Raw genomic sequence first — 109,092 nt, forward strand, 5'->3', positions numbered from 1 at the left:
ATCTGTAAAATGGGGATTAAGCCTATGAGCCCCATATGGGACATGGACTGCATCCAATTTGACTATCTTGAATGAAAACAACACTTAGAATAGTGCCTGGCAGTTCACTATTAACAAATACCATTAAAAAAAGGAAGAAAGAGTGATAAGAGACTGCCCAACTAGGCTGCAGGTCTTGGGCCAAAATTGAGTGAGACTCACACTTGCTCACACAAATCACAATACGTCTAAATAAATTCACTGCCACGCTGTAGCGGGCCATGTGTGCAACCCCCCCACAGCCCCTGCCCCATCTTTACACCGAGCCGTGTGAACACAAAAGTCAGCCTTCCCCTGTAGACAGATTCCTGTGAAAATCAACCAGAAATTAAATATTTATTATGGTATTTGTTCAGCACTCACTATTGTGTCCAGCACTGTTTCAAGAGCTGAAATATTTGTTCAATTTCCTAACTTCCACAACTGGATTTTCTTTAAATTTCCCTAGATTTTCTCAAGCTTCAAACATATGGATTATGTACTCACATTCAAAATTGTGGCAGGCATCCCAGAAAGAACTGGCTCACAGGAGATGGATCTTTCTGACCTTTCAACCAAGGCAAGAGCAGGCTTTAGTCATCTTTGTCCAGCATTCTGGACTTGAAGCCAAGAATATGTACATGCAATGACTTCTAGATACTTTCAGTTCTGTTATCATACACGTTTGCACTACACATTTTGACTACAACATTGTTAGGGGACTAGGGAATGTTTGTCCAACAACTCGAGCCAGTTTGGATACGGAAGTGTGGGAAGAAACGGTTCTATGTTCACTGCTAGGAATGAGTGAGTATCTAAGCACAATTTTCCTCGAAGGTTTTTGGGGCAAGAATCTGCCCCTTGGGAGGTTTCCATTCAGGAAAACAACAGGAAAAAGAGCATTGTGCCTGTAAAATGTGCATCCCTATAGGGGCAACCACTTCATTTGTTAACTCATAATTATAACTTCAGTTAGAAAGTTCTGAAAGTAAAGTCAGTGGAAGGTTGGGAAAAATACCCAGGAGAGTAGTCTTCTGTTCCCAGGACACTCAATGAAACTTATATTTACTGCTGACTGTCTTGTCAAAATATTTTAGAAACAGACAGTTTGGGATTTGGCTCAGCAATTAGGCCAAACTGCTCCAGAATTCTCACAAAGACTCCAATTCATCCAAGCTTCCTGACCCAAACAACCAGCCCCATCACCAAGCCAACGTGTAAGCTCAACAGTTCCTCGTGGAAAGCCCTTCTTCCTTTTCCAGAAAAGTAATCTGAACCCTAGGAAGAAATGCTCAGATGCCAATCAGCAGAACTCCTGAGGCTTACTGCTGCCCTTCACAGAGTCATCCTCTCTTGCTCCCCCCGGGCCTGGGGATGCTTGCAGGGATGAAGTGAGTCTCCTTCAGCGAGGCAGAGGGTGTTTGAACCCTTTGGTCTAGAGTTGTCCAAGGGCAACAGTGGTTCCTTCGGCACTACAGGAAAAAAATGGTTAGAGGGTCCAGGATGTCCAGATCCTGGATTTTCACGCTGCCCATCTCTCTTCCGATCAGCATTACCACTGAGGCTGGAAAATTCCATATGAACGTGGAGCCAAGGTCATTGGTTGAAGGAGTAGCAACAGTGGGGTAAAACTGCAGAATTGGGCAAAGTTCATCCAATGTTAGAGCCCTGGGGTATCATATTAGCTGGCGTAGCAAGGACCATCCATCATCACCTGGTGCTGCCCAGTCAATCTGGGTGACCAGAGCCAATCCGCTCAAACTCTTTGTGCCTCCTGATTCTTCATCTGTCACCCAGGGTCAGGTGTGACTCTGGGGCTCTCCTGAGGCTTAGGAAAGCCTCAAGATTCTGAGGCACCCATTAGGAAAGAAGTTGGTTGTCCATCATTCAATTTTTCAATTCAATGCGCTCTGCATTCAGTAGGTGCTCAGTAAATACCACTGATTGACTGACACTGTAGGAGGAAGAATACTGGGTTGCTTGTACCACTGGGTTGGGTGACCCAGGTGACACTGTTTAGACTCTTATAATGCATGAGGTAAGGGCAACAGTGGGAATATGAATCACTGACTGAGAAGTCCTTGGTGACTCAGATAAGGCAACCACAGTCAGATGGCTCTATTTCAGCTGCTGAAAGCAAGTGGGTTGCCCAGTCTGGTGGTAACGGTGCCAGTAAGACAGGGCTTATCGCGTGCCAACGTGGCCTTGGCCGTGGCTGGAGGAGTGACGACGCACGAGGTGTCAGTCTTGTCTTTTTCCTTTTCAGACCCATCCAGGCTTGAAAAGGAGAATGGATCCACTTCCTTCCACCAGGGTGGAGCAAGGGCTCCTCTTTGCTCAGCTCCAGTCCAGGACCTGTAGCGGATGAAGAAGATGTGTCCAAGGCCATCTCCAGGCCGCCCGGTCAATCTTCTCTGACAATTTGAAGTTTAGAGACAATTCAAGTATTCTGTTTGCTGGATAGTGGGGAGTGGTCAAGAGCTGGGTTATCATTAATGTTTCACGATACTGTGATTCAGCAATAAAAGTTCAGTTTTTCAATCCACTAGAGAGACACGAGGAAAAGATGCCGGAATATTGACGGGGATAAAAATGCAGATTGGGTTACTGAGGGTGGCTGTGGAATCTCCCTCTCAAAAGGCCTTCAAGAAAAGAACAGATTCGCCCGTGCTGTACGATTTAGTCTTTCACCTGCTTAGAGGAAAGGGGCTGGTCCAGATGACCTCTCCTAGTTCCTTCTAGTTTTATGGCTGATTCTCCCATGAACTGTAGAGGCTATACCAGGCCTCCACGCCACACCTTGTAATCCTCACTCCCCAGGCTGCCCGGGCTTGACCAAGGAGAAGAACACCACCGAACGCACCAAAGGGTACATCCAGCTTGTAAACAGCTCAACTTGTTTCTTGGCAGGGCCCCCGCCGGGGCCCCCCATCTCATTTCCCAGAGACCGCCGTGGGATGGTGGAACTCCTTCCCCTCCTCCTCCACAGAGAACGTGACGTGACTCTCCGGGGACATTTCAGTCTCCTGCTCTGGGAAGTGTGGAGTCTGGTCCGTCTCCAGGGCTTCACTCTCACAGCCGGGCTCCACCGGGCCTTTGCCCTTGGGGGCCTCGTTGACTGAGCCCTTGATGGATCCCACGATCACAGTCTCGGCTTTCATGATGTAGATCTTCTCTACAAGAAAAAAGGAATAAAGTCAGGCTGATAAATGATGATGGTATTTGTTAAATACTTACTAGGTGTCAAGCACTGTTCTAAGCACTGGGGTAGATACAAGGTAATCGTGTTGGACACAGTCACTGTCCCACATGGGGTGCACAGTCTTAAACCCCATTTTACTGATGAGGTAAGTGGAAGGATAGTCATTCTTAATCCATTCTGCCTAGCCTTGGGAGCCTAAAAGAAACCCTGCAGTGGCCAAAATTGGACAGTGAGCTGATGGGACCTGACTTTTAAGTTCCCGGTAGGCTATAAGCTTCTTGTGAACAGGGAGCAGCATGGTATAGTGAGAGGCAGCAGGGTAGAGTGCATAGAGCTCAGGCCTGGGAGTTAGAAGGTCATGGGCTCTAATCCCGTCTCCACCACTTATCTGCTCTGTGACCTTGGCAAGACATTTCATTTCTCTGGGCCTCAGTTCCCTCATCTGTAAAATAGGGATTGAGACTGAGCCCCACGTGGGACAGGGATTGTGTCCAACCCGATTCACTTGTATCCACCCCAGTGCTTAGTACAGTGCCTGGCACACAGTAAGCGCTTAACAAATACCATAATTATCATGACAAGAGGACAGGCTTTGGGGTCAGAGGTCATGGTTTCTAATCCTTACTCTGCCACTTATCAGCCGTGTGACTCTGGGCAAATCACTTAACCTCTTTGTGCCTCAGTTATCTGTAAAATGGGAATTAAGACTGTGAGCCTCACGTGGGACAACCTGATGATCTTGTATCTACCCCAGCGCTTAGAACTGTGCTTGGCATATAGTAAGCGCTTAACAAATACCATCATTATTATTATTTACTCCATTGTACTGTACTATCCCAAACATTTAGTTCAGTGCTCTGGACACAGTAAGCACTCAATAAATATAATTGATTTGTTGGTATCATTGGGATTAATCAATTGACTGAATTTACATCTAGGGGCCAGCAGAAGTTGATTTTCCTTGGAGTGACAGAAGGAAGTGGAAGAGGGAGCGGTTTGGGCAGAGGCAGTGAAATTGTTTGCCAGGTCCAGACTTGAGGGTTAACACTTTTCACTTGTTTGTTTTGAATTTTTGTTTTTTCAGAAATTGTACCCATCTTGTCCTGAGCTTGCTCATAAGCTTGGATATGCCTAGAGGTACTAGGGGACATGGAACAGGGAGAACTGACAGAGGCTGCTATTGGACCTTGGCAGGAAAGAACTGCTCCTGTAGCAAATTCCCTTGTGGACCTGCTAGGATTATGAGTTCAAGGAGCTTAAGGGTCCCACATTCATTCAATCATATTTATTGAGCACTTACCATGGGCAAAACACTGCACTAAGAGCTTGTGCAGCCCCTCCACCAACTCCCAGAAATGAATCTGGATTTCACTGGAGATTTGAGAAAGGTACAGAACCACATTCCTGGGAATCAGTTGGGGGATAAGCTAGAATCCAGAATCTCAGCTTGTCTAAATACCGAGCTTCTATGTCTCCAACTCCTTCCACAGTGCCTTAATAATTAGTAGCAAGCCTGGGTCAGGCAGAGATGGAAGGGTTTTGACCTCTAGTTGGTGCTTGTCTCTAGTGATAGGCTCCTTCATCGATAAAGTACGTGCGGCTTAATGGAAAGAACATTGGCCTGGCAATCTGTTGATCTGGGTTCCTGTCCAAGATTGGCCATTATTCTGCTGTGTGATGCTAGGAGTGTCACTTAAACCTCTCTGCACCGAGGTTTCCTTATCTGTTAAAGAGGAAGAATAATGCTTACCTCAAAGGGATGGTGTGAGAGTACATTAAGAGAACTATCAATGTATTCTGAAAAACTGAAAATGCAATAAAAATTCAAAGTGTCATCTGCACATAAATACTTCATTAATTCTGACCATGTCTTTAGCAGGCCTTCTAGAAGGAAATTGTTTCTACTGTAATCATCTGATTTAAACAACATCTTTCTTCCAGGAAAGGCTTCCAAGGCAGTACCTAGCACAACCCCTCTCAGCATCGCACCTGGAGAGTTTCCAGTACTCTACCAGTCTCGGCTAAGGGAGGGAGAGGCAAGTAGAGGCCTACCAGCTCTGCCACTTGTCAGCTGTGTGACCTTGGGCAAGTCACTCAACTTCTCTGTGCCTCAGTTACCTCATCTGTAAAATGGGGGTTAACTGTGAGCCTCATGTGGGACAACCTGATTACCCTGTATCACCCCCAGTGCTTAGAACAGTGCTCTGCACATAGTAAGCACTTAACAAATACAAAATACCAACATTATTATTACCCATTCCATTCCTAGCTTGGGCAATGGCTAGCAAGTGGAAGGCCATCAGCTACAAGTCAAAACTCACCTCTGCTGGGCAGCAGTGGCATGGGAGAGAGTAGGGCAGAGACTCAAGTTTACTGCGCAGAAGAAGGCAATGGTAAACCACTTCCACAAGTTTACCAAGAAAACTCTATGTATACACTACCAGAACGATTGCAGAAGGAGGTAGGGCATTCTGGGAGAGATGTGTCCATGGTGTTGCTGTGGGTCGGAGACGACTCGACAGCTAAGACAAGACAAGACCTAGCACTCTCCCTGAGAGGGAATTTACTGGGCAATCATTTTTAGTAGTATTTCTTACAATACTGGGACTCAGAGATGCTCAGTGATTTACCCCAAAATCACACAGCTGAGTCAGGGGTCCACCTTCAATCTGCTCCAATTAATTTTATAACTGAGTTGCGCATTCATCTCTTATTTCTAGATCACGAATATTGTGGGGTCCTAGCAAGACAGTTGCTGTTAACCAGAACCAGTGTGTTAATTGACTTTATCAATCAATCAATGGTATTTATTAAGTGCTTGCTGAGTACAGAGCACTGTATTAAGTACTTGGGAGAGTATGATACATTATAGTTGGACACGTTGTTCTTTCCAAGCGCTTAGTACAGTGCTCTGCACACAGTAAGTGCTAAATAAATATGATTGAATGAATGAGTTTACAGTCTAGAAGGGTAGACAGACATTAAAATAAATTACGGATATATACATAAATGCTGAGGTCCTGAGAGTGGAGTGATTATCCAATGTTAGCTAACTGTGGGCAGGGGATGTGTCTGTTATTTTGTTATTAAATTGTACTCCCCCATGCTCTCGGTACAGTGCTCTGCACACAGTAAGTGCTCAGTAAATACGATCGACTGACATTCAAGAGCATAAACAATGTAGAAGCACGAGAGAGTAGGGGAAATGAGGGATTAGTTAGGGAAGGTCTCTTGGAGGAGATGTGATTTTAGAGGATTTTTGAAGGTGGAGAGAGTGATGGTCTGTCAGTTATGAACGGCAATGGAGAGAGGATATGGACAAGAGAGAGGATATGGACAAGAATTCAGCAGCAAGATAGACTAGACTGAGGTATAGTGAATAGGTTGGTAATGAAGGAGGGAAGCATGTGGGCTGGGTAGTAGTAGGATACCAGTGAAGTAAGAGCGGGAGAGCTGATTGAGTGCCTTAAACCTAGTGGTAAGGAGTTTCCGTTCAATAAGGAGGAGGTCTGGGAAAGTTGAGGTTCTTGAGGAATGGAAAGATGTGGATTGAATATAATTTTTAGCAAAATGATACAGGAAGCAGAGTGAAGTGTTGACTGGGGTGGGGAAAGCCATGAAGCAGGGAGGTCAATGAGGAAGCTGATGTAGTAGTACAGAGTATAGGATAAGTGCTTGGATCAGCAATGTGGCTGTTTGGATGGAGAGGAAAAGGCAGATTTTAGTGATGCCGAGAAGGTAGAACCAACTCGACTAGGGAGTAGGTTGAATGAGAGAGATGAGTCAAGGACAACGCCAAGGTTATGGGCTTGTGAGAGCCAGAGGATGGTTGTGTTGCCTACAGTGCTGGGAAAATCAAGGGCAGGACAGGGTTTGAGAGGAAAGGGGAGGAGTTCTGTTTTGGACATGTTAAATTTGGAGGGTCAGCAGGATATCCAAGTAGAGATATTGGGAAGGGGAGGAGTTCCATTTTGGACATGTTAAATTTGGAAGGTCAGCAGGACATCCAAGTAGAGATATCCTAAAGGCAGGAGGAAATGTGAGTGTGCAGAAAAGGAGAGAGGTCAGGGCTAATGAGGTAAACTCAGAATCATCTGTGTAGAGATGGTAGTTGGAGTCATGAGAGTGAATGAGCTCTCCAAGAGAGTGGGTGGAGATGGAGAACAGAAGGGGACCCAGAACTGGGCCTTGAAGGACCCCCACAGTTAGAGGGTGGGAGGCAGAGGAGGAGCCAGTGAAAGAGATTGAGAAGTAGCGGCCAGAGCTAAGCAGACTGCCAGGCTTCGGGGAATACCCTCTGTGTACAGAGCCAGCCTGGTTAACCTGTATCTACCCTTAAACTTAGAATAGTGCTTGATGCAGAATAAGCACTTATGGAAAGCAGTGTGGCCTAGTGGGAAAAACTTGGGTCTGGGAATCAGAGAACATGGGTTCTAATCCTACTGTGCGACCTTGGGAAAGTCACTTAACTTCTCTGTGCTTCAGTTTCCTCATCCGTAAAATGGGAATGTAATACCTTTTCTTCCCTTTACTTAGAATGTGAGCTCCATGTGCTTTAAACAGCATTTGACACAGAGGAAGCGCTTAGCAAATAGTATAATTATTAACAAATACCATTATTATTATTTTTAGATCCCTATACTAGGTGCTGGTGGAGGGTGATAGTGGAAGAGAAAGTTACAGCTCTGCACTGGAGAAAATCTTAGTCTGATGGGTGAGATGATACAAATGCAGAATCACTAAGAAACAACTAAATATAAAATTCTGATGGAAGAAGCATACCAACATATAAAAGAAATCCGAAAACCCAAAGGACAGACACCTACAATCCCAACATTTCCAGAAGTGGGTGTGAGCACTCCAAGGTTAGGAGAGTGTAATGAATGAATGAATGAATGAAGGTAGGTGGAAGCATTCAGGGGAGTTTTCCTGGAAGAGTTGGGTTTTTAGCTATTTTGAAAGGAGAGACCCCTTTTGGAAAAGAGAATGTGGAAGGGGGTTTCTGGCGAGGGGAATGACATGTACACTGTCACAGAGGCAGGGAATCTCTGGTCGGGTTATGGCAAGCAGATTAGCTTGGTTGGAGGGTAGAGCATAAACCAGGGCATTGTGGGAGACAGCAAAGATAGATAAAAATAATAATAATGTTGGTATTTGTTAAGCACTTACTATGTGCAGAGCACTGTTCTAAGCGCTGGGGTAGATACAGGGTAATCAGGTTGTTCCACATGAGGCTCACAGTTAATCCCCATTTTACAGATGAGGTAACTGAGGCACAGAGAAGTTAAGTGACTTGCTCACAGTCACACAGCTGACAAGTGGCAAATCCTGGATTCAAACTCATGACCTCTGACTCCCAAGCCCAGGCTCTTTCCACTGATCCAAGCTTCTTCTCAGTGCAAGGTCTTGAAGCCCAACATCATGAGCCTGACGAGAAGGTTCTGCCAGAGCTCGGGACAACCCATGAACCCTTGGGGCTGACTTGGATGAAGAGGAAAGACCATCTGTTCATGTTAATACTACGTTTGGCAGCACCGGGTCCCCCACAGTATAGTTTTTTGTTGTTGCTTTTTGGGGGGGTGGGGGGGATCACCACAGCCTCAACTTGGAAATCACCAGAAATTCGCATTTGGAAGGTGATGATAGAGGTGCTGCATTGCCCACTGGAAGCGAAAATCCTGCCATTTCTAGTTTGGTGCCATGGCCGCCACTGCCAGAGCTACTGGACTTGCCTGGCCCTGGCAGGAGCCATGCCTGGGATGGTGCTGGGCTGAACCCGGCACGAGGTGCACCGGGCCACACGGTCTCCAGCCTCCCAGCCCACTGAGACTCCACCTGGTAACAGAAGGCCACATCCCCTGGCCCTTACCACCCTTCCCTCCCTGGACTGAGCTATGACCAAAGCTCCTGAGCCAGTCAATTCTTCTCTCTGGGCAACCTCCCAGGACCACGCTTTAGCCCAGACTATCCCCAAGAGGGAAAGTCAGCAGGCCAGGGTTCGGCAGGCTGGAAACGAGGCCCCTGGCAGAAAAAGCCAGGAGACTGGCTTTCACTTCCCCAAAGTGAGAACTGTCGGGCTTGGCGTCTGTTGTCATAGGCTCAACTATCCTCTGATGCACAAGAGGAAAGCCTTTTGTCCATTGGGGACTGTCTCGTCCCAGCCCTTATGATGTTCCCAGGTTGTGTGTGCTGGGGAACCACTGAAGGCCAAGGAGAAAAAGAAGTGGGAGATGAGGGAGCATTAGAGATGGAGATGAGGCTCCCTTCTCCTCTGGCCAGGAGCTTGGGGCAGCAGGACTCTAGGGTAGTGAAGGCAGTCAGTCAGTCAGTCAGTCAATCATATTTATTGAGTGCTTACTGTGTGCAGAGTACTGTATTGAGAGCTTGGGAGAGTAGTAATAAGAGTGGTGGTATTTGTTAAGCGCTTACTATGCGTCAAGCGCTGTTCTAAGCCCTGGGGTAGATACAAGCTAATCAGGTTAGACACAGTCCCTGTTACACATGGAGTTTACAATCTTAATCCCCATTTTACAGATGAGATAACTGAAGCACAGAGAACTTAAGTGAATTGCCCAAGGTCACACAGCGTACAATGGCCTAGTGACAAGAGCACGGGCCTGGGAGTCTGAGACTGTGGTTTCTAACCCCGGCTCCACTCTAGTTTGCTGTGTGACCTTGGGCAAATTGCTTAACTTCTCTGTGCCTCAGTTAACTCAACTGTAAAATGGGGATTAAGACTGTGAGCTCCACTTGGGGCAATCTGATTACCTTAGATCCAACCCAGTGCCTAGAACAGTGCTTGGCACATAGTAAGCATTTAACAAGTACCATAATGATAATAATGATAATAATACAGTGTAACAACATAACAGACACATTCCCTGCCCACAATGCTCTTACTGTCTAGAGTGGGAGACAGGCATTAATATAAATAAATACATTTCAGATATGCTCGTAGCCCTGTGGGGCTGGGAGGGGGGATGAATAATGGGAGCAAATCAGGACAACGCCCGAGGGAGTTGAGGAAAAAGAGTTGAAGAAGGGCGTTGCACCACTTGGACTGAACCCGGGAGGATTCACCAAGAGTAAATAATGAAACTGCACTGCTCTGTCAGCAACTGGGGCTCTCCCGCCCTTGACACATCATCCTTCCTGGCTGCCGAGAAACTGCCGCTGCTGGTGGGAGCAACCTAGAGAGGCCGCACGCTTCAAGCTGACCCCAGTAGGGTCACAGAAGCTCTCCAACCAGCCACCCCAAGAGTCTTTCTTTGCCAGCCTGGCTGGGTCCCCGACTCTGGGGAAACTGGCATTTGCGACCTTCCCCCTGGCCTTTCCTTCAGGCCGCTCGCTCTGACCACGGGCAAGAGTCAGGTGCCTTTATGGTCACATGATACCAGACGACTGGCTCTCACTTCCCCAAAGTGAGGAGAACTGTCGGGCATGGTGTCTGTTGTCATAGGCTCAACTACCCTCTGACGCACAAGAGGAAAGCCTTTTGTCCGTTGGGGACCGTTTCGTGCCAGGATTTACGATGTGCCCAGGTTCTGTGTGCTGGCGAACTGCTGAAGGTCAAGGAGAAAAAGGAGAAGTGGAAGTTGAGGAAGCATTAGAGATGGCAGAGTAGATAAAAGTAGGGGGAAGGCAAAAGAGGAAGGGCAGAGGAGGAGAGAGGAAGAGGGGCATCAGAGATGACATGGAGGATGCAGGAGAAGAAAGCATTTTCTAGGAGATCAAGTGTGAAGATGAATGTATAAACCACAGTGCTCTGTACATAGTAAGTGCTCAATAAATACCACTGATGGATTGCTTTTTTATGGTATTTGTTAAGCACTTACTATATGCCAGGCACTGTTCTAAACACTGGGGTAGATACAAGATAATTAGGCTGAACACAGTCCCTGACCCACATGGAGCTCACAATCTTAATCTTATTCCCCATTCATAATCTTATTCCCCATTTTACAGATGAGGTAACTGAGGCAAGGAAAGGTGAAGTGACTTGTCCAAGGTCACACAGCAGACAAGCAGCGATGGAGCTGGAATTAGAACGCAGATCCTTCTGACTCCCAGGCCCATGCACTAGCCACTAGATCATGCTGCTTCTCTGATTGTGTAAACTAGGAAAGTCAAGTAGAATGTAGTTCTAATAAAACTGGAACAATAGTATTTTTGTTTAAAATGTAATTTTTGCTAAACTCTGTGTGCCAAGCACTGTATTAAGCATTCAGGTTGATACAAGATAATTAGTTCGGCCACATTCCCTTCCCATTTGGGGTTCACAGGCCATACGTGAGGGAGAACAGTTATTGAGTTCCCATTTTACAAATGGAGAAATTGAGATTCAGAGAAGGTGACTGGCTACAAGGCTACACAACAGGCAAATGGCAGAGCTGGGGTTAGAACTCGGGTCCCCCGAGTTCCAGGCTCATGCTCTTTCCACTAGGCATTATTGCTTTCCCAAACAAGAACGCAAAGAACAAAAGAAACGGGCATTAAGCCAGACCAATGGGCCATTCAACCCACCAGATATACTATCTCTAACAGTGGCATGAGGAGTCTCCCCACTCCTCAAGAACTTCCAGTGTTTGCCCATCCACCTCTCCATCAAGCAGAAATTCCTCACCATTAGTTTTACAGCACTCTATCAGTTCATCCCCTCCTACCTTACCACAGTGCTTTCCTACTACAACCCAGCCCGCACACTTCACTCTTCTAACGCCAACCTACTCACTGTACCTCACTCTCATCTATCTCGCTGCCTATCCCTTTCCCATGTCCTCCCTCTAGCTTGGAACTGCCTCCCGCTTCAGATACACCAGACCGCCATCCTCCCCACCTTCAAAGCTTTATGAAGGACACATCTCCTCAAAAGACCCTCTCCAATTAAGCCCTCCTAGAGAAGCAGCACGGCTTAGTGGATAGAGCATGGGCCTGGGAGTCAGAAGGTCATGGGTTCTAAACCCGGCTAGGCCACTTGTCCGCTGCGTGAACTTAGGCAAGTCACTTCACTTCCCTCATCTGTAAAATGAGGATTGAGGCTGGGAGCTCCATGGGGATAGAGATTGTGTACAACCTGATTTGCTTGTAATCCATCCCAGAGCTTAGTAGAGTGCCTGGCACATAGCAAGCATTTAACATAATAATAAATATTATTTATTATAATTATTACATAATATTATTTCCTCTTCTCCCACATCCTTCTGCATCACCTTTTCTCTTTATTCATACCCTCCCACCCCCACAGCACTTATATACATATCTGTTATTTATTTATTTCTATTAATGTCTCCATCTCCATCTAATCTGTAAACTCATTGTGGGCAGGGAATGTGTCTGTTTACTCTTATATGGTACTCTCCCAAGCAACTAATACAGTGCTCTGCACACAGTAAGTGCTCAATAAATTCAAATGAATGAATTAATATTTGAAATTTGAAACTATTTACATTTTCTGCCAGCACAGCTTCCTGTGGTGACAAATTCAGGCTGCTGTATTAAACAGTGTTTCCTTTTTTTATGGTCCTAACAGGTGAACTGCAATTGTGATCAGCAGGTCCACACCCTTAATAATAATAATAATGTTGGTATTTGTTAAGCGCTTACTATGTGCCGAGCACTGTTCTAAGCACTGGGGTAGACACAGGGGAATCAGGTTGTCCCACGTGGGGCTCACAGTCTTAATCCCCATTTTACAGATGAGGTAACTGAGGCACCGAGAAGTTAAGTGACTTGCCCGAAGTCACACAGCTGACAAGTGGCCAAGCCAGGATTCGAACCCATGACCTCTGACTCCAAAGCCCGGGCTCTTTCCACTGAGCCACGCTGCTTCACCCTTCACTGGTTCTATAAATAACAGTCATGTCCCTGCTCAGCTTGGGTCTCTCCAACTGAAAAGTCCTGTCTGTGTGGAAACAGCTCCATCTTCCTGATCAATCAATCATACTTATGCTTGGGAGAGTGCAATACAATGGAATTAGCAGACATGTTCCCTGCCCAAACCAAGTTTACAGTCTAGAGTGGGAGACAGATGTTAATATGAATAAATAATCATCTTGTTCACCCTCCTCTGTATCTTCTCTAGCAATATCCAGAAGTGGTGTGGCCAGTGTGAAAAGAGCAGGGGCCTGGGACACCTCCCCTTTGTGTCTCAGTTCCCTCATCTGTAAAATGGGGATAAAATACTTGTTCTCCCTCTTAGATTGTGAACCCCATATGGGACAGAGACTGTGCCTAATCTATTTTATACCTGCTGCAGCAGTTAACAGAATGTTTGGTTCTTCATAAGCACTTTTTTTTTTATGGTGTCAGGCACTGTACTAAGTGCTGGGATTGATACAAGCTAATCAGATTTTACACAGTGTCTGTCCCAAATGGGGCTCACAGTCTTAATCCCCATTTTTACAGATGAGATAATTAAGGCACAGAGAAGCCAAGTGACTTGCCCAAGGACACACAGCAGACAAATATCAGAGCAGGGATTAAAAGCCAGGTCTTTCTGCACCCTAGACCCGTGCTTATCCACTAGGCCATGCTGCTTTTTGTACATAGATAAATTAGTAATATATTATCATTATTATTATGATTATGCCTTTCTGAGGTTTCAGTGACCAGAACTGCAGGCAATGTTCCATGGTAATGCCCACCCCATGATTTCTAGCAGCAAAACTCTGGCCCATTTTTTATTCTCTATGTCCTTCCTGATGCCCCCATCATTTTGCTAACCTTTCTGGCTGCCTTTCTATATTAGATCTATCATTTAAGAAATGTTTAATCCTATCCGGATGGAAGGCCAGCAGAGTGCCCACACAAGCTCTGACTAAGTATAGCACTTGAGAAACGGATACAGGGGATGGTGAAAATGATCAAAGTGTTACCCCCCCCAACCCTCTCCTCCAACGACTCCCCTCAAGAGGTAGTAAAAGGGTTGAGGGCCTTTTACTGGGGGCATTTTCAAGTTTGTCAGGGTGCTATATTGGTTGGAGGCAGTATTATCCAGTGAGAGAGAGAACTTCTGGAGTTTGAAGTTCAGGCTTTCCTAGGTCTCCCCATGGGCTGAAAAATGCCCAAGAGAATGGCAAATATTGGTTTGTTTGGCTTTTACTTTGCTGTTGACTGTACCTGGTTTATAAGGAAAACCCCACTTCCGCAGATCAGTGCCTGGAATGTGTTTTTGCACTTCTGAAACTACAAGATTTTAGATCTTCTTGTGCCAATTTGGAATCCTGAAATAAAGCCATAGAACCAGCTGATTCATCTCATCTTAGGAGTCGGAGGTCATGGGTTCTAATCCCAGCTCCACCACCTGTCAGCTGTATGACTTTGGGCAAATCACTTATCTGTGCCTCAATTCCCTCATCGGGATCTGGAAATGGGGCCCCATGTGGGACAACCTGATTAAGCAGGGATCAGGGGGTGGCAGAGATGAAGTGCTGACTGCTCCGGCACTTCCTTCCCTCAGCACTTAGAACAGTGCTTGGCACATAGCGCTTAACAAATGCCATCATTATTACATGCTATTCGTGGAATGGCTAGGAGGGATTGTCAGGCCCCTTTTAATTTAGGGGGCAAAGATGGTTCTTATATCTTGAATCTGACAACAGGCCAGGAAAAGGGGAACAGACAGGAGGCAGATAAAGAGGATTGAGGAGGATGGTAAAAGAGGAAGGGAAGCAGAGAGGGAGGTTAGAGAAAGAAAGGGAAGAGAGGCGAGAGTGGCAGATGGGGTTGGGGGGAGGGAAGAAGGGTAAAAAGGAAGAAGTCTCATTCTGAAAAATTATTTGACCTGTCTTGACCTCAGTCCATCACTCCCATTTTAAGGCAAGCCTGGAAGGGATCTCTGAAGCAATGTTCTGGACATCTGTGCCTCTGGAAGCCCCCTTTCTCCCACCTCTGGAAGTGAAAGAACAGAGCAGGTCAGAGCTCTGGAAATCACAACCAGGGAAGCAGGCCTGCTCTGGTCTTGATACAGATGGGAGAAGTTTAAGGAGGATTCCCTAAGACTTGCCCTGCCCTCTGGACCATAGCTCTGAAGCAACAGGAGAGAGTTAGGATGAGAGAGAGAGAGAGAACAGGAGGAGAGAAAGGGAGAGTGAAAGCATGAAGGAAGGAGGGAGAGAGACAGGAGGCGAGAGGGAGAAAAAGAAAGAGGGCTGGGGAAGAGGTGGAGAGAGAGAAAGGAGTGGGAAAGATGGAGAGAGAGTTGAATAAGAGATAAAAAGAGACAGAGGAGCATGGAACTTCTCACAAAGGTAGTAAGGGGAGATTTTCTGACAATCCACAGACTGAATTCAGAGAAACTACTTCCAGCTCCCAACCTCAGGGTGGTGATGGTGGTTTCTGTGGCCAATAAGTCATGCTAGTGCTGACAGCAGAGCTGGAACAAGGAACCCCTCAGGGGTGGGTGGAAAACAAAAATTCCTCCTCTTGAAAAAACACCAAAGTAACTAACAGTTCAGAACCCCCTACCCTGAGATCCCAAAGCAGGGATCAGGGGGTGGCAGAGATGAAGTGCTTACTGCTCCAAGCAAGGTAGATGCCTATGGTGGGTTCAATAATAATTAGTATTAATTGGGGCATTTGTTAATCATTGTGGTATTTGCTAAGCATTTATTATGCACTAAGCACTGTGCTAAGCAGTGGGGGAGATATACGATAAGCAGGTTGAACACAGTCCCTCTCCCACATGGGGCTCCTAGTCTAAGTAGGAGGGAGAATGGGATTTAAATCCCCATTTTACAGATGGGGATATGCAGGTAACATCGTTAAAATCTGTCCTTTCCTCTTCAACCAAACTGCTACCACATTAATCCAATCACTTATCCTACCCCGCCTTGATTACTATATCAGCTTCCTTGCTGACCTCCCTGTCTCTCCCCATTCCAATCCATATTTTATTCTGCTGCTCAGATCATTTTTCTACAAAAATACTCAGGCCATGTTTCCCTAATGCTCAAGAGACTCCATTGGTTGCCCATCCACCGTTTCAGCCGTCTCGCTGATTTCCCTTTCTCCTGTCTCTCCCCACTCCAGTCTATTCATTCCGCTGCCAGGATCCTCTTCCTGCAGAAACGCTCTGGGCATGTCATTCCCCTCCTCAAAAACCTCCAGTGGTTGCCTATCAACCTCCACATGAAACAAAAACTCCTCACTCTGGGCTTCAAGGCTCTCCATCACCTTGCCGCTTCCTACCTCACCTCCCTTCTCTGTTTCTACTGCCCACCCCGCATGGTCCGCTCCTCTGCCACTCACCTCTTCACCCTCCCCCGTTCATGCCTATCCCGCCGTCGACCTCTGGCCCACATCCTATCGCTGTCCTGGAATGCCCTCCCTCCTCACCTCCGCCAAACTAACTCTCTTCCCCTCTTCAAAGTCCTACTGAGAGCTCACCTCCTCCAGGAGCCTTCCCAGACTGAGCTACCCCTTTTCCCTCTGCTCCCTCTGCTCCCTCTCTGCTCCCCTCCACCCTCTGCTCCTCCCCCTTCCCCCTTCACCTCCCCTCAGCTAAGCCTCCTTTCCCTCTGCTCCTCCCCCTCCCCCTTCCCTCAGCACTGTGCTCATTTGCTCATTTGTATATATTTTTATTACCCTATTTATTTTGCTAATGAGGTGTACATCCCCTTGATTCTATTTATGTGATGATGTCTTGTTTTTGTCCATCTGTCTCCCCCGATTAGACTGTGAACCCGTCATTGGGCAGGGATTGTCTCTATCTATTGCCAAATTGTACATTCCAAGCGCTTAGTACAGTGCTCGGCACATAGTAAGCGCTCAATATATACTATTGATGAATGAACAACAAACAAAAACTCCTTGGCTTTAAAGCACTCAATGACCTTGTCCCCTCCAACCTCACTACACTACTCTCCTACTACAACCCAGCCCACACATTTCTCTCCTCTAGTGCTAACCCTCTCACTGTACCTTGATCTCATCTATCTCACAGCCAACCTCTCACCCACATCCTCCCTTTAACCTGGAACACCCTTTCTTCTCAAATGTGAAGGACAATTACTCTGTCCCCTTCAAAGCCTTACTGAGGGCACATCTCCTCCAAGAGGCCTTCCCTGACTATGCCCTCCTTTCCTCTTCTCCCTCTCCCTCCTGTGTCACCCTGATATTCTCCCTTTATTCATCTCTCCCTCCCAGCCCCACAACACTTACATGCATAGCTCAATAAATCTGATTGAATGAACGAATGGAAGATAAGGAGAAGTTATATGACTTGTCGGAGGTCACACAGCCAACACGTGGCACAGATGGGATTAGAACAAGGTCTTAAGACTCAATTAATAAATCATTCATATTTATTGAGTGCTTACTGTGTGCAGAGCACAGTATTAAGCACTTGGGAGAGTACAACACAACAGTATATCAGACACATACCCTGCCCCCAGCAAGTTTACAGTCTAGAGGGGGAGACAGATATTAATATAAATAAATGACGGATGTGTACATAAGCGGGAGTGAGTAAAAGGAGTAAATCAGGGTGATGCAGAAAGGAGTGGGAGAAAAGGAAATGAGGGCTTATTCAGGAAAGACCTCTTGAAGGAGATGAGCCTTCAATAAGGCTTTGAAGGTGGGGAGATAATTGCCTGCTATGAAGGGGGAGGGTGTTTCACACCAGAGGCAGTACTTGGGAGAGGTCAGTGGCGAGATAGACTAGATCAAGGTACAGTGAGTAGGTTGGCATTAAAGAAGCAAAGTGTGTGGGTGGATTGTAGGAGGAGAGTAGCAAGGTGTGGTAGGAGGGAGTAAGTTGTAATTGAGTGCTTTAAAGCCAATGATGAGGAGTTTCTGTTTGATGCGGAGGTGGATGGGCAACCACTGGAGGTTCTTGAGGAGTGGAGATACATGGCTTGAACATTTCTGTAGAAAAATGAACAAGGCAGCAGTGTGAAGTATGGCCTGGAGTGGGGAGAGATGGGAGGCAGGTAGGTCAGCAAGGAGGCTGATACAGTAATCAAGGTGGGATAGGACAAATGCTTGGATTAAAGTGGTAGCAGTTTAGATGGAGAGGAAAGAGCAGATTTTAGCAATACTGTGAAGGTTGAACCAAGAGGATTTAGTGGTAGATTGAATATGTGGATTGAAAGAGAGGAGTCAAGGATGACACCAAGGTTATGGGCTTGCGAGACAGGAAGAATAATGGTGCTGTTTACAAGTGAGGGAAAGTCATGGGGAGGACATGGACAAAACAGGAGTTCAGTTCTGGACATTTTAGGTTTGACATGATGGGAGGACATCCAAGTAAAGATGTCTTGAAGACTGAAGGAAATACAAGACTGCAGAGAGGGAGAGAGGCCAGGGCTGGAAATGTAGATTTGGGAATCATCCACATAGAAGTGGTAGTTGAAGCCATGTGAGCGATTGAGTTCTCCAAGGAAGTGGGTGTAGCTAAGGAATAGAAGGGGACCCAGAACTGAACCCTGAGGGACACCCACAGTTAGGGTGTGGGAGGCAGAGGAGGAACCCATGAAGAAGACAAAGACTCAGCCGCCAAAGAGAAGGAGAAGACAGTGTCAGTGAAGTCGAGGTTGGATAATGTTTTCAGGAGAAGGGGGTGGTTGAGAGTGTCAAAGGCAGAGCCCCAGGCCTAGGTTCTTCCCACCAGACCACACTACTTCAATCTGAAGGGTGGAGACTTTAAAAAAAATGCAGTGAGATGGGGCTGGGGAGGGACTCAGGGAGGTCGAAGAAATACAGTTCAGACATTGAGCCAGGAGCCTGGGAAAGTCTCCTGTCAACAGACCAAAGGAACTGCAGACTGACTAGCACAGCTTTCCCTCAAAGAAACAATCAGTCCATGTTTTCCTGAATGGCTTGGACCCTTTAGGGAAGCAGCGTGGCTCAGTGGAAAGAGCCTGGGTTTCGGAGTCAGAAGTCATAGGTTCGAATCCTGACTCTGCCACTTGTCAGCTGTGTGACTGTGGGCAAGTCACTTCACTTCTCTGTGCCTCAGTTCCCTCATCTGTAAAATGGGGATGAAGAATGTGAGCCTCACGTGGGACAACCTGATGACCCTGTATCTACCCCAGCGCTTAGAACTGTGCTCTGCACATAATAAGCGCTTAACAAATACCAACATTATTATTATTATTTAGGATTTGGAGGTAGGACTTTAAGAGGCTCCCAGCTTCCAGGAACTCCCCAGTAATCAATGGCAACTTTATTCATTAAATCATATTTATTGAACGCTTACTGTGTGCAAAGCACTAACTTTATTTAAAAAAATTACAGGCTACAGAACAACTATATCCCATGGGGACTGTCCCCCTCTCTTAGTCTGTGAGGAACCCACTTGTTCTTTCAAGGAATGTCCGTCAACTGGACATGTCAGCCCCCTCCTCAAAAATCACCAGTGGATGCTCATCCACCTCCGTATCAAACAAAAACTCCTCACTGTTGGCTTTAAAACACTCCACCGCCTTTCCCCCTCCTACCTGACCTCACTTCTCTCCTTCTACAACCCAGCCCACATACTTTGCTTCTCTGGTGCTAACCTCTCACTGTGCCTCGATCTCACCTGTCTCTCCACCAACCCCTGGCCAATATCCTGCCTCTGGTCTGGAATGCCCTCCCTCCTCAACTCCGCCAGATCTCCCACCTTCAAAGACTTATTGAAGACACATCTCCTTCAAGAGGCCTTCCCAGACTAAGTCCAGCTTTTCCTTATCTCCCACTCCCTTCTGCCTCACCCTCACTTCCTCCTTTTGCTCTTTCTCCCCAATCTCAGTCCCTCAGCACTTATATATATATCTGCAATTTTACTTATTTGTATTAATGTCTGTCTCCCTGCCTCTAGACTTTGAACTTGTTGTGGGCAGGCATTGTCACTGTTTATTGCTGTATTGTTCTTTCCCTAGTGTTTAGTACAGTGCTCTGCACACAGGAAGTGTTTAATAAATACGATTGAATGAATGAATCCCTGCTGTCTAAGGAAAGCAGCGAGGTCTAGAAGAGTGTGGGGCTTCGAGTCAGAAGACTTGGGTTCTGATTTCCTTTAGAGTGTAACCTCATTGTGGGCAGGGAATGTGTCTGTGTATTGTTGTACTGTACTCTCCTAAGTGCTTAGTACAGTGCTCTTCACACAGTAACTGTTCAATAAATACGATTGAGTCAATGAATTGATGAAGAATTCCAGCTCTGCCACTGGTATGCTTTGTGACTGTGGGCAGGTCACTTTATCTCTCTGAGCCTGCTTCCTCATCTGTAAACTGGGGTAATATACTTTTTTTTGGTATTTGTTAAAAGTTTTCTATATGTCAAGTGCTGTTCTAAGCACTGGGTTAGATACATGTTAATCAGGTTGGTCACTATCCATTTCCCTACAAGGGGCTCCCTGTATAAGTAGCAGGGAAAATAGGTATTGAATCCCCACTTTGTAGATAAGGAAATGAGCACAGAGAAGCAGCGTGGCTCAGTGGAAAGAGCACGGGCTTGGGAATCAGAGGTCATGGGTTCAAATTCCGCTCTGCCGCTTATCAGCTGTGTGACTTTGGGCAAGTCACTTAACTTCTCTGTGCCTCAGTTACCTCATCTGTAAAATGGGGATTAAGACTGTGAGCCCCACGTGGGACAACCTGATCACCTTGTATGGTCTCCAGCACTTAGAACAGTGCTTTGCACATAGTAAGCCCTTAACAAATCCATCATCATCACAGAGAAATTAAGTGACTTGCCCATGGTCACACAGCATCCAAGTAACAGAGCTGGGATTAGAATCCAGGTCCTCTGACTCCCAGGCCTGTGCTCTTTCAACTGGACAATGCTGATACCCCTTGCCCTTCTTATCTCATAGGATGCCAATAAAAATGAGATTATTGACGTAACAGTGCTGTGGAAAAATGAAAGTATTACAACCACCCTTTCCCAACTCCTGCTTTTTCCTTGTCAGCAGCCTAAACTGGAAGTGGAGAGGGGAGAAGGCCTGAGATAACAGGGAACTGGCATAGGTGCCAACTTGGACCTTAAAATATGTGCCTCTTCTTCCGGTAAGCTGCCACAGCTGCCAGCTGAGTGGTGTTGGTGTCAGGTTTTTTTTAATTCTTTTAATAGCATTTGCATGTCAGTTGTGTCAAAACAGAACTCCTCATCTTCCCACCCAAACCCTGTCTTCCGCCTGACTTTCCCATCACTGTAGACAATGCCACCACCCTCCCTGTCTCACTATCACGTAACATTGGTGCTATCCTAAACTCATCTCTCTCATTCAACCCACATATTCAGTCTGACCTAAATCCTGTTGGTTCTTCCTTCACATCATCTCTAAAAATCCACCCTTTCCTCTCCATCCAAACTGCTACCACATGGATCAAGAACTTATATTTTTCTTTGACTGCTGCATCAGCTTCCTCACTGACTGCCCTGTCTCTGGTCTCTCCCCACTCCTGTCTTTACTTCACTCTGCTGCCCGGATCATTTTTCTCATAAACTATTCAATCCAAGACTCCCCACTCCTCCAATAGTTGCCCATCAACTTCTGCATCAAACAGAAATCCCTTACCATTGGCTTAAAGGCACTCAATCTCAGCTCTCTCCTTCCTACCTCACCTCGACAATCTCCTAATACAGCCCAGCCTACACTAATGCCAGCCTACTCCCTGTACCTCAGTCTTGTCTATCTCACAGACAATCCTTTGCCCATGTCCTTCCTCTGTCCTGAAACTCCTTCTCCCTTTATAGCTGTCAGACCACCACTCTTTCCACCTTAAAAGATCTCTTAAAATCTCATCTCCAAGGGGGCTTCCCTGACCAAACCCTCATTTCCCTCATCCACCCTCCCTTATTCGCTGCCTTTGCACTTGGATTTTTACTCCTTAAGACTTAATATTAACCCCACCTTCAGCCCCACAATATTTATGCACATATCCTTACACTCTGCTATTTCCCTTATCTGTAATTTATTTGAATGCTTGTCTCCCTTCCTAAACAGTCAGCTCCTTTTATGGTATTTGTTAAGTGCCTTCTATGTGTCAAGCACTATATTAAGCACTGGGATAGATCCGAGTTAATTAGGTTGTCCCACCTGGGGCTCAGAGCCTAAGTAGAAAGGCAAACAGGTACTGAATTCCCATTTCACAGCTGAGGACACTGAGGCACAGAGAAGTTAAGTGACTTGTCCAAGGTCACCCAGCAGACAAGTGGCAGAGCTTTGTGGACAAGGAATGTGTCTACCAACTCTACTGCACTGTATTCTCACTAACGTTTAGTACAGTGCTCTGTACAGAGTGAGCAAATACCATCAATTGTTTCAGTTGGACAAGGGAGAAAAAGGCCAGTGGCAATAAGGGCTAGTGTCTGACCCTCCCACATTTGCAAAACCCTCTCAGAATCTACTCCTCCCACCCCTGTCCCCCTTGGCCCACCACCACCGCCCCCTCTCCCCATAGAAGCCCCTGGCTTCCAATCCCGTGTCTCACCGATCCGATTATTGGTGTGTCCCCTCACGAGGGGCTCTGTCGTCTCCTTCTCCCCAGAGCCGTGGACCTCGGCCAAGCTCAGGCTGGGCCTCTTGCCTAAACCAGGGGTTTCATTGTTGTTGGTCTCCAGGGCCGGGAGTCCGCTCAGGATCTCGGTCTCTTCTGATTCTCCTTTGGCTGCTAGTGAACTGCTGTTCAGCTGTCAACACAAAGCAGGACAGAGTGGGCAGGGTGACACTGGAGAGTCACAACTGGCCTGGAGGCAAGAGAGATGGGGTCCCCTGGCCCCAGGGCACCCACCCTCCCACACAAGACAAGTGCTTACTCTCAGAAAAGGGAACTTTGACCTAAGCACTCCAGCTTCCTGCAGGGCAAAAGCAGTAATAATAATAATAATGATGATGTTGGTATTTGTTAAGCACTTACTATGTGCCGAGCACTGTTCTAAGCGCTGGGGTAGACACAGGGGAATCAGGTTGCCCCACGGGGGCTCACAGTCTTAATCCCCATTTTACAGATGAGGGAACTGAAGCACAGAGAAGTTAAGTGACTTGCCCACAGTCACACAGCTAACAAGTGGCAGAACTGGGATTCAAACTCATGAGCCCCAACTCCAAAGCCCATGCTCTTTCCACTGAGCCACGCTGCTTCTCCAGTACTGTTACTTCATGACTTCACCCTCTCTCCCCCATCCCACTTTATCTGTCTCTTGGGGTGACTATTAAAGTCCCTTGGAGAGTAAGCTATTTGGCTGGAGGAACTCTTGCTCTAAAACTCCCTTCAACACCTACTGCAAGAATCTGCAACTGATTCTAAGGCTCAGAATAACTTGAGCTCTCCCATTTGCCTTAACTTCTCTGTGCCTCAGTTTCATCAACTGTAAAATGGGTATTTTACAGTTCTCCCTCTTGGGAGCCCCTTGTGGGACAGGGGCTATGTCTGACCTGATTAACTTGTACTTACCCTAGAACTTTGAACAACGCTTACTCATTCATGCAATCATATTTATTGAGCACTTACTGTGTGCAGAGCACTTTACTAAGCACTTGGAAAGTACAATTCAGCAACAGATAGAGACAATCCTTACCCAACAACAGGCTCACAGTTTAGAAATGCTTAGAAAAGGGTTGATACATAGTAAGCACTTAACAAATTCAATTAACACCCCCCCCCCAAAATTTGCCTTCATTGGAGTTGGAACAATTTTTCCATACTGTGGGTGACCCTTAAATGCCATGTTCATGATTACCACCCTGAAAGACAGATCAGGTTCCCAGGCTCCTAACCCAGAAGAAATAGGTTCAGATTCATAAGAATCCAGAGTTGGGGCAAGTAAAAATTCTAAAATCTGTGGAAAATTCTGTAGATAGTAAACTCCTGTGGTCAGGGATCACATCTACCAACTCTATTATATTGTACTTTCCCAACTGCATAGTATAGTGCTCTGCAACAATAAACTCTAAGTCAATACCACTAATTGATTGATTGATTGAAATTCACTCCCACAACTGGTCCTTTTCTTGTTTGAGACCCTCAGGCTTTCTACTGTCTGGGAAAGCCCAGTGGAGCTTGATGGGTGGGAAAAATCTGGGCAAGTCTGGTGGTTGAGATCCATCTAATGTTGAGATCTATCTGCGAGGTGGAGTGAGTAAACTCCAGGTATACATAGTTGTCCTTTGTGCTTGAAGGCAATGCCACTGATGGTGAAATTCACCTAAGGGTGTGAGGGGGAGTGTTCTCCACCACAGCTGTCCAGGTCATCAGTTGCACAGATGACCTGAGTTTGGGTGAAGCAGGGCATTTCTGGAGATGCTTCTTCAAGTCAGTTTCCCCAGGTGGTAGGAGCAGGGCACAAGCAAGCTTTCCTAAACTTGGATGTTCAAACATCCAGGGAATTGCCAATCTGTTCCCACTTTGGTGACCAACATGCTGAACTAGCTCCTCAAGTAGGACTTTTTTGGAGAACAGATATGAGGTAACCCAGCATCAGTACGACTTGAGCTTGAGTTGTTCTTCAGAAAGTGGGGTGTTGGTTGTTTGTGTCAACCCTTTCATATTCTCTCACCCAACCCCCTTGAAGCCAACAGCACACCTTGCAAGAAGATTGAATAGGGTATCAGGGAACAGCACATCTCTGGGAGTCCTCTCAGCCTCAGATCCCGCTGTGGGCTCTTTCAGTTTTAAACCGATGTCAAGTGGCTCATTCGCATCCATTGTACCCATCAACAGGGTCTTCATTGGAAAATCAGGTGTGGCCTGTGGCCATTGAACAGCAGATCATCATCAGTGATATTTACTGAGTGTTTACTATGTGCAGAGCACTGTACTAAGTGCTTGGGAGAGAATAATGCAATGGAGTTGGTAGACACATCCCTTGCCCACAAGCTTACAGTTTTGGGGCAGATTTCAGACATCCCCTCTGCGGCAAACCTCGCTGGGCCTTCTAACAGTTGGTTCACTGTTTCTGAGGGAGACCCTCACATCCGCCATAACGAACAGCAGGGTCTTGGCTGGGGCACCAGGTGTGATGTGTGGCAGTTGAACAAAATACCTCTGGGTGCATCCAGTCTGTGCACAGATACTGAGGGAGACACTTGCCTACCCTGATTGATCTACCAAACCACTCGCTGGGGTCTTCGCTGGGAAAACAGGTGTAGGTTTGTGGCCATGGGACCAAACATCAGATCTTGCTGAGCCTCCTACTGGCTTGAGACCAAAGGAGACTGGATGTAGGACGACCAGTGGTATCTTGGTCAGGGTGGCTCTGGCTTCAGGTACACAACCTAAGAAGCATAATCACACCATGTCCTAACTCCTGCGCCTGCTGCAAAGTGCCTATAATGTACGTCAGTGTCTTTCTCCACCCCACATCCTCTTCCTCCCTTCTCTCCTACTTATGGCAGCTTACAGAAGGACTCGGGGGCAGGCAGAGACCCATATAAATAGCCCCCTCCAAGGGGACCTGTCAACCCAAGCAGCATGGCCTAGTGGATATAGCACGGGCCTGGGAGTCAGAAGGACCTGGGTTCTAATCCCGGCTCTAGCACTTATCTTCCGGGTGACCTTGGGCAAGTCGTTTCATGTCTCTGGGCCTCAGTTTCCTCATCTGTAAAATGGGTTTTAAGAGTGTGAGCTCCATGTGGGACAAGGACTGTGCCCAACCTCATTAGCTTGTATCTACCACAGTAGTTAGAACCGTGCTTGACACATAGTAAGCACTTAACAAATACCATTATTATTATTATATCAACATCATTAATAATAAAACAACTCTTCCAGGCTCCAGAAGGCCAATGGGGCAGCTGTAGTCTCTGGCCACTCCACTCTTTGGGGTAGGAAGAGAGCACCAGGTTCAGGATGGGCAGCTGGGGCTGCCACTTACAGCTGAGCAACTCAACTTGTGGCTTCCGGTCATTCTGGGTTGCCACCCAACCCCCTTGCCACCCAAGTGACATGCTGCCATACCCAACCTCCCTGTTTGATTGGGGCAGGAGGCCAGGCAGCATTTGCAGGACCAAATAATACCTGCAAGGCAGGGGAAACCTCTAGCAGAGACCGATGCAACTGGTAAGCATGGGTCAGCACTCAGGGGAGGCAAGTCTCGGCATCCAGTGGAGCAGTTCCCGTGGGAGGATGATGGGAAAATCACATGCCCCTAGGCTCCTGCCTTGGCACCTCCCACTTCTTAGGAAATCACCAAGCATGAGCAGCAGCCAGAGCCACCCACCTTAGGCCAGATTAAAATCCAGAAATACCAAGGTTAACCCTATTTGGGTTTGTTTCCCTCGCTGGGCTCCTAAAAAAGTCTCGCCACTTTAGCTTCAGGGTGGATTAGAAAGCCACAGAGGAAACAAGGCCTAGTGGAAAGAATATGGGACTTGGAGTCAGAAAACGAGGGTTCTAATCCCAACTCTGCTACTGGCCTGCTCTGTGACCTTAGACAAGTCACTGAATCTCTCTAGGCCTCAGTTTCCTTACCTGTAAAATGACAATAAATACTTGCTCCTCCTACCTCTTAGTATGCGAGCCCTGATGAGGAAATGGAATGTGGTTGAACTTACTGTCTTGTATCTACCCCTGTGCTTAGGAAGGTGTTTGGTCTAGAGTAGGCCCTTAATCAATACTCACTAAGCTGTTAGGTCATCTCATAAGGCTAAAGTCCATCCCCACTCCAGCTCCTCTTAGTTCCACAGGAGCAGAAGTAAGGGACTGTTTTCATTATGTACCCAAATGATTCCTCCTGGAGGCTTTGTCTACTGAGACAGATCCTCTCAGATGAAAATCTTGGGAAATAGCATTTGTTTGCTCAAGGTTCTTGGGTCTCACTGGACACAGCAGGGCCAGAACGGACAGTGTAGAGCAAGGAGATTCAGAGGAAAAACCTATATCTCATTTTGGGGGAACAGGGACTTCCTATCAGGAAATGGCATTCAGGGAATTGGGGGAATCAGGGAATTGGGGGAATTTCTGTTGGGAATGATGGTGTGGGTACTGGTTACTCACTAAATAATTCTTCCCAAAATCAGGATCTGTAAAACAAAGAAGAAAAACAATGTCACTTCTGAGATCAAAATCTGGAACATTCCCCAGAATGCTAGGGGAAAGGTTAGAACTCGGCCACCCTTCCAGAGAAACCCCTGGTCTCTGCACATGGTGCCTTCAGTCTTTCTCCAAGGAGCTCAGATGGGAGAGCTCATTGGGAAGTTGGAATGACCATCTTCAACCCCTGCATTACTAGCATCGACTGACATTTCCTGAGCTCCCCTATGGGTAAAGGAGATGGTGGTGGTAGTGGTGGTGGGGTGAGGTGGGTGAAGCTAAGCAGCGTGGACTAATGGAAAGAACACAGGCCTGGGAGTCAGGGAAGCTGGGTTCTAATCTGGGCTCTGTCACTTGCCTATTGTGTGACCTTGGGCAAATCATTTCACTTCTCTATGCCTCAGTTACCTCATATGTAAAAGGGGAGTAAGACTTTGAGCCCCACAGAGGGCATGGACTGAATCCAACTTGACTAGCTTATGTCTAACCCCAGCGCTCACTATAGTGCCTCACATGTAAAAAGCATTTAACAAATACCATTTAAAGTAAAAAGCCAACCGGCAAGAATCAAGTGACAGCGACTGAGTCATCAGTAGGTGGTCAACTCAACTCACTCCTGTAATGACTATATTTATCTTAGCATATTTGTGTCAGTTGTCTGGGTATCAGTCTTGACTCCATTGTTTGCCAGTTGACGGCCGGGACCTGCTCTATTTTAACATGGACGCCAAGAGCCCAGAACAGGATGTGGCACTCTGCCGGGCCTCAGCGCATGCTTGCGGCTGTCTGACTGGCAGTGACACCAGTGGACGGGAAAAGGCTAAGAAGCAGGAAGCAGGAGTTTAAACTGCCCTCATGGAGGAGAGGAGCATGAGTGCCCGTGTGAATGCAAGCTGCCCGGGGTCCTGCGAGAAGAGACTATGGACTGAAATGACCCTGTGAAGACCCCAAAACTGGACTCTCACATCCAGAAAAACCCTTGTTGACAGCAGGCCAGCCTGGAATGCTGAAGTGGGCCTTCCTGAGAGTTGTGAGTCATCAATCAATCAATCAATCAAAGGTATTCAGTTCCCTCATCTGTGAAATGGGGGTGAAGACAGTGCGGGACAACCTGATTACCTTGAATCTATCCCAGCGCTTAAAACAGTCCTTGACAAATACCATAATTATTATTAACAGATGCTATAATCATCAGCGCCTAGAACAGTGCTCGTCACATAGTGCTTAACAAATACCATAATTATTATTACTGAGTGCTTACTCTGTGCAGAACTCTGTACTAAGCACTTGGGAAGTCACAATATCACAGAATCGCTGCCCACAAGGATCTCACAAGTCTTCAGAGAGAGACAGAGATTAAAATAAATTACGATGGGGAAATAGTAGAAAATATGGATACAGACATAAGTGCTTTGGAGCTAGAGAGAATATGGAAGTGCTTAAGGGAGGTGATGAGGAGTAGAGCTGGTCCCTACAAGACTCTGGCCTGAGGGAGGGCCAAAGACTCTTAGAGTTGCAGTGTGGCTCAGTGGAAAGAGCGTGGGCTTCGGAGTCAGAGGTCATGGGTTTGACTCCCGGCTCTGCCACTTGTCAGCTGTGTGACTGTGGGCAAGTCACTTGACTTCTCTGTGCCTCAGTTACCTCATCTGTAAAATGGAGATTAACTATGAGCCTCTTGTGGGACAACCTGATTACCCTGTATCTACCCCACTGCTTAGAACAGTGCTCTGCACATAGTAAGCGCTTAACAAATACCAACATTATTATTATTATTCTCCAGGAGTGGAGATAAAGGGTGGGAGAGACTAGCATGTAGAGGAATCAGGAACTGGCCATCCGGCCCGGAGTTCATCCAGACCCAACATACAGGATGATAATTGTGGCATTTGTTAAGCACTTAGTATGTACCAGGCACTGTTCTAAGCACTGGAGTAGATATAAAATAATCCGGTAGACAAAGTCCCCGCCCCACAGAGGGCTCACAGTCTTAATCCCCATTTTACAGGTGAGGGCACTGAGGATTGAAGTGATTCTGTCCAAGGTCACACAGCAGACAAGTGGCCGAGCCGCGATTAGAATCCAGGTCTTTCTGACATCCAGGCCTGTGCTCTATCTACTAGGCCAACCGGCTTCTCAGGAAAAGCTGAGACCACTACAGCTGGAGAGACAAGGGGTAAACCTTGAGTGTATGTGCAGAATAAAAGGAAATGGCTCTGCTTGAGAGGCTGCATGCTAAACTCTCTCCTTTCCTCACCAGGAGGCTCACAGGCTGGCAAATAAACCTTACTGAAATCCACCGGTGACAACTGCCTATCCAATCTGAGTGTTGGAGATGGCTGCTCAATAAATACCATTGATTGGTTGACTGACTGATTGAAGGAGAGTGAATGAGAGGAAGAAGAGAGCAAAAGGTGCACATTGCCAAGTGCAAAGAGCATGGGCCTGGGAGCCGGAGGACCTGGATTCTAATCCTGGCTCCACCACTTTTCTGCTGTGTGACCTTGGGCAAGTCACTTTTTTAAAAAATGGTATTTGTTAAATAATAATTTGCCAGGCATTGTTCTAAACTCTGGGTAGATACCAGATAATCAGGTTGGGCACAGGCCCTGTGCCACATGGGGCTCACAATCGTAATCTCCATTTTACAGATGAGGAAATTGAGGCACAGAGAAACGAAGTGATTTGCCCGAGGTCACACAGTAGATGTGGCAGAGCCGGCATTAAAACCCAGGTCCTTCTGACTCCCAGGCCCTACTCTATCTTCTAGGCCAGGCTGCTTCCTCACTTAACTTCTCTGTGCCTCAGTTTCCTCATCTGTAAAATGGGGATTAAAATTATACTCCCTCCTACCTAGACTATGAGCCCCATGTGGGACAGGGACTGTGACCAAGCTGACGACCGTATATTTATCTCAGTGCTTAGAGCAGTGCTCGGCACACAGTAAGCACTTAACAAATACCATAACAAAAGGCCTGGCTAGTCCACACCTGAGCCATTAGTTGTTAACCAAACAAGAGCCTATTGGGAAGAACTCTTAATTGTCAAAGAGAAATCGAAAAGAATGTAAATTCCCACTAGACAGTTCGTCATCAGGACCCCAGATGTTTGCAGAAATGGGGCCTAGTTAGGGTCTATTGCCTCCTGCCTCTGCTCACTGGAGAGAAGATTTTCCCCATCACTTACCCAAGGTTGTCTGGTTGGGTCTGTACACTTGACCGGTGCACAGGTGAAGCTCTGAAAAACAAGAGACTCATGATGGAGCGGCAAATCCTCCAAAGGTTCCCTGAGCCCCAGCAGGTTCCCATCAGGACAATCAATCAACCGTATTTATCCAGTGCACGCTTACTGTGTGCAGAGCACTGTACTAATAATTATTGCATTTATTCAGCACTTACTAGGTGTCATGCCCTGTTTTAAGTGCTGGAAAAGATACAGGGTGATCAGGTCAGACTCAGTCCCTGTCCCACATGGGACTCACAATCTAAATAGGAGGGAGAACAAGTGTTGGGTGCTCATTTTACAGATGAGGTAACTGAGACATAGAGAAGTGAAGTGACTTGCCTAAAGTCACACAGCAGGCACGTGGTGCAGTGAGGATTACCACTGAATGAATGAATGATTAGAACCCTCCCCTCCCCATTCCCCCCTCTCCTGCCCTCTGCTCTTCCTCCTTCCCCTCCCTTCAGCACTGTGCATATTTGTATATATTATTTATTACTCTATTTTGTTAATGATGTTATATATCTATGATTCTATTTATCTTGATGATGTTGTTTTGCTTTGTCTGTTTTGCTTCGCTGTCTCTCTCCCCCGTTTAGACTGTGAGCCCATTACTGGGCAGGGATTGTATCTCTCTGTTGTCGAATTGTACAGTCCAAGTACTTAGTACAGTGCTCTACTCAATAAATACTATTGAATGAATGAATGAACCCTGGTTCTCTGACTCTCAGGGGTGGGGTCTTTCCACTAAGCCAAAATGCTCCACGCTGCTCCATTGTACTAAGCATTTGGGAGAGTACAATATAACAAAGTCGGTAGACATGTTCCCTGCCCACAATAAGCTTACAGTGTGAAGTAGCATGGTTTAGTGGAGAGAACACAGGTTTGGCTCTGCCACTTGTCTGCTGTGTGACCTTGGGAAATTCACCTCACATCTCTGTGCCTCAGTTACCTGATCTGTAAAATGGGGATTGAGACTGTGAGCCCACATGAGACAGGAACTGTTTCCAACCCCATTTCTCCCCTTTAGACTTTTAGCTCACTGTGGGCAGGGAAGGGGTCTGTTTATTGTTCTATTGTACTCCCAAGTGCTTAGTACAGTGCTCTGCACACAGTAAGCACCCAATAAATATGACCCAATGAGTGAACAGAAGATAAGGACTCCGCCCCGGCCCCCAAACCCTCCCTTGCCCTTCCGGTAACAGCACCATACTGGCCCCAACTCACTCTTCAGGATCCGCTTTCGACACGACTTGCGCTGGAAAATCAGAAGCAGGACCAGGCCAGAGGCTGCCACGACTGCTGCGATCTCTACAAAAAGTGTCCCGTGGCCTGCAATGCAAACAGGATCAATCCATCAGTAGTATTTATTGAGCATTTACTATCTGCAGAGGCCTGAACTAAGCACTTGGGAGAGTACAATACAGAAGAGCTACGTGTCTACCAACTCTGTTACATTGTATTCTCCCAAACACCGAGTAGAGTGCTCTGCACAGATAAGCACTCAATAAATGCCATCGATTGATCGACTGAAAAATGTTCATTCATTCAATGGTATTTATTGAGCGCTTACTGCGTGCAGAGCACTATACTAAGCACTTGGGAGAGCACAATACAGCAATACCCATTTCCTGCCCACAATGAGCTTACAGTCGAGAGGTGGGAAAACAGACATCAATGCAAACAAATAAATTACAGATATATACATAAGTCCTGTGGAGCTGGAATGGGGAAGTTGGTAAGCATGTTTTCTGCCCACTGGAAACTTACAGTCTAGAAAGGGACACAGACACTGAAATATAGATCTGTCCAGAAGTGCTGTGAGGCTGAAGGTGGGCTGACTATCAAATGCAATCTTCTCATAATAATGTTGGTATTTGTTAAGCACTTGCTATGTGCAGATGCTATGTGTATTTTGCTAATGAAATGTACATCGCCTTGATTCTATTTAGTTGCCATTGCTTTTACGAGATGTTCTTCCCCTTAACTCTATCTATTGCCATTGTTCTTGTCTGTCTGTCTCCCCCGATTAGACTGTAAGCCCATCAAACGGCAGGGACTGTCTCTATCTGTTGCCGACTTGTTCGTTCCAAGCGCTTAGTACAGTGCTCTGCACATAGTAAGCGCTCAATAAATACTATTGAATGAATGAATGCAGAGCACTGCTCCAAGCACTGGAGTAGATACAGGATAATCAGGTTGTCCCACATGAGGCTCACAGTCTTCATCCCCATTTTACAGATGAGGTAACTGAAGCACAGAGATGTTAAGTTACTTGCCCACAGTCGCACAGCTGACGAGCAGCAGAGCCGGGATTCGAACCTATGACCTCTGACTCCCAAGCCCGGGATCTTTCCACAGAGCCACGCTGCTTCTCATCCTCAACAAGAGTGGCAGGTGGGTGTGTGGGTGCTCAGGGGAAGAGCACTTTTCTGGGCGAAGCCTGTCAGAACTAGTCAAAGCCTCTCTGAAGGGACAGCTAAGAAACCAGTCCCTGCAGAAGCAACAACAGAGGTCAACCTTCCCCAAGCCTACTTCCTTCCTTCCTCCCTTCCTCTCTGGGCCCCTTAGCTTGTTCTTAACCTGGGGAGTAATTGGGAGTACGCTCTCCTCGTGCATAACGGTTCTGTGACACTGCCCCTATGGTGTCCGAACGGGAACCGGCCCCACAGGGTTTTCAGGGTGCCGCCCCTTGAGACACACAAGGCCCCAGGGGAAATCCCTTTGCAACCAAAGACTCTTTGGAACTTCCCAGGGGGTGGAGTCCATAGACAGTTAGTATAGAGAAGCAGCGTGGCTCAGTGGAAAGAGCCCGGGCTTGGGAGCCAGAGGTCATGGGTTCGAATCCTGACTCTGCCACCTGTCAGCTGTGTGACCGTGGGCAAGTCTCTTCACTACTCTGTGCCTCAGTTACCTCATCTGTAAAATGGGGGTGAAGACTGTGAGCCTCACGTGGGATGACTTGATTACCCTGTGTCTACCCCAGCGCTTAGTGCTCTGCACATAGTAAGTGCTTAACAAATACCAACATATTATTATACTGGTAAACAGAATGGGGGGAGGAGGGAAAAAACACCAAGGAGCGGGAAAAAAGCTGAGAAATGACAACTTTGAGGGAACAATAATGAAAAAACAAAAGGCACAATACTGATGCATATATGTAAATGAAAACACACACGGTGCCTTTCCATGAATGCCTACTCATGGCTTTCTGCATTGTGTCTTACTTACTGATGCTGTCCTGGGGGACGATACCTGTCGTCTGCCCTGTAGTGTCAACGACGGCAACCAGCACGAGGTCACTAGCTCGGGGGCTGGGGCTTGGCGCTGCTGGTTGAGCGGTGGGGCCGGTGATGGTCTGTTGCAGCGTGGTAACGGTGGATCCCAACAAGCTGCGTAGAGTGGGTGAGGCCGGGCTGCTCTCCAGGGTGGTTTGGTCGTGCGAGGCATTTCCTCTCTTGTTCATCAGCTTGCTCAACTTGGTGCAGCTGGGCAAGGAAACCAGGATAGAGAATGAACATCTTTGCGATTCCTTGAGGGGGAGCTGAGGTCCGTGGAGAGGGAGCGCCCAGGGAAATTAACCTTGCAGATAATACTGCTGAGTGAACTGAAGGGCGAAGAGCAGTTTTTTTTATGCTATGGGTTATGTGCTTACTGTGTATCAAACACTATTCTAAGCAGTGGGGTAGGAACAAGTTAATTAGGTTGGACACGGTCCCTGTCTTTCATAGAGCTCACAATCTAAGTAGGAAGGAGAACAGGAGAACTGAGGCACAGAGAAGTTAAGCGACTTGCCCAAGGTCACACAGCAAGAAATTGGCAGAGCTGGAATTAATAATAATAATGTTGGTATTTGTTAAGCACTTACTATGTGCAGAGCACTGTTCTAAGCGCTGGGGGAGATACAGGGTAATCAGGTTGTCCCACGTGAGGCTCACAGTCTTCATCCCCATTTTACAGATGAGGTCACTGAGGCCCAGAGAAGTTAAGTGACTTGCCCACAGTCACACAGCTGACAAGTGGCAGAGCTGGGATTCAAGCCCATGACCTCTGACTCCCAAGCCTGTGCTTTTTCCACTTTCACGCTGCTTCTAGGAAGGAGAACTGGAGAACTGAGGCACAGAGAAGTTAAGCGACTTGCCTAAGGTCACACAGCAAGAAATTGGCAGAGCCGGAATTAGAACTCAGGGCCTCTGATCCCAGGCCTGTACTCTTTCCTTTAGGCCACACTACTTCTCACACTGTAGCTGGGTGGAAGGCAAGGGCACTGTGGCTTGGGAGGCCTTGATTGTCTGGCACTCTCCACCTCTGTGGTGAGTACAGAAGGTGGTGGAGCTGACTAGCAGGGGGGTGGGTAGAACACAAGTTGCTGCACCCATCAGCAGTACATCCTCCAACCTGTTCTAGGCAGGGATAGCCATCCTGAAAAGCAGTAGGGTCAGAGGTCATGGGTTCGAATCCTGGATTTGCCACTTGTCAGCTGTGTGACTTTGGGCAAGGCACCTAACTTCTCTGTGCCTCAGTTACCTCATCTGTAAAATGGGGATTAAGACTGTGAGCCCCACGTGGGACAACCTGATTCCCTTGTGTCTACCCCACCGCTTAGAACAGTGCTCTGCACATAGTCAGCGCTTAACAAATACCACCATTATCATTATTATTATTATTAGGGGAAGGGATGATGATGATGATGATTAAGGTCCTTGTTTAGCGCTTACTATGCCAAGCACTGTTCTAAGCACTGGGGTAGGTACAAGTTAATCAGGTTGGACACAGTCCCTGTCCCACTAGGGGCTCACACTCTTACCCCCGTTTTACAGATGAGGTAATGGAGCCACAGAGAAATGAAGTGACATGCCTAAGGTCTCAAAGCAGACATGTGGCAGAGCTGGGATTAGAACCCAGGTCTTTCTGATTCCCAGGCCCGTGCTCTATCCACTAAGCCAAGTACAGGTAGTTCAGAAACAGCCCAGAGTCACATTCCCCCAATTAGACTGTAAGCCAGTCAAAGGCCAGGGACTGTCTCTATCTGTTACCGATTTGTACATTCCAAGCGCTTAGTACGGTGCTCTGCACATAGTAAGCGCTCAATAAATACTATTGAATGAATGAATTCCCCAGCCCTGGAGGCTGAATCAGATTCCCTCGCAGTGGTTCTGAGCCCGGGAGACCCCAAAACAAATCCAGGCTCCCCACGACCAGAATGAACCTCCAGAAGTCACTCTGAACTGGATCCTCTACCTAGGCCCTCCAGATCTGGACTCACCCATTGCCTAGGCCAGCAGAGAGATAGGCACCCTTGGCTTGCCCCTTGTGCCCGGAGAGAATTTTCTTTATGGAAAAAGCAGGGCCACTGTCAAGAGAAGAACGTGGGGATCCGAGTTTCCGCGCCCAGCTTCGTTTCTCCCACCTACACCATGCTCCCTCCTCTCTACTCTACCTAGAGACCCCAGCGGCTGAAATAACGATCATCACTGTGGTATCTGTTAAGGGCTTAGTGTGCCAAGCCCCGCATTAAGCGCTGGGGTAAACGCAAGCTAATCGATGTGCTTCCCACCCCATTCCTTCCCCAGCTCAGAAGCAGTCCAGAGCGAAGGCGGGAATTTACTTGGTGTGAGATCCGCAGTCCCCCTCTCTGGAAATGACATCCGAGTCTGTCCCCACTGGATTCGGCTCGCACTCGGTGTCCCTTTCCGGGGTACCTGCGGGAAAAAGGGGCACAGTGGTGAGTGACCGGGGAGGGTCGCCCATCCGTGGGAGAGGAGGAGCAGACAACTTGATGTTAACCCCGGGCTGGAAAAGGCCTTGGGTGTGAGGGACCACCCAGACGGGCCTGCTGCCTCCGGATGGAGCAGCCGCATCCTTGGAAGGCATTTATAATAATAATAATAATAATAATAATAATGTTGGTATTTGTTAAGCGCTTACTATGTGCAGAGCACTGTTCTAAGCGCTTGGAATGTACAAATCGGTAACAGATAGAGACAGTCCCTGCCCTTTGACGGGCTTACAGTCTAATGGGGGGAGACGGACAGACAAGAACAATAGCATCAGGTGGTCCCACATGAGGCTCACAGTTAATCCCCATTTTACAGATGAGGTAATTGAGGCCCAAAGAAGTGAAGTGACTTGCCCACAGTCACACAGCTGACAAGTGGCAGATCCTGGATTCGAACTCATGACCTCTGACTCCCAAGCCCGGGCTCTTGCAGAGAGGCAGCGTGGCTCAGTGGCAAGAGCTCGGGCTTTGGAGTTGGAGAGGTCATGAGTTCGAATCCCAGCTCTGCCACTTGTCAGCTGTGTGACTGTGGGCAAGTCATTTCACTTCTCTGTGCCTCAGTTACCTCATCTGCAAAATAGAGATTAAGACTGTGAGCCCCACGTGGGACAACCTGATTCCCCTGTGTCTCCCCCAGCGCTTAGAACAGTGCTCTGCACATAGTAAGCGCTTCACAAATACCAACATTATTATTATTTCCACCCAGCCACGCTGAAGTTCTTTATGGGAACTTGACACTGAATGGGAAGGGGTTCATCGGTGGGAGCGTCGATTACTTCTCCTGGGAAGGGAGTGGGGCCTGGGAAGAAAGGGCTTGGTTCGAGCCTTGTGATGGTGAACAGAAGGATAACTCAGCTCCCGCAGGAGGCCGAGCAACTGCCCCACCCGCAGTTCTGGCGCCATCTGGTGGAAAAAAAGGCCGAGAAAAGCCACCCCCCACCGCCCCCCCGCCCCCCGACCGCTCGGCCCCGGCCCAGACTAAGCGTCTGCCTCTTATCCGGTGGGCCGCACCACAGCGTCGGCACTCAAGGATTTTCACACCAAATAGATTCACAGGGAACGCTCGTGGTTGCCCGAGTGTTTATCGCTTTTCTGAACGAAGAGTCACTTAGCAAGGTCTTAACCTTCCCTCGGTTTTTCTCTGGAAACCGACTTGTGGTTTGAGAATTTGCTTAGAAATATGAGAATTTGGAAAGCCCAGCCATAACAACACAAAATGAAAATAGATCTTCCAGTGACCCCAGAGACTCTCTCTCTCTCACACATACACCCCATACACACACACACCCCATACACACACACACCCATACACACACACACACAAAGAGCCCTCCTCACTCCTGCAATATCTCTCCTTCTCCAATTAACGCAAACCATTCCCAGACTACAAGCAGGGCCTGCCCCACCCCACGCCATCAGAAACAATAATAATAATAGTAATAATGTTGGTATTTGCTAAGCGCTTACTATGTGCAGAGCACTGTTCTAAGCGCTGGGATAGATACAGGGTAATCAGATTGTTTCACGTGAGGCTCACAGTCTTAATCCCCAATTTACAGATGAGATCACTAAGGCACAGAGAAGTTAAGGGACTTGCCCACAGTCACACAGCTGACAAGTGGCAGAGGTGGGATTCGAACCTATGATCTCTGACTCCCAGGCCCGGGCTCTTTCTGGCCCCTGCTCCAGCCCAATCAATCCATGGCATTTACAGTGTACAGTAATGTACAGTGCTCTACTAAGCACCTGGGAGAGTACAATGTAATAGAGTTGCAGACATGATCCCTGCCCCCAGGAGCTTAAAGTCTAGTGGAGAAGCACCTTGGGCTAGTGGAAAGAGCCCGGGGCCTGGGAGGCAGAGGACCAGGGTTCGAATCCCAGCTCTGCCGCTCGTCTGCAGTGTGACTTTGGGCAAGTCACTCGACTTCTCTGAACTTCAGTTCCCTGATCTAATAAATGGGGATTCACTTCCTGTTCTCCCTCCTACTTAGACTGTGAGCCCCATGTGGGATCTGATTAACAGTTATCTAGCCCAACGCTTAGTACTTGGTACATAGCATGTGCTTTACAAAAACATGATGATGATGATGATGATGATGATAATTAGTGGGGAAGACAGACATTAGACTGTAAGATCTTGTGGGCAGGAAATGTGTCCGTTAGATTGTTATATTGTACTCTCCCAAGCGCTTAGTACAATGCTCTGCACACAGTAAGTGCTCAATAAATACAATTGACTGACTGACAAAATATATTACAGATAGGGGAAACAGCAGAGCATAAAGACATGCACCTAAGAGTTGTGGGGCTGGGAATGGGGTGAGTGTCAGAATGCTTTAGGGGGACAGACCCACGTGCATAAGTAATAATAATAATAATAATGAATAATAATTAAGGTAATTGTTAAGCATTTACTATATGCCAGGCGCTCTACTAAGCACTGGGGTGGATACAAGCAAATTGGGTTGGACACAGTCCCCATCCCATGTGGAGCTCAGTCTCAATCCCCATTTTACAGATGAGGTAATTGAGGCCCAGAGAAGTGAAGTGACTTGCCCAAGGTCACACAGCAGACAAGTGGCAGAGCCGGGATTAGAACCCATGACTCTCTGACTCCCAGGCCCGTGCTCTATCCACTATGTCACGCTGTTTCATATGACACAGAAGGGAGGGTCAATACAGTGGGGAGATTAGGGGTTAGTAGGGGAAGTGCTCTTGGAGGAGATAGGATTTAGGGTTTTGAATGTGGGAAGAGTAATAATAATGTTGGTATTTGTTAAGCGCTTACTATGTGCAGAACACTGTTCTAAGCACTGGAGTAGGTACAGGGTAATCAGGTTGTCTCATGTGAGGCTGACAGTTAATCCCCATTTGACAGATGAGGTAACTGAGGCACAGAGAAGTGAAGTGACTTGCCCACAGTCACACAAGTGACAAATGGCAGAGCAGCGATTTGAACCCATGACCTCTGACTCCCAAGCCCGGGCTCTTTCCATGCTCTGAGCCATGCTCTGTTGCATATGAAGGGGATTTCAGGATGGAGGGAGGGTAGAACCAAGGGGTCAGCAGAGAGACAGGCTGGATCAACCTGAAGCGAGTAGGTGGGCATTAAAGAAGCGTATTGTTCAGGCCGGGTTGTGATAGGAGATTAGAGAGGTAAAGTAGGAGAGGAAGAGCTGATTGAGTGCCTTAAAGCTGATGGTGAGGAGTTTGTTTGATGTGGAGGTGGATGGGCAGTCATTGGAGCCCAGGGAGGGAGAGAAATCGGTGGCAGCCTAAAGTCTTTCAATGCTGAAAAGATTAGGAAGGGCAGTGCCTGGGGCTGGGCCTGGGGCTGGGACCACTGGGACTGTTTGACTGAGCTGTGAGGAACCTGAAACTCCACTCCTCTAGCCCGTAGTGTCCAACTGCTGCCCTTTTATTAATAATAATAATAATAATAACAATGGTATTTGTTAAGCGCTTTCTATGTGCCAAGCACTGTTCTAAGCACTGAGATAGATACAGGGTAATCAGGTTGTCCCACGTGGGGCTCACTATCTTAATCCCCATTTTACAGATGAGGTAACTGAGCCACCATATCTGTCTCATAAGTTGTTTTTGTGAGTACATGATGTTTAACCCACTGTTGGGTACCTGATAATTATGTCTCCACTATTGGTTTTCTTCTGGGTGCATTTTCTTTTCTTTTTTCTTTTCTTTTGCACTTTATGTATCTTTACTTATGAAGGGGTATTCGTGTCTGTTCAGTCTTCACCTGTTTAGCTGCTTTATGGCTGGAATGGTGTTACTGTTGTTTGTTTCGCCTTTTCCCTCCTAGCCCTCCCAGGGCTAATTGAGTTCCCTGCACACAGTGGCTTATCATAAATCCTCAACAACATCCCCATTTCCAAACACAGGCAGGAACCCTCACACATATTTCAGCATTTATCTTTCCTACTGTGGTTTTCGGTTTCAGGTGATATTTTTCAGACATAGATAGTTAGCCAGCGCCTTTGTTTCTGAGAAACTCATAAGGTCTTTTCAGAAATTATCTTTAGGTTTTTGGAAGAAGTATTGTTCCTAAATTCAAAGAATTATTATTAACGATTTCACCCTCATAACATTCCTAGCAAGAGGCTAGAAATTACTATTCCCATTTTACAGATGAGACAATAAAAGACCAAAGACATGAAACATTTGACCTCAGGGTTCACTGCAGATTCAAGGCTGAACTAAGAATAAAAGCTACATTTCCTTAAAACCATCTCTCTGGCCACTTCAACTTCCATTTGTCTTTTTTAAAAAGCAGTCTCAATCAATCTCATATTTTATGGTATTTGTTAAGCGCTTACAATGTGCCAGGCACTGGGTGCTAGGTACTAAACTAAGCACAGGGGTAATAATAATAATGTTGGTATTTGTTAAGCACTTACTATGTGCAAAGTACTGTTCTAAGCACCAGGGAGGATACAAAGTGATCGGGTTGTCCCACGTGGGGCTCACAGTCTTAATCCCCATTTTACAGATGAGGTAACTGAGGCCCGGAGAAGTCAAGTGATTTGCCCAAAGTCACACAGCTGATAAGCAGCTGAGCCAGGATTTGAACCCATGACCTCTGACTCCCAAGCCCGGCTCTTTCCACTGAGCCACGCTGCTTCTCCTAAATAGAAGATAATTAAATGGGACATGTTCCACATGGGGCTCATTTACAGGTGAGCTAAATGAAGCACAGAAAAGTTAAGTGACTTGTCCAAGGTTACACCGCAGACAAGTGGCAGAGCTGGAATTAGAACTCGGGTCCTCTGACATCCTGCTCTTTCCAGAAGGTCATACTGCCAGACTGCTTCCCACTGGGCCACACTGCTTGTTGTCAATCATATTTATTGAGCCCTTACTGTGTCCAGAGTACTGTATAAGCACTTGGGAGAGTACAGTACGATACATTTGGTAGATATGATCCCTGCCCACAAGGAGCTTACAGTTAAAGAGGAAGAGAGACCATAAAATAAGTTTTGGATAGGTACAAAAATGCTGGTGGGGGGATGGGGTGAGTGCTTATGGAGTGCAAAAGGGAGGGTGAATAGGGGAAATAGAGGCTTAGTCAGGGAAGGCCACTTGAGATATGACTTTAGGAGGGCTTTGAAGGTGGGGAGAGAGGTAATCTGTCAGATATGAAAAAGAAGGGACTTCCAAGCCACAGGTAGGGCATGGGCAAGGGGTCGGCAGTGAGATAGATGAGATCAAGATACAGTGAGTAGATTGGCGTTCGAGGAGTGGAGTGTGCAAGCTTGTAATAGATTAAGAAGGTATGCTAGGAGTGAGAGACCTGATTGAATGTCTTAATGCCGATGGTATGGAAATTCTATTTGATGTGGAGGTTTATGGGCAGCCTCTGGATGTTTTTGAGGAGTGGGGAAACACGGACTGAAAGTTTTTTTTATAAAAATGATCCAGGCAGCAGAGTGAAGTATGGACTGGAGAGGGGAGAGAGAGGAGACAGGGAGGGCAGCACAGAAGCTGATGCAGTAGACAAAGTGGAATATGGTAAATGCATAGATCGCGTGATAAAAATGTGGATGGCCGATTCTAGAGATGTTGTGAAGGTAGAACTAACAGGAGTTGGTGACAGATAGAACACCTGGGTTGAATGAAAGAAATAAGTTGAGAATAATGCCATGGTTATGGGCTTGTGAAGAAGGGAGGTGAGTGGCATTGTCTACAGTGACGGGAAGAACAGGGTTTGGTTGGGAAGACAAGGAGTTCTGCTTCGAATGTGTTAAGTTTGAGGTGTAGGTGAACATCTTAGTAGAGCTGTCCTGAAGGCAGGAGAAAATGTGAGACCGCAGAGGGGTCAGGGTTGGAGATGTAGATTTGGGAATCGCTGACGTAGAGATGGTAGTTGACACCGTGGGTGTGAATTAATTCTCCAAGGTATCCGGTGTAGTTGGAGAACAGAAAGGGATCCAGAACCAAGCCTTGAGGAACCCTCTCAGATAAAGGGTGGGAGGTAGAAGAGAAGCCTGCGAAAGAGTCTGAGAAGGAACAGCCAGAGAGATAAGAAAAGTTAGAAAATTCCAGTGGTTTCAAAGGAACAATTTTTTTTTCCTTTTTTTTGCAAGTTTGGGAAAGCTGCCAGTTTCTGTGATGAAAACTTAGAAGCTGCAGCTACCATCACAAAGTCTCAAGAAGTCTCTTGGTTCTCTTGCAGGGGTTTTAAGGAGTGGGGAAGGCACTAGGGGATCCAGAAAACAGTGATGGCTGCATGGACTGATATGAAAAAGCAGAAACAGAGTCCTCTTGCCAATGAGGCAGAATAATAATAACAATAATAATTGTACTATTTCTGTTAAACAGAAGGAATAAAAGTGCCCGTAGCCCTAATCTGTGGTTATTATTCTGGCTGTTGAGTCTTAATCCACTCTGAACTTTACCCACACCTGTACCCACAGGATAATAAAAACAGACTTGCAGATAAGATGAAAAGTTTACCACCCTTTTTTTTTTTAAGCAGCCCTCCCCTCCAGCAACCAATTTACTAATCCAACCTAGATCGTTACCTACCCCATATTTATTTGAGGCTGCATTATATCTAAACAGTCCGATTGGGCTGTGAAGCCATTCAGTTTTGAGTTTTTTTAGTGGTATTTGTTAAGTGCTTACTATGTGTCAGACACTGTTCAAAGTGCTGGGGTAGATACAAGTTAGGCACAGTCCCTGTCCCACATGGGGGTCACGGTCTAAGTAGGAGGGAGAACAGTCAGTCAATCATATTTATTGAGCACTTACTGTGTGCAGAGCACTGTACTAAGCGCTTGGGAGAGTATAGCATAACAATGAACAGACACATTCCGTGCCCACAACAAGCTTATAGTCTAGAGGGGGAGACAGACATGAATATAAATAAATAAATGACAGATGTGTACATAAGTGCCGTGGGACTGGAAGACGGGGATGAAAAAAGGGATCCAATCAGGGCGACGCAGAAGGGAGTGGGAGAAGAGGAAAGGGGGGTTTAGTCAGGGAAGGCTAGGAGATATGCCTTCAATAAGGCTTTGAAATGGGGCAGAGTAATTGTCTGACAGACTTGAGGAGGAAAGGCGTTCCAGGCCAGAAGGAGGGGGTGGGCAAGGGGTCAGCAGAGAGATAGACAAGATCGAGGTACAGCGAGAAAAAGGCAGGGATTCCTACCTTGGTGTTTGACTCTGGTCCCGGGGTCACAGACGGAGTGCTTCGTGCAGCGGGCGCAGGTGTTGATGGCAGAGGTGGTGCAGTACATCCCGTCTTTGCACTGGCAGATCCGATGAGATCTCCCGGAACAAGGTGCCTTCTCCACGAGGTCATCTGGAAGAAAAGATCTTTGAAGCTGGTGGGGGAGAGATCCTCAGAGAGAGGTGGTGGAAGAGATGGAAGCACAGAACCTACAGGCCAGAAAGTTTTGTGCAGCAGGGAGACTATTCAATCAATCGATCAATATAAATCAGTCAATCAGTAGCACTTATCGAGTGCTTCCTGGGTGCAGAGCACTGTACCAAGCACTTGGGTGAATACAGTAGAATAATAATACTGACATTTAAGCACTTACTATGTGCAAAGCATTGTTCTAAGTGCTGGGGTTGATACAAAGTAATCACGTTGTCCCACATGGGGCTCACAGTCTTAATCCCCATTTTACAGATGAGGTAACTGAGGCACAGAGAAGTTAAGAGACTTACCCTAATTCACACAGCTGATAAGTGGCAGAGCTGGGATTAGAACCCATGACCTCTGATTCCCAAGCCCGGGATCTTTCTACTAAGGACATGAATCCTACCCTTTTGGAGTTAACAAGCTACAGGAGGGGAAAAACATTTAAGCTACAGATAAGAAGTAATAAAAATAATAATAATTATGGTATTTATTAAGCCCTTACTACATGTCAAGCACAGTTCTAAGTGCTGGGGGAGATACAAGTTAATTAGGTTGGACACAGTTCCTGTCTGACATTTGGCTCAGAGTCTAAGTAGGAGGGGGAACACCTATTGAATCCCATTTTACAGTTGAGGGAACTGAGGGACAGAGAAATTAAGTGACTTGCCCAAGGTTACACAGCAGGAAAAAGGTACTTGTTAAGCACTTATTATATCCCAAGCACTGTTCTAAGTGCTGCGGTAGATATACCTTAATCAGGTTGGACACAGTCCCTGTCCCAAATGGGACTAGCATTCTTAATCCCCATTTTCCAGATGAGGAAACTGAGGTTCAGAGAAGTTAAGTGACTTGCCCAAGGTCACAAAGCAGAGAAGTGGAGGAGCCGGGATTAGAACCCAGGTCCTTCTGACTTCCACACCCATGCTCTATCCACTAAACCATGCTGCTTCTTAAATGAGGGAGCAGGGATTAGAACCCAGGTCCTTTGACCCCTAGGCTATGTTGCTGCCTAAGTAACTGAGTAAATAGAAGATGCACGAATGTTATTAGGGTTTTGTGAAAACTTAAATTATTAGACAGCACCAAAGGACTGGAGAAGCAGTGGGAGATAGAAAATGGGAGATTAGGCATTAATCAGGGAAGGCCAGCTGGAGGAGAGGTAATTTCATAAGGTTTTGAAGATGGGGAGAACTGTGGTCTGTTGGACATGAAAAAAAGGGAGGTCCAGACAGGGGAGGGCGAGAGCAAGATGTTGGAGGCAGGAGAGATAAGAACGAGGCACTGTGAGTAACTTGAGCAGAATGAAGAATGTAAAATGGAATAAAATGGAATGTAAAAGGGAGAAAGCTGATTAAGTGTCTTAAATCCGATGTTCAGGAATTTCTGCTTGACGCTGAGAGGAATGAATAACCATTGGAGGTTTTGGAGGACTGCAAAAACATGTGCAGAAAAATGTTTAAGAAAATTAATCTGGGCAGCAGAGTAAAGTATGGGCTGGAGAGGACAGGGCGTGGAGCAAGGAGGTCAACAAGGAGGCTGATGCAGTAGTCAAGGTGGGCTGTGACAAGCAACTGGACCAATGTGGTGGCCATTTTGATGGAGAAATAGAAATGGATTCTGGAAATGTTGTGGAGGAAGAACCAACAGTATTTGGTGACAGGCGGATTATGGGGGTTGAAAGAAAGGGAGGAATCCAGAATAATGCTTGAGAAACAGGGCTCGAGAGACAAGGAGGATAGCAGAATTATTGACTGCAGTGGGAAATTTAGCTGGAGGAGAGAATTTGGGAGAGAAGAAGAGGACTTTAGTCATGTTGAACTTGAGGAGTCAAGAGGGCGTCCAGGTAGAGATGTCCTGGAGGCAGGTGGAGATGCAGATAACAGATGGAGAGGCATCATGGCCAGAGGAATAGATTCAGAAGTCATCTGCATAGAGGTGGCAGTTGAAGTCATGAAAGCAGATGAGTTCCCCTAAGGAGTGAGTGTAAAATAAGATGAGAAAAGGACCCAAAACAGATCCTTGAACAACACCAACATTTAGGGAATGCAAGGTAAAGGAAGACTTTAAGAAAAATCAGTCAATCTGATTTATTGAGCACTTAATGTGTGCAGAGCAGTGTTCAAAGCACTTGGGAGTACAGTATGACAGAGTTGGTAGACATGTTCCCTGCCTACAAAGAAGCTGAAAAGGATTTGCCAGAAAGATAAGAGGAGAACCCGCAGAGAATTGTGCCCGAAAAATGAGGTTAGATACTGCTTCTGAGGGAAGGGAATGGTTCCCAGTGTAAAAGGCAGCAGAGAGATCAAGAAGGATTAAGACAGAGTAGAATCTGTTAGATATGGCAAAGAGAAGGTGACGTGGTGGCTTAGAGAGTATATTCTGAATGGAGTGAAAGGGAGGAAACCGAATTGTAAAAGGGTCAAAAAGGGAGTTGGAGGACAGGAAATGGAGACTGGAGAGTATAGGGCCCATGGGAGGAATTTGGACAGGAATGGGAGGTGGAGGGTGGGAACAATAGCTAGAGGATGCAGTGGAATACAGGGAAGAATCTTCTCTTTAAGACAAAGGAGACACTGAAGCCAGCAGGGAAGGGGCTGTTAGAGAGTGAGGGCCTGAATATGGTGGTCAGGGAAGGGAGAAGAATGGGCAAAGACTCAAAGGGATAAGGTTTCCTCAGCCCACTCCTGTCTAGACAGAGTCGGGGTGGCTCTAGCCAGAGTTAAACTACCTCCACCTAGCAGGCTGGGAAAACTCCAACAATCCCAGACTCCCGGGCAGAATTTCCAGGGGCAGAATTTCAGATGGCTGGTAATGTCCTTTACATGGAGGTAGAAGTCATCAGATGACTGCTTCAACTTCTCTAAATCCTCTCCTTGAAAAGTATGGCTGACATCTTTTCATTTTGAGCACAGAGGCAATATTAGGGCAGAGCATCAATGGGACAGGGTGGGTAAGGGCTGGGAGAAATGCAGATCATTTCTGAATTTCACTTATTTTGTGTTCACCCCAGTGCTTAGCACATTGCTCAACACAAAGTAAGTTATTATTAAGCATCATTACTATTAAATGAGGGGATATATGGACAAGAAGAGAAGAAGGGAAAAGAAGAGGAAGATGAAAAGAAGAAAAAGGAGAGGGAAGCAGAGAATGAGAAAGAAGAAGGAAGGGGGAAAAAGAAGACCGTCCCTAGAGGGCGCTAGAGTCTGGGTCTGTTACTTCTACTGTTCCCTAATGATAATAATAATAATTATTATTATTATGGTATTTGTTACGCACTTACTATGTGCCAGACACTTTTCTAAGCTCTGGGGTAGATACAAGATAATCGGGTTGGACATAGTACCTGTCCCACATTGGGCTCACATCTTTAATCCCCATTTTACAGATGAGGTAACCGAGGGCCAAAAAAGTTGAGTGACTTGCCCAAGGACACACAACAGCCTGGTGGTTTCCTCTGTTGCACCCTCTCCCAGCCTGGCCCTGCTACTCTCTAGTGATGATGGCAGTGGGTGACAGCACCGGATGGGGAAGGGTGGCAGCAACTCTCAATGGCTAGGTCCTCGTGGCCCAAGAGCAAAGGAAGAGAGAAGCCTCTGGCCTGGACCCTGAGCCTGGTGATGATGATCAGAACCCCACAGATCCTGCTTAAAGGCTAGAAGACCCGTCTTGCTTGCTGGGGCAAGAGCCGCCATCTTGGGTCCATCTCTAACACCTTTCCAGCTCCAAAGGACGGGGTGGAGTGAGCTAGCTAGGGCTATCTGTGCTGCCCACTAAGTTTTGCCCCCAACGAGCTGAACCCACGGGAGTATCCCTTCTTAATTTTCATGAAGTCAGTACTTACACCCAAAGGCTACTAGGTTACATGCCTTCAGGCGTAACGCAAGTCTGACTGCAGAGTCATTTCATATATGCCGGGCTCCCCTCCTCAAGTGGGGAAGGTCATCGACGGTCTTTGGCTCCAAATGCAACACAGCTCAAGTCCACTGAGAGAAGCTGAGCCCCAGTCAGGCCTGGCGACAGACACTGGGCCATTGCACATCAGATATGTCCACCCTACCCCAGGGGACTTTCACTTCTGGCCCTCACTTCCTCCCACCAAAATCCCCAAAAGTAGGGACAACCTCTCAGTGTTTCATCCATCTCTCCTAAAACTGTGCAGGTAGAAAATATCAAACGGTTCAATAAGGGTTTGGAAGAATGTGTATACTGATAAATTCTTAATGTTTTTCTAGAGGGAAGAATTGGGGGTTTCAGAGGGCCTACCCCTATGGATAGATGTCCAGGTGGGACATTGCCGCTTCAAACATCCTGATGTCCCCATCAGAGACAGGCAGACAGGTGGTCTGACCCAGCCTAGCACTGCTGATGGCCATACACAACCATGTGTGGCCCTGCAGGTCCAGCTGGGATGGGCTCCTTGGAGTTGAAGGGGATGAGGGAAAAATGATCCTCCTTTCCTCGGTGTTGGGAGCCTAAGCAATATACCTCGTGAGCAGCTGACACAGGCTTCACAGTAATACTTCTGGGCTTTCTGGATCAGATAATAGTCTTTCTGACAGGTTTTTCCGCAATCCTTCTTGGGATCTTGAGGACAATCTCTGAGCTTCTCCTCATCTGGAAAAGAAACCAAAGTAAAACTCTAATTCTCGGCCCTTCGTAGAGAGGCTGGCAAGGCTCCTGGAGCACACCCTGTCCTGGCACTGAAGATTCTGGCCTCTGCCGGCCTGTTGGCAAGTGAATAAAAAAAACTTGGCAGTTATGGTCCTGGCTCCTGACTCTCTGGCTTTTTCTGAGGTTGCTGCTATTCCAAGCCGGGGACCCTTGTCCTTTCTGAGTGGGACTACCTGGGAGAGTGGTTCTTTAGGAAAGGTGGCTGAACTTCTTGAGGGTTCTGCTCTCCCACAGGGGTGTGCCTGGACCCAAGTGAAGGGAGTGGAATCCAGGTGGAGAGAAGGCGAGGTAGGATGGTGTAGCTGTAAACCTCGCCCTCCTCGCTCCACCTAGGTCATGGAGCTTGGAATAAGTCAAGTCAAACCATACATCCTGTGGGCCTCAATCCCGCAAGCTGGGTTTGCATCCCGGTCGAATAGGAGGAGGGTGGAGCAAAGGAGGTGGTCCCCTGGTCCCATGGGTCCCCAGAACCCACGGGATGCTGCCACATGCATGAACAGGTAGAGAAGTTGTGATCTTGGCAGGGCAACAAGTCCCAGCAGCCTCCAGGAACCACCTTGTTCACGATCCGCACCACTCCTGCCACATACTGGACCTTGGTCTGGTGACGGGTCTGCATCCCTGGAGCTGGACTTCAGCTGGGATAGGCTCCCTTCTTTTGACTTCACTTTCTGACCCCTCCCTGGGCTCCAACTTCCTCTCCTCAGCTTCCTCCATCTCTCCCCATCCCCAGGCCCTCCACCTAGAGGAAGGGAGCCTAACGGACACCTCTTCCTAGCCCCCAGCCTCCACCAGCTCTCTGCTGAACAAGCTGATTGAGACTGTGTAGACGGGCCTGTTGTCAAAGGTCAAAAATTTCCCCTGGGGAGCACAAGATCATTTTTTTCTCTTTTGCCCGGAAGAGACATGCCTGGGTAAAAACACCGGCAAAATGCCCCACCCACTGGTCCTCGGCAACCAACAATGGCGCCTGCTGGCTGGCTTCCAGGACCGGCCCGTCCCAGCCGCATCCGCTTCAGCACGGCGGGTGGGGTGCTCTCTCTTGTGAGTCACTGCTCGCCAGGCTGTGGGGGCGACCCCATTCAAAACATCCTGCCTACTGCTCCCCACCCCCGCTCCCCCCAACCAGGGACATCAAACAGCCCTGGGCTATAAATACCGCCACAGTGTTTTCACTCTTCTTCCCTGGCAGAATCGTGCCCCACAGGGGGGACAAGTAGTGGTGAGGAGGGGGTTGGCAAGGAAGTTCACTTCCTCCCGTGACCAGGGTTGAGGGTAGGGCAGAGATTTATGGAAACTCATAGGCACCACCAGCAGGCAGAGACTCTACATTTTTCTGAGCTACCCCGCCTAGATAGTGCTTCTCTGGGGAAGCCAGTCTTCTAGGAAGTTAATGTGAGGAGAGGAAGCAATCTACAAAGTCAGGGCAACTGAGTCTTAGTCCATATTCCGCCTCTGACTTTGCTGCGTGACCTTTGGCTACTTCCTTTACCTCTCCGCGCTACAGTTTCTAGGGCTCTTCCTCCTTCAGGCTCCTAAATATGCACCACCTAGAGCTCCTTGAAATACAGGTGTTCGCCCAATGGACAATGGGACAGTGGAGATTGGTCGCCCCCTTGAGGGCAGGGACAAGGTTCCTTTTTGCATCTGGTGTTCTCTCCTAAGCGCACGCACAAGTTGCTCCACACCATCGATAGGATGATAGATTACTGTTGAACCAAATGTCAGTCATCAACTCAAAGACTCCACCTAGAGCTGGCCACTTTTATAGGCCTTTCCCGGGCCTCCCAGACCTTTCCCCGGGCTGTTGTTCTCCTCACTTACTCTCGGGGCAGCGGAAGCAGCAGCTCTGAGAAGTTGCATTGTAGTAGTGAGTGGAGTTATCTGGACAGGCTGCTCGGTTGGATCTTCCCTGCAAGGTTAGAATGGTAGGGTTAGAGTCACATTCACCCGATTCCAAAACACAATACCACTTAATCCTCCGGACTGGAATGCTCTCCCAGCTCCTCCAAGAGGCTTTCCCTGACTAAGCCCTCCTTTCCTCTTCTCCCTTCTGCATCGCCCTGACTTGCTCCCTTTATTCAACCCCCGTCCCAGCCCCTCAGCACTTATGTACATCGCTGCAATTTATTTACTTAGATGTCTGCCTCCCCTTCTAGACTCACTGTGGACAGGGAATGTGTCTATCGTTATATTGTACTCTCCCAAGTGCTTAGTACAGTGCTCCCTCCTAATGACTGAATGAAGCTTCTCTCTCAAATGATATTCTAACCCTCTGTTCAAAATCCCCTCCTTCCATTAAGCCTTCCAGGACTAACTCCTCTGGCAATTGTCTCTATGTGTTTCCAAATTGTACTTTCCTAGCTCTTAGTACAGTGCTCTGCCTATAGCAAGTAATCATAAATATGATTGAATGATTATTCCAGTCCCTGCAGCATGGTTTAGTGGATAGAGCATGGGCGTGGGAGGTCATGGGTTCTAATCCCAGCTCTGCCGCTAGTCTGCTGTGTGACCTTGAGCAAGTCACTTCACTTCTCTATACCTCAATTACCTCATCTGTAAAATAGGGATCGAGACTAAGACTTCCCAGACAAAGCCTTTCTTTTCCTCAGCTCCCCCTATCCTCCACGTCACTCCAACTTACTCCCTTTTGTCTACTCCCTCTCCCCCACAACAGCACTTGTGTATATATGTATATACAATTCTATTTATTTATATTAATGCCTGTTTACTTGTTTTGACATGTATGTATCTATAATTCTATTTATTTATATTGATGCCTGTTTACTTGTTTTGATGTCTGTCTCCCCCCTTTTAGATTGTGAGACCGTCACTGGGCAGGGATTGGCTCTATCTGTTGCCGAATTGTACATTCCAAGTGCTTAGTACAGTGATCTGCATAAGGTAAGCGCTCAATAAGTATGATTGAATAAATGAATGAATATGATTGAATGAATGAATGACTGTGAGACCCATGTGGGAGAGGGACTGTGTCCAACCTGATTTACTTGTGTCTACCCCAGCACTTAGAAGAGGGCCTGCCACATAGTAAGTGCTTATCAAATGCTACAATTATTATTATTACTAAACTAGGTACATGTGTCTAATAACATTTACATTCTGAACTCTCTTATAATAATGATGGTGCTTGTTAAGTGCTTACTATGTGCACAGCACTGTTCTAAGTGCTAAGAAGGATACAAGGTGATCAGGATGTCCCACATGGGGCTCACAGTCTTAATGTCCATTTTATAGATGAGGTAACTGAGGCACAGAGAAGTTAAGTGACTTGCCCAAAGTCACACAACTGACAAGCGGCAGACCCGGGATTTGAACCCATGACCAGCGACTTCCCAGCCTGTGCTCTTTCCACTGAGCCACGCTGACCTTCGCCTTCTCATATGTCATATATTTGTGTTAGTCCTGTCTTCCCTGTTAGACTGTGAACTCCTTGGATTATCGGCCTCCTCATTTGCCTCCCTGCCTCTAGCCTTTCCCCCCCTCCAGTCCATACTACCCGCTGCTGCACAGATCACTTCTCAAAATGACACTCAGCACACATCTCTCCACTCCTCGAAAACCTCCACTGATTTTCCATTTCCCTCTACATCGAACAAAAACTCCTAAAGATCATCTCTCTCCCATCCCTCCCAATTTTACATATTGGCTCGCTTTTTCTGCTACTATCCAGTTTGCACTCTTGGTTCTTCCAAGGCTCACTTTCCAAATGTACCTCACTCTCACCTTTCCCGCCTCTCCCCCCTCATTCATGCTACTCTCCCTGTCTGGGTATTCCCCCTTCCCCAAATCTGTCAGACCCAGTTCTTCCTATCTTCAATGTCTTCCTAAAATCCCATCTTTTTTAACAAGGCTTCCCTAATTCCCAACATTTCAAACTAAATCAACCCATTGTTATCAGCCTCCTCTCTGACCTCTCTGCTTCCTGGTTCTCCCTACTCCAGTCCTTACTTTACTCTGCTGCCAGAATCAATTTTCAAAAAAAAGTTCAGTTCACATCTCCCCACTCCTCGAAAACCTCTATTAGTTGCCCACATAACTCTGCATCAAACAGAGACTCCTTATCATCAGCTTTAAAGCACTGTCAGCTTATCTCCTATCTCACCTTACTGATTTCTTACTGCAACCCAACCCGCACCCTTCATTCCTCCAATGCCAACCTACTCACTGTACCTTGATTTCATCTATCTCGCCGCCTCCCCCTCTCCCATGTTCCGCCTCTGGCCTAAAACTCCATTATTCTCCCATCTTCAAAGTCTTATTAAAGTCTCATGTCCTCCAGGAGACCCTCCCCGATTTAAGTCTTCATTTGCCCTATTCCTTCTCCCTTCTCCATCAATCTTTGCACTTGGATCCAAACCCCTGAAGCACTTATTCACCTCACCCTCAGCCACATAGCACTTACGTACCTAGTCATAATTTATTTTACAGTCTGTCTCCCCCTTTAGACTGAAAGCTCCTGGTGGGCAGGGAGCGTGCCTGTCAACTCTGTTGTATTTACTCTCCCAAGTGCTTAGTATAGTGCTCTGCACATAACAAGTGCTCAATAAAGGTCACTGATTGATTCATTTATTGATCCACTTCTAGTACTTAAGTATCCATTCTCAGTCCTTGTGTATATTCAATTGTACTTTCATTTATTCTGATTCCTCTATTTGCAAATACTTGTATATCTGTCTCTCCCATTACTGTGTAAGCTCCTTGTGGGCAGGGATCATATCTACCCTTCTTTGAACTTTCCCAAACACTTATCTTTTGGATGGTCTTTGTTAAGTATTTACTGCCTGCCAGGCACTGTACTAAGCACCAATTACCGTGCATAGCACCTAGTGGACACTCATTAAATACCATTACTACTTCTCTCTAAAGGCAGTGTTGAAAGATGAAATCAATTTCACAAACTGGGGGAAAAAAACCTCTTGAAAAGTTATCGGGGAAGAAATCCAAACACCTAATAGGAGGGAGACCAATATGGCATTACTAAAAGGATCCTCAGCCGAGCCCCTGGACAGGTCTTCAAGAATGAATCACAAATCCAGGAGAGGAAACATCAAAAGAAAATAAAATACAAGACAGAACACTGAGCCTGGGCTGAAAATTGAGTTTGTGGAAGAGAATATTGCAGTGATTTCACCTGTTGGCAACTCTCCAGACTGGTTGGCAGCCAGCTGGGAGGTATCCACAGAATTTATTCAGTGCTCTGCACAAAGTAAACACTAAATAAATACCACTGATTGATAGGGATATAGGAGTGGTCAAACCAGCTTCAGGGTGGGCGGATGTGGCTGGCTCCAGAACCAGTTAACCGTTTTCAGGGCAGTTGGGGGACAGAGGGCAGAGTCTAACAGGATTTTGTTCAGGTTTATGGTCTCAGATGATGCTTACAAGGGGTTCAGGGTCTCGTTATATCCCGGCTAGACTACTGTGTCAGCCTTCTCTCTGACCTCCCTTCCTCCTCTCTCGCCCCGCTCCGGTCTATTCTTCACTCCGCTGCCCGGCTCATCTTCCTGCAGAAACGATCTGGGCACGTCACTCCCCTTCTTAAACAACTCCAGTGGTTGCCTATCGACCTCCGCTCCAAACAAAAACTCCTCACTCTAGGCTTCGAGGCTCTCCATCACCTTGCCCCTTCCTACCTCTCCTCCCTTCTCTCTTTCTACCGCCCACCCCGCATGCTCCGCTCCTCTGCCGCCCACCTCCTCACCGTCCCTCGGTCTCGCCTATCCCGCCGTCGACCCCCGGGTCACGTCCTCCCGCGGTCCTGGAACGCCCTCCCTCCTCACCTCCGCCAAACTGATTCTCTTTCCCTCTTCAAAACCCTACTTAAAAATCACCTCCTCCAGGAGGCGTTCCCAGACTGAGCTCCTCTTCCCCCTCTACTCCCTCTGCCATCCCCCCTTTACCTCTCCGCAGCTAAAGCCTCACTTTCCCCTTTTCCCTCTGCTCCTCCACCTCTCCCTTCCCATCCCCACAGCACTGTACTCGTCCGCTCAACTGTATATATTTTCGTTACCCTATTTATTTTGTTAATGAATTGTACATCGCCTTGATTCTATTTAGTTGCCATTGTTTTTACGAGATGTTCTTCCCCTTGACGCTGTTTATTGCCATTGTTCTCGTCTGTCCGTCTCCCCCGATTAGACTGTAAGCCCGTCAAACGGCAGGGACTGTATCTGTTGCCGACTTGTTCATCCCAAGCGCTTAGTACAGTGCTCTGCACATAGTAAGCGCTCAATAAATACTATTGAATGAATGAATGAATGCACTGTTGCCTCCAAAGACCTGGTCGGTTTCTACTACAATTCACAGGTGTCAAGTCTTGTTACTCTTTGAGTTCCCACAAAGTCCTTAGAATATCACCCCACCTGACTGCAGATTTCCAGCTCTCTCCAGATTGTGACTCTACAGGATTAAGAATTTCCATCTCTTTCATGACTATCACCCCAGGCCTAGTCCAAAACTATCTATTCTCTAGACTTTCGGTCTTCATCACGTTCACTCGATCACCTCCCTCCAATCACCCTATCCCAGTCCTTCTTACCCTTCGTCATCCCCTGCACCACCTCCCACAAATAGCTCGCTCCCGTTCAACCCCTTCCCACCTCTCATGCCATCCAATCCTGCTCCTCTACCCAACGGCCCCAACCATATACAGCCCGTGAAATCCCTGCTCCATCGTAAGCAAACTCCCCTTCTTCTTCAACCTATCCCTGACTCCTTCACTGTTCCTCTCCCCAGACACTGACTCCTCACCCCTCTCTACTAAGGGGGCCTCATCTTCCCCCACTTCCCACGACTCACTGGGAAAGTGGGAGAAGTTAGCTTGTTTCTTGCCCCAGTGCTGTTTCGCCCCCATTCCACACCCCCCCGCCATTTCCTTTCTTTTTCTCCTTTGATGCCTAAATTAGCCATCTCTCTACCATCCACTCCAATTACTGGTTGCCATAATCTACCACCCTCCAGGCTCCTCCTCCAACCTTCTGAACCATTTTCATGCTTTTCTCATATTCCTTCTCTCCTACTCCATCCCTACGGTGATCCTCAGAGATTTCAACCCCCCATGGATGTTCCTGATGACCCCTGGAGTGGTCCACTTCTTCCCACTCCTTGTTTCTGCCGACCTCCATCCCATCTCATCCACTCACCCACTTGGACATACTCTTGATCTCATCATCTCTAGTCATTGTACAGTCTCTAACTACACCAACCCAAAAATCCTACTCTCTGTCCACAACTTCCTCACCTACCTTCCCTCCCCACAAAACTATCCTATCTCATATAGAGAACTTCTGCTTTCTTGGGGCCTTCGATTTATCCCAAGCCATCTTGCCCCATTTTGTTTCCCTACACAACCTCTTCTCTCTTGACATGCAAATCTATACCCTCAACACTGCCCTTTCCATTGAACTCAACTCCCTTGCACTCCTACCCTTTGTCAATCTCACATTACAAATCCCCAGAAGTAGATCACCTCCACAGTGCCCTTATTCTGTTTATGTTCTCGCTTATGGTGAACTGCTGGCAGAAATCCAGACATTGGGCTGACCTCCTCCATCTCAACCTCCTCCTCACCTGACATAATTCTGCCCAGAAACACTACTTCTCCCTCATTGACTTTCATGCCCACTGTCCACATCAATCATTTCTGATGTTCAACTCCCTCCTTAAATCTCCCAGTACCTCTGCCTCCCTATCTCTTGTCCCCAATAACTTTGTCAACTACTTCATCGTCGAAATCGAAACCATCCTGCGTGAACTCCTCCAAATCTTCCCCTTAACCTCCCTAAACCTGGGCTCCTCCAACCCCCATACCTATTCTCTCCTCTTCCATACAAGAGGAGAGTTCCTGACTCCTTCAAATTTTCCCCCTCCATCTGTGCCTCAGATCCCACCCCTTCACAGCTTGATTGTGCCCACTCTTCTTCCTTCTCTCACTACTATCTACAACCAATCTCTCCGATGGCTCCTTACCCTCCCCTTTCAAACATTCCACCTATTTTCTGTCCTAAAAAAACCCTCCCTCAGCGCCACATCTCCCTCCTACTATTCCTGTCCAAACTTCTTGAATGAGTTGTCTACATTCGCTGCCTCCACTTCTCCTCCTCCAACTCCCTTCTTGATGTCCCCAGCGATCTGGATTCCACTTTCTTCAGTCCACTGAAACTGCTTCCAAAGTCACCAATGACTTCCTCTTTGCCAAATCCAATGGACTCTACTCCATCCTAATTTTCCTTGACCACTCAATTGCCTTTGACACCATAGACCACCCCCTTCTGAAAACCTAAACCTTGGTTTCAGTGACAATGTACTTTTCTGGTTCTCCCCTTTCATCTCTGGCTGCTCTTTTTCAGTTTCTTCTGCCAGCTCCTCCTCTTCCTCCCACCCTCTACCCATGGGTCCTCTTCTAGTCTTCATCTGCACACATTCCCTGGGGGAGATCACAGACTCCGATGGCTTTGACTACCAACTCTACACTGATTATTCCCAAAGCTATATCTACAGATTTGAACTCTTCCCCTCTCTGAAATCTTGCATTTCCTCCTGTCCTCAGGACATTTCTCCTTGATGTCCTGCCATCACTTGAAACTCAGCATGCCCAAAGCAGAACACCTCATCCTCCCTCCCAAACTTCCTCCTCCCCCGACTTTCCTATTACTGTTAACAAAACCACTATCTTACCTGTCTCATCAAAACTGCAACTTCAGCATTATCACTGCCACCTTTCTCTCCTTCAATCCATATATTCACTTAGCCACTAAATCTTGTCTATTCTACCTTCACAACATATCTAGAATTCACTCCTTCCTCTTCATGCAAACTGTTACCACATTCATTCAATAGTATTTATTGAGCACTTACTATGTGTAGAGCACTCTACTAAACTCTTGGAATGTACAATTCAACAAATGATAGAGACAATCCCTGCCCCATGATGGGCTCACAGTCTAAACGGAGGAGACAGACAGCAAAGCCAAACAGAACAAAACAAGACAACATCATCGAGATATATAGAATCAAGGAGATATATATTTCATTAACAAAATAAATAGGGTAATAAATAATATATACAAATAAGCACAGTGCTGAGGGGAGGGGAAGGGGGAAGAGCAGAGAGTGGGAGGGAGGAGGGGTGGGGGAGGAGAGGGAAAGGGGGGGCAGGCCATACTAATCTTCTCTGAATCGTTCCAATTTTAGTATATGTGCTGCCAAAGCAACATTGGTTCAAACACTTCTCATAGCCCATCTTGAGTATCGTATCAGCCTCCTCTCTGACCTCCATGACTCTAGCCTCACCCTTCCAGGCCATTCTTCACTCTGATGCTTGGATCATTTTTCAAAAAAAACCTTCTGCACACATCTCCCCATGCCTTGAGGACCTCCAGTAGTGACTCATCCATATCCACATCAAGAATAAATTCTTCACCATTGGATTCAAGACAGTCAGTCAGCAGTCTCCCTCTTACTTATCCTTTTCCCTCTCCCACTACAACCCAGCTCACACATTTCACTCCTTTAATACCAACCTATTTACGGTCCCTCACTCTCACCTCATCTATAGTCAATTCCTCGTTCACACTCCCCCTCCTGCCTGGAAACTCCTTCTACTATGTAACCCACAGACCGGCACCCTCCCCATCTCCAAAGCCCTCTGAAATCATATCTCCTCCAGGAAGTCTTCCCTGACTAAACCTTCAACCACCCCCACCCTATTTCCCCTCTCTACTTTCTCACCCATGCGCTTAGTCTCATCCCGTAAGTACTTGGGTACTCACCCCACCCCCATAGCACTTGTGTACACATCCTTAGACACAGTTGTTTCCCTTATCTGTAATTTCATTTTAATGTCTATCTCCCCTGCTAGACTCTAAGGTCCTTGAGGATAAGGATCATATCAATCAATCACTCACATTTATTGTGCACTAATTCTGTTCAGAGAACTGCATTACATGCTTAGGAGAATAAAATATAACAGCTTTGGTAGACATGTTTCCTGACCACAAGATGCTTACAGTCTAGAGATGCAGTCTACTGATTGCACTACTACTTTCCCAAGTGCTTAAAAATAGTGCTTAGCATTTAGAAGAAATACTTAATACAGTTTAATGCTCTGAACACAGTAAGCACTCAGTAAATGCCATTGATTGATTGATTGATTGAGGATGGTCTGTAGCGAGGGCCCCTCAAGAAATTCCAGTGACCGAATGAATGAATCCACCCCGAGCCCATTGCTATCCTACCTACGGATTGTGGTGAGGATAGATCACGGCTGCCAACCATCCGTCAATTCACTGATAATCCACAAAAATAAACTATAAACCCTTAAAAATATCTAGATGTCTGTAAATGGGGGGAGTTGTCACGCCATGATAAGCACAGGGAGAATCCTGGGGGCAACCTTCACTACCATTTGCCTCCACAGGTGCTACCATGTCAGAGTTGCCAACTTTTGCAAATGATTTCTGCAAACAGCTGCGCTGAGTCTGGCTGGCTGCTCCCACGTGGACAGATACATGGAGACCCGCCCCCCCCCCCACCCAGTATCACACACACCCTTTCCCTTCAAATGTTTGTTCATCACTTTTGTCCTTCCAATAGAAAGGTTTGAAAGGCAATAATTTTTACTTATGCTGTTGGCAAAAATCAGTCCCAGTAGTTGGCAGCCCTAGGACAGACCCTAATTTATTGATGAAGAAACAGATTTTCAGAACGTCCCTTACACTGCCTAAACCATATATTGAAGCAGCATTACGGGGAATTCTAAGAGAAAATTTTGAAAAGTAGAAATGGAGGGGTGAGTCTGGAGAGAGCCAGCTGAAGACACAGGGAGGTGAGGTCCATAGCCTTGAGCACATGGAGTTATGGGCAGAGAGAGGAGTTGCTGGAAGTGGTGGGTGGGGCTGGAACCCTCAGGTCAAGTCATCTCTCCTCCTGGACCAGTTACCCTGAGGGGAGGGGGGATGGAGGGGCAGTACCTCCCCTCTACTCCCCAGAACTGTGCGGGAGGAGAGTGTTTTTGAAGACCTTTCTCTGAGTTAAAGAGCCCCTGGCTGAGCCTGGCTTGACAAGCAGATTAGTCTGAAATCTGGCTTGAGCACCCCAAGAACAACCCGGGCCCTGGGAGCTGGGAAATTTCAGCTAGATCACCTTCCTCCTGGGTTCCCACTCCCTCTACTGAGCTTATCTCAATGTTGTCCTCTTTGAAGGTCTTAGTTCCCCCTATTTCAGGGGTGAGATCAGCCCAGGGTCTCAGCTGAGGAAACCAGAAGACTCCCCGCTCCGGGTTATCATTGCCATCTCTGAGCCGGTGGGGAGGCGGGGGAGAGGAGGTGTGTCGGGGGGAGACCCCAGGGTCCCAACTCTGCCCACACGGAAACCCCCCCCAGCCCTCTCCTGGACAGGGTGGTGACAGAGGTCCAGGAACTTCCCTTTATCTTATGTTCCCACGCCACAATTAGCTCTAGCCTCATCTCAGGCAGTTTAGTCAAACCAATTGGAAGAGTCATTTTTGAGCATAAATTCCCTTCCTCTCCCAACCCTGGAACTCCTGAGAAACCCGGTAACCCCTCAATGAGGAAAGGGGAAGCCTAGGCCTGAGCCATTGTCGAGGCCTGTGGCTTCCCTGGTATAGAAGCAGCGTGGCGCAGTGGAAAGAGCACGGGCTTTGGAGTCAGGGCTCATGAGTTCGAATCCCAGCTCTGCCACTTGTCAGCTGTGTGACTGTGGGCAAGTCACTTAACTTCTCTGTGCCTCAGTTCCCTCATCTGTAAAATGGGGATTAAGATTGTGAGCCCCATGTGGGACAACCTGATTCCCCTCTGTTTACCCCAGCGCTTAGAACAGTGCTCTGCACATAGTAAGCGCTTAACAAATACCAACATTATTATTACCTCCAGGCTAAGGTGGGGTCCTTCAGGGTCAGCCAGATCCAGACCTGGAGACAGTTGCCCTCTATATGACCATCAGCTTAAGGGCCTGCCAGGCTACGAACACACTTCAACAGTCAGGAGCAACTACATAGTCAGTCAATTGGATTTACTGAGCACTTACTGTGTGCAGAGCACTGTACTAAGCACATGGGAGAGTACAATACAGCAACATAGGCACATTCCCTGCCCACAGTGAGCTTACGGTCTAGAGGGGGAGACAGACATTAATATAAATAAATTACAGATATGTACATAAACAACTAACATGCATGTACTGACACACATGTACATAAACAACTGACTTTATGCGAATGGAGTTGTCTTTCATATTCAGAGATACCACTGACAGTAAAGTTGGTTGCCCCTTGTTGTACCGTTGTAGTTGATATTTGCAGCACCTGATGCTGTTTACCCTTTTTTTAAAAAAAAAAAAACGGTGGTATTTGTTAAGCGCTTACTATGTGCCAAACCCTGATCTAAGCACTGGGGCAAGCTAATCAAGTTGGCCAGTGTCCATATCCCACTTGGGGCTCAGAGTCTTAATCCTCATTTTACAGATGGAAGAACTGAGGCACAGACAAGTTAAATGACTTGTTCAAACTCACACAGAAGACAAGTGGGGGAGCTGGGATTAGAACGCAGGTCCTTCTGACTCCCAGGACCGTGTTTTATCTACTAGGTCACTCTGCTTCTCTTTTGCCTCCTTGACTCCATTTCCATAAGAAGTCAGTCAATTGTATTTATTGCACACTTACTCTACGCAGAGCACTGTACTAAGCGCTTGGGAGAGTACAATATAGACTGTAGACTCTAGACTGTAAGCCCATTGTGGGCAGGGATTGTCTCTATTGCTGTATTGTACTTTCCAAGCGCTTAGTACCGCGCGCTGCACACAGTAAGCGTTCAATAAATACAACTGAATGAATACAATGTAACAACAGACACATTCCCTGTCCACAGTGAAGATCCTATTCTTCTAAGAGTGCTGCTCCCTTCCTGATAGTAGTGCGCCGGGGCAGGTCTGCCCTCAGCAATTGGCTCCGAGTTTTCATTCATTCAGAACTATTTATTGAGCACTTACTATGTGCAGAGCAGTCTGGGATGCAGCACTTTCTGGGTGCACCCCTGCACACACTCACCCTGGCACACGCAGGAGTGAACCCAGTAGCCGGAGCACCCAAAAGGGCTGGGCTACAAGCTGTTGGTTCTCCGCCAGGGGGCAGCCTACTTCTTACCGGCAGATTACAGGACTGGCTACCAGGGCCACTTGAATGAACCCCATGTTGGGCCCAAAAAGAAAGCCCAAAAAGCCACCAACCTCATTTCTCCCTGGCGCCCCTCCCACCCTCGGGCCTTCCTTCCCCTTCTCACCAAGTCTCGTGGGGGCCCCGCTTCCACCTAGCCCTCCTCCGACACGCTGGGGCGGAGTGGGGCCCGAACTCGGTTTGGAAGAGCGCGGTCGAAGAGGCCGCTGTGGTTTGTGCTGACTTAGCAGCCAGTCACCTCCCCTGCCCCCAGCCCGGGGGGCCATGACGAAGGCTTTCCTGGAGCCCGTCGGTTCTCCACGCCCTCTCTCACCCAACCGCCTGTGACCGGTGGTCAGAAGGCTCCAGGGCCTTTCTGAATCAGCCGCCCCAAAGGGCGGGCGTCCGGGGCCCCTAACCACCTCCGCTGTGGCCCCAGCTGCAGCCCCTTGCAGCAGTGAAACCTTGCGGTGTTCCCGCCCAATCGCTCTAGGGCAGAGCTGCGGAACCGGACATAGCCAGTTTATGTCCACCTGGGGCTTCTCGTGAGGCCCCGGGGACAGGGAAGCGGGTGGCATCCAAAGGGTCTGCAGAATGGGTCAGTAAGTGACCTAGACGAATCCCAGAGCCCTGGGAACAAGTGACCAGTTCAGAAGAGCAGCATGGCCTAGTGATAGAGCATGGGCCCAAGAGTCAAAAGGACCTGGGTTCTAATCCCAGCTCCACCATTTATCTCCTGCGTGATCACGGGCCAGTCACTTCACTTCTCTTTGCTTCAGTTCCCTCATCTGTAAAATGATGAATAAGATTGTGAGCCCCAAGTGAGACAGGGACCCTTTCCAACCCAATTTGCCTGTATCCACCCCAGTCTTAGTAAAGTGCCCAACACATAGTAAGACTTTAACAAATACCACAATTATTATTATTATTGGAACCAATGAGATCACAGACCAAGATTGGGAAGGTCAAAATGAGGGCAGAAGGTGGGAAGTTGTGTGAAGTCAAAAGACTCCAGTGCAGTATGACCAAGTATGAGAAGCGGTGGCAGGGGAAGCCATGAGGCCTGGGTTTGAGCTCAGCCTCCGTTCCTGGTTCGCAGGGTGATTTACCCTGCCCGGGCTTCAATTTCCCCTTCTGTAAATGGTGAGAATGATCTCTACCCCTCCTTCTCTCACCCCTCTTGGCTGGGAAGAAGCAGAGCTCCTTCATCCATGATCTCAAATGGGACCCAGCCTTGCTTCTGACAACCGCAGGGCCCAGTGATGGGGCTGGGGGCCTCTGACAACTCCCCCCAACTCTCATGATATGAGCAGTGTGATTTCTGTTTGACAGAAAAGGGCAGGAAGTTGGGGGAGAAGGGAGCATGGCCAAGAACTGACAAAAGCCCCTGGCTCCTGGCTCACTGCGATGTGTTGGGCACTCTAGTAAGCCCTAGGGTAAATACAAGCTAATCAGATTGGACACAGTCCCTGTCCCACAGAGTCTTAATCCCCATTTTACAGATGAGGTGAATGAGGCACAGAGAATTTAAGTGACTTGCCCAAGGCCACACAGCAGGTGAGTGGCAGATCTGGGATTAGAACCCAGGTCCTCCTAACTTCCAGGCTCGTGCTCTCTCCACTGGGCCACACTGCTTCTCTGGCCATGCTGCTTCCACCACAGGATTTTACTCCAGCTGACAAACTATTCTGGAGATAACAAAAACCCCTAGAGCCCCAAACCTGATCTCCTTCCTCCTTCCTCTCTGCTCACACCCAAGTGCAGGCCCTAGGTGGTTTCTTCAGCAACAGCAGCCAGCACATATTTATTGATTTTTCAGGGGGCAAAGCAGGATTCTAAGTTAACAGACATGAGCTTTGCCCTCAAACAGCTTACACTTGGCCTTAGGAAGTTGCCTCATAACTTTCCCAGGGGCATTAATAACAATAATTAGTCACTTAAATTTTCTGCACCTCCATTACCTCATCTGTAAAATGGAAATTAAATCCCACTCCCTCCTACTTAGACTGTGAGCCCCACGTGTCAATCCTGATGATCTTGAATGTACTCCTGTGATTAGTGCGGTGCTTGGCACATAGTAAGAGCTTAACAAGTACCATAAAAAAACCCTTTCAATTTCCTTGATACTGTCATACCCAACACCTTGCTTTGTTGTTCCTTTAACCTCCCAATGTGTTTTGGCGGGGGAAGAGATTTTTGGCCCATTTTACAGATGGGGAAGGTTACCCTATTTATTTTGTTAATGAGATGTACATCACCTTGATTCTATTTATTTGCTATTGTTTTAATGAGATGTTCGTCCCCTTGATTCTATTTATTGCTATTGTTCTTGTCTGTCTGTCTGCCCCGATTAGACTGTAAGCCCATCAATGGGCAGGGACTGTCTCTCTCTGTTACCAATTTGTACATTCCAAGCGCTTAGTACAGTGCTCTGCACATAGTAAGCGCTCAATAAATACTATTGAATGAATGAATGAGACACAGGTCAGTGGTTTGTTCTAGGCCCAGTACTAGAAGTTACGTCCGCTGACTCCCATTGCCACGAGGGAAAGGAGTCGGTGCCCCAAGCTCTTTCCACAAGACCATACTGCCTCTCATCTCTCTTCACCACCCTTCAGTTCCCCAAATTTAGGAGGCCAAGAGAGACAACCAGACGTCCACCCCATCCCCCACCTCACATTACCAAAAACAATCATTAGAAACAGCGTGGGAGTTGGGAGTCAGAGGTTGTGGGTTCTAATCCCGGCTCCGCCACTTGTCAGCTGTGGGACTTTGGGCAAGTTGCTTCACTTCTCTGGGCCTCAGTTACCTCGTCTGGAAAATGGGGATCAAGACTGTGAGCCCCACGTGGGACAACCTGATTAACTGGGCTAACCCCCTGCACTTAGAACAGTGCTTGGCACATAGCACATAGTAAGCGCTTAACAAATACCATCATCATTATTATTATTATTATTATTCTCTCCTCCACCCAAGTCGGCTCTGAGGTTGGATTTCCCCACCTCCCCCATTTTAAGGCAACAAAATCCCCTTGATTCTCCCCGAGGGGGCGGTCAGAACACTGGGAGGAGCTGTTCTATGAAAGCTAAATCGGGCACGCCCATGCCTTGGCAGCAGGCTCGCTGTATTGGGGAGATGGCATCAAACCCTCGGACTTTCCCAGTGCCAAGGGGCCCACCGGCAGGCAGTTTGGAGATGTCATCTCGTGGCACCATACGGATTTTAAGTCCCCGGGGGTTTCGGGCCAAATAGACAGCAACCACTGCTCAGGCTTGGAGCCCGAGGGCCTTGGGGTACGATATTGGGTTTTTTAATCTCGAGCTTGTGGTTTTGCAGCTTGTCAGGACGTAGGGAAATGTGGGGGCCACATGAGCCAGGCACCTGCCTGCCCAGTGGGCAGGGGAACAGGCCACGTGACTGAAATCAGCAGGTGGGCCTCACCCTGGAAGGTGCTAACATCCTGGGGGCCAGAAGTAAACAGCCCTCAGTTGGCACACGGACACCAAACAGCAGAAAGAGAGGTGCTTGGAAAAGCGCCAACTTGGCAACTAGTCCTGGCTCTATCCCAGACTTGGTGCAATCCCGGCATTTCCCCGACTTCTCCCTTGGTTGCTTCAGGCTCCACATCCACCAAATGGGTCTACACGGGAAACCTCGCTTCGTCCAAACTTCAGGGGAAGTTGGTTCATCTGAAAGTTGGTGACACTGAAACACACTCAGGTTAGTTTAGGAGCCCACCGACAAGCACATTATAAAAGAAAAAATAATAATTATGGTATTTAAGTGCTTACTAATGTGCCAAGCATTGTTCTAAGTGCTGAGGGAGATATAAATTAATCAGGTTGGACACAGTCCTTGTCCTACATGGGGCTCACGGTCTTCATCTCCATTTGACAGATGAGGTAACTGAGGCACAGACAAGTGAAGGGACTTGCCCAAGCTCACGTAGCAGACAAGTGGGGGAGCCGGGATTAGAACCCACGTCCTCTGACACCCAAGTCCATGCTCTTGCCACTATTCATTCATTCACTCATTCATTCAATCGTATTAATTGAGCACTTACTGGGTGCAGAGCACTGTACTAACCACTTGGAAAGTACAATTCGGCAACAGATAGAGACAATCCCCACCCAACCGGCTCACAGTTTAGAAGAGGGGAGACGGACAACAAAACAAAACAAAGCAAGTGGACAGGCATCAATAAATGCTTAATAAATACCATTATTATTATAATTATATAGCACTAGATCATGCTATACTAGACTAGACTATAGCATATAGCATATAGCATATTAATAGCACTAATCCGTGTTGCTTCCCAGAAAAGAAACCAGAGCCGTCTGAATTCCTTTGCCGCCAAGGGGGTTGTTGTTAGGACGAAGGTGCTGATGCTTGGAGCTGTCTGGGAAATACTGGAACCAGATCCCAAACCTTCCCAATGCTGCCACTGTTCAAAGAAGCAAAGACAAAGGTGAAACAGGCAGAACAGTGCAAGGATAAGGCCAGAGACACCGCCACCCAGCAGAACTCAGGCTGTTCAGCTGAAGCACTTAGTTCAATGTTCCGCACTAAGAAAGTGCAAGGGGTATGTCATTGCTCTAACAGGATCCAATCAGCCCGGCCTAATGGAAAGGTCACAGGCCTGGAAGTCGGAGGACCTTCGCTTGTCTGTTGTGTAACTTTGGGCAAGTCACTTCTCCAGGCTTCAGTTTCCTCATCTGTAAAGTGGGGATTAAATACCTGTTTTCCCTCCCCCATAATAATAATAGTGATATTTGTTAAGTGCTTACTATGTGTCAAGCATTGTTCTAAACACTGAGATAGGTATAAATTAGGCAGGTGGGGCAGGGTCCCTGTCCCACATGGGGCTCAATCTAGACTGTAAATTCTTGGGCAGGGAACATAACTACCAACTCTATTGTATTGTCCTTTCATTCATTCATTCATTCAATATATTTATTGAGGACTTCATGTGTGCAAAGCACTGCAGTAAGCACTTGGGTGAGTACAATACAACAGAAACAGTCCCTGCCCACAATGAGCTCACAGTCTAGAGGGAGCTCACAGCCCAACCATTTAATACACAGTAAGCGCTCAATAAATATCACTGATGATGACCATGATGATGGTGAGGAGGAGGAGGAGGAGGGGGAGAACAGGTATTGATTGTGCACTCAGGGTGAGACAGAGACTGTGATCTACCTGATTATCTCGTACTTACTCCAGTGTTTAATATAGTGCTTGGCGAATAGCTATCTTTATTATTATTCCTCTGCTCAGTCATTCTCCTTGGTTTTTCAAGGAACAGCATCGAATACCACAAATGAATCCTGCAGTAAAACCCCCTGGTGCACTGCGCCTTATGCAGCAACCTCGCCCACCTACTCTCTTGTTGCATTCTGTACCCCGGCAGGAACCCGAGTGCAGAAACGAGAGTGCGTGGCACCGCAAAAGCCACCAGCCCTCCATTCCTTCACCCAGATTCTCCATCCAGAAGCCTGAGGGCCAAGGCTCGCCTGCTCTTTTTGAAAGGCGACTCCATCATCATCACTATCATCATGGACAGGTCCATAAATCATATATCATCAATTATTTATTTATATTAATGTCTGTCTCCCCCTCTAGACTGTAAGCTCCTTGTGGACAGGGAACATGTCTACCAACTCCACTGTATCATACTCTCCCCAGCTCTTAGTATAGTGCTCTTACAGAGTGAGCGCTCAGTAATACCACTGATTTATTATTGATTGATTGATCATATATGTAACGCCCTAATGCAAGTCAAAGCTTGGGTCCCAGGAACTTCTTTGTCATGGGAAATCAAGGCAAGGCCAGAGGGAAAGTCAAAACTGCTCCTCAGAGCTGAGGCCGTGTCCATACTAACAAGTGATCTGTATAATGCAGACTCCCCACATCCCCTATGCCATCAGTCATGCAGATAATTTGAAACTGATCTCACCAGCTAATTGAGGCTGGGTATTTTGGAGGCTTGAATGAACCAGATCGTTCATCCATGTAGGCACAGCCTGAGTAAACAACCCGAGTCTGGGTCTCAGCAGAACAAAGGAGAAATTTGAAAAGCACCCACTTTACCAGATCCAGAGTGCTGAATCAGAATCCTTCAGGCCCTGAAGTGGATGTGTGGGTCTGAATAAACCAGATTGGCTGTTGACGTGGATCAACTGAATCCCTAAAAGCCAAATCTCTGCTTCCCTTTGAAGTAGTAATAGAAGCAATCGCATTTATTAAGTGTTTCCTGTATGCAGACCACTATACTAAGTGCTGGAAGAGAAGACTCAGGTAGAAATTAGACACAGTCTCCATCCCTCGGTGGGCTCACAACCATTGTAGGGGAGCAGCACAGTCAATGATTCAATTCCAGGCTCCCTCACCCTGTACCAACAGCTTTTTTTAATGGCATTCATTAAGTGCTTACTATGTGCCAGGCACTGTACTAGGTGCTGGAGTAGATACAAGTTAATCCGGATGGACACAATCCGTGTCCCACATGCAGCTCACGGTCTTAATCCCCATGTTAAAGTCTTAATCCCCATGTTACAGATGAGGTAACTGAGGCACAGAGAAGTGAAATGATTTGTCCAAGGTCACAGAGCAGACACATGGAGGAGTAGGGAGTAGGGCCCAGGTCTCTCTGACTTCCAGGCTCATGCTCTATCCACTAGGCCTCAGTTGGTTGAAAGTTTGGTCTTCCCCTGCTTACCAACAGAATCGTGCAACCAAGAGGCCAGCCTTGTAAACAAGTCATAGAATTAGTGTGTGGGCCTCCTGAATTCAGTCCACCCAACCACAGAGCCCTTCTATTTACCCCAGCTCATCATTACAGGAAGGGATGATGTCATTCTGAAAAGTGGAGTTTCGGGGGCCCTTGGCTTTGGCTATCCAAAATGGGAACTTGCTTTTTGATGAAGTCAGTCCCCGCTATTTGTCAGCAGAGCTGGTGAGAAAGACTTGACTCCAATTATGCGGGAGTCCTCCCAGAAGAAAACTGCTGACAGGGAGTGCCCCCTGGCCTGATGGCTTGGGCACACCGTGCCCAATTCCAGACCTGGAGGGAATCCATGGGCATTTCCACCCTCTTCTGTGCACATCTAAGCCCTCCTCCAGTTTGGTCCTAGATGTACACTTTCCTAGTTCTAATTCCCAGAAAAATTCAATTTGTCAAATAAATGAGGCCTGGATTGGTTGGATTCCTTCAGTCTTCAGGTGCAAGCTAACTGGGAGAGTCAGGTTGGGAGGCTGCAGGATGGACTAAATGACTCGGGGATCTCCAGGGCCTCTTGCCCTCCTCTGCTTGATCAGTTACCTGAGGACAGTTGGGGGATTTGGGGTACACGTAAGGAAGTAAACTTTTCAAGGGAAATCTTAGACCTCTGGGAGCCTGCTAGCACCCTACTCTTCCCTGCAAAAAAGATCCCCGCCTCTCCCTGCGGGGCTAGGGAACCGACCCTGGAATAAGTCAAAGTAGAGTTTGGGATGAAACAAGGGGAGGAATGCTTCTCGGGGGCAGGTGCACAGGGTACCCCCCCATGGCATCTTTTTTTTAATGGTATTTGCTGAGCGCTTACTGTGTGTCAAGCACTGTTCTAAGACCTGGACTATAAACAAGCTATTCAGGCTAGACACGGTGCATGCCCCACCGAGGGCTCACAGTCTTCTTGATCCCCATTTTACAGATGAGGAAACCGAGTCCCAGAGAAGTGAAGCGACTTGCTCAAGGTCACAGAGCAGACAAGTGGCAGAGCCAAGATAAGAACCCAGGCCCTTCTGCCGCTCAGGCCCATGCTCTATCCACTAGGTCATGCTGCTTCTCATAACTTGTAATCCAGACCTTTTGGGTTCAGCACTCCTGACCCCCTCTCTCTGCTCATCTGTGGACTACCTGGGCTTCCCTTTGCAAACTAAGGTGTTACCCTCAGCCAGACCCTCTGGTTCAGCAAGAATGGAGAGCAGTAAATCCCTCAAGAGCAGAAATCTTGTCTATCCACTGTACACTCTCCTGGTGACTGTGAGTCCATGTTGGATTCTGTCCAACCTGATTAACTTGTATCTACCCATGCACCTAGTACATTGCTTAATACATAGTAAATGCTTAACAAATACTATCATCATCCCAAGTGCTTAGTACAGTGCTCTGCACACGGTAAGCGCTCAAAAAATGCCACTGATTGATTCCCTCCTCCTCCATCATTAATCAGCCCAAAAGCCGTGACTTGGAAGATCCTAGCATCTTAGATAAGATTTAACCAGCTACTTTGGACTTCTTTTGAGCTGGAGGAGACATCTAGCTAGGGGACCGAGGACCCAGGTACTTTTTAGTTCTAACACAGCCATGAAATGCTCTCCCTTCAGCTCAAAGTCTTTCTTGTAAATCTTCCCCATTGGATGGCTTTCTCAGGAAGTGATTAAAACATGGATTTTCCTCTATTTCAACCAAAATGCCAGCTTCCAGACAGCTTCCTTATGGCCGTGCCTATTTCAAGTTGCAGTTGGAATAGGTCGTTCGGTTTTAATCTTTCTCCCTACTCCCCCATTTTTATTTACATCCTTGCCGTGACTCAGTTTTCCCAGCACATGTGCCTTTTCTCATCACTGGGAAAATACCAGTCACCTTTCCTAGTTCCTCACCTGGATACCAAGGAAACAGAGATGATGCCTAATTGGGATGCCCCAACACCTCACCAGGTCTACTCCGCCTGGGTCTCAGTTCGTCTATCAAGCAAATCAGCCAAAAGTTCAGGGTTTGGACAACTCTGCAAATTGCCACTTGACCGCTGTCTCATCTATGGTGAATACAAAGTTTGAGCTTCATGGAAAGGGAAGAGCAAAAGGAACAAGCCAAAAACTTGAGGAAAAGGGTTGACCCAGACCCACTGCTATGCTACTCCGGGGGAAGTTACATCCTCTCTGAGCCTCTTTCCCTGTGAATCTCCTGATCTCAAAAAGGTTTTGTGAAAGAAGGTGAAGGGTACTATGCCGTTGGTACTTCAGAAGAAGGATGAGCTATGAATCCAAGGAAGGGGTATTATTATTATCTCTTTAAAAGGAAAATGCAGTCATTTCCTTCTGGATAGGGAGAAAAACAAGAATGAGACTCTAGGCAACCAGCAAGGAAATTCAGCCTCTCCTAGAAAGGAGAACCCCAAGGAGGGCAGGGATTGTGTCCAATCTGATTATCTGGTGTCTGGACCAGTGTCTAGCTAAAAGTAGGTGCTGAACATTCCATTATTTTTAGAGGGAGGAGAGCAGTTAGGGAGGGAGAACAGATGGCAGGAGGAATGTTTATTCTCTCCACAATTTATGGCCCAATTGGACCTGGTCTAGCCCAATAACCATAACAAAAGCAAGGGACTGCAGGGCTAGAGACCACTCAATCAGTGGTATTTATTGAGCACTTACTGTGTGCAGAGCACTGTACTAGGTGCTTGGAAAAGTACAACATAAACGTTAGTAGAAATGTTCCCTACCCACAAAGAACTCAGAGTCTAGAGGGGGTGGCAGACACTAATACAGATAAATGCATTACAGATATGTATGTACATAAATGCTGTGAGGTTAAGCGTGGATTGAATGGAGGGTGCAAATCCAAGCCTTACCAAATTCAACGAATGACTCTGTGGTTTAACCCTCTGTGGCTTTTTATCATTTTTTAAGAAAAAACTGGGAGGTTGAATCACAACAAAACCAAGACGCCTGTTTGCTAGAGATGAGTAGGAAGTCCACCAGGACAATGGGTTACAGTAAACACATGGCTTCTCCCAGCACTGACTGCTCTAGAACTGAGTAAACTAATCCAACAAGCAATCTGCATCTCCATCCCCTACCATGTCCCCAGGATTAAGAGAGCATTTAAAATTAGAGATTGAAATTACAATCCATCTTCAGGTGACAAATCCACTTCGGGTTTGGGTTGACTAAAGGGCTACAGATACAGGAGCAGAGGCAAATTATTTATTGGGTCCATTCACCCAAACTTGCCTCAGACTTTTAGTAGGACTAACCTCTGAAAAATATCTTAAAAGGAAAACCTGTTGAGAAACTGAAAGTGAATAATCCTTCGTGAGATCCAGCAATTGGAACCCAGTTAGAAAGCATTCAAAACAGGAATTAATCAGTCAATCAAAAGTATATATTGAGGGCTTACTGTGTGCAGAACACTGTACTAAACCCTTGAGAAAATACAATACAACACAGTTAGTAGACCCATTCCCTGCCCACATGAGCTTACAACCTAGATGGTCTCTTCAGTCGATCAGTGGTATTTATTGAATGCTTTGCTGTGTGTGGATATTATTATTATTATTGGGATGGTACAATGCAATAGAGTTGGTAGACATGACCCTTGCCTTTAAGTAGTTTACAAATACTATCTCACTGTTAGTGAGGGAGACAGGTCATGAAGATAAATTACAGATAGGGAAAGCGGTAGAGTATAAGAATATCTACAGAAGTGCTTCGGGGCTAGGGATGGAGTATCAAAGTGTTTAAGGGGTAAACAATCAATAATTACTATTGATTGATTACCCCTTAAATCCACATTTTCCTCTCCATCCAAACTGCTACCACCTTAATCCAAGCACTTAAGCTATCCTGCCTTGATTACTGTAGCAGCCTCCTTGCTGCCCAGATCATTTTCCTGAAAAAACGTTCAGGCCATGTTTCCCCATTGCTCAAAAACTCCAGAGGTTGCCCATCCACCGCCGCACCAAACAAAAACTACTTACCATCAGCTTTAAAGCACTCAGTCACCTTGCCCCCTCCTACTCACCTCGCTGCGCTCCTAGGACAACCCAGCCTGAACATTTCCCTCCTCTAATGCCAACCTATTCACTACACCTCGATCTCGTCTGTCTCACCAGTGACCTCTCACCCACGTCCTGCCTCTGGTCTAGAACACCCTCCCTCTTCATATCCAACAGACAATTACTCTCCCCACCTTTCAAGGCCTTACTGAAAGGCTTATCCACCTTTCCTATTCCCCCACTCCCTTCTGTGTCACCCTGACTGGCTCCTTTTATTCATTCCCCCTCCAACCCCGTGGCACTTTTGTACATATTTGTAATTTATTTATTTATATTGATGACCATCTTCCTTTCTAGCCTGTAAGCTTGTTTTGGGCAGGGAAGGGGTCTATTATATTTATAATAGTATACTCTCCTAAGAACTTAGTACAGTGCTCTGAGCAAAGTAAGCATTCAATCGATTGATTGAGGGTGAACTATGGGCAGAACATTATACTAAGCACTTGGTTGAATACAGTAGAGGTAGAGAAAGGTGATCCTTGCTCCGCAAAGAGCTTACAATCCCCCTGGGCTTCCCTGAGTGTACCTCAAGGCTCTGCAGCAGATATAATCGCCCCAGCCTTGACCCCACAGTATCTTCAAATTACATATAAATTATTTTTATATTAATTTCTGTCTTCCCCACTAGACTGTGAGCTTGCTGTGGGCAACGAATGTAGCCTGCTAACTCTATTGCTTTGTAGTCCCAAGCACTTAGTACACTGCTCTGCACATAGCAAACACTCAATAAATACCATTAATGATGATGATGATGATGATTCAAATTGATTTTAATGTTTATAAATGAGGATAGGAGAATTATACATTTCTACCTGTTCTACCTGTTCGCTGTGGTCCATTGCACTCCCATCCGGTTGCCATAAGTGTAATTTTATCATGCTTTGGGTTTCTAAAGCACACAGTGTTAATATCCATTTAATACTACTTCTCCCTGCCTCGGCTCAGGTAGGTCTTATAAACCATTAGCAAATTATGAGTACTGAGTGAGGGGAGAGCCTAGTATAGTGCTCAGTAAGAGATGCCAAGGAATCCCACCCTCCTCAAAACCAGGAAACGTGACTGCTAATTCTGTGTATTCTTCCGAGCGTTTAGTGCCATGCTCTGCATATAATAAATGCTTAATACCTTTGACTGATTGATTCAGTAGTTCCCATTCCCTTCTCCAGTAAGCAGAAGTTCCAAACATTAGCTTTAAGACACTCAATCAGCTCTTTCCCTCCTACTTATCCCCTTTCTTGTCCCACTATACCTCAGTTTTTCGGATCACTGCCAGTCGTTCCACCCCAGTCCCCTCCACCGCCACGCAGCCTCCATGACTGTGCTGCCACAAAGCACCCCGACCTTGGCTTTAAGCAGAAACAATGGGAGATCGGAGACCATCATACCCATTCCCTAATCCGATAGACACCTTGTATGCTGCAGCGTGGTGGCCAAGGGGATCATTAAGATGGGGCAGGTCCTGGGCATCATAGGTCTCACTTTAAATTTTAAATACGGCTGAGAGGGAGCAGGGCGATGAGGGGAGTAGCAAGCAGGATGGGCCTGGGGAATGGAAAGCAGACTTTGAAGAGCTAAAGGATCAGAAAGACCAGATTTGGGCCCTTTTCAGTCCACTTGGAAGCTTAGTCCTTCTCAGCCTTGCGAAGAAGCTAGTGTTCCAGTTTTGTCAGAGGCATGGGATGGGCAAAGCTGAGAGTCCAGTCCCAAACTCGGTCGGGGTGAAAACAACGGCTTGGGGAGCCAGGGGATCTGGCACAGTGCCCTCACCAACTCTAGACTCACAGCAGCTGGTAATATCAGCCAGCAGGTTGGCACAAACCTGCCCCTTCCCTGCTTATTAGTCGCCCCACCCCCAGCCTCCTGCCCTCTGTTCCATCTCTCTGCTTGAACAAGCCCCCGGATGAGGTCACTCAGAAATGCCAGCTTGGGCCGACCTGGTCACTGGGGATCTCAGATCCAATTAAGAGGGAGGATAGGGATGGGGTAGGTGGAGAGGGAACCTCCAGGTCGAGGCTGTTATATTGGTCTGTCGAACTCTTCAAAACATATAGTACAGAGCTCTGCACACAGTAAGTGCTCAATAAATAAGATTGCCTGATTGACTAGCTCCTTCAAACGGCGCCCTGAGGCTTTCGATGACCACGAAGAAAGCAACTCTGGGAAACACCCAGCAGTAGCAACTGTAATCACGGGCATCCACACAAAACCAAGGTCTTAGTACTATGCATTGCACTCAGTGGAAACTTAATAGATGCCATTGGCCACCACCAAAATCAACCCCTCTAAGAGCCAACCCTTCATTTCCAAGCCTTAGGGCTCTCCATACATAGAAGCGTGTCCAGACCCACGCCACCACCCTGTCGGCCACTTATGCCAGAATCTCCTTTCTTACTTTCATGCGCGCCCACGCAAGTGCTCCCACTCAGCCTGTGTTCCCACATGGGCCCCCACGTGCCCTGGGCCATGCTCCACCCCCCAACTCACCCACACTTCCAGTGGGCCCTTTCCCGGTTCCTTTGTCCGCCCTCCCCTCAGTGCAGGTATGGGAAAGAGGCGATGCTCCTCCAGGACTGGCTTCCAAATCATCCCTCCCTCTTGCCTCCAATCCTGGGGGCTCTGTACAGTTTAGACTGCCCATTGATTCATTATAATAATAATGGTATTTATTAAGCGCTTACTATGTGCCAGGCACTGTATTAAACGCTGGGGTGGATACAAGCAAATCGGGGTGGTTACAGTCCCTTGTCCCTCGTGGGGCTCGCAGTCCCAATCCTCATTTTACAGATGAGGTAACTGAGGCACAGAGAAGTGAAGTGACTTGCCCAAGGTCACGTAGCAGACAAGTGGCAGAGCTGAGGTGACTCTCTAGCCTGCACTCTGCAGGGAAAGAGATCCAAAGACTGAATAACCATGATTTATCTATTTATTTATATTAACATCTATCTACCCCAGCAGCATGGTTTAGTGGAAAGAGCACGGGCTGGGGAGTCAGAGGACGTGGGTTCTAATCCAGGCTCCGCCACTTGTCTGCTGGGTGGCCTTGGGCAAGCTACTTCACTCCTCTGTGCCTCAGTTACCTCATTGTAAAATGGGAATTAAGACTGTGAGCCCCACGTGGGACACCCTGATTACCTTGAATCTACCCCAGCACTTGGAACAGTGCTTGACACATAGTAAGCATTTAACAAATACCATTATTATTTTTATTCCCCTCTAGACTGTAAACTCATCGTGATCAAGGAGCATGTAGAACAACTGTTCTATCTATTGTAATAATAATAATAATTATGGTACGTGTTAAGTGCTTACTATGTGTCAGGCACTGTACTAAGCACTGGGGTAGACCCAAGATCATCATGTTGGACACAGTCCATGTCCCACGTGGGGCTCACAGTCTTAATCCCCATTTTACAAATGAGGTAACTGAGGCCAAGAGAAGTGAAGTGACTTGCCCAAGGTCACACAGCAGACAAATGGCAGAGCCGGGTTTAAAACCCATGATTGTCTCTATCTGTTGCCACCTTGTACTTTCCAAGAGCTTAGTACAGTGCTCTGCACACAGTAAGCGCTCAATAAATAGCATTGAATGAATGAACGAATGACGGAATGAAATTCTGACTCTCAAGCCGGGAACCCCATCCTCTATGTACTCTCCCAGGTGTTTAGCACAGTGTTCTGCACGCAGTAAGCGCTAGATATATACCAGGGTTGGATTGACCGAGGTATCCCAAGGCAGCGCTCCTCCTCCGACCCCATCTGCGGCTCTCCGATGCCCGGTTCCCACGGCTCAGGCCTCCTGCAGGTCTCCCGGACCCTGGGGTCCACGGCTCCCCGGCTTCCCCGTCTCCCCCGCCGCCCCGGGGGGGGGGCTCTTTCCCTCGCCCCAGCTCCGAGGCCGGTCCGGGAACCTTACCTGCGGGACAGCGACCACCGCACCCAGGATCAGCAGCCCCAGGGAGAGCCAGTGGGCAGCCATCGGGGCGCAGCGTGGATGGGCAGGGGTGCGGCCTCGATGGGCAGGGGCGCAGCGTGGATGGGCAGGGGCGCAGCGTGGATGGGCAGGGGCGCGGCCGGGATGGACAGGGGTGCAGCGGGGATGGGCAGGGCGCGGCGTGGACGGGCAGGGGCACGGCCTGGATGGGCAGAGTGGGCGGCAGCCCCGCGGCCCTCCCGCTGACGGCCACCGGAGAGGCCCCGGGGTCCCCGCTGCGGCCGATGGATGCGGTGGGGCCAATGCGTCCTGCAGCCGCTCCTCGTCCGCCGGGCTTCGCCCTCGCCCGGTTGAGTCGGGGTTTCGCCGTGGCACAGGACCGGCTCCCTCGGGCCTTCGCTCTGGCCCAAGTCCGGTTCTCTCGGGGCTTCGCCCTGGCCCAGGTCCGGTTCCCTCGGGGTTTCACCCTGGCCCGGTCCTGCTCCCTCTGGGCTTCGCCCTGGCCCAGGTCCGGTTCCCTTCGGATTTCACCCTGGCCCAGATCCGGTTCCCTTGGGATTTCACCCTGGCCCAGGTCCGGTTCCCTCTGGACTTCGCCCTGGCACAGGTCCGGTTCCCTCGAGGCTTCACCCTGGCACAAGTCCGGTTCCCTTGGGCTTCACCCTGGCCCGGTCCGGTTCTCTTGGGCTTCACCCTGGCCCGGTCCGGTTCCCTCGGACTTTACCCTGACCCGGCTCGGTTCCCTTGGGCTTCACCCTGGCACAGGACCGGTTCCCTCGAGGCTTCGCCCTGGCACGGGTCCGGTTCCCTGTGGGCTTCGCCCTGGCCCAGGACCGGTTCCCTCAGGGCATCGCCCTGGCCCAGGTCCGGTTCCCTTGGGCTTCACCCTGGCCCAGGTCCGGTTCCCTCGAGGCTTCTCCACTAGGAGGGAGAAGCCATGCGCCCGGCGCCAGGCGCGCTGCCCGGGTGGCAGAGCCGTCGGTCTGCTTCTCTGCGCTCGTCCCCTGCCAGTCAGAGCAGAAGCGCCCTCCCCTTCCCCCGGCCCCGGGCCCTGCCCCGGCCCCGGCCCCGACCCCGGCCTCTCCCGCCGAGAACCGCCCCTCCCCCGGGCTAACCTCGGCGCTCCCAGCCCAGATCGGACATTTCACCGAAAGGAGGGTTTCCAGGAACGCGCCCCAAGGGTGCTCAGAAAATCAAAGGTGCGGGCCGCACACGTGAAGAGGTGACTCAGTCCAAGACCGGCTTGGTGGCGGGAGGGGAGGGATGGAGCCTCTTTCGCTCTGATTAAGACAGAGGACCGGCCCCAAGCCGGCAGCGGAGGGGCCCGGGTCAGGGAGAGGCCACGGGCTACAATTATAATAGTGGTGGGATTCGTTAAGCGCTCACTGGGTGCCGAGCACTGTTCAAAGCGCTGGGGGAGATACAGGGTCATCAGTCTTCAACTCCATTTTACAGATGAGGTCACCGAGGCACAGAGAAGTGAAGCGACTTGCCCAAGATCACACAGCTGACAAGTGGCGGAGGCGGAATTAGAACCCAAGACCTCTGACTCCCAAGCCCGGGCTCTTTCCACTGAGCCACGCTGCAAGAAGGAACCGGCCCCTTCGCCTGGCCGCTTGGAGGCCGAGATGGGCGGAGGTGGGATGGGAGACTGAATCCGAGGGTCCCGACACCCTCTCGATCGATTGATAATGATAATGATGATGGCGTTCGTCGAGCGCTTAGTATGTGCCGAGCACTGTTCTAAGCAATCAATCAGGTCAAATGGTACCTCTCCCCCCGAACCACCCGCTTCCCGCCTCTTGGGGCGAGGTGGTTGCAAAACCTCTTAGATGGTTGGGCCCGGCTGAGGAAGCTGGGTATATAATAATCATAATGGCATTTGTTAAGCGCTTACTATGTGCCAAGCACTGTTCCGAAAGTTGGGCACTGTTCTAAGTGCTGGAATAATGATGGGATTTGTTAAACACTTACTATGTGCAAAACATTTAAGTGCTGGGGAGGATACAAGGTGATCAGGTTGTCCCACGTGGAGATCACAGTCTTAATCCCCATTTTACAGAACAGGTAACTGAGGCCCAGAGAAGTTGAGTGCCTTGCCCAAAGACACAGCTGACAAGTGGCAGAGCTGGGATTAGAACCCATGACCTCTGACTCCCAAGCCCGTGCTCTCTCCACTGAGCCACCACAGGAAGGTGGCACCACAGGAAGGAAGGCGTGCACCCCCTTCCCCTCACCCCCATGGCCCCGGGACAATCTTACATCCGTCCCGAGTGAGGAGGAGGAGAGGGCTGAGTCTTTCCGCCCAGAGTGTAACACGTGGCTATAATAATAATAATAATAATGTTGGTATTTGTTAAGCGCTTACTATGTGCAGAGCACTGTTCTAAGCGCTGGGGTAAACACAGGGGAATCAGGTTGTCCCACGCGGGGCTCACAGTCTTAATCCCCATTTTACAGATGAGGGAACTGAGGCACAGAGAAGTTAAGTGACTTGCCCACAGTCACACAGCTAAGTGGCAGAGCTGGGATTCGAACTCATGAGCCCTGACTCCAAAGCCCGTGCTCTTTCCACTGCGCCACGCTGCCCAAAACCCTTTCTCCTCTCTCCCAGTTTTCCCAGCTTTAATCGAGAAAATGGACACCCATCTATCCTGACCGGTGGATTTAGTCACTTGGTGGGAGAATGCAGACAGGCCTCGTGTTCTAATGGAAAGAGCACAGTCCTGGGAGTCAGAAGGAGACCCAGGTTCTAATCTCGGCTCCGTCATTTGCATTCGGCAGCGCTTTTAGGCAAATCTTCTCTGTGCCTCGATTTTTCTCATCTGTAAAATGGAGATTAGATTCCTAGTCTCCGTCCTCTTTAGACTATGACCTCCATGCGGGACAGGTCCTGTCTCTGAACTGATTCTACCTACCCCAGTGCTTGGAACACGGTAAACACTTAAAATGCCATTATTATTATCATCATCAGCATCATCGGCATCATCGCCATCAATGGTATATATTAAGCACTTACTGTGGGAGAGCACAATACAACAGAGTTGGTAAATACGGTCCCTGCCCACAACGTTTCTTGTTATTATTGACAAAATGACTCCTCAGGGTTATTTCCCACAGTTGTATTCTCTAATTAGAAAATAGCATGACTCCAGCAAGCACTGGGGGTGGGGTTGGGGTGTTGGGTGGGATTGTTGGGTAAAATAAGAAGCAGTCAGAGAGGAAGTTTCAGTCAGGGGGGCCGGAAGGTAGTTAGTGCCCGTGGTAGCTGGAGACAACGGGGAGAGAGCTGCCAAATGGAGGGATCTAGACAAGGAGAAGCAGGAGGGACAAAGAAAGCTGAACATGGACAAAGCCCGATGCCACTGACCTCCTCCCCCAAGCTCCCTGTGGCAGCTCCTCTGCTGCCGCTCCTGGTTTCCCCAGCCTTGAAATTTCACAGCTCTCTCTCCCCAAACTGTCAACCATTCCTTCGGAGAACAGCAGGATGCTGACTGGTCAAAAGCAAATACAGCGGACTCTAGTCTGTGCTCGTTTGCCCCTCGCTAATCCCAAAGAGGATACCGTAAGGTACTCTTCAGGTCTGGAAGAACCAACGCTTCGAGTGGGCAGGCGGCTTGGACAGAAACACACCCAAAGAATGAAAAGTTGGACTCACATTAGAACACCTTAGTAGTCCCCTTGACCTGACCCCTCAACCTATAATTCCCAAAGCTGTTGTTCCCACGATTCCTTGGGCATTGGGCTGAGCTACATTTAAGCTGCATATGCCCGGCTCCCCTCTCTACCTCCTTCTCCACCCAGGGTTTCTTGATCATCACAATATTTTCACCCTCTCTTTGCCCCCAGCAGTCTCCCCTCTCCCTTACACAAATAATTACCAACTCCTTTCTGGTCAGAGTGGCTCCTCCATCTCTCCTTTCCATCTAATTTTCGGTTGTATCCTCTGGCCCCATCCCCTCCTCCCCACAACCATGATTTCACCCAATCATTACTCCTTCAGGACATCGAAAACACTCAATTTGGGGAGGGCTGAACTCAATGGAGTGCTAAGGAACCTGAATCCCAGCAAATCAGGTTTTCTGGTCATCGTTCCTCAGCAGAATGTCAGGGTACAAAATCATTAAAACCATCCTAAAACACCTCGGCAATCAGCCCCCGGGGAAGATGGGGAAGTGGACAGGAGGATCCCCGGGACGTACCCCAAGTGTTATCAAAAAATTGGGCAGGTTTGATCAGTGCGCCTTCAGACCGGATTGAAGACCCTCTGGCCGAAGAAGGTACTCTCTGTAGTGTGAGGGCTCCTTCAGCAAGAACAGGGAAGGCCTCTAACTAGATCTCCCCTGGGTCTACTCTTCCCTCCCCTGCATCTTGCAGCCCAAACCCGCTTCAGACCAAAAGCAATGACTAGAAACGATATCCAGTGGGGCAACACCCTGGTGCCCCCGTCTCCAAATGACAGCAACTCGGTAGAAATGACTGGCTCTCCCCTGAGCTTGACTGAAAATGGTCACTTAATCATTTTGAGCCCTCAGCCGCATCTGGATGCCCAACCAACCTGCTCATGAAGTGAAGAGCAAAGGTGAGTTTTGACTTGCCGGAGTCTGTGTCTGTGCCAAGACACTGATAATAGCAACACCTTCCACCAGTGCTGGTGGAAGGGTGCTAGGCAGAGGAGGAGCGGAAGAGGGGAGGTTTGAAACAAAGACAAAAGTTGGGGTTTGGAGAGTGGGTGGATTTTCATCCCTTGCAGTGTGGCTCAGTGGAAAGAGGCCGGGCTTGGGAGTCAGAGGTCATTGGTTCGAATCCCGGCTCCGCCACTTGTCAGCTGTGTGACTGTGGACAAGTCACTTCACTTCTCTATGCCTCAGTTCCCTCATCTGTAAAATGGAGATGAAGACTGTGAGCCTCATGTGGGACAACCTGATGACCCTGTATCTACTCCAGCGCTTAGAACAGTTCTCGGCACATAGTAAGCGCTTAACAAATACCAACGTTACTCAGGTCTCCTGCTGCCCAACGAACCCAGCAGGGCCCAGCTTCAAACATTTGACTTCCCTGAACTGGGGAGAGGCTCACTACCTCCCCTTCTCATGTTGCACTGCATAGATGTGGCTCAGTGGAAAGAGCATGGGCTTTGGAGTCAGGGCTCATGAGTTCGAATCCCAGCTCTGCCACTTGTCGGCTGTGTGACTGTGGGCAAGTCACTTCACTTCTCTGTGCCTCAGTTCCCTCATCTGTAAAATGGGGATTAAGACTGTGAGCCCCACGTGGGACAACCTGATTCCCCTATGTCTACCCCAGCGCTTAGAACAGTGCTCGGCACATAGTAAGCGCTTAACAAATACCAACATTATTATTATTATTATTAGAGTAATAACACACACCAAATGATAGTAGTAGAAATCATAGTAATAATGCTGGTATTTGTTAAGCACTTACTATGTGCCAAGCACTGTTCTAAGCACTGGGGTAGATACAAGGTAATCCAGTGTCCCACTTGAGGCTCACAGTCTTAATCCCCATTTTACAGATGAGGTCACTGAGGCACCGAGAAGTTAAATGACTTGCCCAAAGTCACGCAGCTGACAGGTGGCGGAGCTGGGATTAGAACCCATGACCTCTGACTCCTAAGCCCGTGCTCTTTCCACTGAGCCACACTGTAGCGGTAATATTTACCAAGCATGGCACCAGCAAGCACGGGGGATGGGGTGGGGGTGCTGTGTACAGAACACTATACTAAGCACTGGGAAAGAGTAGGAGGGTGGGAATTAGACACAATCATGTGGGATCCTGTGGAAATCTGTGTCCCAAACTTAGAGTATGACTCTGGAGAATTGCATGACCCTTCACCCCACCCACTTCTTGGTCCAGGGCCATTGCATTCCATTCATTCATTCATTCAATCGTATTTATTGAGCGCTTACTGCGTGCAGACCTCTGTACTAAGCACTTGGGATGTACAATTCAGCAACAGATAGAGACAATCCCTGCCCAACAACGGGCTCACAGTCTCATAGGGGAAGACAGACAGCCAAACAAAACAAGTAGTCAGGCAACCATACCATCAAGATAAATAGAATCATAGATATATACACATCATTAATAAAATAGAGTAATAAATAATATATACAAATATACACAAGTGCTGAGGGGAGGGGAAGGGGGTAGAGCAGAGGGAGGGAGTAGGGGGAATGGGGAGGGGAGGAGGGGTAAAGGGAAGGGAAAGGGAGGGATCCATCTGGGAAGGCCTCCTGCAGGAGGTGAGCTCTCAGTAGGGCTTTGAAGAGGGGAAGAGAGTTTGGAGGATGTGAGGAGATGCCCAGGTCCTTGTCCACACAGACATGGACACTACTTCGGACACAGACGGAGGTAGATTGAGCACTTTGACATTTTCAATCACTGCCCCTTCTGGATGGATCCCCTGCAATCAATTCAATCACAATCATAATAATAATTATCATTATTATTATATTTAAGCGCTTACTAGGTGCCAGGCACTGTTCTAAGCTCTGGGATAGATACAAGCACACCAGGTTGACACAGTCTCTCTCCCACATGGAACTCACAGTCTCAATCCCCATTTGACATATGAGGTAACTGAGGCCTGGAGAAGTGAAGTGACTTGCCCAAGGTGACACAGAAGACAAGTGGCAGAGTCGGGATCAGAATCCATGACCTTCTGACTGCCAGGCACATGCTCTATCCACTATACCATGCTGCTTCTCATCACATTTATTTCATCATATGGTAAAATATAAAATCATCATATTTATTGAGCATTTACTGTGTGCGGAGCACTGTACTAAGCACTTGGGAGAATACAATATAACAGAATTGGTAGATACGTTCCCCGCCCAACTCCTCTCAGCTTCTTTCCTCACTGCTGGGGTGGGGTCCCAGGGCTGGTGCAGGGGCAGAAAAGGGTTCTGCCAATCCTACTGAGTGAAAACCAATCCTGTGGAAATTTTAATCTCAGGGATCGGTGTGGGGGATGGTAGAGGAGGGATGCACACAACATCCTGACCTCTGCCTGGGCGGTTCTGGTCCAAAACCCATCTCGGGGGGGCCTGAGTAGTAGGGACCTCAGGGGTCACCCCATGGAGGCAGTGGCTGGGAGGCTGGGCAGAGGGAGTCCTGGGAGAAGTCTCATAGTTGGAGGGGGCTGTCACCTCCTAATTTGGAAGGGATTTGTCAGCAGACAGGGAAGTATTGAAAAGCTGTGTTGGGAAGAAAGCCGCAGCCCCCTGAGGTGGTTAGCCCTCCCCTTCCCGTGCCAATTCAGAGCAAATACAGCCCATGTCTTCTCAGGGATGGAACTCACCAGCCTGGTCCTTGGATCTCGCCTCTGCAGGAGCAAAATCAGAGCATCTCCAGAATGACAAGAGCCAGGTGGATGACAAGGCTGGGGGATCTCATCTCTGAAGGGGTGGGGCCAGCTCTGAAATGGTGTGTGTTTGTGTGTATGCGTGTGTTTCTGGATGGGAGTGTCTCGCTGAGGATACACTGGAATTTTGGCTCCCCGGTGCAAGAGCAGGGACCCTGGCCTGGGCTTTGCAGTTCCAAGATCCTCTAGACTGTAAGCTCACTGTGGGCAGGGAATGGCACTGTTTATTGTATTGTACTTTCCCAAGTTCTTAGTAGAGTGCTCTGCACACAGTAAGTGCTCAATAAATATGTCTGAATGATTGAATGAATTTTACCCTGTGCTCCCCCTGGATCTCCAGGCTACCAGCCTGCCCTTCTCTGAGGCTCAAAGAGGAGAGCTGAGCTGAGATGGGGACCCTGAACTTCTTCCCTAATCCTTTCTATCCCTATCACCTAAGTAAGCAAGCAATACTCACAACACCCGGCCTCCTGAATCAAGCATCTCCCTGGTGCTTTAATAAAGAAAATAGAAGCACTAAAGCTTTTAGAGGATTCCTTTATTTCAGAATTAGTGCATCAGCCCCTTAGCTGGTCTTGTTGTTTCCAGTCTCTCAGACAAGCGGTGAGGACTCTAGGCAAATGAGCAGCCATTTTGATGAGCTCTGTGGTATGGATGCCGCCTTGAATGTCCTAAGCAGTGGCTCATTTGGGAAGGTCAGAAGGCATACTGGTGTCCCTGCTACGTGCTGCCTTGAGGAGACCACTCACCTCGCTTTCTACATGGGCTCATAGTCTGAGGGAGAAGAGGTGTTGAAATCCCGTTTCACAGATGAGGAAATGAAGGCCAGAGACGTTAAGTGACTTATCCAAGGACACACAGCAGGCAAGTGGCAGAAGTGAGTTGAGAACCCAGATACCTTTGGCTCCCAGGCCGGTGCTCTTTCCACAGAGTCTCTGGTTTTGAAAATGTAAATCTTTTTCAGGTAAATTGAGTTGGTGATCTCACTCCAGGCTGGAGAATTTGAAGTGGAACCTCCTGACCTGAGAGGATTAGATAATCTGCAGTAGGGACTTCCGTTCCTCATCAAGGGTTAAGCCATTTGGTGGGAACCTCAGAATGAAGCTTAGAAACAGCGGACTGGAAAAATGCAGAGACATTCCAAACAGTGGGGCAGTCTATAAAATGTTTGGCAAGGTTCTCAGTGATAGACAAGCAGAAAAAAGACACATATGAAAAAAGGAAACAATTTCCATTTAAACCAAAGATGGCAACTAGCAGCCTAAGAAAAAATAGCCTTCTCCTTGCAGGAATACCTCAGTTTTAGCCAGTCTTAATCTAAGACATATGTTTTGGAAGTTTGTGTGAAGGATTAAAATCTAAAACAGATACAAGCTAAATCGGTTTTGTGTGCCCCAGTAAGAATTAAAATGTATTTGCCTCCATATCGTGGAGTCTCAGCTGCACCAGATGCATATTGATCAAAAAGCAAAGAGCAGTTTACTAAATACTGCAAATTGAAAATAATACTTCGCATTTACACTTCATGTCACATTTTCAAAGCCCTGTAGCGTCACCAGTGAGTCAATTCACACACCACCACAAAAAGGTAGATTGATCTTATCTACAATTTACGGGTGAGCAAAGCTAGGCAGGTTAAATGACTGGTCCAAGGTCACCCAAGGCAAACAGGAGTCTCGACACTGTATGGCCCTGAGCCCTTGATCTTACCCCAGTTAACTGTATACTTTTACTCCAAATAAACTTGGGAACCAAACATAAACACCTCCAACTGGGCTGTTAAAACTTGCTTAATTCTTGAAAAGTGTTGAAAATTTTAAAATGTGACTTTTGTGCAATCTAAGGCATCAGATTTTGCCCATGAATGTATTTTATTTCTCTTAGTTCCTCTTACTGCCCTCTGTTTCCCTGTCAATATGTGTCGGATTAATGTTTTTTACTTTTTATAAACTGTTGTGGATGTCACAAATATGCACTGTGGTGCTCTTACTATGAGGATGCTTTGGAGCAGAACTTCAATTAAGGGCTCCTCATTCCCCAAGAGATTTGAAGTCTCTAGAAGACATTTATCTTCAGAACCATGATTAAGGAAATGGAGGAACAGAGAAGTTAAATGACTTAAAGTCACACAGACAGGCAGTGGGAAACTGCCGAGCTCCTTTACCATTCCAACCTCCTGCTTTCTCTGTTAGAGACTTTGCTGCTTAGTGAATTCACCTTCTCCCCATATTCTTAATCTCAACAGACTCTTGCTAAATGATGAATCAGACAAAGTCAGTTTCCCAGAAATTCAACTCTTGCTAGTATCCATTATTAGTCACCGCTTTGAATTTTAGCTTGCAGAAAATACACACAAAATTTCAGAATTTTTCCCATAACGTTGTTATACATGAACATAGGGTAACTATGTAGAGGCTTTCTTTCTTTATTTTAGTGATTCTATATCATTCAAGGCAGTCTGTATTGTCACTTTTCAGGACTGAAATCTCTCTTGATTTTTTCTTCTCAAGTTTTCACTCTTATCCCTCCCTAGGTTCAGTAGCATCATTGAAAAGCTTTCACTGCCACTCCCTGGGTGAGTGGTCCTGTTCCACATACTATAGGGGTTCCTAGGTGGGCAGATACCTAGTTCTTGCCCTCTCTGGGCTCACAAACTTCTATTTCTTACAAACAAATTAGTCTGAAATACGTTTAACTTGAAGATGGGAATTCATATGACTTTTTTCCCCACTGTATCAATTTTCAACATCCTAGGTTCTTAAATGAAGTAAATCTCAACTAAATCCTGGAGTGATGCACTCTCTTCTATAAACTCCTTGTGGGCAGGGCCCATGTCTACCAAGGGTGTTATATTGTTCTCTCCTAAGCACTTAGTACAGTGTTCTGTACACACATTATGTGCTCAATAAATATCATTGATTTACATATTGATCAATAGTTTTGGAGAGTAAGTTCCTTGTGGGCAGAGAACATGTGCAACTGTACAGAACTATTCTTTCCCAATCACCTACTATAGTATTTGGCACTCAGTAAATGTTCAATAAATATGATTGATTGATTAATTTGATTGATTAAGCTTAGGATATTACAACAGAGAAGATATGAGGAGAAGGAGAAGAAAAAGGAAGAGAAGAAAAAGGAGGAGAAGGAGGAGAGGGCTAAGGAGAGGGAGAGGAAGAGGGAGAAGAAGAAGAAGAAGGAGGAGGAAAAGAAGAAGAAAAAAGTTAAGTAAATGAGGAAATACTTAAATAGTAAGTTGTGAAAGTTGGTACTTAATAATAATAATAATAATGTTTGTATTTGTTAACAAATACCATCATTATGTGCCAAGCACTGTTCTAAGCACTGGGGAGGATACACAGTGATCAGGTTGTCCCTCATGGAGCTCACAATCTTCATACCCATTTTACAGTGAGGCACAGAGAAGTGAAGTGACTTGCCCAAGGTCACACAGCTGACAAGTGGCAGAGCTGGGATTAGAACCCACAACCTTTGACTCCCAAACCCTGGCTCTTTCCACTAAGCCATGCCGCTTCTCCCAAGTACTACCAGTGGGTGAGAGTGTATGTGATTACTAAATGGCTCAGAAGTTCTGAGGTGTAGTTGGGGCTGGGGCATGCACCTCGACCAATCAGTCCATCGATGGTATTTATTGAGTGCATATTGTGAGCAGATCACTGCTCTAAGTGCTTGGGAGAGTATAATATGATAGAGTAGGTAGACACAATTCCTTCCCACAAGAAGCTTAATACAGAAAGAGACAGATGCTAAATAAATTACAGATGGATATGTACATAAGCGATGAGGGTGTGGGGTGAATACAAAGTGCTTAAGGGTTACGAAGGGGAAGGGAGTTCCAAGCCAGAGGGAGGACATGGGCAAGGGGTCGAAGTTGAGAAAGATGAGATCGAGGTAAGTGAGTAGGTTGGCATTAGAGGACTAAAGTGTGGAGACTGATTTGTAGGAGATTATCAGAATTAGGGAGACCTGCTAAGTGCCTTCAGCGACCCCTCGCTCACGTCCTTCCTCTGGCCTGGAACTCCCAACCACTTCATATCCAAAGAGCACCACTCTCCCCACAACTTCAAAGCCTTCCATAAAAGCACATCTCCAAGAGGCCTGCCCTGACTACCCCTTATTTCCCAGACACATTTGCCCTCTTTTCAATATCACCTGTGCACTTGGGTCTGTACTTCTTAAGCACTTTGATATTCACCCCACTACAGCCCTCAGCACTTGTGCACATATCCTTATATTCTGCTGCTTCTCCTATCTTCAATTTATTTAATTGTCTGACTCCCCGACTAGACAGTTTCTTGAGGACAGGAATCATGTCTACCATCTCTATTGTACTGTACACTCCCAAACATTTAGTGCAGTGCTCTGCACAAAGAACATGCTCAATTAATATCGTTGACTGATTGATTGATTTAGAAAAAAAATTAATTGGAAAAGGACTGCTGGAGGAGAAATGATTTTAGAAAGCTTTGACTATAGGGAGAGCTGTGGTATAATTGATTTAAAGAGAAAAGGAGTTCCAGGCACGAGGAAGGGTGTGAGGAAGGGGTTGGAGGCAGGAGTGATAATAGCGAGAAGCAGCATTGCCTATTAGAGCACAGGCCTGGGAGCAGGAGCGGGTTCTAATCCCAGCTCTGCTACTTGTCTGCTCTTTGACTTGGACCTTAACTTCTCTGTACCTCAGTTTCCTCATCTGTAAAAAGGGGACTGAGACTTTGATCCCTTTGTGGGACAGCGAATATGTCCAACCTGATTAGTTTGTATCTACCCCAGCACTTAGTACAGTAGATAGCACAGGGAAAGCACTTAACAAATACCATAAAAAAAGGGCAACACAAAAGAGAAAGGGAGCAGGGGAAATGAGAACTTTGTTGGAGAAGGCCTCCTGGGGGAGTTGTAGGAGATGTAGGAGGTAGACAAAGATGCAGATGCAGAAGGGAGAGAGAATAAAATGGAGAAAAGAGAGGTTACTGGAGATAACCTCCAACTTTCAGAATTTGACAAAAATCTCTCTTTTACATCAAGTCTTCTCAGACTAACCATTCCTTCTCTGATCGTGCCATTCACTACAGTCTTCTGAGCTCAGTTCTAGTATCTATCTTATTCATGTCTTGCAATTTGCCTCAGCATCTAGGATTACAGTAGGTGCTCAGTGAAGTCTTTGTTTGGAAATAAGGATGGGATAATTCCTTGGATTTCGGCCAGACGGAGGGATGGGCCGGTATAATGGTTCCCACTTAAGAGATGGAGAAATCGAGATCCAGAAGGTGCCTTGGCCATTACACCTGCAAATCAGTGACCCAGATTCCATCATCATCAGCCCAGCCCTCTCTCCATTAGACCCCTCTGACTCCAACATTGCTAGAAACAAGTAGGAGAGCTGCCAAACTGTTCATGATTTCTTCTTTGGAGACATGTCAATCAACTGTTTCTATCGATCACTAAGAGGTGATGGTAAGACAGTAAGGATGACGGATTCATTTAGATTTTGAGCTTCTTGAGGGCCAGAAACCATTTTTAATTCTCCCCTCTGTATTCTCTCCCAGGACTTACGGTGTTCTGCATTCAGTGAGCTCTTAAAAAATACCATTACTATTAAGGAACTTTTGGGTATCAATTAAGTTATTTGGAACAAAGGAACCTCTCTGGCTGATTGATTCATTATGGCATCTTTAAGGGTTATCTGATGAGAACTGTGTTGAATGGGGCGAATAGAAATGAAACAGGTCAGAAAAAGTTAGGTACTTCCTGCCCTAAAGCTCTTACCCTGTCCTACACTTGCCTATACTTGAGATGGTGGCTGGTATTTTTTCCTCTGCTTATATTGATCTATTAAATTTAACTTTGAAAGGCACCTCCAGGGGGTTTTCCACCAGCTTTCTTTCCAGCATACTAGCACTCTAGATCACTAAGCCATGACCTTCATTTTCCACAGGTCCGTTCGTTCTGTCAAAACTCTGAGATTTGGAAAAAAGTGTGAAAGTGGGATGGAAAGGCTGGCTGCAGGGCCAGAGCCTGACAAGACTGGGCTGAGCAGATGGACCATGAGAAGAATTAAGATGCAGACTCCCCACCCCCGCCTTCTCTTCAGATGGATTTATTTAACCCAGTCCAGAGGATGCAAACCTCATTCACTTGTCCATGGGGCAAACCATTTCATCTGCTACTTAGGAGACATCCCATTCCTGACTTCTGGAGCTGGAGTCCTAAAGGAAATGCAAAGGGCAAACCAAGTTTCCCGGCATTGCATCTAATATAATGCCCCTTGCTGGAGCTCACTTAATATTTGATAATGATAAATTAATCGACTGCATTTCTTGAGTGTCTGCTGTGCTCAGTATGATGAGGCCTTGCCTAGGATGACAGAGGGTTTGATGGGATTTAAACTGGGAGGGAACTCTGAAGAGGTCAGAAATTTTGGAGAGAGGAGAAGGGAAGGTGAGCATGGGGGAAAGGAGTTTGAATAAGCATCCTAAATTGGTTTGAGGAAAGACATTCAGTCCTTTGATTTTTTTCAGCTATGAAAATAAATGCAAGACTTTACCAATCCACACAAGTTTTACCAGCCCACTACCCACAAAGGAGGTAAGACTGGCAAGGAAATTATTAGAATCCACATTACTTTCTACTATTGTACTATTATTATTCCCTCTGGGAAAGTAGGTGTGAGATTATTTCCAAGGCTGGCGCTTGGACTAGCTGAGAATTCTTGCCAGAACTTTTCTTGATGGGAGAGCGCTTCCCGAGGAAAAGGAATTTCAAAAGAAGGAAAGATAAGTACATATATTATACCCTACTGTTTCAATGTTGGCGATGTAAATCCTGATTGTTGCAAAAATTCCACTTATGCTTTTGCTTGCAAAGCAGTAGCACACTCTTCCATGTTTGGGCAAATAATTCACCAGTACTGAATTTTCCCAAGTAGCTTCCAATGTACAAAGCACTTAAACTTGCCTCTCATCCCAGAGTCTCCTTAAGACGTCTTCAGCAGAAAAGTGATTCATAAATCCTTCCAGTAAGTAAATAAATAGCAAATGTCTTCCCTCAAGCTTGTGAAATCAATATATGGGAAGTTTATTCCATTTCTTCTTAGAATAATGAGTCACAAAAGAGATTAGAGGGGAGAGAAAAATTTATAAATAATTATTATGATTTTCATGCTGCCTGCTAAACACTAGACTAGATACAAGATTATCTGACCATATTCAGTCCCTGTCCTACATGGGGCTCATGATCTGATTCCTGCTTTACAGATAGGAAAGTGAGGCTTAGAGAGGTTAAGTGAGTCTAGAACCCGGGTCTCTTGACCCCCAGTCCTATGCACTTCCCACTAGATCACTCTGCCTCCCCGTATCCATAGCAGGACCAGGATTTTAATCTTTTGGGATTTCTAAGAGGATACTGCAAGTCAAAAATTCTGCTGCTGGTATAAAAGGATTTAAAAAGTCAGGCCTTGGAGAAATATTCTAATCAATCAATGGCATTTATTGAGCAATTACCATGTGCAGTAACAATCGGTCAATCATATTTACTGAGCACTTTCTGTGTGCAGAGCACTGTATTAAGCGCTTGGGAGAGCACAGTATAACAGAGTTGGTAGACCCGTTCCCTGCCCACAGTGAGTTTACACTGTACTAAATGCTTGGGAAAGTACAATACAATAGAGTCTGTAGACACAATCTTTGCACACAAGGAGTTTACAGTTTATAGGGGAAAAAAGGCCCAAGATTATGGAGAGACGGAGGAGAAGGGAAGCATCTGGAGACGCTGATGAGGAGCTATGATACAGACTGTGGGAAAGAGGAGGAACTCAGATACAAACATCAAAAGGCAGTTGGAGAGATTTAACTGGGTGGCAAAAGAGGAACTGGACACTGAATGTGGACACGTGAACACTCATCCAGCCGGTGTGATGCCATTTTGCTACCCATCATCCCTGCCATCGCAAGGATGCAGAAGACGTGTGTTTGTGAGAAGGGAAAGTTTCCGCATCAACCTATATCTCACCAGCTGCCAAAAAGAGCGGGGGCAGGAAAGTGGCTGTGACTGAGTAGTTGTGGTGGTTGAGAGGTGAGGGAAGTAATGGAGGTGGAAGGGCATTGGTGAATGAGAATTGGTAATGGAGAAATGGTGCCTTTACCTGGTGCTGATTCAGAACAACTGCAGTAAGTAACCCAGAGACCCCATCAATTGACAGGGCTGGAACAAACTGGAAAATAATTCACCAGGGCAGGTAGAAGGGTGTGACCGTGATTGCTTTTACCAAAAACCCACTCTCCTCTGGGAAATGGTGGTTTCCAAGCTGTTTGATCTGCCCCGTTGAGGGTAATAAACCTGCTGATCGGCCGCCAACCTTCATCTGGCAGAGAAACAATATGGAAGGGGAAAAAAATTGCATATTTAGACCCAACAGCTTTGAAGGGTAGGACCACCCCCCCCCCCGGCTTTCTCATGGAGAAATAGGCTCCTGGACTCCCCGAGCAGGCCAGCAGCATATTGGACCCTTCATTGGCTGCTTTCATGTTTTCTTTACACATTCAAAGGGATCTCCCAGCCTGATCGTGGCCCCCAGAGCTAGGTCAACAACTATGAGCTCCAGTTCACAAATCAAGAAGCTTAAAACTAAAAAGCATAGGCTCCTTGACCCCAAGACAGGTCAAGTCTTCATCAGATGCTGAATGCTTGTTGAGAAACTCATGACTCGTCCAGTGATGTGGTGGAGCTCTCAGCAAATCAGGGTGTGAAAAACCATAAGTGAATACCAACAGCTTATTCATAACAAGCAACCCTTTTGACTTAACTTCTCAGCTTTGATCTCTGTCCTTTCCCTTCCTCTCACACACACTTCATAGGTTGCTTGGTTGATTTTTTTTTCATTCTTGGTCAGTATTATTTCTGAATAAGGTTTGGAACTCCCCGCCCGCTAGACTGACTGACTTTGTGCTGCAGTGGGGAATTCTTGGATAAAGGAATACTCTTCAGGGACCTTAAAACCAAAAATCAACAACGTACTTTTCGGTAAGCCTAGGTCTCGTTACCACTCATCATTTCCAAGCATCCGTTATTTTAACCTGTAAAGTTGCATTCCCAGCTGAACGAGCTTTCAGCGGGTGCCTGAAATCAACTGACAATGACCTTCAACAGTCACCCTCCAGAATCAGCAGCCTCCCAGTATAGCATCAGTACACCTTAAAGTACCCACTTCGACCATCCACTTTCTGGCCCCACTTTTTAGTCTTGTTTCAGCTCCCTGGACTCTCAACCAGTCAATGACTGGCGATCGGTGCATTGTGAATGTTCAGGAAATGCTCTATAATAACCATCGTCATCGTGTTAACTTTGGGCTCACTTTCGTTCCACATTTAAGATCTTAAATTTACTCCTCCTGAGTCAGCTGCACGAACAGTTGCCTTTTTGAAATGTCATGATTTGAATGAAGTCGAAAGTGCTTCTACTTTAGGACTAAGTTAGCACACATGCAGATCGACCTCTCCTTCCTGGTTCAAACCTGCTTTCACGCTCACAAAAGCAACAAATAGAGAAGTCGTGAGCTGGTTATTTTTATGGTTGAATTCTCCTTCGCCCCCAGAGGCTCTGAGAGCATGCTCACCCCATGGGTCTATCGAGAAAGCAAGAAGCGAGTGGTCATAGAGAGGTTTGGAGTTTATGCTGCAGGCACCAAAACTGTCAAACCATACAGGAAAAAAAGACCTCAAGTCAGATTGAAAAGCGAGACTGAAAAGAGCTGAGTGAGAAGGTCTGGGGGCAGAGGAAAAGCTCAACTCAGGCTTCCATGAAAGAAACCAAACCAAGTTGGGAAATGACTAAACTTTGAAACCGCAAGAGTGAAGGGAGAAAGAACGGAGGTCAGATAATTTATAGGCTATAACCTTCAAGATTCCTCAAGAGAAATCGTTCCCTCAATAGCTTCTCTCTGTGAGAACCTCTGGCCCTCTCAGCAGAGAGTTAGAGTGGAGTGAGTCTGCTTGAGAGATGCAGTGTAGACTGATGGAAAGAGCTCAGGTCTGGGAGGCAGGTGACCTGATTCTCATTCCAGCTCTGCCACTTACCTGCCGTGTGACCTTAGGCAAGTCGCTTCACTTCTTGGTGCCTCGGCTTCCTCATCTGTCAAATGGTGATGAAATACCTGTCCTCCCTTCCCCGGGGCTGTGAACCCTGCGTGAGACAGGGACTGTGTCCAACCTGATTATCTTCTATCCACCCCAGCGCTTAGTATAAGACTTTGTTCGTAGTAAGTGCTTAACAAATACCACAGATACCACAACTGAGTACTGAGTCATTCAGGAGAGCCCACTCCACAGGTCCGGAAGGGAAGCCATCACAGCTTGACTGCAGGGAGGAGCCATCTGGTTGCCAAGCAGTTTTGTCGTAGCTGCCACCTGAGGAGGCAGTCTCAGGACGCTAACACAACCTGACTCATTTGAAAGCTGTTGAAGAGAGTTTTATTCTTTGTCACAATTGGGAAGTGATCAACTGGGCTCAAGAAGACGGACTGATAAAGGGCCGGCTTGTTGTCTAGGTATCACTTTTCTGAAGAGAATGTCATTTTTGCCCAGAATCAATCAGTCAGTGGTATTTATTGAGCGCTCAATAAATACAGTACAGAGCACTATACTAAGCGTTCGGGAGAGTACAATACAACAGAATTAGCCGTTATGTTCCCTGCCTATAATGAACAAACAGAATGTAGCAAACTTCAGGCTAAATACTCACTGAATGCTAGCAAAGCTCACCAGACAAAACCAGGCACCTCATGCTCACCTAGGGCTAGTCCTACTGCATGGCTTAGTGGAAAGAGAACGGGCTTGGGAGTCAGAGGTTGTAAGTTCTAATCCCCGCTCCACCACTTATCAGCTGGGTGACTTTGGGCAAGTCATTTCACTTCTCTGTGCCTCAGTTATCTCATCTGTCAAATGGGGATTAAGACTGTGAGCCCCATGTGGGACCAGCTGATAACCTTGTATCTACCCCAGTGCTTAGAATAGTGCTTGGCACATAGTAAGTGCTTAACAAATGCTATTATTATTATTATTATTATCATCATCATCCCAGAGCCCCCATGTCAGCAAGTCTACCCGACTGACGAAGAACACTTGTCCCCCTACTCTGCTAACACTCTGGGACAGCTCCAGACTTCAGACAGCCAGCCATGGCAAAGTAGGGGAGTTCAGGGCCTCTAGCACTCCTTAGTAGCAGCTGTCAATCAAGAGGTCACCATCCAATTAGGAGGCACACGGGAGGAAACAGTCTCAGGTCTTTCTATTTCCCAGTGATTAGAACAGCACTTGGCACATAGTCAGCACTTAAAAAATACCATCTTTATTTGCGCTCACAGCCATCTTGGGAGACAGTAGCTTAGCCTCGTCTAGTAACAAAAGTCAGACCGGTAACCATGCTATTAACCGGGGACTCCTGCCCTTTCCACTTTTCTTCACCTCTCCTTTAGAGTTCTCTGGAACCCCCCTTTTCTATGGCAGCATATTTTTTAAGTGCTTACTATGAGCCAAGTACTAGAATAGATAAAAGATAATCAGAATGGACAGGGGTCCTGTCTTGCATGGCGTACAAAGTCTAAGTAGAAGGGAGAACAGGTATAGGATCCCCGTTTTACAGATGAGGAAAGTGAGTCTCGGAGAAGTTAAAATGACTTGCCCAAGGTCCTCCAGCAGCTAAGTGGAGAGCACTCCAAGGCCTCTGCTCTTTTCCCTAGGCCACGCTGCTTCCCTTAAAAGCAGGGACATCCATTAATGGAGAGTGGAGGGGGTTTGTGAGTGTCCCAGTGATACTGATTGAAATCAGTAGTTAATCAATCATACTTAATAATAATAATGTTGGTATTTGTTAAGCGCTTACTATGTGCAGAGCACTGTTCTAAGCGCTGGGGTAGACACAGGGGAATCATGTTGTCCCACGTGGGGCTCACAGTCTTAATCCCCATTTTACAGATGAGGTAACTGAGGCACAGAGAAGTTAAGTGACTTGCCCACAGTCACACAGCTGACAAGTGGCAGAGCTTATTGAGTGCTTACTGGGTGCAGAACATTATATTAAGCACTTAGGAGTGTACAATATAACAGAGTTGGTAGACATGTTTCCTGGCCACAATGAGGTTACAGTCTAGGAGATAGTGATAAAACAGCATTCACTACCTGTGGCACTGGAACCTAGACAGCCTCACATACATGATCCCGTTTATCCTCCTAAAAAGTCATGTGAAGTGAGAATGGGACCAGAATTATTATTATTCTGATTTATCTTGAGAGCTTGAAGAGGTTAGGTGACTTGCCTAATCAAGCAAACATCAATCTATAGTATTTAGTGAGTGCTTACTCTGTTACTAAGTGATTGGGAGAGTACATGAGAGTGAGTTATAACATTCCCTGACCTCAAGGAGCCTACAGTTATCCAGCCAGTCAGAGGCAGAACTAGGCCAGAACTCAGGTTTTGTGATCTCCCATCTTGTTCACTCTACAGCCCTGCCTTCTCATGCAAATAAACAATAGCTATAACAATACTCACGGGTGGACTCAAAACTAGAAATTATAGAAGAAATGTTGAAATAGTGAAGCCTAGTGGAAAGAGCACAGTCCAGGAAGTCAGAGACCTGGGTCCTGATCCAGGCTCCACCATCTGCCTATTGGTTGAAACTTGGACAAGTCACTTAACTTCTCTGTGCTTCAATTTCCTCTGTGAATTAGGGATAATATACCTAGTCTCCCTCCCCCTTAGACTATGAATGCTGTGTGGGACAGGGACTGGGTTCAACCTGATTATCTGACCTCTACCCCAACACTTAGTACACTACTCACCACCTAGCGAGGACCTAACAAATATCACCATTATTAGGAGCAGGCATAGTCCTTGCCCAGGGAACTTCAAAACCGGGCTCATCCAAAAAAGAAGGCTGGAAATTACTCCAGAGAGATGGTGGTGAAGCTGAGTTACCCTACATCACTTGATTTTTTAAAATAGAACAGCCTTGAAGAGAAATTAAGTACTCTTCAGGCCCCCAAGGCAAGTTTCACTAGCCTCCTAAATCTGCATTGGCTCCACCTGCATTGGCCAAGCTCTTTTTCACAGCTACATTCACTCCTTTCTTCCATCCTGCATCTACCTGGCCTCAGAGAACCATGTATCCCCCCTCTAGAATGTAAGCTCGTTGTGGACAGGTAATGTGTCTGTTATATTGTTGTGTTGTACTCACCCAGACACTTAGTACAGTGAGCAGACAGGAATATGAGTGATTGACTGCCAACACAGAGTTCCCTACAAATCCCAACCCCCATGAAACCCCCATGAAACCCCAGCAAAAAGGCAAGAGAAAAGCAAGGCAGGACTCATTCAATTTTTTCAGCTGCCTTAAGTCCTCTAGCCACTCTTAAAGGAGGAGCGTGAGCTGACTGAAACGGCTCCCACAGACGTTCAAGGAGACATTCTTCCCTGCTCCTTTGCCCAAGTCTCTGGCCAGGATTTAATATTCAGATGGGTCCTTAAGGTGAAACTAAATCGAATAACAGGTGTCTCAGCAGGGTTTCGGAACAGGATCGTCAAGTACTTTTTGGTTCTGCCTAGGTCAGAGTTGCTTTATATGAAGGGGCGGGGAGGGGGACATTGACGGGGGTGGAAGAATTAGAGATTTTCTGCTTATCCGAAGCTGTGGCACCTATGCTTAAGCCCCCAGTGGCAACACCGTGGAGTTACCCAGATGATTTTGGGTTATTTACATGCTCAGTAGGGAGAGAGAAAGGGGAAACTGAAAAAGCCCCCAAAACTCCCTTCAAAGAACTGAAAATGTCCCCACTCCGCTGGGTGTTTCTCAGCAGCGGGCTCTAAGAACTAATCCAGATGATTCTCGCAGAAAGGTTTCCGGGATCTGCTCGGAGAGGTACCCAACGACCCCTGGCTTCTAAAGGAAAGGAGTTCCCTCAGCTTGAGTCCTGGAGGCTCAGTGCCAAGTCACGGTTGGAAGGGCTTGCTGGGGTATTTCAGAAGCAAATATTGAAAGCAAGATGTTCAGCTGTTTTCAAGAGATCAAAAGGCCTTCCTCTCCTCCATCATCAACCTCCCCCGAAAGTTCACACACCACTGCACAGTCAACCAAAGCTTTCAGCAGCGAGCCCACATTATAAGCACCCAAGATGTGGGTTGGCTCTCAGCCATGATGTCTGACCCTGGGGTTCCTCCAGGGGACCCCCTTACAGGTGCACACACATCCTCCTCTCAGGTGGGAAGTTTCAGCCCTGAAAGGCCAGGTCCCCACACCTGTTTAACATCATGCAGGATCTGCTCTCCCCTAACCACCCCTCAACATTCACTTGACCTTCCCGTTGGACCATCCTGGCTCTGATTCACACGTGCAAAGGTTGTTCACATACAGGGATGCTGCGCAACCAGTGGCCCCGGGGAGAATTTTTTCAAAGAGAATCCTCACATTTGGTGGGCTGACATTGAGACCGATTTGACTTTAGAAGCCAGGACTTGGTACATAAATTGCCATCCACCTCCTCCTCACCCAGTGCTGTTTTTCCAGTGTGACTCATTCATTCATTCAATAGTATTTATTGAGCGCCTACTATGTGCAGAGCACTGTACTAAGCGCTTGGGATGAACAAGTCGGCAACAGATAGAGACAGTCCCTGCCGTTTGACGGGCTTACAGTCTAATCGGGGGAGACGGACAGACAAGAACAATGGCACTAAACAGCGTCAAGGGGAAGAACATCTCGTAAAAACAATGGCAACTAAACAGAATCAAGGCGATGTACAATTCATTAACAAAATAAATAGGGTAACGAAAATATATACAGTTGAGCGGACGAGTACGGTGCTGTGGGGATGGGAAGGGAGAGGTGGAGGAGCGGAGGGAAAAGGGGAAAATGAGGCTTTAGCTGCGGAGAGGTAAAGGGGGGATGGCAGAGGGAGTAGAGGGGGAAGAGGAGCTCAGTCTGGGAACGCCTCTTGGAGGAGGTGATTTTTAAGTAAGGTTTTGAAGAGGGAAAGAGAATCAGTTTGGCGGAGGTGAGGAGGGAGGGCGTTCCAGGACCGCGGAAGGACGTGACCCGGGGGTCGACGGCGGGATAGGCGAGACCGAGGGACGGTGAGGAGGTGGGCGGCGGAGGAGCGGAGCGTGCGGGGTGGGCGGTAGAAAGAGAGAAGGGAGGAGAGGTAGGAAGGGGCAAGGTGATGGAGAGCCTCGAAGCCTAGAGTGAGGAGTTTTTGTTTGGAGCGGAGGTCGATAGGCAACCACTGGAGTTGTTTAAGAAGGGGAGTGACATGCCCAGATCGTTTCTGCAGGAAGATGAGCCGGGCAGCGGAGTGAAGAATAGACCGGAGCAGGGCGAGAGAGGAGGAAGGGAGGTCAGAGAGAAGGCTGACACAGTAGTCTAGCCGGGATATAACGAGAGCCCGTAATAGTAAGGTAGCCGTTTGGGTGGAGAGGAAAGGGCGGATCTTGGCGATATTGTAGAGGTGAAACCGGCAGGTCTCGGTAACGGATAGGATGTGTGGGGTGAACGAGAGGGACGAGTCAAGGATGACACCGAGATTGCGGGCCCGAGAGACGGGAAGGATGGTCGTGCCATCCACGGTGATAGAGAAGTCTGGGAGAGGACCGGGTTCGGGAGGGAAGATGAGGAGCTCAGTCTTGCTCATGTTGAGTTTTAGGTGGCGGGCCGACATCCAGGTGGAGACGTCCCAGAGGCGGGAGGAGATGCGAGCCTGAAGGGAGGGGGAGAGGACAGGGGCGGAGATGTAGATCTGCGTGTCATCTGCGTAGAGATGGTAGTCAAAGCCGTGAGAGCGAATCAGTTCACCGAGGGAGTGAGTGTAAATGGAGAACAGAAGAGGGCCAAGAGCTGACCCTTGAGGAACTCCAACAGTTAAAGGATGGGAGGGGGTGGAGGCTCCAGCGAAGGAGACCGAGAATGACAGGCCAGAGAGGTAAGAGGAGAACCGGGAGAGGACGGAGTCCGTGAAGCCAAGGTGAGATAAGGTATGGAGGAGGAGGGGATGGTCGACAGTGTCAAAGGCAGCAGAGAGGTCAAGGAGGATTAGAATGGAGTAGGAGCCATTGGATTTGGCAAGAAGGAGGTCACGGGTGACCTTAGAGAGAGCAGTCTCGGTAGAGTGGAGGGGACGGAAGCCAGATTGGAGGGGGTCTAGGAGAGAATGGGAGTTAAGGAATTCTAGGCATCGATTGTAGACGACTCGTTCTAGGATTTTGCAAAGGAAGGGTAGTAGGGAGATAGGACGATAACTGGAGGGGGAAGTGGGGTCAAGAGCGGGTTTTTTTAGGATGGGGGAGACGTGGGCATGTTTGAAGGCAGAGGGGAAGGAGCCCTTGGAGATTGAGTGGTTAAAAATAGAAGCTAATGAAGGAAGGAGGGCAGGGGCGATGGTTTTAAGAAGGTGAGAGGGAATGGGGTCCGAGGCGCAGGTGGAGGGGGTGGCACTTGCGAGGAGGGAGGAGATCTCCTCTGAGGATACTGCAGGGAAGGATGGGAAAGTAGGGGAGGGGGTTGGTGGGGGGGAGGGGAGAGGCGGAGGGGTGACTTTGGGGAGCTCAGACCTGATCGTGTTGATTTTCGTGAGGAAATAGGTGGCCAGATCATTGGGGGTGAGAGATGGGGGAGGGGGAGGAACAGGGGGCCTAAGGAGAGAGTTAAAGGTCCGGAACAATCGGCGGGGGTGACGGGCATGGGTGTCGATGAGGGAGGAGAAGAAGCTTTGCCTGGCGGAGGAGAGGGCAGAGTTAAGGCAGGAAAGGATAAATTTGAAGTGTGTGAGGTCGGCTTGGTGCTTGGACTTTCGCCAGCAGCGCTCAGCAGCTCGAGCATAGGAGTGTAGGAGGCGGACGGAGGAGGTGATCCAGGGCTGTGGGTTAGTGGAGCGAGAGCGGCAGAGGAGTAGCGAGGAGTAGTGGATAGAGCACGGGCCTGGGAGTCAGAAGATCATGGATTCTAATCTCACTTCTGCCACTTGTCTGCTGTGTGATCTCGGGCAAGTCATTTTGCTTCTCTGGCCTCAGTTACCTTATCTGTAAAATTGGGATAAAGACTTTGAGCCTTATGTGAGACAGGGACTATGTCCAACCCGATTTGCTTGTATCCACCCCAGAACTTAGTACAGTGTCTGGCACATAGTAAGAGCTTTACAAACCCCGCAATTATTATGTATTATTACATTCTGGAATGGAAGTGCAGACTAGGAGAACCAGAGGCCTAATATTTCAGGTGGCTGTAGGAGCCAAACTTCAATACATTCTAGAAGGGACAAGTAGAATGGCTTAGTGGATAGAGTGCAGACCTGGGAGTCAGAAGGACCCGGGTTCTAATTCCGCTCTGCCACTTGTCTGCTGTGTAACCTTGGGCAAGTCACTTCACTTCTCTGTGCCTCAATTACCTCATTTGTAAAATGGGGATTAAGATTGGGCATCCCATGTGGGATAAGGACTGTGTCCAACCTGATTAGCTTGTATCTATCCCAGCATTTACAACAGTGCTTGAGGCAAAATAAACATTTCACAGACCCTGTTCTTATTGGGCCAGCTCTTCACAGCTTTATGACACGTCCAGCAATGAGCGCTTTAAACCGAAGACCACTCCATCCTCAGTGTTCTCATTAAAATGAATGTTAAAAGGTAATGTTTCTGGAGGGTAAACTCCATGTGCATGGCCTGGTGGATAGAACCCAGGCCTGGGAATCAGAAGGACCTGGGTTTTAACTCTGGCTCTGCCACTTGTCTTCTGTGTAACCTCGGATAAATCACTTCACTTCTCTGTGCCTCCGTTACCTTATCTGTAAAATGGAGAGTAAGACTGTGAGCTCTATGTGGGACAAGTACTGTGCCCAAATTGATTATCTTGTATCTACCCCAGTGCCTATTACAGTGCTTAGAGCATAATAAACTCTTAACAAATAACACAGTTAACACTTTGTGAGACTGTACACTCCCTGTTACAGTAACTCCTTCCAGGCAGAGGTTGCTGTTTTATGGTATTTGTTAAGCACTTACTATGAACCAGGCATTGTACAAAGTGCTGGGGTAGAAACAAGATAATCAGGTTCCACAGTCTGTATCTCACACGGGGCTCACTATGTTAATCCCGTTTTACAGATGAGGTAACTGAGGCACAGAGAAGGTAAGTGACTTGCCCAAGGTCACACAGCAGACAAGTGACAAAGCCAGGATTTGTTTTGTTTTCATTGTACTCTTCCAAGTACTTAATACAGTATTCTCAGTGAAGTTAGAGCTCAGTAAACAGCACTGATTAAGTGATGTTTTCAACTCCTACTTACACTTCACTCATTTCTACTATTGAATGTGGCAGTCTGCAGGGGGCAGATACTATTTTTGAAACGAAATCTGCTGGTGGAAATGATTTTTTTTGGCTAATTCTATACAGAAAATTCCAACTTAACTTAGCAGGATCTGTGCCCTGTAGGGTTGGCTACTACTACTACTACCACTACTAGAGAAGCAGCTTGGCTTAGTGGAAAGAGCAAGGGCTTGGGAGTCAGAGGTCATGGGTTCGAATTCCAGCTCTGCCACTAGTCAGCTGTGTGACCCTGGGCAAGTCACTTAACTTCTCTGAGCCTCAGTTCCCTCATCTGTAAAATGGGGATTAAGACTATGAGCCTCACGTGGGACAACCTAATTACCCTGTATCTACCCCAGCGCTTAGAACAGTGCTCTGCACATAGTAAGTGCTTAAATACCAACATTATTATTATTACTACCTTCAGACCCACAAGCCACTCTGCCTGCCACCCATGATGCCAGCATGATGGTCAGCATTTCCAGCTTTTCCAAAGCCTCTTAAAAAGATGTCTTTTCCAGGAGTCCTTCCCTGATTAGTTCCCACCCCACCATCTTCCTGGTCATGTATCCTAGCAGCCTCATATTTATAATAGTAATAATAGTGATACCTTGAATTTGGGTTAGGGCTCTTACTTATCTAGAGTTTTCACATCAGTGATTTCACTTTATCTTCACATCATCCACTGTGAGGTAAGGGAAGGCAGCTATTATTATCCTCATTTTCCAGATGAGGAAACTGAAGCCCAGAGAGGGTAAGGGACTTGATCAAGGACACACAGAAAATCTGGTGGCAAGTTGAGACTCCAGTCCCAGACCTGGGCTTTTTCGGCCAGGTTTAAATCCTCTGACAGCAACTGTGTGCTACTCCTAGGTTCATATCTCTAGTTAGAGGCCTACTAATGGAGAACACATAAGGGATACTCATGGGGATACTCCTGGTGATTCTCATGGAAATAATTCTGGCCATAGCCACATGAGTACTCATGGAGATACTCCTGGTGATACCCACATGGATACTCATGGAGATACTCCTGGTGATACCTACAGGGATACTCAATAATAATGTAGGTATTTGTTAAGCGCTTACTATGTGCAGAGCACTGTTCTAAGCGCTGGGGTAGATACAGGGTAATCAGGTTGTCCCACGTGAGGCTCACAGTTAATCCCCATTTTACAGATGAGGTAACTGAGGCACAGAGAAGTTAAGTGACTTGCCCACAGTCACACAGCTGACAAGTGGCAGAGCCGGGAATTGAACCCATGCCCTCTGACTCCGAAGCCCGGGCTCTTTGACTGCTAATGGAAATACTCACAAGGATAGTCATGGGGCTACTTCTGGTGATACTCATGGGAAAACTCTTGGCCATACCCATAGGGGTACTCATGGAGACACTCTTGGGAATACTCATGGAAATACCCACAGGGATACTCACAGAAAAACTCATGGGGATGCTCCTGGTGATACCTATAGGAATACTCATGGGGTCCCTAAAGATGATACTCCTGGAGAGAGCCACAGGGATATTCTCAAGGCTAGCCATAAAGATATTCATGGAAATACTCAGAGGAATACTCTTGTTTATACACATAAGAACCGTCCTGGCAACAACCAAAGAGATACTCATTGGGCTACTCAGAGGCATGCATACACACTCTACTAATTAAACATTTCTCTTTTCCTCCTAGTTGTAAATTCCTTTGTAAATGTATCCATCCCTGGATTGCGAGCTCTACTGAACTCTCCCAATCACTTAGAATTATGTCCTGCACCTAGCAGGGGCTTAATAAATACAATTGATTGATTAACTGATTGATCGGAGGGTGCTACTTGGAAAAAAAAAGCCTTCTGCCATTAGCTTTAACCCTCTACACACTTTGTTAATATGAGGTGAGTTTGGGTTATCCCTCCAAATTTCAATGAACCATCCTTCTGAAGGGAATCTGGTTTGTTGTTTTAAAAGAAGGTGGCTCCCACCCCAGAGGTGCTGGCTAACACTCACCTGTTCCATCCCCCTACTCATGCCAGACAGCTGGGGATCCGATCTCTTTTAGTGGCCTTTTGGGGAAGGAGAGAAGCAGCATGGGTTAGTGGAAAGAAGATGGGCCTGGGAGGCAAAGGTTCTGGGTTCTAATCCCAGCTCTGCCAATTGCTGGCTGTGTGGCTTTGGGTAAGTCACTTAATTTCTCTGTGCCTCAGATTCTCCTGTGCTCTCTCCTTCTTAGACTGTGAGCCCCATATAAGACAGGGACTGTGTCCAACCTAGCTGACGTGTACCTTCTGAGCACTTAGAACAATATTGGACACATAGCAAGTACTTAACAAGTACTAAAAAAAAACAAAAAAAAACCCAAAACTTCCCTTCCTCACCCATTCCACGGCTCCTCCTGTTCTTCAGCAGCCAACTGGGAGCTCTTTTCCTCAGAAACAGGAAGCCTTGGGTCTGGTTTACTGAGAACCAATCATTTCTCAAGCCTCAGTTCAGTTCCAAGTGGTGCCCAAGCTCTGGGGAAAGCCAACACCCAACCCCTCCCTCCACTGGGTGGACAAGGTGCTTTACGGAGCAAGTGGGAAAGTGGGAAGGGAAGCACCAACTGCCTAACTCAATTTCAGCTGCTGGCAGGTGGAGGAAGGGGGTGAGGGGTGGAGAGAGGCAAGAGATTTTCCCAAATCTACCAGGCCAGTTTCCCAGCCTCTGCCCCCTCTCCAGCAAGGAATGTCTGGGGAGGTGATGACCATGGCGGCATGTGACCGTGTTTGCCACTGACCTTCAATCAGGGGTGTGATTCTACCGATTGTAGTGAAAGGAAACTGGAGGCTTGAAGCCTTGGAGCACCTGAGGGAGAGTGTAACAGCCTAACTAAAGGAAGTCCCCAGAGATGAGAACCTGTTTGAAAAATTGTGATGCTGAAATAGGTGTTAGTTTTTTAAGGGGTGGGGGGAATTTCCCAAAAAATCCAGTTGGATGTCCGGCCATCAATCACAGAAACCAGAAAACCCAGAGGTCCTGGAGCTGGCCGCCTGTTGGACGTGGCTTATCACTTAGGGGCCGTGAGGGTGGAGCCTGTGGGCCGCTGTGGCGACATTTTAGGGAAATTCTGTCTCTTCTTGTGGCTGCCAGATGGTGGCTCAGGCTTGTGGTCCCAGTCTCATTGTGAAGCCTCTGCTGCCGTTCTCCCACCCGCCTGCACAACCCCACCCAGCCTTGTACAGCCCCGCTGTGGCGAGGGTGGTTTAGGTCGCATTGGCCAGAACCGAACTGTCGGGTCCAGGGAGAGGAAGGGGTGACCCTTAGAGGTCAGAGGTGGTTGGGGGGAGCACACTGCTCAACTCCTGAGAGAAACCTACCTCTCACTGCCGTTAAAGGGTCAGCGATGGAAAGCACCAGAGAAGGGGCAAGAGGACGGGGTTTTCCTGGGGAGTTGGTCAGCCTCAGTCAGCCATGATGAAAGCCATTCTCCTGATGGGAGATGGTCTATCAGGCTCCAAGAATGGGGCGGCAGGAAGTGCTCTGACCCTTTTAAGGGAACCTCCGATCGATCAATCTATCACATTTAAGGGAATGTTTCTTTTTATTGTTATATTGTACTCTCCCAAGCGCTTAGTACAGTGAATGAATGAATGAAACACTGTACTAAGCACTTGGGAGAATACAATGTAACAGAGTTGGTAGAAATGTTCCCTGCCCACAATGAGTTTACAGTCTAGAGTAATAGTAGTCGTAGTCTACAGTCTCCACTCTGAGAAAGGAAGCTGGGACCTACAGGGAGAGACTTGCCAGGAAAGGGGTGGGGAACAGGGAGAAAAATGGTAAGATCAATTGAACTGATGGAAGGTAGAATCCAAGAACTGCTCATTTTGTGGGATCAGTTTCCTGTTACCTCCGGTCAGTCACTCAATTGTGTTTACTGAGCGCTTACTGTGTGCAGAGCACTGTCCTAAGCGTTTGGTACAATACAACAATCTCTCCATCCCTCCCCAGAGCCCTGTAGAATAAAGGGCATTCTTACACCTCCCTATTCCCATGTCCCTGAGGACCGAGGTGGTTCATTATGTACTTTGAGATCCTCCAGACCGAGCTGTCTCTGAAGAGGAAAGCGGTCTGAGGGTGCTCCCACCTCCCAGCCCAAATGACTCCTTCTAGAAGCTCGTTATGGGCATGTCTGCTAATTCTGCTGCATCGCACTCTCCCAAGCGCTTAATTCATTCAATAGTATTTATTGAGTGCTTCCTATGCGCAGAGCACTGTACTAAGCAGTGCTCTGCTCCTAGTAAACATTCAATAATTACCATTGATTGATTGATGGGAGAGAGTAGGTTCTGGGAAAGGCACTGAGCTAAACCTGGAGTTCTTCTGAATTTGTTCGAGCTGGAAAAAGGAGCATGCCACGGTGGGCTGAAGGAAGGAGCTCATCGAGGGCAGGGAATGTGTCTATTGTTCTTTCCCGGGAGCTTAGTACAGTGCTCTGCGTGCAGTAAGCGCTCAATAAATACGATTGAATGAATGATAGGGCTGGATCGTGTCTATAGTCAGAAAGGATTCCGGGTTCCAGGAGCCCGAGGAAAGGGACAGAAAGGTAGATGAGCTTTCAGTGTTGGGAGCCATCCGAGGTGCTGAAAGGAAAAACCCAGTGGGATTTCCACCTCTTTTTATTCACTGATGACTGAACCCTGCCGAATCAGCACGGCTGAATCCCTTCCCCCCCATCCCCTCACACTCAACACCCACTGGGCCGACATCTCCCCTGTCACTCTGTAGCCGGTCTCCCCTCATCCCGAGTTGGACTCTCACTGCTCTCCTCTTCCCCCCCACCCCCACCTCAGTCCTCACCCCGATCATCCACCTCGGGCAGATTGTCATAGGAGTCTGAGGCGACGTCGTTGTCTTGTGACTGGAGGAAGGAGGTGGGGGCTTGGGTTAGGGTGAGGTCAAGTGAAGGGAGAACAGCTGAGCGGGAGAGGCTGCTGGGACACTCCTCCAGGGAGCACATGACACAGTCCCGCCTGGAGCACGGCTTCTCCTGCCGGAACTCCTCGGCCTGCAGGTTCAGGGACATATTCTGGACCGTGATGACAAAATGACGGATGCGGGCTTGTTTGTGCAGCTGGCACATGCACACCCAGGGCTGCCAGCTGTTCCAGTGAAAGGGCAGCTCCCCTGCAGATAGGCCAGTGGAATGTGGCATTAGGAGGGTAGGTAAACACTCAACTGTGGGCGAAACGTATGCCAAAGGGGGCCGGAGGGACAGGATTCAGTGTGGTAAGGGTCATGAGTTGGGGACCCAGTACAGTCAAGGAGAGAGAGCCCAGCTCTGTCCCATCCCTTCTCACCAGCTCTGCTGGTCTATGACCCAAGGCAGGATGCTCAAAGCCCTTTCCATCTCCCACCTCACCATCATTATTATTCGCGCTTACTATGTGCCAGGCACTGTTCTAAGCACTGGGATAGATACAAGTTAATCAGGTTAGACTCAGTCCCTTCTCTCGCATCGGGTTCACAGTTAATCCCCATTTGACAGATCAGGTAACTGAGGTTTAGAGAAGTTAAGTGACTTGCCCAAGGTCACACAGCCGAAATCAGAATCCAGACCCTTTTGACTCCCAGGCCCGTGATCTATCCACTAGGCTGAGCTGCTTCTCTAGCTTTCTGACTTCCTTGGGGCAGGGGCCCTGGGGGAAGGATGAGCCCCCCTGAAACAACCTTTTACCTGGGTCGGGTTGGCTCAAAAGTAAATCGAGTGTTGGATGGGTCGGGGTGGGTGGGTGAGTCAAGGAGCCTGGGCTGCTGCCACTTCCCCGAATCATCACAGGCCAAAGGGATGGCAGGGCCACGACAGATGGACCATCCAGCTCCAATATGATGAGTTTAGACCACTTTTCTGTGACCTGGCACCATATGAGGAGGGTCTAAGGAATCACTTCTCCAGTGTTCGCGGTCTCCTAACACCACCTTAGCAAGGCTGCAACACAGACCAGAGCTGCTGCCTCTAAACCCCCACTCCACTGAAAACTGGGCCGAGTCATTTTTTTTGGTTCAGACAGCAGGATCCTCCACAGAGCCCGGAAACTTTGCCCCAAAGCAGACGAGGTCATTAACTTTACAGAGGATCATGGACTGGCTCGGAAGCAGGGGCCTGTTCTAAAATGGAATGACGCCCTCACAGTTGATATCCTAAATGGCTAGTGCCCTGTCCTGACCTGGCAGGAGCCTTTACCTTGGCTTGGCACGGCTTCCTGGGAAATGCTGGCACCGGATACATAGGCCAGCAGCCACAGCATGGAACCACTGAGAAACATCTGGGGCTATTTCCCCCTCTGCCTGGGCAAGGCAGGGGTCACCCCACTCCCCCCCCTCACCCCGGGGATGGTGACGGTGCCTGCCAGAATCCCATAGCTCACCCAAAGGTATCCTAGCAACAACAATCACCTGCAAAATTAAGGAGCTGAACCCAAGGGCCCTGAGCTCCCAGCCAGGAGATAGTTGGCACTGTTTGCTTCTTGTTAGCACCCACCATTCCAAAGTGGATCAGCCTTCTCTCCTGACTTGTCTTTGGGTGGAATTGAGTGGAGCGGATGAGTCCGGTTCTGTAAGCTTATCTGTTACTCTTTCTCCTTAGTCTCCTTTGTGACTTCAGCTCCCCATTTCCTCCGATTTGGGCCAGTCGTGACTTCCCATTAGCCGGAAAGCAATGTAGGGACAGGGATTGTTTGTTCTGTCTCTACCACGCAGCACAGCTCCAGCAGAAGGCTCTTTTGCCATTTTTGCTTAACAAAGCCTGCAGCCAAACTCTTGTCCTCAGTTGACGAATAGAAAACATTCCCCAGATGCCTCTTGATGTATTAGTGGTATTATTCAAGTTTCAACACCCACACCCAGCGGGCTGGGCAACTTCCTGGTATGCCAAGCTGAGTTTGGTACCAGTACCATAAAACAAACAACTCTTGCTGGCCTGGACAGCCACCCCCTGAAACTCCAGTCTCCTTTAGTACCAGATTCATTGGACTCTAAGCTTTGCTTTTTATGTTGTTTATGCTTTTATATTATTTCCTATTTCCAATAGTGTTTGTCATCCAGTGCTTGTCCACTTTATTTTTAGACTGAAAACTCCTGAAGGGCCAAGGAGTGGGTCCAATTCTTACTTCTGTATTCTTGCCCAACACTTAGCACAGAGCTC

The 109,092-nt window shown here is 47.6% G+C and overlaps 2 protein-coding genes across 5 annotated transcripts; both read right to left on the reverse strand.

Annotated features, from left to right (window-relative positions):
• Window positions 1-356: 356 nt before the first annotated feature.
• On the reverse strand, window positions 357-76,261 carry TNFRSF8 (TNF receptor superfamily member 8). Of its 2 annotated transcripts, none has more exons than XM_029064647.2 (11): window positions 76,158-76,261; window positions 50,060-50,147; window positions 48,050-48,178; window positions 43,346-43,498; window positions 36,005-36,098; window positions 33,652-33,884; window positions 31,624-31,728; window positions 30,361-30,411; window positions 27,142-27,167; window positions 22,639-22,837; window positions 357-3,193 (listed from the first exon to the last, which is right to left on the reverse strand). In XM_029064647.2, the coding sequence occupies exons 1-11, from the start codon at window positions 76,218-76,220 to the stop codon at window positions 2,952-2,954; spliced, it is 1,383 nt and encodes a 460-aa protein (XP_028920480.1). In that variant the 5' UTR covers window positions 76,221-76,261; the 3' UTR covers window positions 357-2,951. The 2 variants fall into 2 exon arrangements, with proteins under 2 accessions (XP_028920480.1, XP_028920479.1); XM_029064646.2 differs by having other exon boundaries at window positions 33,628-33,884.
• Window positions 76,262-90,315: 14,054 nt separating this feature from the next.
• LOC103165267 lies at window positions 90,316-108,272 on the reverse strand. 3 transcript variants are annotated; one of them, XR_003759919.2, is made up of 4 exons: window positions 108,133-108,272; window positions 103,920-103,975; window positions 91,721-91,939; window positions 90,316-90,665 (listed from the first exon to the last, which is right to left on the reverse strand). XR_003759919.2 is itself a non-coding variant. In XM_039912200.1 (2 exons), exons 1-2 carry the CDS (start codon window positions 108,212-108,214, stop codon window positions 106,738-106,740), a joined length of 420 nt encoding a protein of 139 aa, XP_039768134.1. In that variant the 5' UTR covers window positions 108,215-108,272; the 3' UTR covers window positions 106,635-106,737. The 3 variants fall into 3 exon arrangements, 1 of the variants encoding a protein (XP_039768134.1); XR_003759920.2 differs by lacking the exon at window positions 103,920-103,975; XM_039912200.1 differs by lacking the exons at window positions 90,316-90,665; window positions 91,721-91,939; window positions 103,920-103,975 and adding an exon at window positions 106,635-107,075.
• Between the last annotated feature and the right edge of the window lie 820 nt (window positions 108,273-109,092).

This window comes from Ornithorhynchus anatinus, chromosome 5 (assembly GCF_004115215.2).
Source record: "Ornithorhynchus anatinus isolate Pmale09 chromosome 5, mOrnAna1.pri.v4, whole genome shotgun sequence".
In the NCBI taxonomy this organism is placed as follows: Eukaryota; Metazoa; Chordata; class Mammalia; order Monotremata; family Ornithorhynchidae; genus Ornithorhynchus; species Ornithorhynchus anatinus.

Bases quoted from the DNA above. Each gene is read 5' to 3' on its own strand.
- TNFRSF8 (XM_029064646.2), bottom strand. From the start codon at position 76,220: ATGGCTGCCCACTGGCTCTCCCTGGGGCTGCTGATCCTGGGTGCGGTG. The intron at 31,729-33,627 runs GTAAGTAAGACA...TTTGCATTGCAG, and splicing joins CGTCCCCCAGGACAGCATCA to GCCACGGGACACTTTTTGTA. The intron at 27,168-30,360 runs GTAAGTGATGGG...TTTGTTTTACAG, and splicing joins ACCCAACCAGACAACCTTGG to ATCCTGATTTTGGGAAGAAT.
- LOC103165267 (XM_039912200.1), bottom strand. From the start codon at position 108,214: ATGTTTCTCAGTGGTTCCATGCTGTGGCTGCTGGCCTATGTATCCGGT. The intron at 107,076-108,132 runs GTAAAGGCTCCT...GCCTATCTGCAG, and splicing joins GGAAGCCGTGCCAAGCCAAG to GGGAGCTGCCCTTTCACTGG.